The following is a 144,179-nucleotide window of genomic DNA, read 5'->3' as shown; positions in this document are numbered from 1 at the left end:
CTCTGAGAAAAATCCTTGGAGGTGAGCCTCTGCTAGAAATATATGTCCCTCTTCCATATCATCAGGTCCTGCAGTATATAAAGATTTTTTAAAAATGCTTAAATTCTATACAATTGGAGGCAGGGTCAAAAAGAAGTGTACCTGAACTATTTAAGGTATCCACCCACGTCTTGGCCCGAGGCCCCTTAACAAGATTTGCGAACAACCTGCCTGATTTATTCTTTCATCTATGGAATTTATCTCTCTGATAGTTATAGTTGGTTTGTGCCCATTTGAGACATAAAAGTGTCATAAATTTGTTTTGCATGAAGGTAGGCAGTTTTGTTGCTAGGGATATCATGATTTTTATAAATACAATAAGCTGTAGTAAGAGTCGAACTTAATTCCTGAAGTCTGGACGTGAACTGTTTGTGCTTGGAATGGATGCAGGACATAATGTGTCCTCTAAGGACAGCCTTAGAAGCCCCCCAAAATACTGGTGTCGCATCAGTTTGGTTCAGGTTATCATCGGCATCAAATCGTCAGAGTGACGAAGATACGCAAGAAAACTCCAACATTTAGAAAAATATTGGGGCAAGGCCAACTGAAGGGTCATAAGTATTGGAGCATGGTCTTATATAATTATGTTTTTAATGGATGTGTGTGTGACTTTAGGAAAGAGATGTCTATAAATTAAAAATAGTCATTACGAGAGTGAGTAGAATGAGGTTGAGAATAATCCCATTGTAGAGGATGGAGTAAGCATCAAGAGTCTAGAAGATCAAGATGGAAAAGAAAGAGAGAAAATCAGAATGTGGGAGAGAACTTAAAGTACTTACCCCTGATCTGTAAATGGATGGATCACTGACTGTGTTGAAATCCCCACCCTATATGAGGCTCCAACCGTCCCAAGCCAGGATCTTTTGTAGAAATGCTGCAAAAAAAGTCTGATTAGGGGATTTTGGAGCATACAAATTAAGTAAAGTATAATCAACATTATCAATGACAGCATCAAGCAAAATGAACCATCCCTCAGAATCTAAAAATTTCCTGCGAATAGAATAGTGCAAGTTTTTTTGAAATAATATAGCAGTGCTTCTAGTTTTATTAAGGTATGGTGCAGAGATACAATCTCTGATCCAAGGAGCATGTAAGGTATTCCTAACATCATCAGTCCAATGGGTTTCCTGAAAAAAGTGATATTAGGACAGAGGCGGCTAAGGTGTGAGATGACTTTTTAAAGTTTTATCGGACTGTTAAGTCCCGCCACATTTCAAGACACAATATTAAGGGAAAGGAGATGGTGGTCTCCCCAATACACAATTGGAGAGAAGGTGTACCTATACTATCCAATTCCCACCGAGGGTGTTAATGACAAATAGATATTAATATCAAAGAAGGGCCTCACCTCGTTCCAGCGAGCAAGGAAAGAGGAACCTGTGACTGATCGCGATTAGGATTAATGAAAGCAGTTAGTGGAGAACAACATTAAAACAAACAACTGTAGAAACAAACATTTAAAATGAGAGTAACATGTTACATACATGGGTAATATGCACAGTGATGTAAAAACACCATGTGGCTAATGTAAAAGAACTGCAGGAAACATTGAAATAGCAACAGTCAGGTGTCAGGACATGTAAAATGAGCCTTTGGTGCCTCACAGTCATCAAAGAATAGTGGCTTCCCATCCTCAATGACCCGCAGACGAGCTGGGTATGCAGTAGTAAGGAGAACCTGACTTTGGTATCAAATAATTGCTTAAAAAATTGAGCAAATCCACTACATTTGTTGGCAACATTGAAAAATCCTGAAAAATAAGAAGTTGTTCTCCATTATAGTTTAGACTGGCTGTTCTCCAACAATGGTTGAGAAGCTTGGTCTTGTCTGCATACAGTAGTTTAGGATTTTCATGATAACAGGACAAGGGCGGCCAATGGCATTCTTTCGGTCAGGCCAGATTCTGTGTGCCCTCTCGATAGCCAGTAGTATTACCTTCAAATCCATAGCCAGGTGTTCTGGAATCCAATTGGAAAGGAGGCCTAGCAACTCATGACCCTTTACCGACTATGGAATGCCCACTACTCACTGGTTATTTCTCCTGCTGTAATTTTCTAAGTCATCAAGTTTGTCATTAAAACCAGCAATTTCCTTCCGTTGACTCTCAATGACTTTTTTGGCTGAACATAGATCATCTTCCAGTAAAGAAATCTGTTGTCCACTTCGCAAAGGCAGCGTGAGTGTTGATTCAATTGATACAAAGTAGAATCAATGGCCTCCTTGATGCCTGCCAGCTTTTTATCCAAGAGGGGACCTAATATTGCAGCAGTGTCGGCTGACTTCATCATTGACAATCGTGAGCCAGCAGCTTTTTTACGTTTGCATTGTGAAATGGAGCTAGAAGCGGAGCAATCTGAATCAGAAAAAGTACACAAGGAGTGTCCTCTCGAGAAGCTAGAGTAGGGCCGGTGTGGGTCATTGACTGAGTCACCAGAAACTTTTTCATATAGAGAGTTGGATCTGGAGATGAGATGCCACATAGATAGGAGAGCATGGGTAAAGCCACACATGTTAAATGGGAAATAGTGAGTTACATAACAAAATCCAACCAGAAATTTCAATGAGGCAGTTGAGAAGAAAAGTCCATGAAGGCAACAAGAGTGTATAGGGTGTCATATGTTGAGACAAAAGATAAAATCATGGCAATAGAGAAACTTGTCCAATAGCAAAGAAAGTAAGGAACCATAGATATGTCTGCACAGCACCTCTCACTATATCCAAAGCTTCCTAGGTTGGTGGGTGAAACCAAGCCACGATTAATAACAAGCCCTACTGGAGACCCTGGCAAGGAGGCAATCTTAAAACACAGGCTGTGCTGGATGTGGCAAGGCAAGAAACCAACCTTTTACCGCTCTCATGTCAAGAATAGTTTCATTGAGAGCTTTTCCAAGTTAGTCTCAGGTGACATGGAAGAACTCAATAAGAAAAAGTACATTAAACATTAAAAACGCAACTTGACAAAGAAGCAGAGAATGGCAATTAAAGAGCTTCAAAATGATAAATGAATTGTTATTAAACCCTCATATCAAGGGGGTAGTGTTGTGATCATGGACAGATACTTAATGAAGGTGGGACATTTATGAAGTTAAAGCTGGATACACACTTAGTCAACTTGATGGTGGACTTGTAGTCATGCCTACAGAGCAGCTGATTTGGGTAGTCATATATACAGTTCAGAGAATGGGATTTGAACCTTAGGAATGTTAGGCACCCTCTTGATGAGGTCACCTGACCGTAGTAAGTGGGCCAATATTTTTTGATAGGAACCTGAATTTTACTCTATGTTAAATTGGAGCATTTATTATAAGTGTTCTTGGTGTGCACCTGCATTTTCTCTTTTTTTCTGTATAGTACAGGAAGGGAAGAAGAAAGGCAGCAAAGTTATCAAAGTTGGGTGTGGCAGAGGGGAAAATGTGGAGCAAAGAACAGTAATAAAGTAGTGAAGAAGGTGGTAAATTACAGCGATGAGACAGAATAGCAGCTGTGCATGGAAGAGTAGTAAGGTGGTATCATATAATATTCGATAGAGCAATAAATAGCTGACAATGAATAATGCTGCTTGGATTAAGGGCCTGATTCTGATCTGTATGCTAATACTGCCGTGAATGCTATTACGGATACAGCTAAAGTGCTAAAATATACAATTGTTATTTTATTTTATTTTAAGCAGTCTCTGCATCTATGAGTGTGTAAAAGTAAAAACGTTCACTTTGCTTATCTGAGAAATGTGTAGATCCATGGATGGACCATTCACACTACATCTGCAGAACATTGCCAAACATTGGTGGCTAGCAGAGCCGGCCATAGGCATAGGCAAACTAGGCAATTGCCTAGGGCATTTGATATGCCTAGGGGCATCAGCAGCTTCTGCTGATTAAAATGATATGCGGCATGCCTATATTCTGTGTAGCATTTCATATGCAGATACAGCCGCAGTCGCACACAGAATATAGGCATGCTGCATATCATTTTAATCATCAGAAGCTGCTTGTGCATCCTAGCCACACAGCAATGCAAATAAGATGCATTTTCATTAAAAAAGATGTACCTGACGTTAGCATTGAGACACGATTTATGAGGACACATCTGTATCCAAGCAGAGGCAGAGGTCACAGTGTTAGTGGCAGTGGGAGTGTTGTGTGCATGTGAGTGGGTTGGTTGTGCAGTAGTGTTCGGAATATGTGTAAGGAGCATTATGTGTGTCATGTAAAAATGCATTAATAATGTGCAACATATGTGTAGGGTGTACTGTGCGGCATATGTGTAACAGGGTACTACTGTATGTGTGTCATTATGTGTATAGGGGACTAATAATGTGCAGCAAATGTGTAGGGGGCACTATGTGTGTCATTATGTGTATAAGGGCATTATGAATGTGCCGAATATGTGTAAGGGACATTATGTGTAAAAGGGCATTAATAAAGGTTGTCATAATGTGTAAGGCGCATTATGTTTATAAGGACATTAATAATGTGTCTCATATGTGTAAGGGGCATTACTGTGTGGCATTATGTGTATAAGGTACTCTACTATGTGGCATTGCGTATAGAAAGGGCACTACTGTGTCGTCTAATGTGAATAAAGAGCAATAAGGTGTGGTGTAATGTAAATAAGGAGCAATTCAGTGTGATGTAATGTGAATAAGGGGCTCTACTGTGAGGAGAAACGTTTATAAGGTAAAGTGATACTACTGTGGGATGTAATATGAATTATGGACACTATCGCATGATCAAATGTGAGTAAAGTTGCAGTACTGTGTGGCATAATTGGAACTGGGGTTACTATTGTGTGGCCATGCCCCTTTCCAGCAAAAACACACCCCTTTTTGGGCTGTGCACCAAATGTGAGAACTGTTCCTATTTAAAATATAGGGGGTACAAACACCAAAATAAAGACTGCTATGGGTGAGGAGTGATGGTGCTGGGAAAGAGGTGCAAGGTCAGAGGCGGAACCTGCGGTGGTGCTAGGGGGCACCAGCCAAAATCTTGCCTAGGGCATCATATTGGTTAGGGCCGGCTCTGGTGGCTAGCATAGGTCCAGGGTCACACAGCAAGAACTCTGTAACCTTCAACAAATATCGCCACTGTGGCAGCGGTACTGCGAGAGAGAACACAACTGCCTGCACAAATACGGCCATAACGCCTCCATTTCACACGTACAACAGTGCCTCTTTTGCATTTACTATATGTTTGGATACCACCCAGTGTCCACCCATATTTGCAAATGCCTCATAATGGTCTTCTCATGTACATGCAATTAAGCAAGCAACTTTGTGTGAATTGACAAACGCATTTCACGCATGTACAGTATGGGTTTCTGTGATATTTGTGCAAAAGCAGTAGCATTTACAAAAACATCGGCATTGCATACAAATCAGAATTAGGCCCGGAAGAACAAGATTTAGTTATAAGTGATGTTGAAGTTCCCACTCTCTTTAATTCCCCCCTATCTCTCCTTCATCTCTCTCAACCTCCTCCTCCCATATCACTTTCATATCTGCCCACTGAATTCACTCTCTAATTTTCTTCTCTATCCCTCCTTTCTCTCTCTTCCCCTTTTCCCTCATATCTGTCCCCCTTCCACTGTCATGGCATGTGATCATGGGCGGGAGTGCTGCAGATGTGTGTATGTAGTAGTGATGTGCACCGGAAATTTTTTGGGTTTTGTGTTTTGGTTTTGGGTTCGGTTCCGCGGCCGTGTTTTGGGTTCGAACGCGTTTTGGCAAAACCTCACTGAATTTTTTTTGTCGGATTCGGGTGTGTTTTGGATTCGGGTGTTTTTTTAAAAAACCCCTAAAAAACAGCTTAAATCATTGAATTTGGGGGTCATTTTGATCCGATAGTATTATTAACCTCAATAACCATAATTTACACTCATTTACAGTCTATTCTGAACACCTCACAATATTATTTTTAGTCCTAAAATTTGCACCGAGGTCGCTGGATGGCTAAGCTAAGCGACCCAAGTGGCCGACACAAACACCTGGCCCATCTAGGAGTGGCACTGCAGTGTCAGGCAGGATGGCCCTTCCAAAAAATACTCCCCAAACAGCATATGACGCAAAGAAGAAAAAAAAGAGGCGCAATGAGGTAGCTGTGTGAGTAAGCTAAGCGACCCTAGTGGCCGACACAAACACCTGGCACATCTAGGAGTGGCACTGCAGTGTCAGGCAGGATGGCCCTTCCAAAAACTACTCCCCAAACAGCACATGACGCAAAGAAGAAAAAAAAGAGGCGCAATGAGGTAGCTGTGTGAGTAAGCTAAGCGACCCTAGTGTCCGACACAAACACCTGGCCCATCTAGGAGTGGCATTGCAGTGTCAGGCAGGATGGCCCTTCCAAAAACTACTCCCCAAACAGCACATGACGCAAAGAAGAAAAAAAAGAGGCGCAATGAGGTAGCTGTGTTAGTGAGCTAAGCGACCCTAGTGGCCAACAAACACCTGGCCCATATAGGAGTGGCACTGCAGTGTCAGGCAGGATGGACCTTCCAAAAACTACTCCCCAAACAGCACATGACGCAAAGAAGAAAAAAAAAGAGGCGCAATGAGGTAGCTGTGTGAGTAAGCTAAGCGACCCTAGTGGCCGACACAAACACCTGGCCCATCTAGGAGTGGCACTGCAGTGTCAGGCAGGATGGCCCTTCCAAAAACTACTCCCCAAACAGCACATGACGCAGAGAAGAAAAAAAAGAGGCGCAATGAGGTAGCTGTGTGAGTAAGCTAAGCGACCCTAGTGGCCGACACAAACACCTGGCCCATCTAGGAGTGGCACTGCAGTGTCAGGCAGGATGGCCCTTCCAAAAACTACTCCCCAAACAGCACATGACGCAGAGAAGAAAAAAAAGAGGCGCAATGAGGTAGCTGTGTGAGTAAGCTAAGCGACCCTAGTGGCCGACACAAACACCTGGCACATCTAGGAGTGGCAGTGTCAGGCAGGATGGCCCTTCCAAAAAATACTCCCCAAACAGCACATGACGCAAAGAAGAAAAAAAAGAGGCGCAATGAGGTAGCTGTGTGAGTAAGCTAAGCGACCCTAGTGTCCGACACAAACACCTGGCCCATCTAGGAGTGGCATTGCAGTGTCAGGCAGGATGGCCCTTCCAAAAACTACTCCCCAAACAGCACATGACGCAAAGAAGAAAAAAAAGAGGCGCAATGAGGTAGCTGTGTTAGTAAGCTAAGCGACCCTAGTGGCCAACACAAACACCTGGCCCATATAGGAGTGGCACTGCAGTGTCAGGCAGGATGGACCTTCCAAAAACTACTCCCCAAACAGCACATGACGCAAAGAAGAAAAAAAAAGAGGCGCAATGAGGTAGCTGTGTGAGTAAGCTAAGCGACCCTAGTGGCCGACACAAACACCTGGCCCATCTAGGAGTGGCACTGCAGTGTCAGGCAGGATGGCCCTTCCAAAAACTACTCCCTAAACAGCACATGACGCAGAGAAGAAAAAAAAGAGGCGCAATGAGGTAGCTGTGTGAGTAAGCTAAGCGACCCTAGTGGCCGACACAAACACCTGGCCCATCTAGGAGTGGCACTGCAGTGTCAGGCAGGATGGCCCTTCCAAAAACTACTCCCCAAACAGCACATGACGCAAAGAAGAAAAAAAAGAGGCGCAATGAGGTAGCTGTGTGAGTAAGCTAAGCGACCCTAGTGGCCGACACAAACACCTGGCCCATCTAGGAGTGGCACTGCAGTGTCAGGCAGGATGGCCCTTCCAAAAAATACTCCCCAAACAGCACATGACGCAAAGAAGAAAAAAAAGAGGCGCAATGAGGTAGCTGTGTGAGTAAGCTAAGCGACCCTAGTGGCCGACACAAACACCTGGCCCATCTTGGAGTGGCACTGCAGTGTCAGGCAGGATGGCCCTTCCAAAAACTACTCCCCAAACAGCACATGACGCATAGAAGAAAAAAAAAGAGGCGCAATGAGGTAGCTGTGTGAGTAAGCTAAGCGACCCTAGTGGCCGACACAAACACCTGGCCCATCTAGGAGTGGCACTGCAGTGTCAGGCAGGATGGCCCTTCCAAAAACTACTCCCCAAACAGCACATGACGCAAAGAAGAAAAAAAAGAGGCGCAATGAGGTAGCTGTGTGAGTAAGCTAAGCGACCCTAGTGGCCAACACAAACACCTGGCCCATATAGGAGTGGCACTGCAGTGTCAGGCAGGATGGCCCTTCCAAAAACTACTCCCCAAACAGCACATGACGCAAAGAAGAAAAAAAAGAGGCGCAATGAGGCAGCTGTGTGAGTAAGCTAAGCGACCCTAGTGGCCGACACAAACACCTGGCCCATCTAGGAGTGGCACTGCAGTGTCAGGCAGGATGGCCCTTCCAAAAAATACTCCTCAAACAGCACATGACGCAAAGAAGAAAAAAAAGAGGCGCAATGAGGTAGCTGTGTGAGTAAGCTAAGCGACCCTAGTGGCCGACACAAACACCTGGCCCATCAAGGAGTGGCACTGCAGTGTCAGGCAGGATGGCCCTTCCAAAAACTACTCCCCAAACAGCACATGACGCAAAGAAGAAAAAAAAGAGGCGCAATGAGGTAGCTGTGTGAGTAAGCTAAGCGACCCTAGTGGCCGACACAAACACCTGGCCCATCTAGGAGTGGCACTGCAGTGTCAGGCAGGATGGCCCTTCCAAAAACTACTCCCCAAACAGCACATGACGCAAAGAAGAAAAAAAAAGAGGCGCAATGAGGTAGCTGTGTGAGTAAACTAAGCGACCCTAGTGGCCGACACAAACACCTGGCCCATCTAGGAGTGGCACTGCAGTGTCAGGCAGGATGGCCCTTCCAAAAACTACTCCCCAAACAGCACATGATGCAGAGAAGAAAAAAAAGAGGTGCAATGAGGTAGCTGTGTGAGTAAGCTAAGCGACCCTAGTGGCCAACACAAACACCTGGCCCATCTAGGAGTGGCACTGCAGTGTCAGGCAGGATGGCCCTTCCAAAAAATACTCCCCAAACAGCACATGATGCAAAGAAGAAAAAAAAGAGGCGCAATGAGGTAGCTGTGTGAGTAAGCTATGCGACCCTAGTGGCCGACACAAACACCTGGCCCATCTAGGAGTGGCACTGCAGTGTCAGGCAGGATGGCCCTTCCAAAAAATACTCCCCAAACAGCACATGACGCAAAGAAAAATGAAAGAAAAAAGAGGTGCAAGATGGAATTGTCCTTGGGCCCTCCTACCCACCCTTATGTTGTATAAACAGGACATGCACACTTTAACCAACCCATCATTTCAGCGACAGGGTCTGCCACACGACTGTGACTGAAATGACTGGTTGGTTTGGGCCCCCACCAAAAAAGAAGCAATCAATCTCTCCTTGCACAAACTGGCTCTACAGAGGCAAGATGTCCACCTCATCATCATCGTCCGATTCATCACCCCTTTCACTGTGTACATCCCCCTCCTCACAGATTATTAATTCGTCCCCACTGGAATCCACCATCTCAGATCCCCGTGTACTTTCTGGAGTCAATTGCTGCTGGTGAATGTCTCCATGGAGTAATTGATTATAATTCATTTTAATGAACACCTTCTCCACATTTTCTGAAAGTAGCCTCGTACGCCGATTGCTGACAAGGTGAGCGGCGGCACTAAACACTCTTTCGGAGTACACACTGGAGGGAGGGCAACTTAGGTAGAATAAAGCCAGTTTGTGCAAGGGCCTCCAAATTGCCTCTTTTCCCTGCCAGTATACGTACGGACTGTCTGACGTGCCTACTTGGATGCGGTCACTCATATAATCCTCCACCATTCTTTCAATGGTGAGAGAATCATATGCAGTGACAGTAGACGACATGTCAGTAATCGTTGGCAGGTCCTTCAGTCCGGACCAGATGTCAGCATCAGCAGTCGCTCCAGACTGCCCTGCATCACCGCCAGCGGGTGGGCTCGGAATTCGTAGCCTTTTCCTCGCACCCCCAGTTGCGGGAGAATGTGAAGGAGGAGATGTTGACAGGTCGCGTTCCGCTTAACTTGACAATTTTCTCACCAGCAGTTCTTTGAACCCCTGCAGACTTGTGTCTGCCGGAAAGAGAGATCCAACGTAGGTTTTAAATCTAGGATCGAGCACGGTGGCCAAAATGTAGTGCTCTGATTTCAACAGATTGACCACACGTGAATCCTGGTTAAGAGAATGAAGGGCTCCATCCACAAGTCCCACATGCCTAGCGGAATCGCTCTGTTTTAGCTCCTCCTTCAATGCCTCCAGCTTCTTCTGCAAAAGCCTGATGAGGGGAATGACCTGACTCAGGCTGGCAGTGTCTGAACTGACTTCACGTGTGGCAAGTTCAAAGGGCAGCAGAACCTTGCACAACGTTGAAATCATTCTCCACTGCGCTTGAGACAGGTGCATTCCACCTCCTTTGCCTATATCGTGGGCAGATGTATAGGCTTGAATGGCCTTTTGCTGCTCCTCCATCCTCTGAAGCATATAGAGGGTTGAATTCCACCTCGTTACCACCTCTTGCTTCAGATGATGGCAGGGCAGGTTCAGGTTTTTTTGGTGGTGCTCCAGTCTTCTGTAAGCGGTACCTGCACGCCGAAAGTGGCCCGCAATTCTTCTGGCCACCGACAGCATCTCTTGCACGCCCCTGTCGTTTTTTTAATAATTCTGCACCATCAAATTCAATGTATGTGCAAAACATGGGACGTGCTGGAATTTGCCCAGATGTAATGCACGCACAATATTGCTGGCGTTGTCCGATGCCACAAATCCCCAGGAGAGTCCAATTGGGGTAAGCCATTCTGCGATGATCTTCCTCAGTTGCCGTAAGAGGTTTTCAGCTGTGTGCGTATTCTGGAAAGCGGTGATACAAAGCGTAGCCTGCCTAGGAACGAGTTGGCGTTTGCGAGATGCTGCTACTGGTGCCGCCGCTGCTGTTCTTGCAGCGGGAGGCAATACATCTACCCAGTGGGCTGTCACAGTCATGTAGTCCTGAGTCTGCCCTGCTCCACTTGTCCACATGTCAGTGTTTAAATGGACATTGGGTACAACTGCATTTTTTAGGACACTGTGGAGTCTTTTTCTGACGTCCGTGTACATTCTCGGTATCGCCTGAATAGAGAAGTGGAACCTAGATGGTATTTGGTAACGGGGGCACACTACCTCAAGAAATTGTCTAGTTCCCTGTGAACTAACGGCGGATACCGGACGCACGTCTAACACCAACCTAGTTGTCAAGGCCTCAGTTATCCGCTTTGCAACAGGATGACTGCTGTGATATTTCATCTTCCTCGCAAAGGACTGTTGGACAGTCAATTGCTTACTGGAAGTAGTACAAGTGGTCTTCCGACTTCCCCTCTGGGATGACGATCGACTCCCAGCAGCAACAACAGCAGCGCCAGCAGCAGTAGGCGTTACACTCAAGGATGCATCGGAGGAATCCCAGGCAGGAGAGGACTCGTCAGACTTGCCAGTGACATGGCCTGCAGGACTATTGGCTTTCCTGGGTAAGGTTGAAATTGACACTGAGGGAGTTGGTGGTGTGGTTTGCGCGAGCTTGGTTACAAGAGGAAGGGATTTAGTGGTCAGTGGACTGCTTCCGCTGTCGCCCAAAGTTTTTGAACTTGTCACTGACTTATTATGAATGCGCTGCAGGTGACGTATAAGGGAGGATGTTCCGAGGTGGTTAACGTCTTTACCCCTACTTATTACAGCTTGACAAAGGCAACACACGGCTTGACACCTGTTGTCCGCATTTCTGTTGAAATACTTCCACACTGAAGAGCTGATTTTTTTGGTATTTTCACCAGGCATGTCAATGGCCATATTCCTCCCACGGACAACAGGTGTCTCCCCGGGTGCCTGACTTAAACAAACCACCTCACCATCAGAATCCTCCTTGTCAAGTTCCTCCCCAGCGCCAGCAACACCCATATCCTCATCCTGGTGTACTTCAACACTGACATCTTCAATTTCACTATCAGGAACTGGACTGCGGGTGCTCCTTTCAACACTTGCAGGGCGCGTGCAAATGGTGGAAGGCGCAAGCTCTTAACGTCCAGTGTTGGGAAGGTCAGGCATCGCAACCGACACAATTGGACTCTCCTTTGGGATTTGTGATTTAGAAGAACGCACAGTTCTTTGCTGTGCTTTTGCCGCAAGTCTTTTCTTTTTTCTAGCGAGAGGATGAGTGCTTCCATCCTCATGTGAAGCTGAACCACTAGCCATGAACATAGGCCAGGGCCTCAGCCGTTCCTTGCCACTCCGTGTCGTAAATGGCATATTGGCAAGTTTACGCTTCTCCTCAGACGCTTTTAATTTTGATTTTTGGGTCATTTTTTTACTGATCTTTTGTGTTTTGGATTTTACATGCTCTGTACTATGACATTGGGCATCGGCCTTGGCAGACGACGTTGATGGCATTTCATCATCTCGGCCATGACTAGTGGCAGCAGCTTCAGCACGAGGTGGAAGTGGATCTTGATCTTTCCCTATTTTTTTAACCTCCACATTTTTGTTCTCCATATTTTGCGCACAACTAAAAGCCACCACAGGTATACAATGTAGATGGATGGATAGTATAGTATTACTTATACTTATGGATGACGAGTGCACTGACGACACAGAGGTATGTACAGCCGTGGCCTACCGTACTGCTGCTTAGTGCTTATATATAAATATAATATACTGTATAACGGACCTGGTGGACAGTGTCAGCAGACTGCTAAACTAGTATGAAGAAAGAAAAAAAAAAACACCACAGGTATACAATGTAGATGGATGTATAGTATAGTATTACTTATACTTATGGACGACGAGTGCACTGACGACACAGAGGTAGGTACAGCCGTGGCCTACCGTACTGCTGCTTAGTGCTTATATATATGATATACTGTATAACGGACCTGGTGGACACTGTCAGCAGACTGCTAAACAAACTAGTATGAAGAAAGAAAAAAAAAACACCACAGGTATACAATGTAGATGGATGGATAGTATAGTATTACTTATACTTATGGACGACGAGTGCACTGACGACACAGAGGTAGGTACAGCCGTGGCCTACCGTACTGCTGCTTAGTGCTTATATATAAATATAATATACTGTATAACAGACCTGGTGGACAGTGTCATCAGACTGCTAAACTAGTATGAAGAAAGAAAAAAAAAACACCACAGGTATACAATGTAGATGGATGTATAGTATAGTATTACTTATACTTATGGACGACGAGTGCACTGACGACACAGAGGTAGGTACAGCCGTGGCCTACCGTACTGCTGCTTAGTGCTTATATATATTATATACTGTATAACGGACCTGGTGGACACTGTCAGCAGACTGCTAAACAAACTAGTATGAAGAAGAAAAAAAAAACACCACAGGTATACAATGTAGATGGATGTATAGTATAGTATTACTTATACTTATGGACGATGAGTGCACTGACGACACAGAGGTAGGTACAGCCATGGCCTACCGTACTGCTGCTTAGTGCTTATATATAAATATAATATACTGTATAACGGACCTGGTGGACAGTGTCAGCAGACTGCTAAACTAGTATGAAAAAAAAAAAAAAGAACACCACAGGTATACAATGTAGATGGATGGATAGTATAGTATTACTTATACTTATGGACGACGAGTGCACTGACGACACAGAGGTAGGTACAGCCGTGGCCTACCGTACTGCTGCTTAGTGCTTATATATAAATATAATATACTGTATAACGGACCTGGTGGACAGTGTCAGCAGACTGCTAAACTAGTATGAAGAAAGAAAAAAACACACCACAGGTATACAATGTAGATGGATGTATAGTATAGTTTTACTTATACTTATGGACAACGAGTGCACTGACGACACAGAGGTAGGTACAGCCGTGGCCTACCGTACTGCTGCTTAGTGCTTATATATATGATATACTGTATAACGGACCTGGTGGACACTGTCAGCAGACTGCTAAACAAACTAGTATGAAGAAAGAAAAAAAAAACACCACAGGTATACAATGTAGATGGATGGATAGTATAGTATTACTTATACTTATGGACGACGAGTGCACTGACGACACAAAGGTAGGTACAGCCGTGGCCTACCGTACTGCTGCTTAGTGCTTATATATAAATATAATATACTGTATAACGGACCTGGTGGACAGTGTCAGCAGACTGCTAAACAAACTAGTATGAAGAAAGAAAAAAAAAACACCACAGGTATACAATGTAGATGGATGGATAGTATAGTATTACTTATACTTATGGACGACAAGTGCACTGACGACACAGAGGTAGGTACTGCTGCTTAGTGCTTATATATAAATATAATATACTGTATAACGGACCTGGTGGACAGTGTCAGCAGACTGCTAAACTAGTATGAAGAAAGAAAAAAAAAAACACCACAGGTATACAATGTAGATGGATGGATAGTATAGTATTACTTATACTTATGGACGACGAGTGCACTGACGACACAGAGGTAGGTACAGCCGTGGCCTATCGTACTGCTGCTTAGTGCTTATATATAAATATAATATACTGTATAACGGACCTGGTGGACAGTGTCAGCAGACTGCTAAACTAGTATGAAGAAAGAAAAAAAAACACCACACGTATACAATGTAGAAGGATGTATAGTATAGTATTACTTATACTTATGGACGACGAGTGCACTGACGACACAGAGGTAGGTACAGCCGTGGCCTACCGTACTGCTGCTTAGTGCTTATATATATGATATACTGTATAACGGACCTGGTGGACACTGTCAGCAGACTGCTAAACAAACTAGTATGAAGAAAGAAAAAAAAAACACCACAGGTATACAATGTAGATGGATGGATAGTATAGTATTACTTATACTTATGGACGACGAGTGCACTGACGACACATAGGTAGGTACAGCCGTGGCCTACCGTACTGCTGCTTAGTGCTTATATATAAATATAATATACTGTATAACGGACCTGGTGGACAGTGTCAGCAGACTGCTAAACTAGTATGAAGAAAGAAAAAAAAACACCACAGGTATACAATGTAGATGGATGGATAGTATAGTATTACTTATACTTATGGACGACGAGTGCACTGACGACACAGAGGTAGGTACAGCCGTGGCCTACCGTACTGCTGCTTAGTGCTTATATATAAATATAATATACTGTATAACGGACCTGGTGGACAGTGTCAGCAGACTGCTAAACTAGTATGAAGAAAGAAAAAAAAAAAACACCACAGGTATACAATGTAGATGGATGGATAGTATAGTATTTCTTATTCTTATGGACGACGAGTGCACTGACGACACAGAGGTAGGTACAGCCGTGGCCTACCGTACTGCTGCTTAGTGCTTAATTATATATATAATATACTGTATAACGGTCGGACCTGGTGGACACTGTCAGCAGACTGCTAAACAAACTAGCATGAAGAAAGAAAAAAAAAACACCACAGTGTTTTTCAGGCAGACAAACGTATACTGGACTGGTGGTCACTGTCAGCAAAACTGTGCACTGTACTCCTGCTATAACTGCTCCCCAGTCCCCACAATTAGGCAGTGTGAGCAGTGCACTCAGCACAGATATATCATGCAGCAGTGCAGCACACTGAGTGAACACAGATATGGTGGAGCGTTTTTTTTCAGGCAGAGAAACAACGGATTAAACTCAAAACCCTGCACTGTACTCCCTAACAGCTGCTCCCCGTCCCCAATCCTCCCCACAATTAAAACTAAGTCACTCAGTTTTTTTTTCTAATACAACGGAGAGGACGCCAGCCACGTCCTCTCCCTATCAATCTCAATGCACGTGTGAAAATGGCGGCGACGCGCGGCTCCTTATATAGAATCCGAGTCTCGCGAGAATCCGACAGCGGGATGATGACGTTCGGGCGCGCTCGGGTTAACCGAGCAAGGCGGGAGGATCCGAGTCGCTCGGACCCGTGTAAAAAAAAGGTGAAGTTCGGGCGGGTTCGGATTCCGAGGAACCGAACCCGCTCATCACTAGTATGTAGGGGTGACGATGGCTGCAGGTGCATATAGTGATGGCTGGGGAGAAGTGAGGCTGTGGCTATGTCTATTTTGGAGCAAGTAAAAGCCGTGATGAGAGGTAGGTAGCAGGGCCTCTCTTCAGCTCTGTAATTTACAACTGTTAGATAAGGTCCGATTCAGACCTGAACACTGCTGTGCGTTTTCGTACAGCGGGCGATCAGGTCTGAACTGCGCATGCGTAAGCACTGCAATGCACAGGCATGACGGTATGCAGCGGCAGGGAGAGCCGGGCAGTGATGGGATGGTGCGAAAAATCCCATCGCACCGGCGACCGCAAGTAGATTGACAGGAAGAGGGTGTTTGTGGGTGGCAACTGACCGTTTTTGAGGAGTGTCTGGAAAAATACAAGAGGGACCAGGCGTTTGGAGGGAGGATTCGTGACGTCAGCTCTGGCCCCGATCATCGCAGCGGCTGAGTAAGTCCTGGGCTGTGCAGAGACTGTACAAATTTCTGTTTGTGCAGGTCTCCTGAACATGCAATCGCACACGTGCACAGCGAATTCCTCCTCCCCCTGTAGGCGGTGACTACCTGATCGCAGGGATGCAAAAAATGCACCCTAGCAATGAGGTCTGAATTACCACCATCATTTCTGTTTGCAAAAACCCAGAACAGAATGAGAGGGTATTCAGAGCACACACATATTCACATACAATAAGAGAATCTTATGGGTATATTTATTCAAATTCTTATCGCCACTATTTTCAATAATAAAGTATGCTACTGCAGGACAAATTATCAAGAAACTATAGCTGCAACATTGCATTTGATAAGATGATGTGCTGCCAAAGAGTTTAAAGTATAGTAATAATGATAGTACAGTAGCTGTCACTATAAGGCGTCTATTCAATTATTGTGCTTGACATTAACTATACACTTTAAGCTAGCTTATCAACAAAAAATAACGACACGGACACAACTGCGTTGGATTAAATGGTCATTGAATTTATTAATTGGAATGACCTCACTCGTAGTGGGTGGCCAGGAAAACGCTACTACTAACCAGCTCTAGTCACGATCTTACAAAATGGCGGCGACTAAACGCCCCAACTGTCATGGGTGCGACTGAAACGCCCCATCTATATATATCAGCATAACCTGTGCTGCGAAGGTCTCACCACCCCTTCCTATAGCAGAGTGAGGACGCTCCCCAAGGAAGCGCCCCTCGCCCCCCCACAAGGGCAGGACACACTCGCCGTCCTTCAAAAGGGGTAAGTGCCCCACAACACCACTTATGCTACAAGTGACCGCTGGCCAGTAGTGCCTTCCCGCCCACTAAGTCTGAAAGAAAGATAATAGTAAGCCAAATTGAAAAGGGCCAAATTAGTGAGCCAATAGGGCGGGTGGGTGGGCTTCCAGACGACAAGAGGAAGCACTCTGGAAGTTTCTACCTTACATGTACTAAACACCTCCCCTACACTCACCGATAGGCTGGCCCTATCCAATTATCACTCACTCAAAACTCTGATCTGCCTAGCAACAATTGACCTTCTTTAACCAATCACAAAATTACCAGCCTCTTATATAGATATCGTGCCCAGTCAGGCACTCTCCTTATCTAAGGCGTCTATTCAATTATTGTGCTTGACATTAACTATACACTTTAAGCTAGCTTATCAACTAAAAATAACGACACGGACACAACTGCGTTGGATTAAATGGTCATTAAATTTATTAATTGGAATGACCTCACTCGTAGTGGGTGGCCAGGAAAACGCTACTACTAACCAGCTCTAGTCACGATCTTACAAAATGGCGGCGACTAAACGCCCCAACTGTCATGGGTGCGACTGAAACGCCCCATCTATATATATCAGCATAACCTGTGCTGCGAAGGTCTCACCACCCCTTCCTATAGCAGAGTGAGGACGCTCCCCAAGGAAGCGCCCCTCGCCCCCCCACAAGGGCAGGACACACTCGCCGTCCTTCAAAAGGGGTAAGTGCCCCACAACACCACTTATGCTACAAGTGACCGCTGGCCAGTAGCGCCTTCCCGCCACCGCCAGTTTCAGAGAAACGCAGCCCGCCACCCAACACGAAATGAAATCCAACCAAAAAACAAAAACCAAATACCTATCTACCCAAATCCTATCCCTACCTTCAAAGATAACAAACTACTCCAGACAAGAGAACAGCGCCCTCAGAAAAACTCCAATCCCAAGATGGGAGAGGTGCACACCATCCTTCCTAAAATAAAAGGGGCTCTGGAGCACCAATAGCGGATGTCTAACGGCCAAACCACCAGCAGCCAACACAAACTTCGACACAGCAAAGTTAATCTTCTTCCTAGCCCTGTCCAGCGCTGTGACATTCCGTGATCCCCTCCAGACAAACCTAGGAATAATGTCAGACCAAATCAAGCGTACACCAGGCCAAAGCAAGCTAAGTTCCCCCAAATCCGCCTGAATCCTAAGTATAAGATCTATACCTTTTAGGTGACCTACATCGTTACCGCCCAGGTGCAGCAGCAGCCATTGGGGACGCCCCCAACGCTGTTCATATTGCAACAACAGCTCCAAAAGTCCTGACCATCTGAGCCCTCTCACACCTAACCATCGCACTCTGCGACCACCTAACAACTCAGACGACCTATCAGCAAGGGGATGCCGCTCGGCCCAAAACACGTAAAAATGGCCAACTACCCAAATCTGTTCGTTGGAATCAGTGGACGCTGAAAAAGAAAAAGTAACCTAGCTGTCAGGCCGCGCCCATAAAACAGGTAATTAGAACCGTTAGACCGAACCGAACAGTTAGTAACATAAAAACCCAAGTGAAGGAGAAAACTTAAAAAACCTCCCGTGGACCTGGAGTGTCAGCCAATTGTAATTTAGGCCCCCTCGGAGGAAAAATTTAAAAAATTCCTTCACACCTCCAATTCCGGAACGCTAATCATTCCAAAATTGGCAGGTAAACAACGTTTTTGGGTTAGCGCAAGTAGCGCAACATTAAACCTTATCTAATCTAACATAAGACTTAAACGTTGCCGACTTCCAACGTCCCATTTCCTGAATGGCTGACGGTGGAAGTCCGCGTGCCGCAGCGCAAGTTGCCACACCGATGCGAAAGGAATGCGTCCCATATTCCGCGCTATTAAGCCCAAGGGCGACCAAACAGCGCTTCAACACAGCAGCAAACTGAAACCGAGTGAGAGGCAATGCATCCCCGTGCAGCAGTACTTGAGCCCCACCTTTGGGTCGTAAAGGTAAATAAATTTTTGCATGCAGCACCGGGCACAAATCTGTATCCTCATGCGCCTTCAAAGTCACCCAGCGCCCTCGACCCAACTGGTCGGTCTTGGAACGAGGCAACCTAAACATGGCGACACCTTCCTTGAGTACCAGGTCCCTGAAAAGCATGCCTGTATCAGTGGACCTTTTATTAGCGGCCACCAGCTCGCCAACCCGAAAGGCCCCAAAAAATGCAAATGAAAATGCTGCACGGAAAAGGGACGCCTCAAAAGCAGAATCAGTCACCGCCGGCAGAATCGCCATGAGCTCGCGCAACAACTGCGTGTCAATAGGCCTGCGCCTATCCGGCTGGGCCGGACTTAACTTCGCCCAACCCCTGAGCGCCTTGGACAAAGTGAAAGACCTGGTGGGGTCCGTCCCCCGCTGCAACCGGGCATGGAACGAAATCCCCGCCAACGCCGCGCACATGGACGCCTTGGACCTACCACTCTGGTAACAGTCCCAAACAAAGGCCAACAAAAGATCCTCCTCTGACTTACCCCCGGCCCCGCACCTAACCTGATGCGCCTGCCAGTCACGCCAAGCCGCAGCGTATGCCCGGCGGGTCGAAGGGGCCAATGAGTTCAGCGCCAAGCCATCTACGCCAGTTCTATAATCTGCCAAACAGAAGTTGGACAAGTCAAACCTAGGGCCTCCGCCCTGGGGGCCAACCTGCGAAACCTGGGAAAATCGAAACGCGACAGCGCATCCGCGATGTCGTTCTCGACCCCAGGCACGTGCTTCGCCGTGAAATTGATGTTAAAACGGAGACATTGTAACACCAAAAATCTCAACAGCCGCAAAGCCTGCGGCGATGATGCACGTTGGTTGTTCACCGCATGTACCACCCCCAAATTGTCGCACCAAAAGACAATCGTCCGGTTCGCCAACTTAGGGGCCCACAACTCCACTGCCACCGCTATAGGGAACAGTTCCAATAAGAGTAGGTTAGCCGTAAAGCCACGAGATACCCAAGACTGGGGCCAGGCCGAAACACACCACTCGCCCTGGAAAAAAGCACCGAAACCCGTAGCACCGGCAGCATCTGTAAACAGTTCCAGGGAAGAATTGGCGACGGGCCGGAGAGGCCACAGCAATTCCGAATTAAAAGTTACCAAAAAGGTCGACCAAGTTCTAAGGTCATCCTTAATTTCCCGAGACAGACGAATGGTGTGGTGCGGCCCAGTCGCTCCCGCTGTGGCCCTCTCAAGTTTGCGGCAAAACACCCTCCCCATAGGTATGACCCGGCAAGCAAAATTAAAGGAGCCTAAAAGGGACTGCACCTGACGGAGTCTAACTCTACGCTTCCTCAAGCATTCCTCGATCTGTCCCAAAAGCTTCGCCACCTTGTCGGCCGGAATACGACAACAACCTGCGCTAGTGTCAACCTCGATGCCCAGGCAAGAAAGGTAACACGTGGGTCCCTCTGTCTTATCGTGAGCAACAGGCACTCCCAGAACCTTGAACAAGGCGGACGCGGAAAAAAGGAGCTCCTGGCAGGTGTTGCTGTCTCCTGGGCCCACAAAAAGAAAATCATCGAGATAGTGGGCGATGCCAACTTGCCCCGTTCCTGCAGCAATGCACCAATGCAGGAACGAGCTAAATTTCTCAAAGTAGGCGCAAGAGACAGAACAACCCATCGGCAAACATTTGTCAACATAAAAGAAACCGCCTAACCGAAAACCCATAAACTTGAAAGAGTCGGGGTGAAGGGGAAGAAGGCGAAAAGCGGATTCAACATCCAACTTGGCCAACAGGGCCGCGGGCCCAAAACCCCGGATCAATTCCAGGGCCTCGTCAAACGACTGGTACCTGACCGTGCAAAACTCCTCAGGAATGGCGTCGTTAACGGAGCCCCCATGCGGGTAGGACAAATGTTGTATCAAGCGGAATTTACCCGGCGCCTTCTTGGGTACTACTCCCAAGGGAGATACGCATAACCCAGGCAAAGGCTCGCATGCAAAAGGACCGCACATGCGACCCAATTGCACCTCCGCCTCCACCTTCTGCCTGACCACATGGGGAAACTCTGTCGCCGACCTCAAATTCCTACGAGACACAACATGAACTGATTCCGAAATGGGCAAACGAAAACCGCAACTAAAACCGGCTAACAAAAATTCAGCATCCTCCGTCCTGGGATAACGGTGCAGCCATTTAGCCAACTCAGGTACAACTATGGGCGAGGGTGCCTTACTTCGCACTGCCGCCTGCAGCGCCCTGGTCGGCCTGCTTAACCCCGCTTCCGGACTTACAATCCTTGGCGGGGTGATTGGCCCCACAGACGCGGCAGGAGTGACGAAAACGACAGGCCGCACCCCTGGTGCACTTAGAGTCGTTAAACGCAAAACACTTGCCCTTTGCCGCCGTACCCGCAACATTCTTGCCCCCCGAAAACTTCCTCTTGGCCTGACCCTCAACCACACTACTCGCTTGGTTGGAAACCTCCATCCAAACCTCAACATCCTTAAAGCCCAAAGGTAACGTCGGATTGCCATCCTTATTCTTACGGAATTTTTCATCGTAATCCCTCCAGACGGAACCTTTGTACTTTAAGAACATCTCGTTAATTAAAAACATGTACTTTACCACATTAAGATGTTCTGCAGGGCGCGTTTTTAGGTAAACAGCAGAAAAAACTAAGAAACCCTTTAACCAATGATGAAAGCTCCGAAAAGCATTTTCACCGATGCCCCCCGCCTTCTTCGCCTTGTCGAAGCCATGTCATCCGTGAGGGTGAAAAGGTCGACAAATTTTCCCTTAACTATTTTTTCCTTCATCCTCTTCCGTAAACCCCGAGTAACAGCCGTGTTCGCGCAGCGCACCATCTCCGAAAACAACGGCGGCTCATCAGAAGCCACCGCCTTTTTCGGCGGCTGACCAGTAGCCAACGCCTTCCTCGGTACCTTATCCTTCCCTACCACCTTGGCTACCTCACGCGCGACTAATTTCGCAAGCTTGCGCGGGTGCTTGGGGGAATCAGACCCCTCGCTGCTAGTAGAGGATTCAGATGAGGATACAACAGATGAATCAGCTGCAACGTCATGCTCACCAGAACCGGAAGGGCCAGGGACGTCAGCCATTTCAGTCGCCTGCGAGAGACCTGGAACCGAGGAAACGGCATCTGTTGGAGATGGGTCCACATCACCGCGCCTTCCGGATCCATCCTGTACCGGAGCGGCCTGAGGGGCTGCAGAGCAGTCTGTACTAACCTCGGGAACAGAAACAAGTGGAATTAAGTTACCCGGCCCATCAGCCCCACCAACTGATGGAACGGGGAGGGGGCGCGGCGCTTCCCCGCCCGGGGCCACCGAATGTAATGGTGTACCGGGCCCAGGCGGTGCCACCTGAGCTGGCGGGGCCTGGGCTGGGGGAAGGTACGGAGGCAGCGCAACTGCTTGGCTAACGCTGGGAACGCGGAAACCTGGGGACCCGAAACCGCCCTGCCACGGATACCCATAAGGCCCTGGCTGCGCCGGGGGATAAGGCGGTTGACAGTATGGGAACTGGTGGAAAGCTGGCGCCGGAAGTGACGCGGATTGAAACCCCCCCGAAAAGGAAGAAACATTATGCGGGTGTCCGAAAACCTGCCCCATCCCGGAGGACCAGACTGACTGGACCTGCGGGGTGGAAACTAGCGGAGGGAAACTTTGCAAAACCACCGGAGGAAATGGGCAGTGCAAGTAAGGTAGGCCCATGCTGCTGGGGGAAGAGAATGCTGGCAAACTAAGGGTGCTCGTATCAAAGCCACCCCCCGCCACGGACCGAAAATCCATGACGGAATGCTGGCCTGATAAAGACACAGAGGCTGCTGCGGAGCCATGTACTGAAAAGGCCCGCAGCACCTCCAAGTGTCCAGCAGATGGCTGCACCCCCCCACCCAGCATGCTGCCAGCAGCCTGCTGAGGGGGATGAGGTGAGCAGCCAGGCAATAAAATGTCTGCCAGAGGGGGAGCCTGACCCAGGAGGGTCTCAGAGGAAACCTGCAGATCCCCCCACTGCCTGCTGACCCCCCCAGCTACTGGGGCTATATGAAGCCCACCAGCAGCCAAGGGTGCCTCAGGGGCCCCAAAAGCACCGGGCGCGGGACCCGTGGGGGGCCCACTATGCCCCAGGGTAGCCGCGCCCGCAACCTCCCCAGTATTATCAAACAGCGCGGCCGGGGGTGCCGAATCCCCGGCGCGCATGACCCCCGCAGCGGCGCCGGCGCCAGCCGCCTCACACCCGCTGATCGCGGGAGAGAAGCGGCCAGCCGGCTCCGAAGCCCCAGCCACCGTCGCGGCCGGAGATGACGAGTCCCCGGCGCGAGGCAGCGAGAGTCCCGTGCTGGCGGCCGCCGTGCCCGACCCGCTAGCAGCGGGACGCACGGAGCCGCCAGACGCTGCATCAGGGGCAGAGACGGGAGGCGCTGACGGAACGGGCACCGTCGCGCCCCCCGTCCCGGAGCTGGGAGACTGCCGCGAGGAGACAGCAGCAGGGTGGCGGAGGCGCACGGCACCCGACCCGGGAGCAGCGTCCGCCAGCCTTAGGGGACGGGGTGCCGAGCGCTAGGACCTGGGCATAATGCTGGGTGGGGAGGCACGCTGGACGGGAAAACCCAAAGGGGATTATGCAGCAGAATAAGCCAAGCAGAGTAGTATAGAAAAAGAAGGAAAGGCTGGAAAGATAGTAATATAAGATAAGAAGAGAAAGGGAAAGTTAGGAATGAGGAAGAAACCTGAAAGAAATAAAGAGATAGGCAGACACAAACAGCTTTCACTTATCATTCCAGGCTTCCAGACGACAAGAGGAAGCACTCTGGAAGTTTCTACCTTACATGTACTAAACACCTCCCCTACACTCACCGATAGGCTGGCCCTATCCAATTATCACTCACTCAAAACTCTGATCTGCCTAGCAACAATTGACCTTCTTTAACCAATCACAAAATTACCAGCCTCTTATATAGATAGAGTGCCCAGTCAGGCACTCTCCTTATCTAATTTGGCTTTTACCTACTTACAGCATTGAAAATGTTACTGTTGTAGGGAGAAGAGGAGCTTACTGGGGAAGGATCAGAATAGCCCCCTCTGGCCAGGCTTTCACCTGACTAATGCTATCTTCAAATGGTGCTAACTGAGACACTCTCTGAAAAGCTAAGTTTTCAGCAATCTGTTTTGAAATACATTTTGGCCAACTATTTAAGACGGGATGTAGTCACGATCCCGGGGTCTGGATCAAGGCGGTCAGCATACCGACGCCGGGATCCCGGCCTCCAGAATGCTGGCAGGGGGCCGTGGACTATTCCCACTCATGGGTGTTCACGACACCCATAGAGTGGGAATAGAACCTGTGGCGAGTGCAGTGAGCCACTGAGCCCGCAGAGTGGTAAGCACATTCTGGCGGTCGGGATCCTATACCCAACCCATTTAGGACTGAATGCAGAAGATAATGCCAATATCTCCTTCAAAAAAACTTGAGAGGGTTAGGGTCAGGCTGCACGAAGTTAGGGTTAGGGGTCAGGATTATTCGACTGCCAAATACAATATACCAGTGCATGCATTCTATGGTTGGTTGCCAACTGGTGATAGGAAAATTCCAGTGATACCACATGTCAAGCACTGGCCTTCGAATGAGTAAGCAGCATTTGCATGGGAGAAGTCAAAAACGGTTATTTGCAGGGAATATGAGTAAATTGAGAAGCAGTATGCAAAAATGCTTCTAACCCTTACTACAGATGCAAGTATTCCATTGTAGTTGAAGTAATGTTTCTGCCTTCATTATCTGGGTCTAGGGACTGATTCAGAGATGGACGTAGCGACCACTGATGCTTTATCTTTGGACGTACCAGCGATACTCAAATATGCCAATGCAGCAGGAGGCATCTGTAGGAAAAAGACACCTCCAGCATGCGTCACAGATCTGAGTGCTGTGCTCACAGACGCAGCCTCAAATCACCATTGCGACCATGGTCATGATTTAGGATGGCCAATCCCAGGCCATTTTTTCAATCCTGGGAATCAGGATTGAAAAATGATCAAACCCGGGATATCATGGATATCCGTGATTGGCTTCATTTCAATGTGTCCCACTCCCCCTGCCCAGCCCAGATAACTCACCCTAACCTGGACGGGAGGAAGGGTGGGCCACTTGCTGTGAGGTGCGGGGCAGTGCAGGGCGACGGTGAGGTCCGGTGGACGGCTGGCTGCGCATCGTGACCTCTGACTTCACATCACGCTGCATAGTGCGCACAACTGGGGCGAGGGGAAGCTGAGCAGGGGGAGCTGAGCAGCATTTAAGTATCCTGAGAAAGCTCAACACTGCCCGGCATAGAAAAAACTAAGGTGGAGACCAATCCCAAAATCCACGGGATTGGAAACTCCAATCCTGGAATTGAATCCCAGACAATTTTAGGCAAGGATCCGGGGATCCAGCCAATCCCGGGATTGGCCACCCTAGTCAAGATAATCGCAGACATCAGACATCTGAGTAATTACTTAATTGTAGAGATACATATTGGTGCTCAGATTTATAGTATACAGTATAGTGCAACACAATCTGCAATTGCTTGGTGATTTGCTGTCAAATATATATACCCTTACATACCTGGGATGCGCAAAATTGGGATTTCTAACAAACACAGGGAACACTTTCTCCGGCATGATGGGAACAAAGTGAATTTGCTGTCAATTGAAGCAATGATTGTTTTAATTTGCTGGCTTTATGTGCATAAGAGAACTTGTTGATCAAAGATTTGTGAAGATTATTTTATGAGATCTAATAGTGTGGAAATCACTTAATTTGACAAACCTAATGCGCAATAGACTATACTTGTCAAGATATCTGTGACATTACAATGATTAGATTTTCCTGGAGGTGCTACAATATTCTTAATATGAAATTGTTATAAGTGAATATTTAATAAATACACGTGTGTACTGTATGTTTATCATATTGCATCATGTAGAGAAGTGATCTTACCTAAAGGGAGCCCACATATTTTCACCAAATAACTCAGTTTTGATATACAGTGTACGGTATACGGTAATTGGTGTTTGGAAGGAATAGGAGATTACAATATTTCTATATATTCATTTCTTTCCCTTTTTCATTTTAATACAATTTTAGGATTTATTTTGAAAGTATTTTACATTACCAGGACTGAAACTAGGATTTTCAGCACCCGGGGCAAGGCAGTAATTTGGCACCCCCCAAAAAAAATAAAAAAAAAATAATACAATTAAAAAATTATAAAAATACAAATTAAAGATAAACATTTAGAAAAAAAATTACAACTACTCCAAGTGGTAGTGCAACCTTATTCTAATTACACTGCACAGTAGTACCCCTCATTACACCGCCCCATGAAGGAGAGAGGGTGAGAGAGGAGAGAGAGAGGAGAGAGTTAGTTGAGAGGAGAGATGGAAAACAGCAAGAGAGAGAGGGTTGACAGAGAGAGCTAGATAGAGGAGAGTAAAGAGAAAGATGGAAGAGAGCAATCGGGGGGAGGGGGGAGGGAGAGATGGGAGAAAGGAGAGAGAGGGGAGAGAGATTGGAGAGAGGAATGAGGGAGAGATTGGAAAGAGAGTGGAGAGATAAATGGGAGAGAGAGATAACAGAGAGAAATGGTAGAGAGAGCAGAGAGAGATGGAAGAGAGGGGTGAGGGAGAGATGGGAGAGAGAGAGAGGATGAGGGAGAGAGAGATCTAATGCTCTCCTACATAAGATGTGTTGTGCCAGGCAGGTATAGGGAGTATTCCTCAAACAGGGTCCCTGCACACACTATAATGCCCACAGCCTTCCCTGCTGAGCACCAGGGGCCCCACAGACACTATACTGTTCCCAGCCTGCCCTGCTGAGCGCCAGGGGCCCTGCAGATACTATACTGTCCCCAACCTGCTCTGCTGAGCACCAGGGGCCTTGCACACACCCAGCACTCACCTCACTCACTGACTGTGGCGCTTCTTCTTTGCCCCTTATATCTGTGTATGAGTGCTGCCGGGAGGAGACTGGCTGGTGACACTGGGCATGAGAGGGTGGAGACTGGGCAGGATTACTGAGGAGATAGGAGGAGTCTGGGTGAGAACACGAAGGGAGGAGGAGTGTGTACGGGCATACAGAGAAAAGGGAGTAGACTGGGTGGGCACACGTGGATGCTCCATCTCTCATCACTCAAGTACACAGAGCTGGGATCCCACCATGGCCAGGTCATGTGACTGTACAGCAGTAATGGCGGCGGCTGCTCACACTCAGCGTCTCCTTCACAGACCCACCTCCTGCCCATCACTGATCTCTCGGCGTACCCTCCTTCCAGTGCCTGGTGACCCCTTAGCTCCCCCTAGTTGCAGCCAGAGGTGTAGCTAGGTGCCATGGTACCTAGAGCAAGGGTATGCTTTGGCGCCCCCCTCCCCTGTACTGAATTGGGGACCTAGCCAACATGTGGTGGCATGTTACATTTGAAAAGAAACAATATTTAAATCCTAAATGGGCAACAGGGACGGATCTAGATCATGTGGAGCTGAGGGCGAAAGTTTCCTTTGGGTGCCCCCCATGTTTAAAATAGGGTCAGTACGTTCCGAAGGCTTGCAACAACCATACAGGGGCATGGCAGTACAGCCGGTGTAATGGTTAGCATTACTGCCTCACAGCACTGAGGTCAAGGTTCAATTCCCACCATGGCCCAAACTGTGAGGAGTTTGTATATTCTTCCCGTGTCTGCGTTGGGTTTCCTCCAGGTACTCTGGTTTCCTCACACAATACAAAAATATACTGGTAGCTTACCTGGCTTCCATGGGGTAGGGCCTAATGTGAATGGCAAAGTATTCTCTGTAAAGTGCTGCGGAATTTGTGTGCACTATATAAATAACTGGTAATAATAAATAATATTTTCATTGGGAAGATGCGTGGCCACAGAATAAAACTAATTCACATTACACCACACAGTAGTACCCCTTATACACGTTATGCTACACAGTAGAGCACCTTATACACTTTATGCCACACACTGGAGCCCCTTAAACATGTTACACTATGTTGAGCCCCTTATACACAATACACTATAGTAGAGCCACTATGGAAGTAGCTGTATTTAACTAATTACTTGTACATGGGCCCGCATATTTGTGCTAATGTGTGCTAAAAACTTCAATTATACTCCATGTTAATTGTGAGGGTTTATTTAAATTATTATTAATATCCATGTTCTTAGTGCTAAGAGTGTGCATCTGCATCTCTCTTCCTCCAGCATAGTATTAGAAGCCTCAGCACGATAGCACCTCTTGATATCTTTAGTAATAGGCTGTGCAGACCAGGTCCCCCCTTTTTCCACTATATTTGTGTATATTAGTGATGTGCACCGGACATTTTTCGGGTTTTGTGTTTTAGTTTTGGATTCGGTTCCGCGGCCGTGTTTTGGATTCGGACGCGTTTTGGCAAAACCTCCTTGAAAATTTTTTGGCGGATTCGGGTGTGTTTTGGATTTGGGTGTTTTTTTTACAAAAAAACCTCAAAAACAGCTTAAATCATATAATTTGGGGGTCATTTTGATCCCATAGTATTATTAACCTCAATAACCATAATTTCCACTCATTTCCAGTCTATTCTGAACACCTCACACCTCACAATATTATTTTTAGTCCTAAAATTTGCACCGAGGTCGTTGGATGACTAAGCTAAGCGACCCAAGTGGCCGACACAAACACCTGGCCCATCTAGGAGTGGCACTGCAGTGTCAGACAGGATGGCACTTCAAAAAAATAGTCCCCAAACAGCACATGATGCAAAGAAAAAAAGAGGTGCACCAAGGTCGCTGGATGGCTAAGCTAAGCGAAACAAGTTGCCGACACAAACACCTGGCCCATCTAGGAGTGGCACTGCAGTGTCAGGCCGGATGGCACTTCAAAAAAATAGTCCCCAAACAGCACATGATGCAAAGAAAAAAAGAGGCGCAATGAGGTAGCTGTGTGACTAAGCTAAGCGACCCAAGTGGCCGACACAAACACCTGGCCCATCTAGGAGTGGCACTGCAGTGTTAGACAGGATGGCACTTCAAAAAATTAGTCCCCAAACAGCACATGATGCAAAGAAAAACAGAGGTGCACTGTGGTCGCTGGATGGCTAAGCTAAGCGACACAAGTGGCCGACACAAACACCTGGCCCAACTAGGAGTGGCACTGCAGTGTCAGGCAGGATGGCACTTCAAAAAAATAGTCCCCAAACAGCACATGATGCAAAGAAAAATGAAAGAAAAAAGAGGTGCAAGATGGAATTGTCCTTGGGCCCTCCCACCCACCCTTATGTTGTATAAACAGGACATGCACACTTTAACAAACCCATCATTTCAGCGACATGGTCTGCCACACAACTGTGACTGAAATGACTGGTTGGTTTGGGCCCCCACCAAAAAAGAAGCAATCAATCTCTCCTTGCACAAACTGGCTATACAGAGGCAAGATGTGCACCTCCTCCTCATCGTCCGATTCCTCACCTCTTTCACTGTGTACATCCCCCTCCTCACAGATTATTAATTCGTCCCCACTGGAATCCACCATCTCAGGTCCCTGTGTACTTTCTGGAGGCAATTGCTGCTGGTGAATGTCTCCACGGAGGAATTGATTATAATTCATTTTGATGAACATCATCTTCTCCACATTTTCTGGAAGTAACCTCGTACGCCGATTGCTGACAAGGTGAGCGGCGGCACTAAACACTCTTTCGGAGTACACACTGGAGGGTGGGCAACTTAGGTAAAATAAAGCCAGTTTCTGCAAGGGCCTCCAAATTGCCTCATTTTCCTGCCAGTATACGTACGGACTGTCTGACGTGCCTACTTGGGTGCGGTCACTCATATAATCCTCCACCATTCTTTCAATGGTGAGAGAATCATATGCAGTGACAGTAGACGACATGTCAGTAATCGTTGGCAGGTCCTTCAGTCCGGACCAGATGTCAGCACTCGCTCCAGACTGCCCTGCATCACCGCCAGCGGGTGGCCTTCGGAATTCTTAGCCTTTTCCTCGCACCCCCAGTTGCGGGAGAATGTGAAGGAGCAGCTGTTGACGGGTCACGTTCCGCTTGACTTGACAATTTTCTCACCAGCAGGTCTTTGAACGTCTGCAGACTTGTGTCTGCCGGAAAGAGAGATACAACGTAGGTTTTAAATCTAGGATCGAGCACGGTGGCCAAAATGTAGTGCTCTGATTTCAACAGATTGACCACCCGTGAATCCTGGTTAAGCGAATTAAGGGCTCCATCCACAAGTCCCACATGCCTAGCGGAATCGCTCTGTATTAGCTCCTCCTTCAATGTCTCCAGCTTCTTCTGCAAAAGCCTGATGAGGGGAATGACCTGACTCAGGCTGGCAGTGTCTGAACTGACTTCACGTGTGGCAAGTTCAAAGGGTTGCAGAACCTTGCACAACGTTGAAATCACTCTCCACTGCGCTTGAGTCAGGTGCATTCCCCCTCCTTTGCCTATATCGTAGGCAGATGTATAGGCTTGAATGGCCTTTTGCTGCTCCTCCATCCTCTGAAGCATATAGAGGGTTGAATTCCACCTCGTTACCACCTCTTGCTTCAGATGATGGCAGGGCAGGTTCAGGACTGTTTGCTGGTGCTCCAGTCTTTGGCACACGGTGGCTGAATGCCGAAAGTGGCCCGCAATTCTTCGGGCCACCGACAGCATCTCTTGCACGCCCCTGTCGTTTTTTAAATAATTCTGCACCACCAAATTCAATGTATGTGCAAAACATGGGACGTGCTGGAATTTGCCCAGATGTAATGCACACACAATATTGCTGGCGTTGTCCGATGTCACAAATCCCCAGGAGAGTCCATTTGGGGTAAGCCATTCTGCGATGATGTTCCTCAGTTTCCGTAAGAGGTTGTCAGCTGTGTGCCTCTTCTGGAAAGCGGTGATACAAAGCGTAGCTTGCCTAGGAACGAGTTAGCGCTTGCGAGATGCTGCTACTGGTGCCGCCGCTGAGTCTGCCCTGCTCCACTTGTCCACATGTCCGTGGTTAAGTAGACATTGGGTACAACTGCATTTTTTAGGACACTGGTGACTCTTTTTCTGAGGTCTGTGTACATTTTCGGTATCGCCTGCCTAGAGAAATGGAACCTAGATGGTATTTGGTACCGGGGACACAGTATCTCAATCAAGTCTGTAGTTGCCTGTGAATTAACGGTGGATAACGGAAACACGTTTCTCACCGCCCAGGCTGCCAAGGCCTGAGTTATCCGCTTTGTAGCAGGATGACTGCTGTGATATTTCATCTTCCTCGCAAAGGACTGTTGGACAGTCAATTGCTTACTGGAGTAGTACAAGTGGTCTTCCTACTTCCCCTCTGGGATGACGATCGACTCCCAGCAGCAACAACAGCAGCGCCAGCAGCAGTAGGCGTTACACTCAAGGATGCATCGGAGGAATCCCAGGCAGGAGAGGACTCGTCAGACTTGCCAGTGACATGGCCTGCAGGACTATTGGCTTCCCTGTGTAAGGAGGAAATTGAAACTGAGGGAGTTGGTGGTGTGGTTTGCAGGAGCTTGGTTACAAGAGGAAGGGATTTAGTGGTCAGTGGACTGCTTCCGCTGTCATCCAAAGTTTTTGAACTTGTCACTGACTTATGATGAATGCGCTGCAGGTGACGTATAAAGGAGGATGTTCTGAGGTGGTTAACGTCCTTACCCCTACTTATTACAGCTTGACAAAGGCAACACACGGCTTGACACCTGTTGTCCGCATTTGTGTTAAAATAATTCCACACTGAAGAGGTGATTTTTTTGTAATTTGACCAGGCATGTCAATGGCCATATTTGTCCCACGGACAACAGGTGTCTCCCCGGGTGCCTGACTTAAACAAACCACCTCACCATCAGAATCCTCCTTGTCAATTTCCTCCTCAGCACCAGCAACACCCATATGCTCATCCTGGTGTACTTCAACAGTGACATCTTCAATTTGACTATCAGGAACTGGACTGCGGGTGCTCCTTCCAGCACTTGCAGGGGGCGTGCAAATGGTGGAAGGCGCCACCTCTTCCCGTCCAGTGTTGGGAAGGTCAGGCATCGCAGCCGACACAATTGGACTCTCCTTGGGGATTTGTGATTTAGAAGAACGCACAGTTCTTTGCTGTGCTTTTGCCAGCTTAAGTCTTTTCATTTTTCTAGCGAGAGGATGAGTGCTTCCATCCTCATGTGAAGCTGAACCACTAGCCATGAACATAGGCCAGGGCCTCAGTCGTTCCTTGCCACTCCGTGTCGTAAATGGCATATTGGCAAGTTTACGCTTCTCCTCAGACGCTTTTAATTTTGATTTTTGGGTCATTTTACTGAACTTTTGTGTTTTGGATTTTACATGCTCTCTACTATGACATTGGGCATCGGCCTTGGCAGACGACGTTGATTTCATCGTCTCGGCCATGACTAGTGGCAGCAGCTTCAGCACGAGGTGGAAGTGGATCTTGATCTTTCCCTATTTTACCCTCCACATTTTTGTTCTCCATTTTTTAACGTGTGGAATTATATGCCAGTATCAATAGCAATGGCCTACTACTATATATACTGCGCACAACTGAAATGCACCACAGGTATGGATGGATAGTATACTTGACGACACAGAGGTAGGTAGAGCAGTGGCCTACTGTACCGTACTGCTATATATTATATACTGGTGGTCAGCAAACTGTGCAAAACTTAAATGCACCACAGGTATGGATGGATAGTATACTTGACGACACAGAGGTAGGTAGAGCAGTGGCCTACTGTACCGTACTGCTATATATTATATTATCTGGTGGTCAGCAAACTGTGCAAAACTGAAATGCACCACAGGTATGGATGGATAGTATACTTGACGACACAGAGCTAGGTAGAGCAGTGGTCTACTGTACTGTACTGCTATATATTATATACTGGTGGTCAGCAAACTGTGCAAAACTTAAATGCACCACAGGTATGGATGGATAGTATACTTGACGACACAGAGGTAGGTAGAGCAGTGGCCTACTGTACCGTAATGCTATATATTATATACTGGTGGTCAGCAAACTGCAAAACTTAAATGCACCACAGGTATGGATTGATAGTATACTTGACGACACAGAGGTAGGTAGAGCAGTGGCCTTCTGTACCGTACTCCTATATATTATATACTGGTGGTCAGCAAAATTATGCACTGTACTCCTACTATATACTACAATGCAGCACAGATATGGAGCGTTTTTCAGGCACAGAACGTATAATACTGGTGGTCACTGGTCAGCAAAACTCTGCACTGTACTCCTCCTATATAATACTGCTGGTCCCCAGTCCCCACAATAAAGCAGTGTGAGCACAGATATATGCAGCACACTGAGCACAGATATGGAGCTTTTTTCAGGCAGACAACGTATACTGGTGGTCACTGGTCAGCAAAACTCTGCACTGTACGCCTGCTATATAATACTGCTGGTCCCCAGTCCCCACAATAAAGCAGTGTGAGCACAGATATATGCAGCACACTGAGCACAGATATGGAGCGTTTTTCAGGCAGACAACGTATACTGGTGGTCACTGGTCAGCAAAACTCTGCACTGTACTCTTCCTATATAATACTGCTGGTCCCCAGTCCCCACAATAAAGCAGTGTGAGCACAGATATATGCAGCACACTGAGCACAGATATGGAGAGTTTTTCAGGCAGACAACGTATAATACTGGTGGTCACTGGTCAGCAAAACTCTGCACTGTACTCCTCCTATAATACTGCTGGTCCCCAGAATAAAGATATGCAGCCCCCAGAAACAAAGTGAGAGGACGACAGCCACGTCCTCTCACTATCATTTCCAATGCACGAGTGAAAAATGGCGGCGACGCGCGGCTCCTTATATAGAATCCGAATCTCATGAGAATCCGACAGCGGGATAATGACGTTCGGGCGCGCTCGGGTTAACCGAGCCATACGGGAGAATACGAGTATGCCTCGGACCCGTGTAAAATGGGTGAAGTTCGGGGGGGTTCGGTTTCCGAGGAACCGAACCCGCTCATCTCTAGTGTATATATTGTACACTGGAAGGCAAGGCTTCCTTCCTCTGGTATTGGCACTCCTCCCATTCACCCTCAGGTGTTTCAATTAGCTGGGTTCCTGCATTTCAGATCACACATTGATAAGGCCCTATTTAGAGGTAAGTCCTGAATAAATTTATAGAATGTGATAGTATTAGGAATGTTAGGGACCCATGTGATGAAGTCACCTGGCCGCAGTACATGGGCCCACATATTTGCGCAAATGTGTGCTAAGAACTTCAATTATACTCCATGTTAATTGTGAGGGTTTATTTAAATTATTTTTACTATCCGTGTTCTTAGTGCTAAGAGTGTGCATCTGCATATCTCTGCCTCCATACATGACAAGCTAGAAGATTTAGAAAATCATAACCGGTGGATAATGTACACATCATCGGCCTACCGGAATCAGTAAAAAATGCCGACCTTATGTCCTTGGTCTCGGAGTGGCTACCACGTGAATTGGACTGTTTGCCTACAACTGGTCCGTTTTTGATGGAGAGAGTGCACCAAGTTGGCCCGGACAGGCAATCGACTCGAGACAGACCCAGACCGGTTATCTTGAGAATCCCTAACTACGCAGATAAAGTGCGACTCTTGGACGCGTACAGGAAAAGTGCTTCTCTTCATTACCAAGGTAACAGGTTGTTGCTGTTTCAAGACTTTTCATTCCTAGTAGCAGCGAAAAGGAGCAAATTCACCCCTGCATGTAAGAAATTGTATGAACTAGGCCGTAAACTTGCATTGCTTTATCCAGCTAAATTGCGGGTCTACCATGAGGGATGACCATATTTTCTAGACACTCCACAAGCTGCAAAGAACTTTATAGACTCTCTTCTGCTCCAGCTGCTTCCAATATGTTGTATACTGACTGATAACATTTAGTTTCTGTTGCTAGTGTATCCTTTCGTCCATTTAAGTTCAGACTATATGTATGTATGTATGACTTTTCTTGTTTTATTGCTTGTTGCTGTTTACGTATTTCTTGGGTCATCATTGTGACCCGCAGACAACAATGGTTGGTTTCTGATTCACGATGTATGTTTCTTAATAACTTTTCGATTTTTAGGGTTTCCACGACCAGAAATATGGATCAATGTACTTTCAATACAATAGGGGAATTTAAGACTGCTTCTTTTACTACAAAATGCAGGGGTGTTCTAATTCTGTTTCGCAAGAATCTTCCGTACGTCATAAAAGATATGTGGCCGGACCCTGAGGGTCACTTTATTTTCATAAAAACCTAAATGTTTAATTCTATGTACACTTTAGCTGTGGTGTACGCTCCTACAGACCAACACAAAAAGATTTTCACAACTGTATATTCGAAATTTCAATCTTGGGCAGAGGGTGAGTTAATTAAAAAAAATCCAAGTACATAGGGTTGATGAAATAAAAAACATAGGTCACCCAAGTGACATAGACTTAATACACCATACAAAAAACTCAGAGGGTGGCAGAAAAATGTATTGTGACATTGAAGGGTGCCCAAATGTATCAAGTTTCCACAAGAGATAAAGGGGAGACAGATAAAGAGTGATGAAGTACCAGCCAATCAGCTTCCTAATTGCCATGTCACAGGCTGTGTTTGAAAAACAACAGTTAGGAGCTGATTGGCTGGTACTTTATCACTCTTTATCCGTCTCCACTTCATCTATTTGGGCCCTTATTATTTTTAAGTGACCTAACATTGTAGTCTCAGTTGGTGGAAAGAGTGTTAAAAAAGCATCTAAGTTGTATTTCACACTATCATAGTCCCTACAGTTTATGGGGCCTATGCATCCCCCAGGGCTAGTCCATTCACTTTAAATGTTCCTATAAATAACAGTGTATGTGTGTGTGTTCACATGGTATTTATACCAGTCATATTGAGGTTTTATCTTGCTCTCGCACTTCTATTATTTGTGTTACCAATGTGTTCTCCAGTACCGATATACTGTAAGTATTCGGCCAGAATTTTAAAAGAGCAGTTTTCAAGGGGCAACATTTTTTTTCATTTGCTCTTGCACCATCATCCGTAGTTGCTCCTCTGGTAGTGGCAAGACACCATCTTAGAGTAGCTCCATCTAACAGGGAAGCGGGAGAGGTGGTGGTGGTGGTGGGAATGGGGGGCGGAGGGATTGTGAGTTCCACCACCTCCCAAAGATCACTTTAAGCCCTGGATACAACTACGTATAATTGAGGGCCTGTAACTATAATTAAGGAAATACATTTTCACAGCATAAATACAGATACAAACTTTCAATGTGGCTTAATTTCACAACACACCTGTTTATGCTTCAGAATTATCTACATTTGTTCAATACATTAAGGGCTTCATTTTGTCAGAGGTGAGTCTACAGCTAAACATAACAATTATGCAAAAACTGGGGATCAAAATGTAAAAATCTTTTTCCGTTTAAGTAACTGTGGTAATAAAAAGAATATCAATCTCAAAAGGGAAAAAAGACATGACACGTAAGTTATTCTGATCATGGCAAATGAATGAAAGCAGTTTTCAACAATAAAAATATATGAAGATTTTAGAATTCAATGAGCGGTATTCTATTAGCAGTGGTACTTTATCACTGCTAATAGGATCACCAGGGGCAATCCTATTAGCCCAGATGCCGGCATCCTTCTACGCCTGAAGCCGGTACCTATCGGGGATTATGCTTCAGGTGCCTCAGGAACCCGAAGCATAATCTGCAATAAGGGGCCACCAGAGCTACGATAACAGCATGGATTCACTGGGGGGAGATCATGTCAAAGAAATCTTATTGACTTTTTTGACTGTGTGACTAAAGTGATGGATAAAGGTGGAGCCATGGATATAGCTTATCTAGACTTTAGTAAGGCTTTTGACACTGTTCCACATCGCAGACTGCTAAATAAACTTGAAAGTTTGGGATTGGATATTAGGATTATTGAATGGATAAGATCTTGGTTGAAGGATAGAAAACAGAGAGTTGTGGTAAATGGAGTGCATTCACAGGAGGGAAATGTTACCAGTGGAGTACCCCAGGGATCTGTACTTGGACCAGTGCTTTTTAATATCTTTATTGGTGACATTGCAAATGATATTAAAGGGAAAGTATGCCTTTTTGCAGATGACACAAAGGTATGCAACAGGGTAGACACACCAGGTGGGGTAAAACAAATGATTGAGGATCTAGGTAGACTAGAGGAATGGTCAAGAGTGTGGCAATTACAGTTTAATGCCCAAAAATGTAAAATCATGCACTTGGGTCTCAAAAATCCAAAGGCTAATATAGTATTAATGGCACTATACTGGAAACTACTGAGGAGGAAAGGGATCTAGGAGTCACTATTTTAGATGACTTAAAGGTAGGTAAGCAATGTAACAAAGCAATGAGGAAGGCTAGTCAGATGCTTGGCTGCATTGGGAGAGGAATCAGCAGCGGTAAGAAAGAAGTAATAATGCCACTGTATAGGTCATTGGTACGGCCTCATCTAGAATACTGTGTTCAATTCTGGAGGCCATATCTTCAAAAGGATATTAATACATTAGAAACTGTGCAAAGAAGGGCAACTAAAATGGTGCATGGCCCACATCACAAAACATACCCAGAAAGACTAAGAAATCTCAACATGTATAGTTTGGAGCAGAGAAGGGAAACGGGGGACATGATAGAAACCTTCAAATATATCAAGGGTTTTAACAAAGTCCAGGAGGGAAACATTCTCCAAATGAAGAGAAGCAATAGGACACGAGGATATGCACTGAGACTGGAGGGGGGGGGGGGGGAGGTTCAGGGGAAATTTGCAGAAAGGGTAGTGTACAAGTGGAATAGCTCAGAGGTGGTAGAGGCTAAGACAGTAGAGCAATTTAAACATGCATGGGATAGACATAAGGATATCCTTGCAAAGAAATAAGGATCAAATAAGGTTAGAGATAAAAATAATGTAAAAAAAAAAAGGGGGCAGACTAGATGGGCCAAGTGGTTCTTATCTGCCGACAATTTCTATGTTTCTAACACATGAGATAGGGGATTTATCACTGATCCCTTGTGTTTTCATGCAGAAATGGGATGGGGGTACAGGAATATACCAAATAAAAGACTATTAAAGTATAATGTGGGAGTATAAGGGGCCAAGTTAGGGTTTTTATGTAATGGTTAAGGGGTTAAAGCTTTTATTGGGGTTAATTAGCATGAAGTTGATCTTTAAATGACATGGGAATAACGAATGGTAACAAAAGGTTTACTTAAGGTGAATGTGGTTGTTTTTATGATGGTGCTGAAGAAGTTGATATCTTTTAAGAAGGGGTAATTAATGATTAGGGAATTATATTGTATGGTGGCGGCAATGCAACAACGCTAATATATGGATGTAACTAAAGGGCCCCATACACTAGGATGATAATGCCCGAGTTCATCTGATTTCGGGCATTCGGGACGTTATTTTGGATGAAATCGGGCATTTTGGAGGGGTTTCCAATCCGATGCGTGTTCCCGTGAGCATCGGATCGGATCCTCCAGATTGAATGTGCTGCACATTCAATCACGTCCAACCCGCAGGCATGGCTGGGATCGCCCAAGATACATCGTATGCAAAAGGACAGCATACGAAGTATCTTGGGCGATCCTGCCCCCGGGAGGCTACCGGGGTGATCGCCTGCGACATGTCAGACGGACATGTCACAGAAGTGTATGGGGCCCTTAAGATACTCTCTGTATTGTATGTAAGTCACTGGATGTTCTCTGAATGGTATAGTTATCACTAGGATGTTGTCTGTATTGTATTGTATAGTGGCCATTAGGATGCATAGTCCATTGCACTGGGCAATGTATTGTAGTGTTCACTCTAGGCTGTTTTAGCAGGGCGCCGCGCCCTGCCCGTTTTTTAGCAGGCAAAACCCGCCCTGCCCCTTTTGCGGCGCCCTGCTAGAACAGCCGCCCGCTCCCTGTCCTCCCGGCGTGTATAGATGCCGTGCGCATGCGCGCGGCATCCATTCACGCATTGGAAGAGGGCTGGGGGAAGCCCAGCACCGACGGAGGTGCTGGGCACGCCCCCAACAGTGACGTCGCCAGCCACAGACGCTCTCTATAGTAGCGTCTGTGGGCCGCACCGCCCCCTAAAATGACGTAGGCGTGGCCACATCCCCCTAATTTGCGTGGCCGCGCCCCCGCTTCGCCGTGCGCGCGCACATGTGCCCCCGGAGTCCGGTGCCCTGCCCCTTTTCACTCCTAGAGTGAACACTATATTGTATGTCTTGTTGTTATTAGAATATATTGAGTTAACTAGGCTGCTCTCTGTATTGAATTTGGGTCATTAATATGCTCTGTATTATATAGCAGTCATAGGATGCCCTCTGTATTGTAACAGTAACTAGCATGGTCTCTGCATTGTATGGTGGTAATTAGATACCCACACTGTATTGTGGTCAATAATATAATCTGCATTGTATGGTGATTAATAAGATGTACTGTGTATTGTATGTTGGTCACTAGTATGCTCTCTGTATTGTATGTAAAAAGCCTGTCATTATTTTCACTCAATATTAAATTTTGTATTGCATTGGCCTTACCTACCACTAATGTGGCTAGACATAATAGTGTGTTAACCGTGTGCACTTTTGTGTTGGCCCCACCTAAAAGTTATATGGTTCCGCCTTCATGAGGCCACTTTTATATATTTTTCAGGGACACTTTAAGTTCCCAATTTGCAACTGATGCAGTGTCCTGCCCCTGAGCCCTGCCAACATACTGTAAATACACTTACATTGCTACTTATATTAAACATACAGTATTGTACACTATCTTGTACTCTGCGAATTAAGCATTACATTACACAAGTGGATGACTATATATAGTAACATTTACACATGCAATTTGATCATGATCTTCATTTCTCAGTTCCATTGTAACCATGTAGTCTCCCTACAAAATGAAAAAAAAAAAAAAGTAATTAACATCTAACACAATATTATTTATTAATAAAGATCTTACAGTTACAAATTAACAAAAATTAACTAATATCCTCCCCATAAAAAACTTTCCAGAGGAACAATAATAAATCATAAAATTATGTTTAACACGCTGCATTTCCAAAGAGCCTGAACAAAAAAAAAAACCCCAGTCAAATACCGTAGAATAATAGAACAAAACTGGGTAATAACAAACAGACTTAGATGTATGAGGGCCCTGCTCGCAAGCTTACAATCTATAGGGGAATAATCATTGATTCACAAGGATAGATGCTACCTATTCCATAATGGTCTTGCCAGATTGCAAATTTCTTAATGGGCTCTATGATATGATCACCCAGCAATGGTGACCAGGGGTCAGGAGGATGTGAAAGTGAAGAAAGAAAAAATTTGAAGTTATGTGTACTGTACACAGAGGATGTAATTAGATAGGAGACATTGAAGGTTACGTGGTTGGGCCCGGAATTTGATAAGCATGTCTGAATAGATGAGTTTTCAGGGAACGCTTGAAGGTTTGGATACTAGAGGAGAGTCTTATTCTATCTTTTATGCTTTAAAAAGTATTTAAGTAAAACAATGTTTTTGTCACCTCTAAAGAAAACATACACTGAAATTCCACAAATACACATAATCACAAGCAAAAGAACTTACTCTGGGTATATAAGAAACTCCAAGTTTTACATCATGATCATAAAATACAGATTCTGGAATGAAAATGAAAAAGTTACATCAATTTATGATGAAAGAAAAAATTGAGCTTCCTACATACAGCTGTATTCCTTCAGCTCTTTCCTTCACAATGGCAGCTAAAGCTGGGTATACACTTGTCCAACTCAGTGTTTATGCAATCCTTCTGCAGAACTACTTGCAGATTCTACATCCTTTCCTTGCTATGCATTTGTCCAATTTTTCAGCAGACCAAGTCTTCTCTGCTGAAACATTCTGCTGAAAAAATATAATTTTGGCTGGGGGAAGGAGGATTGATTAATGAGGACTTGAATTAATTATAATGGTGAAGGGGGGATAGGGTCAGCATTTTAATGTTCCTTCCAAAAAAAAAGGAAATGTGTGGGTCCCCCCAAAAGGCATAACTAGCTCCGGGATCTGTGAGATGACCCTTGTCCAAAAAATATAAGAAACAAAACGTGTAGGGGTCCCCTGTATTTGATGAACTAGTACTGGGTTCTTGGAGCTATCCCTGGTTCTAAAAATATGGGGAACAAAACAAATAGAGGTCCCCTGTATTTTCAGAACCAGCACCGGGCTCCACTAGGAGGGGGGTAATGCCACAGCCAGGGGACACACTTGATGGGATCCCATGGCCAAAGCATTCATCCCTCCCTAAGAAGTCAGCCCAGGTTGGAGATTCCTGGAGAAATGGCAATCCCCCAATAAAAGAGTCCCCCCTCTCCATGGCACCCAAGGCCTGAGCTATAGCCTGGGGCTATCCCCGGAAACCCTGGGCTGTGGATGCCGAGTTAATAGTCCATTACTGAAAAATAGAATAATATTATCTTTTACAGGTGAACAACAGGTCCCAGCAAGTACTGCATAGAGCAGCGGTGACTGTGCGGCAACCCCCAACTCCCCTCCCCATACACCCGCGGAACACTATGGCCCGTAGATGGTACCGTGGAAGGTAGGATAAAATGTTACCAAACTATAAACTTTTAACTGTTACAATTTAAATTTGTAATTAAAATGGCGAAGTTGAAAGTAAATCTAATCCAGCCACTTTTTTTATGGTATTAAGCACACATTTCAACCCCGGGTCTACAGGGCCCTTGTATGACTATTACTAGGGCAGTAAAAACTTCTATTAGATGTGGTTAAAAAGGTCAACAGTAAAAAGGTCAACCCCAGAAGGTCAACATGAACAAAGTCGACATGTGAAAAGGTCGACATGGAAATGCTGAACATATGAAAAGGTTGACCAGAGTTTTTCATGGTTTTTTGGTGTCAAATTTTACCTTCAAGCACATGGAACCCCAATTATCATGTCCCCTCGCATGGTGAGCGAGCAGGCAAGGTGCTCTGCCACGCTCAGTACAGGTTACCCAAATGTAGTACACATGGATGGTAAAGTATGAAAAAGTTATAAAATTGGGGGGGGGGGGGGGGAGAGTGAAAACCATGTCGACAATATGATGTGTCGACCATCACCACATCGACCATTTGACCATGTCGACTATAAAGACCGGATGCCACTTTTATCTCCAAAGACTTCATTGGTTATAGTGCCTAATTCAGAGTTCATCGCAGCAGCAAATTTGTTAGCAGTTGGGCAAAACCATGTGCACTGCAGGGGGGGGGGGGGGGTCAGATATAACATGTGCAGAGAGAGTTAGATTTGGGTGGGGTGTGTTCAAACTGAAATCTTAATTGCAGTGTTAATATAAAGTAGCCAGTATTTATATTTACCCTGCACAGAAACACTATAACTCACCCAAATCTAACTCCTCTGCAATGTTATATCTGCCCCACCTGCAAAGCACATTGGGGGTCATTTTGACCTGATCGCACGCTGCCATTTTTTTACTTATGCACCGCAATGCGCAGGCATGTCGTACGGTAACAAAGCGGATCGTTGCTGAGCAATGGATTTAATTAAGAATCCATTCGCACAGCTGATTGCAAGAAGATTGAAAGGAAGAAGGCGTTTATGGGTGTCAACTGACCGTTTTCTGGGAGTGGTTGGAAAAACGCAGGCGTGTCTAAGCGTTTGCAGGGCGAGTGTCTGACGTCAATTCCGGGACCGGAGAGGCTTGATGTGATCGCAGAGGCTGAGTAAGGTCAGACCTACTCAGAAACTGCACAAACTGTTTTTGTACTGCTCGGCTGCACAGGTGTTCGCACACTTGCATAGCTAAAATACACTCCCCTGTGGGCGGCAAATATGCTAGCGAGCGATCAACTCAGAATGACCCCCATGGTTTTGCCCAACTGCTAACAAATTTGCTGCTGCGATCAACTCTCAATTACCCCCATAGTGTATATGCAGATAAAAGCAGCTCCTATGTTTCTGATGCTGCTGCTGCAAAAAAAAAAGTCACCTCCTTTTTTCTTCCCACAGAAGGAATACCGCGGTGCTTTTTCATCACATAAAGTTCTGTCCTCTTGTGCGAAGAGGTATCCATTATAGAAAATGTTAAGTTTCACATAAAGTGATTTGATATCATGCCCTAAAAAAAAAAAAAAAATGAAGTTAGTTACTTTTACATCAAGCGACTTCTAAAGGTGCATGCATACACACAGTGCGAGTTTCCGTACGATATGGTCCATATCGCACCGAAACATAGTGCTTATCGCACTGTGTGTATAAGCTTGCGATGCCGATGCGTGGTCCCGTGGGATTGGTATTGCAAGAAAATATAGTGGGTGCAGGCAGGGTCGATACTGGCTACATGCCTCCGAGCACAATATAGTAAGTATTGGCCGCGACACCCCGTTGCACCTTGTGTACGCACCTTTAGAACTGCTAATACATGACTTAGTATAGTGGAACCTGTCTGCACTAATGCTCATGCTGCTATTATCCGCCACTACGGTCATCAGCAATGGACCTGTGACAGTACAGTACTGAGAATATCATGGGAACCAGCTTATAATTATGTCACACTACCACCTGTCAACATCACACCCCAAATACAACTGCAATAATATGTTTTCCTTTAAAATATCAAAACCTATATGTACATACAACTCAGATTGCTATGGAGGCTATATATAGTATGTACCATACTGTGGGCCTAATTTAGGCCTGGAAGCAGACGCGTGGTCGCTCTCAGTGACCGCATCCAAGTGGTCTACGCATGCGTGCGCAACCTTACACATTGTGGCCGCATCCAGGAAGGATACAGCCGCAGTGTAATTGACAGTGGCAGCTGTGGAGGGGGGGTTGTCATTGCGTCGCCAGGGCGTCCCAAACGAGAACTGTCCGGGATAGTTTTCGGGGTGGCTGCGAGATGTCACACGCAGCAGCTCCAAAAAAATGGCGACAGAATGCCTGACAGCACTGCCAGGGGTCAACCTTGGTTCCGATGGGTCCGCAATCTAACCGCAGACGCTTCGGGAGGCGGCCTCACACAAGCTGGGTGGCCTTGCTCTGTGCTGGGTGGCTCCTAGCATGTGAGGAGATGAACGCAGATCTGGCTGTGTATGCAGTGATCTGCATTCATCTCTGATTAACCTCCTGTATGTACTGGATAGTGAGAGAGGCACTGTAAGAAAAGCACTTTATTCATTTGCTTCCTAGGTATTAAAGCATACCTCCCAACATTTGGACCCTTGCAAACAGGACTCCTGGGCGCGGCGAAGCCGCGCGGTGCCGAAAAGGGGGCATGACCTATTGGGAAAGGGGCGTGGCCTCACATGGATGATGTGATCGCTCGCCATGCCTCCAATTATCGTCACAGTGGGGACACAGCCAGCGCTCTGTGAGCTGCTGGCCATGCCCCCAGTCCCTCTGCCTCACTGGAATAGACTCTGTGCGCATGCGCACAGTGTCTATTCACTGCTGCTCTGTGATAGAGAGCCTCCCAACTGCCGCCCCCCACCGCGGGACACTACGTCCCGCGGGAGGGACAGCAGGACAGACCCATAAAAACGGGACTGTCCCGCGAAAATCATTTAGTTTAGATTTTGCATTTGGAATAAATACAGTAAATTGATATTTATAAAAGTAATGTCCTCTGATACACTTTTATAACAGGGCCAGGTGCTTTTTCCCATTAGTCCCATGTTAATAATAGGACATATTTATTTTTGCACACAAAATATGTCTTGTTTCTTGCTACCCACCTAACCAGGCCCAATTCTTCATTCTATGCAAAATCAGCTGTTCCTTGTTCTATTAAGGGTATTAATGAGCATGTATTCCTATATTTTCTCTTAGGTGTTAATAGTGATTGTGCCCTGAAGGTAGTGAGGCAACAGACAAAACATCAATGGAAGTTTCACAATTCAGCTGATTGATGTGAATAGTCTTTCCTGTTATAAATTAGAGATGTGCACTTGAAATTTTTCGGGTTTTGTGTTTTGGTTTTGGGTTCGGTTCCGCGGCCGTGTTTTGGGTTCGACCGCGTTTTGGCAAAACCTCACCGAATTTTTTTTGTCGGATTCGGGTGTGTTTTGGATTCGGGTGTTTTTTTCAAAAAACCCTAAAAAACAGCTTAAATCATAGAATTTGGGGGTCATTTTGATCCCAAAGTATTATTAACCTCAAAAACCATAATTTCCACTCATTTTCAGTCTATTCTGAATACCTCACACCTCACAATATTATTTTTAGTCCTAAAATTTGCACCGAGGTAGCTGTGTGAGTAAGATAAGCGACCCTAGTGGCCGACACAAACACCGGGCCCATCTAGGAGTGGCACTGCAGTGTCACGCAGGATGGCCCTTCCAAAAAACACTCCCCAAACAGCACATGACGCAAAGAAAAAAAGAGGCGCAATGAGGTAGCTGTGTGAGTAAGATAAGTGACCCTAGTGGCCGACACAAACACCGGGCCCATCTAGGAGTGGCACTGCAGTGTCACGCAGGATGGCCCTTCCAAAAAACACTCCCCAAACAGCACATGACGCAAAAAAAAAAAGAGGCGCAATGAGGTAGCTGTGTGAGTAAGATAAGCGACCCTAGTGGCCGACACAAACACCGGGCCCATCTAGGAGTGGCACTGCAGTGTCACGCAGGATGGCCCTTCCAAAAAACACTCCCCAAACAGCACATGACGCAAAGAAAAAAAGAGGCGCAATGAGGTAGCTGTGTGAGTAAGATAAGCGACCCTAGTGGCCGACACAAACACCGGGCCCATCTAGGAGTGGCACTGCAGTGTCACGCAGGATGGCCCTTCCAAAAAACACTCCCCAAACAGCACATGACGCAAAGAAAAAAAGAGGCGCAATGAGGTAGCTGTGTGAGTAAGCTAAGCGACCCTAGTGGCCGACACAAACACCGGGCCCATCTAGGAGTGGCACTGCAGTGTCACGCAGGATGGCCCTTCCAAAAAACACTCCCCAAACAGCACATGACGCAAAGAAAAAAAGAGGCGCAATGAGGGAGCTGTGTGAGTAAGCTAAGCGACCCTACTGGCCGACACAAACACCGGGCCCATCTAGGAGTGGCACTGCAGTGTCACGCAGGATGGCCCTTCCAAAAGAAAAAACTCCCCAAACAGCACATGACGCAAAGAAAAAAAGAGGCGCAATGAGGTAGCTGTGTGAGTAAGCTAAGCGACCCTAGTGGCAGACACAAACACCGGGCCCATCTAGGAGTGGCACTGCAGTGTCACGCAGGATGGCCCTTCCAAAAAACACTCCCCAAACAGCACATGACGCAAAGAAAAAAAGAGGCGCAATGAGGGAGCTGTGTGAGTAAGCTAAGCGACCCTACTGGCCGACACAAACACCGGGCCCATCTAGGAGTGGCACTGCAGTGTCACGCAGGATGGCCCTTCCAAAAAACACTCCCCAAACAGCACATGACGCAAAGAAAAAAAGAGGCGCAATGAGGTAGCTGTGTGAGTAAGATAAGCGACCCTAGTGGCCGACACAAACACCGGGCCCATCTAGGAGTGGCACTGCAGTGTCACGCAGGATGGCCCTTCCAAAAAACACTCCCCAAACAGCACATGACGCAAAGAAAAATTAAAGAAAAAAGAGGTGCAAGATGGAATTGTCCTTGGGCCCTCCCACCCACCCTTATGTTGTATAAACAGGACATGCACACTTTAACCAACCCATCATTTCAGTGACAGGGTCTGCCACACGACTGTGACTGAAATGACGGGTTGGTTTGGACCCCCACCAAAAAAGAAGCAATTAATCTCTCCTTGCACAAACTGGCTCTACAGAGGCAAGATGTCCACCTCATCATCATCCTCCGATATATCACCGTGTACATCCCCCTCCTCACAGATTATCAATTCGTCCCCACTGGAATCCACCATCTCAGCTCCCTGTGTACTTTGTGGAGGCAATTGCTGCTGGTCAATGTCTCCACGGAGGAATTGATTATAATTCATTTTAATGAACATCATCTTCTCCACATTTTCTGGAAGTAACCTCGTACGCCGATTGCTGACAAGGTGAGCGGCGGCACTAAACACTCTTTCGGAGTACACACTTGTGGGAGGGCAACTTAGGTAGAATAAAGCCAGTTTGTGCAAGGGCCTCCAAATTGCCTCTTTTTCCTGCCAGTATAAGTACGGACTGTGTGACGTGCCTACTTGGATGCGGTTACTCATATAATCCTCCACCATTCTTTCAATGGGGAGAGAATCATATGCAGTGACAGTAGACGACATGTCCGTAATCGTTGACAGGTCCTTCAGTCCGGACCAGATGTCAGCATCAGCAGTCGCTCCAGACTGCCCTGCATCACCGCCAGCGGGTGGGCTCGGAATTCTGAGCCTTTTCCTCGCACCCCCAGTTGCGGGAGAATGTGAAGGAGGAGATGTTGACAGGTCGCGTTCCGCTTGACTTGACAATTTTCTCACCAGCAGGTCTTTGAACCCCAGCAGACTTGTGTCTGCCGGAAAGAGAGATCCAAGGTAGGTTTTAAATCTAGGATCGAGCACGGTGGCCAAAATGTAGTGCTCTGATTTCAACAGATTGACCACCCGTGAATCCTTGTTAAGCGAATTAAGGGCTCCATCCACAAGTCCCACATGCCTAGCGGAATCGCTCCGTGTTAGCTCCTCCTTCAATGTCTCCAGCTTCTTCTGCAAAAGCCTGATGAGGGGAATGACCTGACTCAGGCTGGCAGTGTCTGAACTGACTTCACGTGTGGCAAGTTCAAAGGGCATCAGAACCTTGCACAACGTTGAAATCATTCTCCACTGCACTTGAGACAGGTGCATTCCATCTCCTATATCGTGCTCAATTGTATAGGCTTGAATGGCCTTTTGCTGCTCCTCCAACCTCTGAAGCATATATAGGGTTGAATTCCACCTCGTTACCACTTCTTGCTTCAGATGATGGCAGGGCAGGTTCAGGCGTTTTTGGTGTTGCTCCAGTCTTCTGTACGTGGTGCCTGTACGCCGAAAGTGTCCCGCAATTCTTCTGGCCACCGACAGCATCTCTTGCACGCCCCTGTCGTTTTTTAAAAAATTCTGCACCACCAAATTCAAGGTATGTGCAAAACATGGGACGTGCTGGAATTTGCCCAGATTTAATGCACACACAATATTGCTGGCGTTGTCCGATGCCACAAATCCACAGGAGAGTCCAATTGGGGTAAGCCATTCCGCGATGATCTTCCTCAGTTGCCGTAAGAGGTTTTCAGCTGTGTGCGTATTCTGGAAACCGGTGATACAAAGCGTAGCCTGCCTAGGAAGGAGTTGGCGTTTGCGAGATGCTGCTACTGGTGCCGCCGCTGCTGTTCTTGCGGCGGGAGTCCATACATCTACCCAGTGGGCTGTCACAGTCATATAGTCCTGACCCTGCCCTGCTCCACTTGTCCACATGTCCGTGGTTAAGTGGACATTGGGTACAGCTGCATTTTTTAGGACACTGGTGACTCTTTTTCTGAGGTCTGTGTACATTTTCGGTATCGCCTGCCTAGAGAAATGGAACCTAGATGGTATTTGGTACCGGGGACACAGTACCTCCAACAAGTCTCTAGTTGGCTCTGCAGTAATGATGGATACCGGAACCACGTTTCTCACCACCCAGGATGCCAAGGCCTCAGTTATCCGCTTTGCAGCAGGATGACTGCTGTGATATTTCATCTTCCTCGCAAAGGACTGTTGGACAGTCAATTGCTTGGTGGAAGTAGTAAAAGTGGTCTTACGATTTCCCCTCTGGGATGACCATCGGCTGTCGCCCAAAGTTTTTGAACTTGTCACTGACTTATTATGAATGCGCTGCAGGTGACGTATAAGGGAGGATGTTCCGAGGTGGTTAACGTCCTTACCCCTACTTATTACAGCTTGACAAAGGCAACACACGGCTTGACAAATGTTGTCCGCATTTCTGTTGAAATACTTCCACACCGAAGAGCTGATTTTTTTGGTATTTTCACCAGGCATGTCAACGGCCATATTCCTCCCACGGACAACAGGTGTCTCCCCGGGTGCCTGACTTAAACAAACCACCTCACCATCAGAATCCTCCTTGTCAATTTCCTCCCCAGCGCCAGCAACACCCATATCCTCCTCATCCTGGTGTACTTCAACACTGACATCTTCAATCTGACTATCAGGAACTGGACTGCGGGTGCTCCTTCCATCCTTCCAGCACTTGCAGGGGGCGTGCAAATGGTGGAAGGCGCATGCTCTTCATGTCCAGTGTTGGGAAGGTCAGGCATCGCAACCGACACAATTGGACTCTCCTTGTGGATTTGGGATTTCGAAGAACGCACAGTTCTTTGCGGTGCTTTTGCCAGCTTGAGTCTTTTCATTTTTCTAGCGAGAGGCTGAGTGCTTCCATCCTCATGTGAAGCTGAACCACTAGCCATGAACATAGGCCAGGGCCTCAGCCGTTCCTTGCCACTCCGTGTGGTAAATGGCATATTGGCAAGTTTACGCTTCTCCTCCGACAATTTTATTTTAGATTTTGGAGTCCTTTTTTTACTGATATTTGGTGTTTTGGATTTGACATGCTCTGTACTATGACATTGGGCATCGGCCTTGGCAGACGACGTTGCTGGCATTTCATCGTCTCGGCCATGACTAGTGGCAGCAGCTTCAGCACGAGGTGGAAGTAGATCTTGATCTTTCCCTAATTTTGGAACCTCAACATTTTTGTTCTCCATATTTTAATAGGCACAACTAAAAGGCACCTCAGGTAAACAATGGAGATGGATGGATACTAGTATACTTATGGATGGACGAGCGACTGCCGACACAGAGGTAGCTACAGCCGTGGACTACCGTACTGTGTCTGCTGCTAATATAGACTGGATGATAATGAGATGAAATCAATATATATTATATCACACTAGTACTGCAGCCGGACAGGTAGATATATTTATTATGTAATGACTGATGACGGACCTGCTGGACACAGTCAGCTCAGCAGCACCGCAGACTGCTACAGTAAGCTACTATAGTAGTATGTATAAAGAAGAAAGAAAAAAAAAACCACGGGTAGGTGGTATACAATTATGGATGGACGAGCGACTGCCGACACAGAGGTAGCTACAGCTGTGGACTACCGTACTGTGTCTGCTGCTAATATAGACTGGATGATAATGAGATGAAATCAATATATATATATAATATCACTAGTACTGCAGCCGGACAGGTAGATATATTTAATATGTAATGACTGATGACGGACCTGCTGGACACTGTCAGCTCAGCAGCACCGCAGACTGCTACAGTAAGCTACTGTAGTAGTATGTATAAAGAAGAAAGAAAAAAAAAAACCACGGGTAGGTGGTATACAATTATGGATGGACTGCCGAGTGCCGACACAGAGGTAGCTACAGCCGTGGACTAACGTACTGTGTCTGCTGATAATATAGACTGGATGATAATGAGATGAAATCAATATATATGTATATATAATATCACTAGTACTGCAGCCGGACAGGTATATATATTTATTATGTAATGACTGATGACGGACCTGCTGGACACTGTCAGCTCAGCAGCACCGCAGACTGCTACAGTAAGCTACTATAGTAGTATGTATAAAGAAGAAAGAAAAAAAAAAACCACGGGTAGGTGGTATACAATTATGGATGGACTGCCGAGTGCCGACACAGAGGTAGCTACAGCCGTGGACTACCGTACTGTGTCTGCTGATAATATAGACTGGATGATAATGAGATGAAATCAATATATATGTATATATAATATCACTAGTACTGCAGCCGGACAGGTATATATATTTATTATGTAATGACTGATGACGGACCTGCTGGACACTGTCAGCTCAGCAGCACCGCAGACTGTTACAGTAAGCTACTATAGTAGTATGTATAAAGAAGAAAAAAAAAAAAAACCACGGGTAGGTGGTATACAATTATGGATGGACTGCCGAGTGCCGACACAGAGGTAGCTACAGCCGTGGACTAACGTACTGTGTCTGCTGATAATATAGACTGGATGATAATGAGATGAAATCAATATATATGTATATATAATATCACTAGTACTGCAGCCGGACAGGTATATATATTTATTATGTAATGACTGATGACGGACCTGCTGGACACTGTCAGCTCAGCAGCACCGCAGACTGCTACAGTAAGCTACTATAGTAGTATGTATAAAGAAGAAAGAAAAAAAAAAAACACGGGTAGGTGGTATACAATTATGGATGGACTGCCGAGTGCCGACACAGAGGTAGCTACAGCCGTGGACTAACGTACTGTGTCTGCTGATAATATAGACTGGATGATAATGAGATGAAATCAATATATATATATATATAATTATATAATATCACTAGTACTGCAGCCGGACAGGTATATATATTTATTATGTAATGACTGATGACGGACCTGCTGGACACTGTCAGCTCAGCAGCACCGCAGACTGCTACAGTAAGCTACTATAGTAGTATGTATAAAGAAGAAAAAAAAAAAAAAAAAAAAAACACGGGTAGGTGCTAGGTGGTATACAATATTATATACAATTATATATATATATATATATATATATATATATATATTAAACTCATAAACTGGTGGTGATTATTAAACTGGTGGTCAGGTCACTGGTCACACTATCAGCAACTTGCAAGTAGTACTCCTGAGTCCTAAGCAGACAATCACAATATATATTATACTGGTGGTCAGTGTGGTCACAAACAATGGCAGTGTGGCACTCTGGCAGCAAAAGTGTGCACTGTACGTTATATGTACTCCTGAGTCCTGAGTCCTGCTCTCAGACTCTAACTGCTCCCCACTGTCAGTGTCTCCCCCACAAGTCAGATAATACAGTCACACTATCTCTATCACTTCAGCAAGTACTAGTAGTAGTAGTACTCCTCCTAATGCTCCCCAAAATTACTACTGTGTCTCTCTCTGTCTCACTCTCTTCTCGAATCTCTATAAACGGAGAGGACGCCAGCCACGTCCTCTCCCTATGAATCTCAATACACGTGTGAAAATGGCGGCGACGCGCGGCTCCTTATATAGAATCCGAGTCTCGCGATAGAATCCGAGCCTCGCGAGAATCCGACAGCGTGATGATGACGTTCGGGCGCGCTCGGGTTAACCGAGCAAGGCGGGAAGATCCGAGTCGCTCGGACCCGTGTAAAAAAAACTGAAGTTCGGGCGGGTTCGGATTCCGAGGAACCGAACCCGCTCATCTCTATTATAAATGATCCTAAGTGTAATTATGGGATGTTAATTACTTAATTTAATCAGTTACCAGCATGTATGGAAGCCCCAACAATCAATGTTCTTTGTGTTTTGCAAATGTTTTCTTTATTTTGCTAGTTACCTGTATTTTATCCAGTGCAAACTAACTTCATTCTATGGCAGGGGAGTATCAAGGACCCTATTCTGTAAGGATTTCAAATTCTACGTTTTAGCTAAATTTGCAATCCTGTTGCTTTCTTGCTGGAAGCCGCCGATCACAGGGAAAGGCCGCCCTGCATGCTAATCGCCGCAATTTCAGCGTGATCGCAGAAAGGGAAGCCTCCTGTCGGCACAGCCTGGTTGCGATGGCACGAGGGCTGCAGCCATCTTTGTGGTGCAGCCGATATTTTCCCAGTGAATTTCCTCCTGCGCCATCGAGCCATTTTCTTGGTGATTTCTGCAGTGCTGCTGCCACAGTCACATGATTCTGGAGGGGTAAGTATTCCAGAAATAGGTGTAGTGTATAGTATGGGCCCCACTGGACCCGTGTGCACTGCACTCCTTGCACCCATTATAGATATGACACTGTTATAGGGCTATATTGCGCCACACCTTCTTTGCTTCCATATACTAGACAATACTGCAGATTTTTTTAATATTTGACCTTGGGACAGATGTACTAAGCCATGGAGAGAGATAAAGTACTAACCAATCACATACCTAAAGATTTATATGTCCAATCTGTCTGGTGGGTACAAAAATTTGTTAAAGTATGGGAGCAAATGACAATCAACCATTTGCTCCCAAACACTAGAAAATGGACAAAGGCATGTTTCAGCTCACCTATGCATGCTCAGGAGGACACAAAGCCAACCCACTGAACCCACCCAGAGCATAGAGGATTACTTGAGAGAGTTGAGACAGAGGGCTGCACTCAGGGCTGTGTAATTCTCCGTCCCTGAGCCCCCATCAGCCACTACTGAGTATCATGTCTCGAGTCTCGACTCATTAACTTTACATAGCTCGAGTCATAGATTTGAGTCAATGTATCAAGACATTCACTCAGTAGCCATGACTAGTGGCAAGCTAAGTTAGGCAGGGGTTCTGAGCAGCCCCATTCAGGAAGTAGGGAACTGTGAGAGGTCCCTCCAGAGCCATAGCAGCAGGAGAGAGAGGGTGTCTCTTACCAGGCAGCAGGCAAGCAGCGTTGACAGCCCTGCTGACCCCCTTCCTCTATACAGCAGCGGCATGTGACAGGCTGAACAGCGCCCTCCAACAGCGTCAGCCAAGACCAGAGAGCAGTTGAGTGAATGGAGAGATTGTGATCTACAGCCGAGGTATTACACATGGTCAATTGTCATTTGCGCCCATACATTACCAGATTTTTAATCCCACCAGACAAATTGGACAGATCAAATTTTAGGTGTGAACCCATAACTGTCATTTTAAAAACAATAATATATAGCCTGTAACTTGGCAGTTAGGAGTTGATTGGCTGGTACTTTATCTCTCTCCACTTTATCTCTCTCCATGACTCAATTCATAGACCCCTTATCCTATAATTTCATTGGACACAGTGTCATGCTGCAATTTTAGCTTAAAAATTAAACAATTAAAATTGAATAATAAAACATAATTCTGGGCAAAACAGTGTTTATTGGCCCTCATTCCGAGTTGATCGCAGCAGTTCATCGCATCGCAAATGGCAAAAAATCGCACACTGTGCATGCCCGAATGCAGTAATGTGCGTGCGCAAAGGGAGCGATACAACGCTTGTGCAAAATTACTAACTGAAATTCAGCTCGTACTACATCACCGAAATCAGGGAGTGACGGAGGCGTGGCAGAGGCACGGCTTCGCTATCTTACGAAATGGGCGTGAAAGTGGGCGGCTAGTGTGGGAGTATGCAACCGGCAGTAGGCGTGTTAGTAGCAAAAATGCGTAGCCGATGGTAAAAAGTACACAACAAATGTTCGCTATCTACACGCAGCCGAGGAGTAAGTCTGCAGCTACTCAGCACTTGCGAAGTATTGTTACAGGTATGTCTGCCCTATTTTGCAATTAATTAGCAAATTAATTCACCTATTCAGCAATTACTTGCCAAACACTGCAGTTACAAATGACTGCAAACAGCAATTGTATGCCCACATAATTAATGCACATTTACCAAGTCTAAATCTGACATACTCACAAATAAAGTTTATTAATTATGTGGTAAAATACTTTGATGTTAACTGCATGTTTAAATTATTTGCTGAATACTTTGCAATTTAATCAAGTGTGACTAAACCAACTAATAAACTACATCAGCTAAATGTTCTCGCCATAGACATATTCCTTTGTACATACCAAATAACATGAGCAACATAATGCAGCCTACACTTAATGTTACTTACTAACATTTTTTTATTTTTTTTTATTTTGGAGTATGTGTCCATATCTAATACTATGCCATGTTGCCCCTAGTAACCCAAGTTCAAATCCAAGTTTTTTTAAAATTAATATGCCCAGTTAAGTGTTGTGCAAGGCATACATTTTTAACGTTATAATATTCAGTGTTTGTAAGAATATTCTGTTTGTTCCATTGTTCCACAAATGTAAATATGCCATGTTACATTTTACAGGGCACAGTTTTCAAGAGTGCATAACCTTTAATAAAACACACAAACAAGTGTTTGCTTATTTTTTTTTACTCCAATAAATACATTAAAGCAGCAACACAACATGGCTACAAATGAGCATCACATACAAAGATGGACATGGCAACAAGCAGCTGCAGTGGGAAATTTGACATAGCAGAACCCAGTACTATGGTAACCCCATCTACTGGCAAAATATTAAGTATACTATTTCCAAAGTATATGTTGTGAACCCCCAGCCAGACGATACTTTTAGGGGAACTGAGGTCGATTCTGGACCCAAAACACCAACCCTAACATATACAGCAGGCTAGGAAGAGGAAGATGGCTCAAGTGTTCAGGAAAATAACTCACAGGCTACAAATCAAAAAACAACACAACCCCCTTTCACCTTGAGGGAGTTGTACATTCTGGCCACACAAGCCAAAAAAAAAACCATAGAGGCAACATGTCAAACATGGGTGCTGGGCATCTGGAGAGACATCACTTTCTCTTCTTTTTTCCCGCCTGATGTTCTTCACGGCTCGGTCTGCGAAGTGACCTTCGAGTGCCCTGCCCAGTGGGATGTTCTTCCTGGGCAGAGGGAGGGGAGGGAGCAGATGTGGCTGTCTCTCTGCCACTGTGGGCAAGGCAGCTGGCGATGTCCTGGAGCCCTTGCAGAATGGAATTGGCTATTTCTTTGAACGAGGAGGCGAGTTGCTCTTGGCCCTGCCTGATCTCTGCCAGACCTTGGCAGAGTTGAGCTACACCTTGCTCCACACTGGTTCTGTGCTCAGTGAGCCGGACAGGTATATGGCTTATCTCCCGGATCATCCTGTCCTGAAAAGCATTTAGGCTCTCACCATACCTTGCTATTTGAGACAGGATGTCCGGGATAGCAGAGGGTTGGGTGGGGGGGCCAGTTGGAATCTGGATAGATGGAATATGTGGTCCAGCACTGCCAGAGACACTGGGTCCCCCCACCTCAGCCTCAGCCACATAACCCTCCTCTGACTCTACCTGCTCACCCACCTGTGCTGTGTTATGTTAAAAGCAAATAGAAGAATGAGTGGAAAAACGGAAAAAAAACAACATTAGACTTTTTTAACCACTAAATTAGATTTTTAGGAATATGTGTGTAAACTTACCTGGCAAGTCATGTAGCTGAACTATTTCAGGCAGGTCTGTGTCCATATGAGACACCGCACCCGCCTCCTCGTAGCTCACACAGTCCATCGCCAGCTCCTCAAGATCTGTGTATTCCACAGTGGCAGCTGGACCTCCCCCTGTTGCCCTCGAGGCATTCCACTCCGCTGACCTCTTGCCCTTCAGGCGGGATTTGAAGTCGGCCCAACACATATGTGAGTAGAATTAGGGGTAAAGGACATATAAGTTAAGAATACCTGTTTATATTGATAGTACACATGTTATGTGTTTGGTTGCTATAGGCAACATCACATCTACCTAAGTTGGTAAAAATAATTAGGGCAGAAAATGGTGTGTCAATATACACTGACCGTCTTCGAACTTCCTGTGAGGTGCGGACTATTGAGCCGACTTCATTAACAGAATCAGTGATGTCCCTCCAGATTCGATCTTTGGTTGCAGCACCCATGTTTTTGCTGCCTCTATGAATTTTTTTCCATGGCCTGTGTGACCAAAACACGTAACTCCCTCTTAGTGAAGGCGGGCTGTCTTTTACGTTTTTTGGATGTAGCTTGTGAGCTATCATCCTGACCCTCCTCACCATCTTCCTCTTCACTAGCTGCTTGTGTACTTTGGGTTTGATATTGGAGTCCAGAATCGTCCTCAGTTTTCCCAGTATCTATGTCTGGCAGGGGATTCACAACTAACTCCTGGGTCTCAGAATATGGTGTTTGAACAGTACTGGGTCCTGCTCTTTCAACATCCTCACTGGCAGCCTGTAGCATCTGCCTCCGCAGTGCTAAGCGCCTAGCTGTCAAAGCGCTCATCTGCTGTTGCACCATGTCCATCTCTGCTGCCATCAGCTCACGTGTAGCCATGTTGCTGGTGGCATGTGTGTTTGCACAGCTGTCTTGCGATTTATAGCTGCGTGTGATTTCCAGTGCGGGAATACGCACAGGTGTAAAAATTATGCAAATACTTCCAGTAATTGTCCTGGCTATTTAAACGCCTTGACTGCAGCCTGTGTGAGTGGGTGTATGATGAGAATTCTTGAAACAAGACAGAAGCAAGGTGGACGGTTCCTAGCACATTTCAGAGTGAGTTTTTATTGCAGTATATAGCATAAAAATTAGCGCTTGTTAGCTTGCACATTTCTTACTGTTGTGTTGCGGATGGCATATTTAGCACAAAGTTTTATAAAAAAAATAAATTAGTTAGTATATTACCAAACCAAGTATGTATGTGTGTGCAAGGGTCCTTTGTAGTGGTTTTTAATTAGGTCATTATGTATGTTGTTTCAGGTTTATTTTCTTATCTTTGTTAACATGTAGTATCTAATAGTTATATTACATGTCATTTGCAGTGTTGCCGTTCTAGTGCTGAGGTTTTTTTTTTTTTGTTCTTATTGGCCATTTCTCTCTCTTGTAGGTGTCTCTATTGTTATTTTTTCCTATTATATTTGGAGTGCCAAAGTAGGCCAATTTTCAGTTTCTTGTCCCAAACAAGTCGTCCTTTATTTTCTGAGCAGGTAAGTTGTCTGTCCCTGGGTGGCCTGCTGTGTGTTTGGTGAGAGTGTCTATCTTATTTCTGATTGGCCATTTCTCTCTCTTGTAGGTGTCTCTATTGTTATTTTTTCCTATTATATTTGGAGTGCCAAAGTAGGCCAATTTTCAGTTTCTTGTTCCAAACAAGTCGTCCGTTATTTTCTGAGCAGGTAAGTTGCTTTTTTTTTTTGTGTTAGAAACAAAACATACTTAGTAGTTTTTTCATAAATTGTTGCAGTAATTATATGGGTATGTTTTTTAACTTAAAAACTTTGTTATTTGTGATGGTAACCTATGTTGTAGGTACTTAGCTAACTGTGGATTAATGTTTGTTTGTTTTTTGTTTTTGTGTTCCGTATTTTCATCATGAATATATGGAGTACGATCCTGCAGTAAGTGAACACCCATACACTTTTACTTATATTATTTTTGTCAAATGTGTGGTGTTAATTGATTGTGTGTTTTAATGATTCTTACCTTCATTTGAAGTTGGTGATGTCCATTCCTGTGGCAGCGGAAGCCCTCCCACCACAACCCACGGAACCACTCCCACACCAACCGGCGCAAGCCCTCCAACCCCAACCAGCTCCTCATCCTCCAAGGCAACGGAGGCGTGCAAGGCAACCAATTTTCCGTACCCGTGTCCTCCTATTTGGGATGCCTGATGATGTAGTGTTGCGCAGATATAGACTGCCACCTCATCTAATCCTAGACACTCTCTCCATAATAGAGAGTGATCTAAAACAATCCATTATGTATCCTATAGCAATACCAGCATTGACACAATTCCTTGCTGTGTTTACATTTTTTGGCCACTGGTTCGTACCAGCATGTCATAGGAGATCTGGTTGGCATGTCGCAGGGCCAGTTCAGTAAGGTCCTGCGGCGTGTCAGCCAAGCTTTCCTAACCCGAGTGAAGCAATTTATCTCAATGCCTTTGGATGTTGGTGCCCTGGCGGTGGTGAAGCAGCAATTTCAGGAAGGGGGTAGTCGCTTCCCACACGTTATTGGGGTTGTGGACAGGACACATGTTGCTATTGTTGCGCCAAGACATAATGAAGAAATATTTAGAAACAGAAAACTGTTTCATTCTCTGAATGTAATGGTTGTTTTTGGCCCATCCCTCCAGATCCTGTCCCTGAATGCTAAGTTCCCTGGGAACTCCCATGATGCCCATGTCATTAGACAATCAGGGATATGGCAAAGATTCAGAACGATGGAAGGCCAAGATATGTGGCTATTGGGGGAGTTTTGTATTTTTCATTATTTGAGCAGTCATATTTTTGGAATTACATTCTTTAATGTATTTTTTCACCTTTTTCTATTCTCATCTTATCAAACAGGAGACCGTGGATATCCTTGCAACCCCTGGCTCATGACTCCTTACAGTAAACCCAGGCCAGGACCACAGACGGCATTTAACTCCGCGCTTACTGCCACTAGACAGCTGGTGGAGCGCCCGATTGGTGTTCTTAAAGGGCGTTTTCGTGTGCTCCACCGCACTGGTGGCGACATAATGTATTCGCCGGAGATGGTAAGTAAAATTGTGGTCCTGTGCGCTATCCTACATAACATTGCTGTAAAGAGTCGCGTAGAGCTTCCCCACATGGAGGAATTGCCAGATGAGGAGCCAGGGGTTGGGCGTACATTCCGTGGGGGGAGTGTGTACCGCCAGGGGAATGCAGTAAGGGCTAGAATTGTCCGGTATTATTTTAGGTATTGTGTTTTTGTTTTATTTAGTTTTGTCTCCCAAAACTGTCTGTATTTGTTTTTTTTTGTACTGATGGCATTTAGGTAGCTTGGTAAAGTTCAGAGTGTGTTGCTTTTGTTTTGTGAGTCTTTATTATTTTTTCAGTACATAATTAATTTGTAATGTTCTCCTTATCATGTTTGTGGTGTAAGATTGTTGTAGACAATGGGTTTTTTTTTTAAATTAAAACAATGATTACATTTGGGTTAATTGTGTTATTAACCAACATTTTTTTTTTATTTTATGTTTGGCTTGTGCATCTGTTTACAATAAAAATGACACAACATCTGATCCTAAAATTCTAAAACTTTGTGACTTTGTGTAGCTGATTGTTCCAGCAAAATGTGGTGAGTACACAGATTGTAACACTTCATTTTTTATTTAATTTTATTTTTTACCTTTTTGTGCTCTCTCTCTCTTAATCTCTCTCTCTCTCTCTCTCTCTCTCTATATATATATATATTTTTTTTTAATTAAAAAAAAAATATATATATGAATATATATATCAACATATGTGTATATATATATCAATATATATATGTATATATATATATATATATATATAGAGAGAGAGAGAGAGAGAGAGAGAGAGAGAGAGATAGATATATGTTTATGAATTCCGGAAAAAAAATTACTGGTATATGTGTGTGTATGTATCTATTTAACTATCTAGAGACATATATCAAAACATTGTTATGTTTTTTTTTTCTTTTCTTTTATCCTACAAAAATACAATGCTAGTAATTTGTGAGCATGTATTTGGAATACAAATTTGCAACAATAAGTGTGTGAGTGTGTGTATGTGAGTGTGTGTACATGAGTGTGTGTGTGTGAGTGTGATTGTGTGTGAGTGAGTGTGTGTGTGAGTGTGTGTGTTTATTTTTCTGCGGGTGCGATTTTCCGCTGATGCTAAATGTACACACTGTCCAGCACAGTAATGTACACATATCAATAAAGTTTAATACATATGACACCATACAATTTCTACCAATCAAATGCCACGACACGCTATAAATACATGCCCATGTATGGCAAACGCCATTGGCACCATGCACGCAGCTGCCTTTTCACGCCGGGAGCTGCGCGTGCTAATCTTGGTCATGGACCGCCTCGTAGGCCGCGCAGGGCCCTTTATCCCCAATAGGGTAAAGCGTGAGGCCTACGCGGAGGTCCGTCGCATACTGCGCAGAAACACCCGGACACAGCGCAGCATTATACAACTGGAAAGGCGGTGGAGTGACCTCCGCCGTCGTACGCCTGAGCTGTTGGCGGAGCTGCGCCAACAAATTAGCATCCGCCGTAGACGCAGTAAATTAAACACATTACATAAAATATGAATATTACACAGATTATTTGCAGGATTATTAAAGTTAAAAATGCACATTTTCACTAAGAAGTGCTATAGTTAGAGAATTAGCAGACTGTGTAATGACACTATTGTAGCACAAACCTTACACAAGTTTCAACATTGTGTGTGGTTATGGCTTGCAGTACTGAGTGTGTAGCAAAGTGCTTTTGAAAGAGTTAATGTTGTTGTACTGAGTTGGTACACAGGCTATCGGCTGAACAAAAAAACTTGTTCTGTGTATTTAACATGGTACATAACAATGTATTTATGAAATGCAGATGTTTTTTTGAAAAAGCCACAACCTAATTATTACATGTCATTCTAGGACAAGCACAACGGCGAGCAGCGGCTGCAAGGCGGCGACTTCGAAGGGCAGCCCAAGCCCCTTCTCCACCCCTCTCCGCCCCCCTCCCCTTCTCTTTCCCACTCCCCCTCTCCGGCCCACTCCCCCTCTCTTTCCCAATCCCCCTCTCCGCCCCACTTCCCCTCTCTGCCCCCCTCCTCCTCTGTGGCCCAATCCCCCTCTCCGCCCCACTCCCCCTCTCTTTACCAAACCCCCTCTCTGCCCCCTCCCCCTCTGTGGCCCAATCCCCCTCTCCGCCCCACTCCCCCTCTCCGTCCCCCTCCCCCTCTCTTTCCCACTCCCCCTCTCCGCCCTACTCACCCTCTCCACCCCACTCCCCCTCTCTTTCCCAATCCCCCTCTCTGCCCCACTCCCCCTCTGTGGCCCTATCCCCCTCTCTGCGCCACTCCCCCTCTCTTTCCCAAACCCCCTCTCTGCCCCCTCCCCCTCTGTGGCCCAATCCCCCTCTCCGCCCCACTCCCCCTCTCTTTCCCAATCCCCCTCTCTGTCCCCCTCCCCCTCTGTGGCCCAATCCCCCTCTCCGCCACCCTCCCCTTTCTTTCCCAAGTCATCTCTCTGCCCCCCTCCCCCTCTGTGGCCCAACCAACCTCTCCACCACCCTCCCCCTCTCAATCTGACCCACCCTCTGTAAGCTCCTCCCCCTTCCATCCACTTTCACAAATCCACCCTCCTTCCCCCATCCTACCTCCTTCGCCCATCCAGCTGCCATCCCCCATCCAGCCACCATCCCCCATCCAGCCGACATCCCCCATCCAGCCGACATCTCCGCCATCAGAATGGGCAGTAGAGGCCCCGGAGCCACTTGAGGGAGGTGGGCAAGTGGCAGAGGAGAGTAAGTTCACACACATTGACATTTCATTTAGAAACTTATTTAACGTCACATTCTAATAAATGCAGTGTTGTACTGGGGCCAATCTTTTGCAAAGGTTAAATGTTTGTGTTCTTCATCATGGTATGGATGATGCATTTTCATTTGTGTGAGGAACATTAGATGTACAGTATCTACGTCTGAAATGTTGAGGATGCCCACTCTAGGTCAACACTCATTATGTCGACAGGGTTGCCTGGACAACAGGGTTTGTATGTGATACATTATCTGCAAAACAGTTAGACCTGAGTGGAGTTTAGTTTGTTGTTAGACTTTTACACTTGTGCCTGGGTATTCCAATATTTGCACATTGAAGTCGAAGGCTTCACTTTGTTAGGCTAAGGACACAGTGATTTGTGTTGTTAAAGTTACACTCCTACAATTTTGTTTTTAACATTTTAAAACCTGTTTGTCCTTACGTAGTAATGCCAGGCTTTCAGGGAGTGTGGGCATGCTAGGATATGTTGTCCTTCTGAAGATGTTGATATGCAGTGTGATGATGCAGGGCCAACCCCTAAAAAGAGAATTCTGCTTCACTCCAGATGTGAATGAATCCCAGCATGGTGTAACATTTACTAAGATGGGAGTTCTATTTAAGATGGGATGTTGCCCATAGCAACCAATCAGATTCTACTTATCATTTATTTAGCACCTTCTAGAAGATAATATGTGGAATCTGATTGGTTGCTATGGGCAACGTCCCATCTCAAATCGAACTCCCATCTTAGTAAATGTACCCCATGGTGTGGTTCAGTTTTTAAAATTATAATTTAACAATAACAAACATTGCTGAGCATGCTTGTGTGTTGGTATGCTACTGTTTTAACATTCAAACATCCATGATGTAGTCACTTTGCCATTAAAGTGTGCTTTGTGCCTTGCTTGTATAATAGGTAATGTGAGTAAGTTAGTAATGTTTATTTTTATTCTTCATTTCAGATGGTGCAATTGGAGATCCCACAAGCCTGCCTGGCATTGTGGCCAGTATAAAGGGCAATCTGAGGGCGTTGCTGGCCGACATGGAGAGGCTCAAAAACTTTTTCTAAAAATATTATAAAAAATGTGGTTTTGTTAAAAAAAAATTACAGTTCACAAATAAACAATTTTGTTTCAAGTTAAGTGGGTGTTGTGTTTATTAATGCAATAAAGGAACAGCAGATTGCCTAGCAGAAATTGGTTACCGTAAACATTTCAAACATCTAAATTAAGAATAGTTTTTTTAGCCCAAATAAAAAACATAAACAATTTTGGACAGTTAGGAGCTTATTGTTTCTAAAAACAGGTAAACACATTTATTCACACACTACACCACTACACAAAAAGCAGCAAGTTAACATTAGGGTAGGCACAATTTTAACATCTATTTCGCTAATTTTAAAAAGAACGTGTTAGAACATGTTAATGGACAATTATGGCTACAAAGTGTTCTGCAGGTATTCTTTGAAGATTTAATTGGTCATGACCATTATCATTCATTACACTAATTGGACTCGTAATTGAGTAAGGCTTGTTGAGTTTGAACTGAAAGGTGTTGAAATTAAACTTAAAAAAAACCCCATTGCTGTGCGTTTTTTAGCAAAAGCGTGTGTAATTTTAAGAAGAATGTGTAAATCTACGAGAAGTTTGTATTTTTACGATGAGGTTTGTGGTAATGCGATGGGTTCACATTAGTGCGATGTCATTTGGCATATGCCTACTTTGTGTAATACTGCGTGAGAGATTGCAAAAATACGTTGGGGGCGGATAATCGCTATTGTGCAACGTGTTCGCAATTTTGCGAATACCTTGTGTGAACGAAAAAAATAGCGATCAACTCGGAATCACCCCCCTTATTGCTGCTACCAGAACTAAGGTCAAGAACTTGGATCCTGACAAGGGCCCTATTGGTATGGAATGTGTATATTCTACTTGTGTTTGCGCGGGTTTCCACTGATCCACCAATTTCCTTTTGAACTTCAAATAGAAAAGGTAGGTATATAGGCTAAAATATAACCTTGTGTGTGTTTCGTATATAAATATATATATATATATATATAAATATATACTAATAATAAACATAATAATAATAATAATAATAACAACAACTATGCAAATAAAATGTAAACAAAGTATAGTGTATCAAAACCTGTAAAGATTGCAATAAGTTTCTTCAGAACGATAAATTTAAAATAAATAAATAATAACTTGCTAGGGGATTAATATAGTTTCAAAGGCTAGATCTAGAGCTTATGAGAACCATAAAATATGCCTTTTTTGAATAAAGAATTTTACTTTTTGTTTAATATTAGGAATATTAAACAAAAAGTTAAATTCTTTATTCAAAAAAGGCATATTTTGTAGTTAAGTCAGACGTAACAATTATGTGGCATTTATTTTGGTCAAGTTTTATTTTGCCATGATTAAATCTTAATGTTCTATTAAATGAAAACACTTAAACAGCAAAAAGGAGAGTACGGTTGAGAGAAAAGAACAGACTGGTAAAATCAACAACATCAAACATATTCACAACCACTAACATAGGGAAGGGAGGGTGGTAAAACTGGAACAAAGATTTCAAACTCTGCCTTACAGTAATACCGCGTTTACACCAAATACTGTGGGTTGCAGCCGGGAGCCTGACACGGGTGCTACCCAGCTGCGACCCGCTTCAGCTCCTTTTCCAACTGCCATCTTCAACCTGGCATATAGGGGGTCATTCCGAGTTTTTGCTGCCGAGTTTTTGCAGCCCGTGTGATCAACTAGACGCCGCCTATGGGGGAGTGTTTTTTTGCATAGCAAGGCTGCGATCGCTTGTGCAGCCCTGCTATGCAAAAAATATATGTGCAGAACAAGACCAGGGTATGAGTTACTTACCCAGGGCGATAAATCCAGCATTGATGGTCCTGGAATTGACGTCAGACATCCGCCCTCCGAACTCCTTCCTCCTGTCAATCTTCTTGCGGTCACCCCTGCGACCGCTTTCTTCGCTAGCGGCATTGCTGCCCGCAATTATGTGACTGCGCAATGCGGCCACAGCGCATGCGCAGTTCTGACCTGATCGCACGGCTGTGACAAAGCAATGACCCCCATTGCCGGGTTGGTGAAGTTGGTGGTGACGTAGCAGGGGCAATGTGAATGGGAAGCCGGGTCGCATCCCGTTTACACTGCACAGTTTGCCTGGTTGAACCCGTGTTTAACCCTGCAAACTACCCGAGTTGGAATACCGGGTCACTCGACCCAGATTATTCCAACTCGACCCTTTTACACCAACCAGCAACACGGGTTATGCACATTTATGTACAATAACCCATGTTATATGCTGGCGGTGTAAAAGGGATATCATATAAGTTTTAACTTGATACACGCCATCCCCCACAGGTGTCGCAACACCATTGATGGCACCCTATGCCACGCAAATCCAATGGCCCCATAGCTAACTATGTTAATGCCTACACCACGGTGCCTGACAGCCTCTGGATTTAATACTCATCTGGCTGAATCTCTCAGCCCTCCGTCTTCATTTCACAATATAACACACTTTTAAATCTGATTCCTTACCATAGCAATAATAACACTGCTCAGGAGCTAGTAAAGTATTCATAACATGATTTAGTCAATGAAGGAGCATAACAACAGGTATAATTTTCTCAAATTGCCCTGATGGATTAAAAGCTATGGCATCTATTTACTAAGCCTTGGATGGAGATAAAGTGGACGGGGATAAAGTACCAGCTTCTAACTTTTTGATTGGCTGGTACTTTATCTCCGTCCACTTTATCTCCATCCAAGGCTTAGTAAATAGACCCCTATATCAATTAAGTGAAAACATAGCTATAATAATAGGAATTTCGACTGAATTGTATATTTAGCTCTGAAACAAGATATATACTGTAACAATGGAAAACCGGCAAGGTAGGTGATTCTCCCTCTGTGGGTGTCCACAGCGTGGCGAGCGCAGCAAGCCCACAAGGGGCCTCGATGGGGCCTTGATGCGCTCGCCCCAGCATTCTAGCAGACTGGATGCCGCTGATGGTATAGTGACAGCCGGCATCCCGTAGGCCAGGGTCCCATACCGATCCCATTCTAAGGCATAAACATCACAGGTTTTACTGCCAAACCACCTATTAGCATTCCTATATTCCATTAGAACAGTGTTTCCTAACCGCAGTCCTCAAAATACACTTACAGACCAGGTTTTAGGGACATCTATGCTTGAGTACAGATAGTTAAATCAAAATAACTGAGGTACTACAATAATTAAATCACCTGTGCTCAAGTATGGTTACCCTTAGTACTTGGACTGTTAGTGTGCTTGAGGACCGACGTTGGGAAACACTGCTTTAGAATGTAAGCTATTGCAATCTTGCAATCAAGTCCATCCCTTCTAGTGTTATTCCTGTCCACCCCTTGATCCATTACCTCAGTCTAATGTTATATATTAGTTATATGCCCACATCTGTAAATATGTGTTGTTGTTGTTGTTGTTGTTGTTGTTGTTGTTGTTGTTGTTATTATTATTATTATTATTATTATGTATATTATGTATGTTTACTCTGTCTTACCCAGTTTTGTATTTTGCTTTGTATGGTGCTGCAGAATTTTGCAGTGTCTTATAAATAAAGAATAATAATAATAATAATAATAATAATAATAATAATATTGTGGAATTCAGATTATTTAATAAATTCAATAGTTCTCTAAGTGGTTTCTGAGCAGCTTTGGTATTTGTAAATTAATAGGATTCCTTCTTAGTGCTACCTTCTTTGAATGTTGAACCTGCATAGTTATATCATTTAGTATACAGTAGCAAGAATTGCAACAATGCTATCTCAGTATATGCTGTTCATCTATCCTAGTTGAGTGGTGTGGAACTGTAATTTAAAAACTAAGGGGCCCATTTATCAACATGTAAAACCCGCTGTGAATGATAAACTTGTTGCGTTTGATAAATGACACTCCAGCCGCTCAGCTCCCAACTGTCATTTATTAAACACATGACAGTTACAGATGGAGACGCACTTATCCAGTGCGGCTCCATCTCAGGCCTGCACTCCCGGCATGACTAGGTGATCCATCCGCCCAGCCACGCTGGGAGTGCACAGAGACGCTCTCCCATTCTAGTGAATAGGGCGCGTCTCCGTCACGGAGGCGCTTGCGCCCCTGGCGGATGCGCTCTCCCATTCTAGTGACTGGGGCATGCCTCTGTCATGGGCGCATGCACCCACCCGAATGGAGACACCCTAGCCATTAGTCACACCCAGGCACAGATGGAGCGACGACTAGCGTGGCTTCATCTGTAGGTGCTGAACACACGACTGGAGCTGATTGGCTGGAGCTCCATTTATCATATGCAGCTAGTTTTATCATCCACAATGAGTTTTATCACTCACTGATAAATTAGCCACTTAATGTAAAAAAAAAAAAAAAAATGAACCGTCATTGCCAAAATGTAGTAACTTATCAATTGCGTTGATGGGAATACTTGGGGGAGATGCACTGTATCATGCTTTAGAGAGAGATAAAGTGGAGAAATTGCTCAAAGCAACCAATCAGCTTTATTATTGTATTTTTCTATTTGATTAGTTTTGTATATGTATACAATGAATGATGGTTACATTGTTGCATGATTTGTATTGCTATTGGATACATATTTCTATGTGGTGGGTGGGTAAAACAAAATCCCAATGGGCCATATGACCTCCTTATTATGTACGTAAGGGATCCCACTTTAAATTCCCCACTCCTTGATGAAGGATTGATATCGGAAACGCGTCAGTGATGGATACTGGACCTCTCACCATTGCTTGGTTAATTAATATATTTGATATGTTTTTATGTTGTGCTGAGTTATATTTTGGCGGTCCAGTATTTATTTTGAAAAACAAAAATTTCTCTATACAGTATGTCTGCCCACCTTATATATAGGGTGAACATAATTTATTTTCCATTTATTTGGAATATGTTATAACACTACTCCATGAATTTAGTATTTTCTTTTTATTTATGAGGAGAAAATATATTTCACATACTGTACCCATAAGAATTTGACACTACTGAAGTGAATATTATTATTATTTATTTATTACCAATTATTTATATAGCGCACACATATTCCGCAGCGCTTTACAGAGAATATTTTGCACATTCACATAAGTCCCTGCCCCAGTGGAGCTTACAATCTAAATTCCCTACCACATGTACACACTGACACATTCACTAGGGTTAATTTTGTTGGGAGCCAATTAACCTATCAGTATATTTTTGGATTGTGGGAGGAAACCGGAGTACCCGGAGGAAACCCACAGAAGTACGGGGAGAATATACAAACTCCGCACAGTTAGGGCCATGGTAGGAATCGAACACATGACATCAGTGCTATTAGGCAGTAATGCTAACCATTACACCATCCGTACTGCCCAATATAAAAAGATACTTTTCAAGGTCCATTATCCACCTTTTCTAGGTGAGCATAAAATTAGCAGCAGACACACTCTGGAGCAGCGACGGACTGGGGACACTTTCCGGCCCTGGCATTTGTGTGCAAGCACTCGTGAAAGATGGCACACAACATAAAAGGGGTTTGTGGACACTGCTCATGGGGGCGTACCGCGAGTCAGGTGGGTGTGGACTCACGGCATGCCCCCATATTTCTTAGAAACGGGCACTTTGTGCAGGGGGGAGAGTCAAACAGAGAGCTGGAAGCTGTGCTGCGCGTTGCTTTCCCGGCTCTCTGTGTAACCGGCCTGGCCCACCAGACCATCAGCTCTTCTGGCATTTGTCGGAAGTGCAAGATGGGCAGTCGGCCCTGCTCGAGAGTATCAAATAATTACACGATTGTTTGGATTTTTTTCCTTCTTTTACATTTTCAGCATTGAGGAAGCCAGTTGGATTCCACACTGAAGGAGTGTGGCCTTCCCATTGTGTATTTCTGAATTTGAGACTGGGTGACCTTTGCTGCTGGACTGAAAGCACAGGTAACATTAGTACATTTATAAAGGGCAACATGTTTTTTTATAATTGCCCATGGGTACCAGATTGTTATTCTGCACTAGGGCTATTACCTCTGGTAAAGAGGGCTGCATGTTTCTACACCTGATCGAGAACCAGGCTTGATGCTGAATAGCGTTGGTGTAGTAGAGAAGAAGAAGAGGGGCTACAGTTTGTTTTATTTTTTATTCTTTAAACACATCATAACGCCCAAACCGCCAGCGATGCATGGCTTTTACACCTGGCACACAGTGCTGGCAGGATGTGTTTTCACCCTTTAAATTGCTGGGTTTTACATAAAACAATTCTGAATACAAAATAATCATTTATTTGCCGTAAACTTCATAGGCTACTACATTCCTCCTTGGAGTTTTTTCCATTTACTTTCGATTTTACAATTTTTACTGAAAGGCGATTTGTTTATTTTTGTGTGTACCAACATTTGAATGATAATTATGTGTTTTGAAGTTAAATTATTTTATGGCCCATCTGCGTTATCTTTCTATGGAGAGTCAGATGTACAGTTTGTATGTGAAAACAATGTACATACTTACTTAACACAATTCCAATTCTCATAATCTGATATTTTGGTAAAATTCTGGAACAAGGAGTAAAACTGAATCCTCCGTCTTGAAGAGGGTCTGTAGTGAAAATGCACAATAGCTGGATTAACCAACATAATTAAATAGCAGTACAATACCTAAAGAGTAAAAGCAGTACATGTAGTTATCATGCTATGTATAGTTTATCAAGGCAAACAGAATGAAATATGCTACCGTGTCTCATTATGACTTTGAAAATTGTTGTTTAGTCTATCCTCAGAATAATAATTGGATATTTTTCTATAATCACCACCTTTTTCATGATGTTGTAATTGTCAGTATAAAACCATTGCAGCTAAGCAGATCTATGTAGTGCGTGGTTGCAGGGCTTTGGATATGTGGCTGTACACTACATATATCTGCTTAGCTGCAATGGTTTAATCTATTACACCTAGCTATATATAGTTAGAATTACCAGACCTCCCGTGTAGGAGGAAACTGCTGCATGTGTCAGGTGTCTGACTACGATGTATGAGGTTGAGAGTTCAAGTCCTGGGTATGACATGCTAAGAAGTGTGCTTTTTTAATACAGCAGATGTAGCTGAATGACATATAAATCACACTACTACTGATAGCTCACAAGTTAAGTGTTTGAATATGGTATTACAGGTTGAGTATCCCTTATCCAGAATTCAAAATAACAAATTTTTGGTTCCCCTACTGAGAAAATTACACACACACATATATATTATGTGTATATATATATATATATATATATATATATATGTCATTATCTCAATAGGGGACCCACAAATAGGGGATTTTGAATCTTGGATAAGGGATACTCAACCTGTATTTACTTTTACCCATACTGTACATGCCTGCCTGGATACAAAATTCAGCTCCTTATCTTACTTTAGAGGTAGAAGTCAAGCAGCTACAGAGCATGGCTCCTACCTCCTATCTGGTGGTGCTATGCTCCCTCCTTCTCATACACACGCAACAGCTGGACCTGGTTGGTGCACTCTATGGTGGCAGATTCAGGGGGGGATATCTTTTAATCAATTGCCAGGAGCTGGGATGATGTGGTTTTCAAAAGCAGGAAATCAAAATTCTTCTTTCCAGCAGTCCCTACTTAATCCAGTAGACTCTGCTGCTCCTTCTTCCTGCTTCTCAGTGCCAACCCCCAAGGCAAGTAGGGCGCTTACCCTTGGTGCCAGCATAGGGAGGGGTGCTGGCACAGATAAATAGCTTGGTTTGTTTGTGAATGGACAGTTAAATAAAACTGCTGCTGAGGTTCTGGAGCAGTGTTGAAAACTACTTTAATAAGCAATTCTCACTGCTGGGTAAAAGGAGTGAGAAGAGATATGCTAGGAGATCGGGGGTGGGCTGACCATGTAATAGTATATATGGCCACAGGTTGACTATGTACTGCATACCTCCAATCATTTGTGATGAAGAAAACCCTTAAGTAAGGTTTATGTGCCTGAAAAGGGTTGTTATGGTGAAGATGCTGAGCTGCCCCCAGAAACTGTCCCTTTATTGTATATATGCCATGCTATGCAGAGCAGTGGATTGCTGCCCGTGGATGGAACAGCCCCAGAAACAACAGGACTGTCCTGCCCACATTCACAATCTATCTTTCATTCTCTCTTAATTTACTGCTTTATTAGTGTTATGTATTCTGATATGCTGGCATATTTTTTTGTATAGCTACTTAGGTTCTGTAATTTAATATCAAATAAGTACTTTGTGTCCATAACTACTGTAGGTCTTTTTTGTGCATTTTTGTCACCTATATGGTGGGGCTGGCAATTCCCCCTGTTAACGCCTACTTTTACTCTTTGATCCCCCTGACTAAAAAACCTCATTATGCCCCTGGTCTGTGCACCTGCAAAACCAGGTCAGGACAAATAATTTCTACTGACATTTGGGGGCTGATTCAGTGTCACATGCTCCTGCAGCTGCTTTAGCATCTTTTGCCGTAGTTGCGTCTATGACTTTATGCTAATGCTAATATTAGGCCTTCCCTTTGTGTATAAGGGTGTATCAGAATGTGTAAGGACTGAGACACAAACTTTGAGCATTTCACATGCATAATTACTGCTTAGTGCATCCATACCAGCAGTTTTACCCTCCCCATTCTTGTCTCTCCAGCAGAATATGGCCTCCAATGTGAGTGATTAAGCAGCTGAGTCCGAAGTCAGTTCTACGACATACACACAGGGTCGGACTGGCCCACAGGGGTACCAGGGAAACCACCGGTAGGCCCCACTGCCTGAGTGCCCACTCCTTCCTCTAGGGATCAGGTTCCAGACTGTGCACTTGTTCTATACATGGTAGATATTTTGCATTACACTGCACTAGACTATTGTGTATTTCAAGCCTCTGTGGAGGCTGGCCACACCCCCTTTGTAGGCTGGCCACACCCTTAAGTATGGGCCTCTATCACTGCATTCCCCCGGTGGGCCCTTCATGCCCCAGCCCGACACTGCACACACATGACACTCACATAATCCCATCATAATGGATTATGATAATGTCGGTATTATTTTAGACCGCAAAGCTATACCCCTTTGTACACTATTACCGTTGAGCCGCTATGGCTGCTAGACCACGTGCACGTGCTACGCACTTTGTACGCTATTTGCGTACAGAGTCCTGCACGAGGTACGCACTTGGCGTACACACGCTGCGCTGAATGTACTGAGTACACACAGCGGGCGCACACACAGTTGATAACCTTTAAACCTTGTTAACGATACAATGTAATGATATGCTTATACTTTAAACCTTTGGCAGCAATGTACTGTAACAATGTTAATACCTTAAAACCTTAAGTAGCACTGGTGATACAAAGTATCCGCAGTGCATACACCTTAACAATGCTTATACACTTTATACAGAAAAATCTACTCTAAAGGCCCAGGCAGGAAAGTGAAAACACAACACCGTTTGTAGTTTAAACCACAGGGTTCTAAGGCCTCCGTGGATTGATTCCAAAAGGTAAAACAATACAAGTTATACACTACAGACTAACAGGTAAATCTAAACAGAATAATGGCTACAGAGAATGTACGTACGTGAGAATATTCGCAAGCGCAACCCGAACTTGGTCCTCCGCTTGTCATGCAGATAGCGTTTAGAGTCATCAGACCGGCCAGGCAACAATGGTCCTTATATACACAACATGCATACACAATACAATGGTCACTGTAATCTCATTGTTCATTGTACACAGAGATATGTCTCCACATTACAGCAAAGGTCATAGGTGGATTTGAAAAGGTGGGCGATGTCATTCTCAACTGCTCTTGTGGGTGGTATCCTTTGCATTCCCGCCGCATATGTAATTTACAGTAAATACAGTTAATGTTCATAATCTACTTTTGCACATAACTATACGCAGGAGCAAGCAATCTTTCTCTAACTAACACCGGAATGTTACCCTCAAAATACCCTACAGCTGGATACTAGACATCACCTTCCAACCTTTATCTGACCCTTCCTATCATGCAAAGGCGAATCTCTCTGTCCAGGAACTGTTTAAACTAATAATACTCACTGTCATGGTCTAGGGGAACCATATCTACGAAATGCACTATTTGGGTTAAATATGCTATGTGCTAATAACACGCTACACGCTCACAAACTCCACCGTGAATACCCATATCATGCGCACGATCACCGGAGCGATCTTACGCAACTTGCGGATATGTGCACGTACGGCGGACTGAGTGCACGAGCAGCGGGCATGTGCATGGGGTTAGTACAAGACATATACATTATGATATTTTTCGACATTGACAGTCCACCCTTTGGCAGTCAACAATAACTGCCACTATCTGAACATTTAAACAGAAAAATATACACTACAATATCTATAAATGATTGGGTGGTAGGAGGAGAGGAGTAGGCGGGAAATGTATGACCTAGTGGGATAGTAAAAGCATGTATGTATGAAATTCATGTCTGAGGGGCATGTATCATCGTGCCGTACATGTTCTAGATAAGCTTCGAGGTATTGCGAAGTATACATTAAATCCTTCTTATCCCGTATTAAGGGTCTGTAAGTGGGCCAACAAATACTACCGAGCTCTTTTCGGCTTCTTGTTCCAACAAATGGGGTGCACATTTAGTTGATGATACATGGAGGGGGAACATATGTGAATGCTAATATGTGGATATCACCTGTCGACTATGTGTGATACTACCTGAAGGTTGTAGAGATGAAGATAAGAAACATATCACAAATGCATTCACATAATAATGTGTGCAATCGTCCTTGGGTGTGGGTTGAAGTCTTGTCCGGATGGGTGTATCCTTGCTGTGGGTGGTAATCAAAGTCTTTCAAGTGTCCATTAAAGTCTTTAGAGTGTCCATTAAAGTCTTTTGAGTGTCCATCAAAGTCTGTAGAATGTCCATCAAAGTTTGTAGCATGTTCATCAAAGTCTTCTTCCGAATGGATGAATTTTTGCTTGGGAGAAAAACAAAGGAGAAACGGGTGAAAGAAACGGACCGTGGAATCACGTTTTATCACAACATTGTCTCAATTGATGGGTCATAAATTAAATCAGTTTGTGTAACAATGTCCCCGCTCCTCAAACTCATCACTTTGGTACTGCGCTTGCGCCGCATTAAAACTCGAATACACCTAAATATCAAACCAATCATTATGACAACTCCCAGGATACAAAGGAGAAACTTTCCTACACTCACGATAACATTTTGAGCCCATTCTCCTAAACCTGAGAACCAATTGCGTGGGTTCAACCATGAGACCCAGCCGGTCAGTTCATTACTCACAGCCGTAAGGGTAAGGTTGTGTCTCCTTCGGAACTCCCATTTCAACTGCAAGATATCGTCCATCTATTGATCTATGACCTCGGTTGGGTCATCAGTGCTGTTTGTAATGTACGTGCAGCACTTCACACCATACTGAGTTGCTAGGGTGACACAGTACCCGCCTGTCACCGCTGTGATGTAATTGAGAACCATCCTGTGCTGGATCAGTTCCGTTTTGTAAGCTTGCAATTCCCTCCCAGTATACCTGAAGGTGTCATTATACATCTCGGTGATATTATCTATCAGGTTCGCTAGCGCATGAATATACCTAAAATGTATAATTCCTCTGGCGGTACGGGTGATATCTAACGCGAGTAGGAATTGAATCCCGGTGGATTCGTGGATCAAATCAGAGGCTGCGTGCTCTGTCCTATCTACAAGGTGTCTCTTAACAATGTGTTCATAATGAGTGTGAGTGTAAGGAGCTTGAGCATTGCGGTGAACGTCTTTCATCTTGTTATGGGTTATGGTCATTACTTCTGGCAACACTCTTCCAATGTAACACAATCCTTCTGAGTTTGGGGCAAGCCACTTATACGCCTTCCTCCCGCATATGAAATATGCATCATCGGGGAGAACATATGGGACAGAATATGACATTACCATATTGCAAACCTTCCAGGTGAAAAATCCTACCCCTAACTCTCTCATCTGTTCAGTACACGTATCAGGCTGTATGATATGCGCACAGTACCCTGGTGATACTTCTCCAACCCGCATGGTCCTACTTCCTAGAGTATACCTGTACCGAAAATACCTCCCACCATCGGCTATTTGGCGTATAAGTTCTGAGTCTACGGGCATTCTGTCAGCTCTGTGTGAAAATGCCATGGTTTGGTTATTCCATGTCACTTCCCAATTTCCCGGCTATCGGGGATTGGAAATGTTGAAACATACTAAGGATCTATCCAAATGATATTGGTGGAGCTTCAAACTCGGGGGCCTAGAAATATTAAATTTCTTGTCCACCGGTCTCCCACCCCTTAATTCAAGTACCTCATTTATTGTTAAGGGATACGGTACTAGTCCTGACTTGCTCTGACCTTGAGGTACTTGTGAGCACACCCAGCATTCTGTTTGGTTTAAAACCTTACCCACTAATGAGTGATAGTCACTCAATGGATAACGGTCCATGTTGATATTAAGGCTGGACTGACATCTCTGGATGCACCCGTCCTCAACTATGTTTTCACAATTTCTACAGATACAATTTTCCTCAGCCAATAACCCTTCACAGTACCTCCTAGTTTCTTGACTACTAGATCATTTTCTGATACTCGCCTTTGCTCGTTGGATGTGTTGCTCTTGGAATTCTACAAATCCGTCCTTCCCATCAGAACCCATTCCAGATCCTTTCTCGACCTCTCTGGTACTCTCACCGAAACAGACTGCTCTGGTCAACAACAGGGTCAACAGGAAAACCCGGAATGCAGTCTCTTGGGGTAAGTCCATCTTGTTAAGGGAAGAGGAAAAGAATGAGAAGGGGGAGGAAAGGAGGGTGATGGGAGGTGGAGAAAATAATAAAAGGGAAAAAGAAAAACTGGTGCGACAACCGCTTCTGGTCTTATTGTTCTCAGTGCTCAGGTGCCGTCTCAACCTTCCCGGAACAGACACTCCAGTGATATGATTTCCTCTACCGAGTCAGCGACTTTTCTGTAGGGAACATAAATCTTGCATTACCATGTGTCTAACTGTTGTGTGAAATAAACCATCCGTAGAACATGAAAAAAACAAAAAGAGAGAGTGATAAAAAGAAAATTTGTCAGATTTGCGTTCACCATCAGGCTGTCACACCATCATGTCTATCGGTATCTCTGCACAGTCTTCCTCCACCAGTATTTCCACTCTCCACCCTCTGTGCATGGCCAGGCACAATGATGCTGGTGAGATATACTGGGGCTGGGCAGACCTCTGAAAAGACCGAGTAGACATGTGACGTTTGAGCTGTAGTTCTGTCGGTGAACGTCAGAGATGAATAGGAAACATTTTTAAAGATAAATTACCGATTTTACCTGGCCACCCCTGTATCTACAAGGAATGATCTACCAACTACATCAACTGTGACCTCAGGTTCACTTCCAAGGCTAGCAATTAACTTCACTGGCTGCAGACTACAGGTGCGGCCCAAAATTTTTCATATGTTATCCCTGATCCCAATTACGTGTGTCATACTGTGAGTCATGTTCTGGTCTAGGGGGTCGATATACCTTATGTGGGTCTTTAAAATTACAGTTACGTGCGTAATGTCCTTCCTTCTGACATTTATAACATTTTACCACATACAACTTACCATCAGGGGTCTGGGGTTTGTGGCTTCGTTGTCAGGGCTTTTATACTTACTGTCATCAGCTTATCCCCCTGTGACTCCCTCCGCTTAATGATGTTCCGATCATGCTCAATAGCGGACTCTCTTAATGCAGCCACTGAGATACCTCTCCAGCTAGGTTGAGTGGTTTGTACCCTTGTTCTCAACGTTTCTTTTAAACCGTCCATTAATACGGACACCGCTACCTCCCTATGATGCACATTTTCCTTAATGTCCGCGACCCCTGTGTATCTAGCCATTTCCTGCAGTGCTCGATGGAAATAGTCAGAAGCCGTTTCACCTTCTTTTTTGTCTAATGGAGAAGATATTATTCCACTTGACAACAGTTGGGAAATATACTCCTAACTGCAGATTGATCTGTTTTACGTTCTCCTGATTGTATTCATCAGTGAGAGGTACCTCTGCATCTAATTTACAGTCAGCAATGAACTTCACAGGGTCAATATTAGAGGGCAAGCATGCCCATAGCACTGTCCGCCAATTTTTGTTATTGGGTTCGGTGGCGTTACCTAGTTCTCTAATAAACCTCTGACATGCGGCTAGATCTTTCCTGGGATCAGGAAATTCAGACATAATTGTCCTCAATTCTGTCCGGGACCAGGGGCAATGCATAGCAATGTTCCTGACGGGAGTGATTCCCAGAGCGTCAGTCTTCCCATGGGGGACTGCGATCACCCTGACAGGATTCAGTTCAATTACATCATTCTGGGTTGCTTCTACAATGTGAGGTGCAATTGTCTCTGCATAATGTACTGTACCGTACTTACCTGTGGACACGACCTCACCTGTCCCTCCGCTAGGGGCCTTTGCTACTGCTCTTACTGGTTGGGCCGTGCCCACTTGTGTGTCTTGTATGGTGGCTGCTAGAGAGAGTGCCGATATCGTGGAGGGCTCATCTTCTTGGTCGCAGTCCTGAGGGAAGTTTAAGATGGGATACAACTTGCACGGGTTAGTATTAATACATTTATTAAGTTCACTCTTATCATATATTAGTACGCCATTCTCTGTAGCCACTTTCTCTCCTGTAATGTACGGTGGTGGTGCAGTTGCTATCAGTTTCCTGCTAGGGTTGGAACCAGCTGCTTGAGCTAATCCCCGTTGTATATCACCCTCCTGTTGCCATAACTGTAAACAATCATAATGTCTAATCCTTTGTTTTCCGGATTTTATCAGACATATCCTTCTCCTTAAATTTTGCAACACCTCAGGACTAAAACTGCCTACCTTAGGGAACGGTTCCCTATCTTCCACAGTCATACGTTCCCATTCATTGCATAAGACCTCTGCGTGTGATCCATATTTCTCACACATTATGTACCTCGCCGACCCTTTGGGCCACGGAATATCAACCTGAACCCTGGTTGATTGTCTCTTACTTGAGCAACTGGCCCCCATTCTTTGCAGGTATTGCCTTCTCAGCTAATTCCTACAAAAACCAAATTACTCAGAGGTTAAGGCGACGGTGAAAGTTCTCCGAGCGCTCTCACCCACTCACGCCCACGTTGGCCAATACACCTACACACTGTCCTCAGCGCTGGTCGTACCCAACCTAGGGCCCTGCGTAACCTCTATTTACTGAGAGTGTGTGGGAGTGACTTACCCTTCCCAGTAAATATCAGTCGTTGGAGATTTCCTGAGTGACCAGCGAAACTCCCTTAAAATAAAAAACTGTTACACAAATCACGTTGCATGTACAATTAGCGTCTATGATCCCGCGATTTTACTCAAATGGCGTAATGGGTATCAAGTTGAACTAACTATTGCACAAACTAACGCGCGGTACAATCGCACGGCGTATAAGTAACTGTTACTTATCCGCTATACGACCAATGGAATCGCTTTTCAGGCTGCGAAACCTCAGCCGGAGCGTATCTGAACGGGCCTATATGGGTACTACGCAAACTCCCGGGGCTGCGCTCATACCGCTGACCTTTTTCAGGCCACGGTATTCAGAGCTTTGCTTGACTTAGTCAGCGGATTTCTGACTTCGCTGACCTCTTGGTCTGCTGTTATACTAATTGCTCCTTTATACCTTAATCAATGTTAACGTGAGAAAGCCACTCCCACGCCACCAAGTGTCCACTCACCTGATGTGGTCTCCTACGGGATCCCGAATTCTGGGTTCACAAAACCTTTATTTGCACACTCACGCTCGTTCACTCATATACACTTTGATTTTTCTGTACAGAAAATTAACTTTCATTCAGATAAAACAGCCTAGTCCCAGAGGTGACACAGTAAGAGAAGTTTTCTTTTAAACTAAATATTGGAAACTGAACAAATTTGTGCTATTATCGCGTGGCTACCGTCTCGCCTAATCTGAAACAATGCTATTGTGTGATTTGTATTAAGTGGGCGTATCTGTACGCACGTTGCGTAAACACGCCACATGTGTAGGCCTTTACGTTGCGTACGCAGTCCCGAACGCTGTCCAAGACACGTGTACACAGGCCGTACGTCCGCAGTACTACAAATCCCACACTTCTATAAATGTAAGCGATATTTAACTATAATCACTTACTTAACACACACACAGTTTCTACTGTATAAACCTTTACAACTAGGTCAGGCTGCGTGTGCGTCTTACACTTACTCCCTTAAATATTAACTCTATATGTTAACTAAATAGCAACACATTTTCCAGTACAGGTCAAAATAAATCTAGTAATCGCTAATTACGGCAACAGTGTGAGCAGATATGCTTAGTACAAAATACAGGTGTGTGCGTGTGATGCGTGCGCATTTGGCGCCAAAACAGAAATTTACAGATTTTAAAAAGAAAAATAGCTTTTGCGTTCTTACCTTACGGATCCCTCCAGCATCCCTTCAAACCATGCAGGGCAGACGCTTATCTAATCAGCACTTATTATATCCCCGACCATGAAAAGGCTACAGGGGATACTCCGCCCTTTGCTGATAGATAAAGTCTGCGAAAACTCTGCTAGGCTGCGGGTATGAGAAAGAACCGGACGAGCCCTCAATTGATAATGTCGGTATTATCTTAGACCGCAAAGCTATACCCCTTTGTACACTATTACCGTTGAGCCGCTATGGCTGCTAGACCACGTGCACGTGCTACGCACTTTGTACGCTATTTGCGTACAGAGTCCTGCACGTGGTACGCACTTGGCGTACACACGCTGCGCTGAGTGTACGGAGTACACACAGCGGGCACACACACAGTTGATAACCTTTAAACCTTGTTAATGATACAATGTAATGATATGCTTATACTTTAAACCTTTGGCAGCAATGTACTGTAACGATGTTAATACCTTTAAACCTTAAGTAGCGCTGGCGATACAAAGTATCCGCAGTGCATACGCCTTAACAATGCTTATACACTTTATACAGAAATATCTACTCTAAAGGCCCAGGCAGGAAAGTGAAAACACAACACCGTTTGTAGTTTAAACCACAGGGTTCTAAGGCCTCCGTGGATTGATTCCAAAAGGTAAAACAATACAAGTTATACACTACAGACTAACAGGTAAATCTAAACAGAATAATGGCTACAGAGAATGTACGTACGAGAGAATATTCGCAAGAGCAACCCAAACTCGGTCCTCCGCTTGTCATGCAGATAACGTTTAGAGTCATCAGACCGGCCAGGCAACAATGGTCCTTATATACACAACATGCATACACAATACAATGATCACTGTAATCTCATTGTTCATTGGACACAGAGATATGTCTCCACATTACAGCAAAGGTCATAGGTGGATTTGAAAAGGTGGGCGATGTCATTCTCAACTGCTCTTGTGGGTGGTATCCTTTGGATTCCTGCCGCATATATAATTTACAGTAAATACAGTTAATGTTCATAATCTACTTTTGCACATAACTATACGCAGGAGCAAGCAATCTTTCTCTAACTAACACTGGAATGTTACCCTCAAAATACCCTACAGCTGGATACTAGACATCACCTTCCAACCTTTATCTGACCCTTCCTATCATGCAAAGGCGAATCTCTCTGTCCAGGAACTGTTTAAACTAATAATACTCGCTGTCATGGTCTAGGGGAACTATATCTACAAAATGCACTATTTGGGTTAAATATGCTATGTGCTAATAGCACGCTACACGCTCACAAACTCCGCCGTAAATACCCATATCATGCGCACGATCGCCGGAGCGATCTTACGCAACTTGCGGATATGTGCACGTACGGCGGACTGAGTGCACGAGCAGCGGGCATGTGCATGGGGTTAGTACAAGACATATGCATTATGATATTTTTCGACTTTGACAATTATCATCCTGTGTTTGAACAACCACCTCCCAGTCAGGGCCCAGGAACATCTAGCACATTTTCAATGGATTTCTGATACTATTCAATTCTTCGAAGAGTAATTTGGGTGTCTGTTTTTTCCTATCTAATAGACAGGAAAAATAGACACCCAACAGACTTTTCAAATAATTGAATTCCACCCCATGTGTCTTATTTGCAATTGCGAACCATCTGGTATGTGTACAAATATGGATTAGGCCCTCTGTGTGTACACACAGTGGGAAGCACGCGCTGTGCAACTTTTTAGCAACTTAGATGCAGTTGAGAAACATTGACCAGTTGCATGACTATTGGCATTGCATGCAACTCAGGCCCTTGTTGTTATATTATTTCTATAACTTCTTTACTCAGGAGTCCCATAAGTGATTATAAGGAGATGTACTGTTTTACAATGTTTTCCCCTAAAAAGCTTTAATCAATTCCTTTTCGCTACCTCTTTCAGTTGGAGTACCGCAGGGCTCAGTCTTAGGTTCTCTGCTTTTCTCAATCTATACCACATCTCTTGGGAAACTAATCAGCTCTTTTGGATTTCAATATCATCTGTACGCAGATGATACTCAAATCTACCTATCCTCCCCTGATTTGTCTCTATCTGTATTGGGCCGGGTCACTGAATGCCTCTATGCTGTTTCATCTTGGATGTCATCTCGCCACCTCAAACTTAATATTTCCAAAACAGAGATAATTATATTTCCACCGGCCAATAGCAGTTACCAACCTGATATTTCTATCACTGTTGAGAACTCTACAATCAACCCTACACGACAAGCTCCCTTCCTAGGTGTTATACTTGACTCAGAATTGTCCTTTGCTCCCCACATTCAATCTGTCTCAAAATCATGTTACATGTATCTAAGAAACATATCCAGATATGACCATACTTTACAGAAAACACTGCAAAAACTCTAATCCATGCTCTCGTTATCTCCCGCATTGATTATTGCAATAGTCTACTTACTGGTCTCACTAAGAAGAGACTCTCACCATTACAATCCATTCTGAATGCAGCTGCGAGGCTAACATTCCTCGTTAGACATTCATCGTCTGCAGACCCACTTTGTCAGTCCCTCCATTGGTTTCCTGTATTCTACCATATTCAACATAAAAACGAGTTTTATGGTAAGAACTTACCTTTGTTAAAACTCTTTCTGCGAGGTACACTGGGCTCCACAAGTCTGGACAATGGGGTGTAGAGTAGGATCTTGATCCGAGGCACCAACAGACTCAAAGCTTTGACTGTTCCCAGAATGCACAGCGCCGCCTCCTATATCACCCCACCTCCCAGCACAGGAGCTCAGTTTTAGTTAACCAGCCCAATGCAGTAGCAGGAAAAGAGACGACAACGGTTAGTAGCCACATATACCTCACTCTCATGACAAGAGAAGTGTCAGTGGCTAATGTCATATCAACCCAAAGAAGCTAAGTGCGTCAGGGTGGGCGCCTTGTGGAGCCCAGTGTACCTCGCAGAAAGAGTTTTAACAAAGGTAAGTTCTTACCATAAAACTCGTTTTCTGCTGCGGGGTACACTGGGCTCCACAAGTCTGGACAATGGGGATGTCCTAAAGCAGTTCCTTATGGGAGAGGATGCACTGTAGCGGGCACAAGAACCCGGCGTCCAAAGGAAGCATCCTGGGAAGCGGCAGTATCGAAGGCATAGAACCTTATGAACATGTTCCCGGAGGACCACGTGGCCGCCTTGCACAATTGATCAAGGGTCGCACCACGGTGGGCCGCCCAAGAAGGTCCAACAGACCGAGTAGAATGGGCCGTAATTTGAGCAGGAGCTGACAGGCCAGCCTTCACATAAGCATGTTCAATCACCATTCTAATCCATCTGGCCAGGGTCTGCTTGTGAGCAGGCCAGCCACGTTTGTGAAATCCAAACAAAACAAAGAGAGAATCAGATTTTCGAATAGAAGCAGTTCTCTTCACATAGATACGGAGAGCCCGTACCACATCTAAAGACAGCTCTGTGGGAGACAAATCAGGAGAGACAAAGGCTGGAACCACAATCTCCTGATTAAGGTGGAACGAAGAAACCACCTTAGGTAAATATTCGGGACGAGTCCTAAGAACCGCCCGGTCACGGTGAAAAATCAGATATGGGGAACTACAAGACAAGGCACCCAGATCCGACACTCTTCTAGCAGAGGCAATAGCCAGCAAGAACACCACCTTAAGGGAAAGCCACTTAAGGTCAGCTGAACCAAGAGGTTTAAATGGGGGCTCCTGCAATGCCTCCAAAACCACGACAAGTCCCAAGGAGCCACAGGCAGGACATAGGGAGGTTGGATACGCAACACACCCTGAGTGAAAGTATGAACATCAGGTAAAGTCGCAATTTTTCTCTGAAACCACACCGGCATGGCAGAAATATGAACCTTGAGGGAGGCCAGACGCAGGCCTAAATCTAGGCCCTGCTCCAGAAAAGCCAAAAGTTTGGCTGTACTATACTTGGAAGCGTCATAATTGTTAGATGCGCACCAAACAATGTATGAATGCCAGACCCTATGGTAAATCCGAGCAGAAGCCAGTTTCCGGGCCCGCAACATAGTTTTAATGACCTCTTCAGGAAAACCCCTAGCCCTCAAGACGGAAGCTTCAAGAGCCACGCCGTCAAAGATAGCCGGGCTAGGTCCTGGTAGACACAAGGGCCCTGAACGAGGAGGTCTGGGCATTGTGGAAGTAGAAGTGGACACTCTGACAATAGGCCTTGCAGGTCTGAGAACCAGTGCCGTCTGGGCCACGCCGGAGCTATGAGAAGCAGATTTCCTTTTTCTTGCTTGAACTTCCGAATTACCCTGGGCAGGAGTGACACCGGAGGGAACACGTACGGCAGCCAAAACCTCCACGGCACCGCCAGCGCATCCACGAATGCCGCTTGAGGATCCCTTGTCCTTGCTCCGTAGACAGGAACCTTGTGATTGTGTCGATACGCCATCAGATCCACATCTGGAAGACCCCACCTTTCCACGAGGAGTTGAAACATTTCTGGATGGAGGCCCCACTTGCCGGCATGCACGTCTTGATGACTGAGAAAGTCCGCTTCCCAATTCAGGACTCCCAGAATGAATATTGCCGATATTGCCGGTAAATGGCATTCTGCCCACTGTAGAATCCGTGAGGCTTCCTTCATTGCCAAACGGCTTCGAGTGCCGCCTTGATGATTTATGTAAGCCACTGTGGTGGCGTTGTCCAACTGTACTTGAACAGGACGGTTCTGAATTAAATGCTGGGCCAGGTTCAACGCATTGAAGACCGCCCGCAACTCCAGAATGTTGATCGTGAGGAGAGATTCCTCCTTGGTCCACCGACCCTGTAAGGAGTGCTGCTCCAGCACCGCGCCCCAACCTCTTATCCAACTGGGTCGTCAACAGGACCCAGTTGGATATCCAGAAGGGACGGTCCCTGCACAATTGTTGGTCCTAGAGCCACCAGAGCAGCGACAGAAGGACCTCCAGAGTCAATGAGATCATGTGAGACCTGATCCGGTGAGGCAGGCCATCCCACTTGGCTAGAATCAGCTTCTGGAGGGGGCGAGAATGGAATTGAGCATACTCCACCATGTCGAATGCGGACACCATGAGGCCCAGCACCTGCATAGCCGAATGTATCGACACTTGCGGACGAGAAAGGAAGCAACGAATCCTGTCCTGAAGCTTCAGAACTTTCTCCTGAGACAAGAACAACCTCTGGTTGTGAGTGTCTAACAGCGCTCCCAGGTGCACCATGCTCTAAGCAGGGACCAGGGAGGATTTCTTCCAGTTGATAAGCCACCCGTGGGCTTTTAGAAACCGGACCGTCATATCCAGATGACACAGGAGAAGATCTGGGGAATTTGCCAGGATTAACAAGTCGTCCAGATACGGCAGTATCCTGATCCCTTGACGGTGGAGTACCACCGTCATCACCGCCATAACTTTGGTGAAGACTCGCGGAGCCATTGTTAAACCAAAAAGGTAACGCCCGAAACTGGTAATGGATGTTGCCAATAGCAAACCTCAGGTATTGTTGATGTGACACTGCTATAGGAATATGCAGGTCAGCATCCTGTATGTCCAAGGAGACCATGTAGTCCCCAGGTTCCAAGGCCAGAACTATAGAGCGAAGGGTTTCCATACGGAACTTGGAAATCTTCACAAACCTGTTCAATGCCTTGAGGTTGAGAATGGGCCGGGAGGACCCATTCGGTTTCGGGACTAGAAACAGCGGAGAATAGTACCCCCGGCCCCTCTGAGCAAGAGGCACCTGTACTACGACTCCTGTATCCAGGAGGGTCTGTACCACCAAGTGTAGAGTTTTTGCCTTTGTCCGGTCCAAATGGACGTCTGTCTGGAAAAATCGATGAGGGGGTCGGTTTTTGAAGGCAATGGCGTAACCTCGAGTGACGACTTCCTGTACCCAGGCATCTGAAGTGGTCTTCAACCATTCCTGGGCATACCCTAGAAGCCGGCTTCCCACCCTGGGATCCCCCAGGGGGAGGCCCGCCCCATCTTGCGGCAGGCTTATCGTCTTGGCAGCTGGCTGATGGGCTGCCCAGGCTCTTTTGGGCTTCGGCTTACCAGGTTTGGAAGTGCGGGCCTGCTTATGGTACGCCTGACCTTTTGCTTTACCTGAAGGACGAAAGGGTTGAAAGGACGTACCTTTAGCCTTCGACACAGAAGGAGCGGTATTAGGTAGACAGGCAGTTTTGGCAGTAGCCAAGTCAGCCACTATCTTATTTAAGTCCTCCCCAAACAGAATATCTCCCTTGAAAGGGAGTACCTCCAGGGTTTTTCTAGAGTCCAGATCCACAGACCAGGATCTCGGCCACAATATCCGGCGAGCCAGGACTGACGTAGTAGAGGCCTTGGCTGCCAGGATACCGGCATCAGAAGCCGCCTCTTTAATATATCGAGAAGCTGTGACAATATATGACAAGCATTGTCTAGCAAGGTCAGAGGAGATTTCAGCTTCTAACTCCAAGGCCCATGCTTCAATAGCCTCAGCAGCCCATGAAGCTGCAATAGTAGACCTTTGTGCAGCACCTGTGAGGGTGTAAATCGCTTTTAGACAACCCTCCACACGTTTATCCGTAGGCTCTTTCAGAGACGTGACGGTAGTGACAGGTAGAGCTGAGGAAACCACCATCCTAGCCACATGTGAGTCCACTGGAGGAGGTGTTTCCCAATTCTTAGACAGCTCTGGCGCGAGGGGATAGCGAGCCAGCATCCCCTTTTGAGGCACAAACTTCGTACCCGGGTTTTCCCAGGGTTCCTGACGTATATCCACTAGGTGATCAGAGTGAGGTAAAACCTGTTTAACCACCTTCTGACGCTTGAACCTATCTGGTTTCTTAGGAAGCACGGATGGCTCGGGATCATCCGTAATCTGCAGAATTAACTTAATAGCCTCCAAAAGGTCAGGAACATCCACATGTGAACTACCCTCCCCATCAGCCGTATCTGAGTCAGAACCTGTGGGGTCAGTGTAAGTGCTGTCCTCATCACACGAGGTGTCAGTGACAGCAGTGGATTGTGAGGAGACGAGCGCTCGCCTAGAGGACCTCTTGGACTTAGGCGAGCGTTGGTCAGACTTTTTAGTAGTCAAGGACTGGTTCAATTTCTTTAATTGAGCAGATAAATCGTCCGCCCACGGCGGGTTAGCTGCAGTGCCCACATACGGTTGTACCGGCATTGGGGGTCCCATAGGGGGTGTTAGTTTATGAACTAGCGTATGCAGAAGCGTGGAAAAAGTGGCCCACGGTGGGTCAGTATGTGCCTCCGTTGCCACAGTCCCACTGGGGGGCAAGGAGCCCCCAGAACCAGAGCCCACAGCTGCTATATTCTCCTCATATGTGCCTGATGGCTTCAGCAACACCAGCAGTGTGTTCCGCCCCAGAACCGTTACCCTCAGAAGCAGACATGATATAACTTGCAGTATGAGGTAACACAGTACAATTATCAGCAGCACAATATCCCAAACCCAAACCCCTGCGCAGTGTAGTCAGCACTAGCAGAGATAAAGGAGAGATATGGTGACCAAATCACAGAGAAAAATACGTAGTACAGTATATCTTTGTGAAAATCCTATATTAGATAACACCTGACGCACCAAGCCCCCTCAGGTTATAGAATATAGGGATAGCAAGTTGAGTGAAAGACACGAGATGGACAACACTCAGCTATCAAATGCACACACAGAAGGTCACAGTTTGTACAATGCAGAGGTTATTACAAACAATAATACTGCACTGGACTAGCTTACACAGCTATATAACAGTAGATATAACAGTACACAGTAAGAACTGGATGTATATCACAGGGTAATTGTACTATAAAACCCTGACTAAATGCACTCTTTCTTAACTATCACTGTCTAAAAAGGCAGGTAGAATACTTAAGTGTCATGTAAAGGCACAGCGCTGACAACCAGGTGGCTTTACATAGGAGGATTTGCCCAAGCAGTCCCAGGAACAGTGAGCTGAGGGATAATGGCGATGCAGACACTGACTGGGAGTGAGGAAAAGACAGATATGCAGCTCCAGGACGGGAACATTTGCGGGAAATGGCGCCCTGGGGCTGGGGGAGGGGCTTCAGGTCTAAGCCTTATCTCCCTTGCTGGCAAAACCACTGGGTACTGTGGGCGATATAAGAAGTGGTTTAGAGAGAAAACCCGACCTGCGCCCATGCCCTGGTGATCTAGTGGGATGGCCTGTACTGCCACAGTGTCCACCGCCAGCGCGCACGGCCCGCCTCCCACTGACCGCGCCGGATCGCAATAAAGACCGGGTCCCGCGAGCGGTACCTACTTACCACCTCACGAAGCGCGGCCAGTCGATCCTGGAGAGCCCCAGCCGTGTGTGTCTAACATGAAGAAAACCGGAGCCTCCACTGTAGGTACCCGGCAACCAGCGCTCGGGAGTGTACAGCGCCGCTGGGGAGAGCTGGAGCTGCAGCAGTGAAAGTAGCAAAACATTTACCACCGCTGCTGCCCTTGAAGTCTTCACTTTTTACCTCATAAAAAGCTTTTCTCAGGGATGCTTGGAGCAGCCCCTCTGTTAAGTGCCTGCTTACTGCAGCACCAACTGACAAACTGAGCTCCTGTGCTGGGAGGCGGGGTGATATAGGAGGCGGCGCTGTGCATTCTGGGAACAGTCAAAGCTTTGAGTCTGTTGGTGCCTCGGATCAAGATCCTGCTCTACACCCCATTGTCCAGACTTGTGGAGCTCAGTGTACCCCGCAGCAGAAATATTGTTACTTACATACAAGGCTATTAACCATACTACACCAACATACATCTCTACACTTATCTCAAAATATCTCCCAACCCGGCCCTTTCACTCTTCACAAGATCTACGTCTCTCATCCACGCTCATTACTTGCTCCCATGCACGATTACAGGACTTTCTTCGAGCTGCACCCACTCTGTGGCATGCCCCTACACGTACAATAAGACTCTCCTCTAGTCTTCATACCCTCAAGCTTTCCTTGAAAACTCACCTATTCAGACAAGCTTATCATATTCCAGTACCGCTCACATTACCTTCATAGCGCTCCTATCCAATTATATCCTCACAGTACAGTCCACACATCCCCCACATATATTCTTTCTTCACTCTCCTTTCCCCTGAACCTGGTTCATCACTGCTGTGATGTGATATCATGCAGCCCATCAAGAACCTTTACAATCTGGTGAACAACTAAGCAATAGATAGCACCTATCCTTGTGTATCAATGCCTATTTCCCCATAGATTGTAAGCTTGCGAGCAGGGCCCTCCTCCCTCTATGACTGTTTATGTTTACCCAGTTTTGTCTTCTAATTGTGTCCAGTTGTAAAGCGCAACGGAATTTGCTGCGCTATATAAGAAACTGTTCATAAAAATAAATAAATAACATTTATTTCTATTTTTGATGTTATGTTGGATTAATGTGGGCCCTCCCATAGTGTTATTATATATTGACAAAGGTCTAGATCTCTCATTAATTTTTCCTCTGCTTCCATGCATGTGATGGAGACATGTCATTCTTTACCTGAAGATGTCTACATGTGTTTGCAGGTACTATTACAACATGCAGCTCAAAACAATGGTAGATGATGTCAGTTGGCCAGCACAACACACTGGGATTTATGCTAGGGGATGACGGCTGTTGGCCAGCACAACACGTTGGGATCTATGGTAGGAGATAATGGCAGTTGACCAACACAACACATTGGGATCTTTGGTAGGATATGATGGCAGTTGGCCAGCACAACAAATTGGGATCTATGTTAGGATATGAAGGTAGTTAGCCAGCATAACACATTGGTATCTATGGTAAGAGATGATGGCAGTTGGCCAGCAAAACACATTGGAATCTATGGTAGGAGGTGATGGCAGTTGGCCAGCACAAGGCACTGGGATCTATGGTAAGAGATGATGGCAGTTGGCCAGCACAACACATTGGGATCTATGTTAGGATATGAAGGCAGTTAGCCAGCATAACACATTGGAATCTATGGTAAGAGATGATGGCAGTTGGCCAGCACAACACATTGGGATCTATGGTAGGAGGTGATGGCAGATGGCCAGCACAACACATTTGGATTTATGGTAGGAGATGATGGCAGTTGCCAGCACAAGGCACTGGAATCTATGGTAGGAGATGATGGCAGTTGGCCAGCACAACACATTGGGATCTATGTTAGGATATGAAGGCATTTGGCTAGCACAACACATTGGGATCTATGGTAGGAGGTGATGGCAGATGGCCAGCACAACACATTGGGATCTATGATAGGAGATGATGGCAGTTGACCAGCACAAGACATTGGGATCTTTGGTAGGAGGTGATGGCAGTTGGCCAGCACAACACATTGGCTCTTGTATCTGTTGTAGGAGTTGCAGCTGCAATTATATGCAAATACTGTCATCTGTCCTTCCCCTAGTGTAGTTACCTGTATCTGAATGTTCAAAGACTGAGATGCCCACTCTTTGCATCTCTTCACGCTGTAATACCAGTGTTTCTATGGCAGGTGCATTTACTCCATCTCACTATGGCCTCCTATGCCTGCGTCTGTGAATGCAGCCACTTGCATTGACATGCCCACGACATTCTCATTACACGCCCGTGAGACTGACATTTATTGTGTGCACCTCTAGCCACCTTCCAGTCACCACCAAAAAATGCCCATACTTTTCTGCCCCACTTCTGATACAGCCTAGACCAATCGTAGCAGCACCTGTGTGGGTACACGCTATGTAATGCATGCATCATAGGCCTTATAGATATTTTTGCCCATGCACAGTTAAAAAAGTTTGTTTAACTACATGAACATCAGCATTGCGTGCAGATTGTGAGTGACTCAGAATCATCCTCTAGTGTGCATGTACAGCCTCATCCATTTCATGTGAGCAGCCTGCATGAATCTGAAGAGGACCTTCTAACCTAACAATTGTGATAAAAGCGCTGGTACGGTTGTACACTGGATTTTTGTCCCAGGTTTCTGACCTATATGATTTAAAACCCTCGTAAAATGTATGTGATTGCAAAACAGACTGGGTAAATGTTTTGAGCTTTAGTAAAAGCCAGTTAAGTGTTCCTTGGGTTATGGATGGTGAGAGAGGGAAGGCTCCAGAAACTTGGCCCATTTTTGAGTCTTAAGGTCTTCATCCTGATATTAGGCTAATTAGTGCTTGCGTCTGTAGATGCCTATAAAGTTGAGTCAGGGCTTTAATCATGGACGCACTTTCTGGTCAAACAGGTAGCAAGCACACCTTTACCCAGGCGCTGTCCTAAATATAAAGGTATAATTACCAACCAATTAAATTTTATTATAAATGTATACTCTCATAAATACAGTAGGTACACTATCATATATATAATATATGTCTCAGCAGCTACTTGAATAAACCTTTGTTGTGGTTTATAACATTACAAAGAAAAAATAAACAAGCAGCGATAGAGACACATAGATATAATATATATTGGTATCACTGACCATTCAAGTGAATATAAAAGTTTCGATGATGTTAGCATATGTTAAAATTAATTTATTAAGTTAAAACACAAGAAGATATTGGAAATAGTAATAAAGTTGCTATTACAGCAGCATAAAACATATATGATACATTAAATAGACTTTTAAGAACTGAATTAATAAGTTGCAACCGGTATTGTTGATATTACGTCTCAATATAATTTCCGGACTATATGGCATATAAATTGACTCCTACTATAAGCATATATACAGTAAATATATGTGTCATATGAATTGACTCCTACTATAAGCATATATAAAGTATATAAGTGTATGCGACATATGATTTGACTCCTACTATAAGTATATATAAGTATATGCGTCATATGAATTGTCCCCTATATGTGTCAAACAAACAAACAAACAAATACTGTAATGTTGCATGAATGTAAACATTATTTTGAATAATAAAACAATAAAAAAAAGTAAAAACTGCTTACAATTTATTAGTAATCTTGTGAATTTATTAAACTCACAAAAAACCCCATGTCAATTGAATTCCATTTTAGCAAAATATATCCGGAGCTAAGGTTCATTAAGAATTAAGTTATTATGGCAAAAATCCTATATCTGAAAAAGCATACAGAGGTCACACTCTGAGTTGCATCAAACATCTGTAAAAGTTCACCATGAAATGTCATTGCAAATAAACTTTTACGCTTCCAATTACATTAAACATAGCTGAGAAATGTTCCTCCGGGAAAAGGAATGAAGGTCTTAAGATCTCATTATTGATATCTCCTGTCACCTTTGATACTGAAGGTCTACAAAGTAGTTAATGTGTCCAAAGAGCAGGTTTTGTAATTCTCCAACAGATGTTAAAGAAAAAATATACAAACATTGAAAATGATAAATAACAATACTGTCTTAAGACAACCATACACTAACGGATAATAATTCCAACCACCCAACTACTGTAGTTGACTGATTGGAACTATGGGCCTAATTCAGCATGGGTCGTAGATGTCCGAAAAATCGCACATCTACAACCCATCACACTGACATGCGGGGGGATGCCCAGCACAGGGCAAGTCCGCCCCGCATGCCGGGTGCTGCCCCCCTGCAAACATGTGAGTGTATTGCACAACGGTGATGCTCTCTCATGTTTAGGATTGCCCTCTGCCTGCGCATCCAAGCTGCTAAGGCAGGTGGTAACCCGCCATCTTTTGGGTCGCAAACAGTCGCCACGGCCTGCCCCGCAAACAGTCCAGACAGGCCAGCTTTGTCTGGACTGTGCCCCCCCAATGCCACCGTGATGCGCCTAAAACACTGCCACGACGCCCCCTTCCGCCCCGTGAATACCTCTGACTGTCAATCGGGCAGAGGTGTTCACACATGTGAGATGCCATCGCATCTCACTGTGTGCGCACGCGCAGTGCGGCATCTGCACGTGCGCATAGTGCAGAGGGCATCAGCATGCAAACGCTGCTGCAGCAAACGCTGGCCTGGGGCTGGTTGGAGGCATTTTGGTTGGAGGCCATGCTGCAGGGAATTTCTCTATGGTCCTCCATCCCAGGCTGTCAATGCCCATTGCTGGTTTCCCCAAAATCAGGGGGGCCCCACATTGGGGTCCTCCCTGGTCTCTAACGTGCCAGTACTGGTTACAAATCGGGGGGACCCTTGCGGTTCTCCAAGTGCTTTGGTAGCCAAGCCATGCTTTGTCCTGTATTTCACTATACAAAATTGTAGAGAAAAAAATGGTTTATTGAAAAAAAAATGTCTAAACGAAAATACAAATGTTTTAATATGTGTGTGTGTGTGTGTGTGTGTGTGTGTGTGTGTGTGTGTGTTTTTAAATATGTATAAATAAGCAGACATTGTCCACCTACTTAAATTACATCACAAGGAAAGAAGTTGGCTGATCTACTGAAAAAGTTGGGTGGTTGGCTGGTCTGATGAAAAAGAGTTGGTTAGGTGTATGGAGTACCGTTTTATACCACCTTTCCACTAGCTTAAAAAACCCAGGGTTTTGCATGGGAGCGCGCATCGACCCGTTTTTTGGGTAGTAGGAACATCTACCTCACAAAAAAACCCGGGTAAAAAACAAACAAACCTGGGTCGGACCCGGGAATGACCCGGGTAAGGGTGCAGTGTTAACCAGGTCATCCGACCTGGGACACATTTACAGCATGCCTTGAGCCCATACCTCTTTAACCGCAGTGTGCACCAACTTAGAGTCTTCTTTCTTTTTGTCTTTGTGTTGTGCCCATATCAACCAATCAGATTCTAGCTATTACCTCTCTATATCATCCTATAAAATAATGGACAGAATTTGATTGGTTGCTATGGGCAATACTACCACTTGTCTGTTTTAGAAGTTTAGCAAATCTACCCCTTGGACTGAATGTTGCCCCACTCGCTCATCTCAAGAATACCACAATTTTACAAGCATTACAAACCTTGCATGCTGTTCCTACTGAATTTAAAAAAAACAACAAGATATCCCCTGGCGCTAATTAAAAGTTTCATTATTTTACAAAGAATATAGTGGAGCATGGTTACATTATATTGCTGAAAAAGATCAGAATAAGATAAATGTCTTTGTGTTAATATGTCTGTGATTACTGCTATGTGTAAAATATTATGCTTTGAATAACAAATTTTTATCTACAGATGGGTCCTCCGTTATCTTGGCTGTGTCTGCGCCTAGACGGAGGTTTAGTCACGCCTAGGCGATAGCTTAGGTGCTGAGTTTAATCACGGACAGGCGCGTTGAGGCACAATTACATACTCAGCATGCAATACACATCTCCACCACTGGGTGGCTAATGCTCCACTGATCCAGTACTTTAGGTTGAATAGCGGGGGATTGATCTACAGTATAAGCTCTGGCAAATGGTCAGTGATGACTGTAATGTTAATATACAGTCCTGTACTGCATACTGTACACACAGATGGTGACCAATGGTCAGACGGAGAGAGTAAAAAAATAATAATAGTTTATACAGACGCAAATGAACATGTTAAAACACTTGTGTATGCAGATGCAACTAATGTGTGAGAGGAATAATGTAGCTCATTGACTTTTAAGTATGTACAGTATACTAAATACCGTGTTTTGCAATATGAGTGTCTGAGTCCCCTAACGGCATAAACGAACACCAATGGAAAGGAATCGCTGCTTGCCTTACTTTTACACATGAACTTGTGTATCTTCTATGCAGCGACGTGGGCAAGCGGTGAAGGCTCCCGTCTCCCACGCTGAGAGTCCCGGGTTGGATTCCCAAAGTACCAATCTATATTTTTTTTCCCCCTGACATTCACTTTATTAATTTTTTTTCTCTTTGTAATCCATTGCAATACATTCAGTGGAAGGAGGCACACAGGTTTCACATAAATCAGGGTACATCTGCATGAGCATCTGATTCTGCTATCTAAAATACACAGAGGTAATGAGCACCCGTAGGCATACCAATAAATATAAATGAGTGTATCCTGACGCAATTAACTGTTCGAGCAACACAGTAGTGTAGATCATCGGCGATAGAGAATCTGTGTTGTACAGTACTTTATGAGAAGGGATCACTGCTACTGTACCATTTACACACCTATCAATGCGACTGCAGTTCTCTATGTGATTTTCATATACAGTATACTGTAAAAATGTGTTGCACATTTATTGTAACCTGACCTCCCTCCCTGTCTATTGTATGAAGTTGTGTCTGCACTTCTTATCAGCTCTTTATTAACTTACTGTCTACATTAGTACTGTGTTGCCAATTTATTGTAACCTGACCTCCCTGTCTGTGAAATGAGAAGGGGGAAGCGGAATGGGGGTGGGGGGAGGTGTTGGCTAAATACCATGTCATGCAGAAAGTATTCATTCTATCATCTGCTGAAACGTCCAATATGAGTGTCCAAGTCCCCTACACAAAAACCAATGTGAAGGGATCACTGCTTACAGTACATTTACACATGAGCTAGTCCAGTTGTCATGAGCCGTCGTGTCCGAGGGGTGAGGTGTGCTGCTTGCCATGCTAAGAGTCCCAGGTTTGATTCCCACAGTGTGAATACATGTTTGTTTTTTTCTGACACTTTACTTTTTTTTTTTTTTAATCTATAGTAACATACCATCACATTTTGACAACTTGCTATGAGTTCGAGTCCGGTGTACTGTAAAGTGCATAGAGCTCCCCTAGCCCTATCGCCCCTGTGTATTTTAGCTAGGGGGATTGTGACACTCCTTCAGCATTGCCCTGAAACTTGCAAAACCTGTGCCGTCGCTCGCTCCATAGCTGAGGGCTTCCACGAGGCAAGGAGTCACAGGTGGTAGCCATTTCAATCGAGTTTGCCTTGCTACAGAATTGTATGTGTACCGTACAGTGTATAGAACCTTATCCTCATTGCTGCTGTATATTTTCCAGTAGAAATGCTCCTGCAGCTTTGCCCTGCTTTATGTAAAACTTGTGGGCATACATCTATTGAATATGAAAGTATAGTACAGTACGATAGATACAAAAATAAAAATAATAATAAAGTGTCTGGAAGAAACTAACATGCATTCGTACTTTAGGAATTGAACCCGGAACTCTAAGCATGGGAAGCGGAACACTTCACCACTCGGACACATCGCTACCGACAGATGAATAAGCTTATTGGTTTTGATTATGCCGTAATGGCTATGGGATTAGGACGCTAACATATAATATTCCTAACATCAATAGGCCTCAATGTATTTGTAACACGCCCATTTGCGTCTGTGTACACTACTGGTTTTATTTGTTGATTTGTACGCGGGACTTGGACGCTCACATATTCCACAGAGCTGCATGTTACAGCATCAGCGTCCTGATATGATTATGTTAGTGAGGACAGAGCTGCATGTTACAGCAGCAGCGTTATGATATGATTATGTTAGTGATGACAAAGCTGCATGTTACAGCATCAGCATCATGATATGATTATGTTAGTGAGGACAGAGATGCATGTTACAGCATCAGTGTCATGATATGATTATGTTAGTGAGGACAGAGCTGCATGTTACAGCATCAGCATCATGATATGATTATGTTAGTGAGGACAGAGCTGCATGTTACAGCATCAGCGTCATGATATGATTATGTTAGTGAGGACAGAGCTGCATGTTACAGCGTCAGCATCATGATATGATTATGTTAGTGAGGACAGAGCTGCATGTTACAGCAGCAGCAGCGCCATGATATGATTATGTTAGTGAGGACAGAGCTGCATATTACAGCATCAGCGTCCTGATATGATTATGTTAGTGAGGACAAAGCTGCATGTTACAGCATCAGCGTCCTGATAGGATTATGTTAGTGAGGACAGAGCTGCATGTTACAGCATCAGCGTCCTGATATGATTATGTTAGTGAGGACAGAGCTGCATGTTACAGCAGCAGCGTTATGATATGATTATGTTAGTGAGGACAAAACTGCATGTTACAGCATCAGCGTCCTGATATGATTATGTTAGTGATGACAAAGCTGCATGTTACAGCATCAGCGTCATGATATGATTATGTTAGTGAGGACAGAGCTGCATGATACAGCAGCAGCGTTATGATATGATTATGTTAGTGAGGACAGAGTTGCATGTTACAGCATCAGCGTCATGATATGATTATGTTAGTAAGGACAGAGCTGCATGATACAGCAGCAGCGTTATGATGTGATTATGTTAGTGAGGACAGGGCTGCATGTTACAGCATCAGCATCATGATATGATTATGTTAGTGATGACAAAGCTGCATGTTACAGCATCAGCGTCATGATATGATTATGTTAGTGAGGACAGAGCTGCATGATACAGCAGCAGCGTTATGATATGATTATGTTAGTGGGGACAGAGCTGCATGATACAGCAGCAGCGTTATGATGTGATTATGTTAGTGAGGACAGAACTGCATGTTACAGCAGCAGCGTTTTGATATGATTAGGTTAGTGAGAACAGGGCTTCATGTTACAGCATCAGCATCATGATATGATTATGTTAGTGAGGACAGAACTGCATGTTGCAGCAGCAGCGTTTTGATATGATTATGTTAGTGAGGACAGGGCTTCATGTTACAGCGGGATCCGAACCCCCCCCCCCCCGAACTTCACCCATTTTACACGGTTCCGAGGCAGCCTCGGATCTTCCCACCTTGCTCGGTTAACCAGAACGCGCCCGAACGTCATCATCCCGCTGTCGGATTCTCGCGAGATTCGTATTCTATATAAGGAGCTGCGCGTCGCCGCCATTTTCACTCGTGCATTGGAGATTGAACGGAGAGGACGTGGCAGCGTTCTCTCCCTGAAAAGCTCCGTAATCTGTACTCAGTGTGCTGCAAATATCTGTGCTCAGTGTGCTGCAAATAATCTGTGCTCAGTGTGCTGAAAATATCTACGTTCTCTGCCTGAAAACGCTCCATATCTGTGCTCAGTGTGCTGCAAATATCTGATCAGTGTGCTGCATTGTGGGGACTGGGGACCACCAGTATAAGTATATACATGATGTGGCCATTCACTGGTACCTGGTGACAGAACGTATACTGGATTCCCCCACAATGTAACTTTATATCTGTCATCTACATACATGATGTGGTCATTCACTGGTACCTGGTGACCGAACGTATACTGGATTCCCCCACAATGTAACTTCATATCTGTCACCTATATACATGATGTTGTCATTCACTGGTACCTGGTGACAGAACGTATTCTGGATTCCCTCACAATGTAACTTTATATCTGTCACCTATATACATGATGTGGCAATTCACTGGTACCTGGTTACAGGACGTATACTGGATTCCCCCATAATGTAACTTTATATCTGTCACCTATATACATGATGTGGTCATTCACTGGTACCTGGTGACAGAACATATACTGGATTCCCTCACAATGTAACTTTATATCTGTCACCTATATACATGATGTGGTCATTCACTGGTACCTGGTGACAGAACGTATACTGGATTCCCCCACAATGTAACTTTATATCTGTCACCTATATACATGATGTGGTCATTGACTGGTACCTGGTGACAGAACGTATTCTGGATTCCCTCACAATGTAAATTTATATCTGTCACCTATATACATGATGTGGCCATTCACTGGTACCTGGTGACAGAACGTATACTGGATTCCCCCACAATGTAACTTTATATCTGTTATCTATATATATGAATGTGGTAATTCACTGGTACCTGGTGACAGAACGTATTCTGGATTCCCCCACAATGTAACTTTATATCTATCACCTATGATGTGGCCATTCACTGGTACCTGGTGACAGAACGTATACTGGATTCCCCCACAATGTAACTTTATATCTGTCACCTATATACATGATGTGGTCATTCACTGGTACCTGGTGACAGAACGTATACTGGATTCCCTCACAATGTAACTTTATATGTGTCACCTATATACATGATGTGGCCATTCACTGGTACCTGGTGACAGAACGTATACTGGATTCCCCCACAATGTAACTTTATATCTGTCATCTATATAATAATTATAGTAGTATAGTAGGCCATTGCTGTATCTTGCAGCTCTGTGTCACTGCAAGTATCCATTCCATATCTGTGCGGCATTTTTATGAGCAGTATATATAGTATTACAGTGCAGCATTTTGGGGACTAACAGTATATAGTTGTACAGTAGGCCGTTGCTGTATCTTGCAGCTCTGTGTCACTGCAAGTATCCATTCCATATCTGTGCGGAATTTTTGTGAGCAGTATATATAGTATTACAGTGCAGCATTTTGGTGACCCAACAGTATATAGTTGTGTACAGTAGGCCATTGCTGTATCTTGCAGCTCTGTGTCACTGCAAGTATCCATCCATTCCATTTTCTTCCAGTGATTTGGACCAATAATACCATTGATTAGAACGAATAATTCCAGTGATTTTGTCATTTTCTTCCAGTGATTTGGACCAATAATACCATTGATTAGAACGAATAATTCCAGTGATTTTGTCATTTTCTTCCAGTGATTTGGACCAATAATACCATTGATTAGAACGAATAATTTCAGTGATTTTGTCATTTTCTTCCAGTGATTTGGACCAATAATACCATTGAGTAGAACAAATAATTCCTGTGATATTGAGGTGTTTGTGTCGTTAGCTTAGCCGTCCAGCGACCACAGTGCACCTCTTTTTCTCTTTTCTTTGCATCATGTGCTGTTTGGGGCCAATTTTTTTAAGTGCCATCCTGTCTGACACTGCAGTGCCACTCCTAGATGGGCCAGGTGTTTATGCCGCCCTCTTGGGTCGCTTTGCTTAGTCATCCAGCGACCTTGGTGCAAATTTTAGGGCTAAAAATCGTATTGTGAGGTGTGAGGTGTTCAGAATAAACTGGAAATGAGTGGAAATTGTGGTTATTGAGGTTAATAATACTATAGGATCAAAATGACCCCCAAATTCTATGATTTAAGCTGTTTTTGAAAAAAAAAACCACCCGAATCCAAAACACACCCGAATCCGACAAAAAAATTTCAGGGAGGTTTTGCCAAAATGCATCCGAATCCAAAACACGGCCGCGGAACCGAATCCAAAACCAAAACCCGAAAAATGTCCGGTGCACATCTCTAGTGAGGACAGGGCTGCATGTTACAGCATCATGATATGATTAGATTAGCTGAAGGCTGCATAAGCCTGAGGCCATATAATAGCCCAACTTTTTGTGATTGGTTGTGTGATGACTAAGCAGTTGCTAGGCAGATCATATTTTCCGGTGGGTTTTTTCCTATAGGATCAGAGGGTTGTCAGTCAGGCTGTAAGGGGTTGGTCTCAGGAGAGTATATAGGGCAGGGTCATGTGCCTCATACTTCCTCTTGCCATTTCTTATTGTATGGCCCAGGAAGGCTGAGTATACTGCTCAATTGTGTTCTTATATATTGTTTGTTTTTTCAGATATTGTTTTCCATTTGCTGCCCCCCCCCCTTGTTTCTCCTACTTTCCTCATTGTTCTGTTGGGTCCTCGTTTGCTCTGTGCCCCTCCATGCCGCATCCACGCCGCTCCGCTCCCCCATCCCGTCGCCTCATGGAGGCTGTGGACACCCCTCGCGCCCGCTCCCGCAGTGTGGCCCCTCGGTGGTTGCTTCCGGCGGCAGCAGTTTCTCGGCAGGGCCAGGCCGCTGCGGCCCGCGCCCCTGCTAGTAAGGACCGTGCGGCCGGCGGCCGCTCTGCTAGTGCTGCTGAGGTGCGCGGCTCAGCCGGGCCACGGTCGCGGGCGTCCCCGGCGCCCGCTGCGCGCCGGGTGGCTCCTTCACCCGGCGCGTTGGTCGGCACCGCATCTCCCCTTCTCTCCCCGCCGGCGGCTCCACATGGCGGCGCGGGCGCCCACGTGGTACCCGGCGTCCGCCTCCGTACCGCGGTGGGGGAGGGGGAGCATATAATCCAGAGGGGGGTGATTGGTGTATGGCCGCACGGTGCTCTTGGGCCCTCCAATGCACAGGTCGGGACGGATGCGGTGGGGCCCCTCCCTGCGGGGGGGGGGGGGCGTTTTCCCCCGCTTATAGTATTGGGGATGGGGTGGTGGGGACTGGCCTAGGGGTTTTCCGAGGAACGGGTGTGACTGGGGCCGGGGATCTTGCAGCGGGAGCCTTGATACTTGGCCCCTCGTTACACGTGCCGCATCTTCCCGCGCTGGCGTCCCCGGGCATCGGGCTCCAGGCTCCTCCCCCCGGCACGGTGGGTGCGGTGCAGCTTGTGGCTACGCAGTCGTCGGTTGCTGCGGCTTTCCAACTATCTGGCCCTCCGCTGGCGATAGCCGCGCCTCAGGGTTTTGCTGGGGGTAATTTTTCCCTGGCGGCCTTCCCTGGCCGCTTGCGCAGGCGTTTCCCGCGTCGTCTGGAGCGCCTTTCCTGGGGCTCACGATGCCGTCCTCGCCGCACTTTTCTCCGTACTTTGCTGGCTCGGCCTTTGGGGTCCAACCCACTTGGTCGGTCAGCGGCCCCCGGGTTGCGGTACCCCCCCCCCCCCGACCTTTGCGGGCTCGTATGCTGGGTCCTCCTCGGCTGGGGCGGACCCGTTGGCCCACTTTTGGCAGCCGCCCCCGCTCCCTCTCCGTTCCATGCGGGGTCGTCCGGATTTCCCGGGGCGGTCGGTCACCTTCCACCTCCCGTGTGGCGTCCTGCCTACACCGTGGGTGGCGCGGCGGGGGTCGGATATGCCTTCCCCCACTCCGTTTCGGCACCCTCCATAAGAGGTCCCCTCCCGCCTCTTCCCACAGGCCCCCATACGTCGGTCGACGGTGCTTTGCCCCCCCTCCCGCCTGTTACCCCCATTTTAGTTGATGCGCTGGTTTCTCCGGCGCCTGTTGTCCCTTCTGTTTCCTCCTCACAGGTGCTACATGGATCCGGGTCTTCATCGCGGAGGGGCATGAGGTCGGAGAGGGCCGCGGCCGCGGCATTGGCGGGTACCGTTCCGCCGCCGGAGTCGGGTGTAACGGGCGAGGCTGTTCCGGGTTCCTCGGGCACTGGTGAGCACGCTATTATTTCCCATTGTTCTTCTAGCTCTTCTTCCACCTCTACTAGCAGTGTTTCTTCAGGTTCTCCGCGGCGCCCGCGTAAGCTGGCTAGACTTATCGCGCGGCGCGTGGCTAAGGAATCGCGAAAGGCGACAGCGCCGGCGGTTCCCTCTGACCCCCCAACACGGCCGTTACTCGGGGGGTGCGCAAGAGGATGCGGGAAAAAATTAGGAAGGGGAAGTATGTTGACATCTTCACCCTTACGGATGAGATGCGGCAGGCTTTCGAGGCAGCTAAGAAGCCGGGGGGCATGGGTGAGAGTGCGTTCCGTAATTTTCACCAGTGGTTGCGGGGTTTCTTGGTTTTTACGGCTTGCTACACCGAATCGCGGCCCGCAGAGTATCCCAATTTGGTCAAATATTTATTTTTGGTGCATGACATGTACTTAAAAAAATCCAAGGGTTTCGCTTGGCAGGATTACGACGAGAAATTCCGTCGTAATCAGGATGGCAACCCCATTCTGCCCGCAGGGTTTAAGGATGTCGAAGTGTGGTTGGAAGTTACCCAACAGGTCAAGCCCTCCACGGACACTGCGGTCAAGAAGCCCGCGGCAACCGTGGTGTCGGTTTCCCGGTCATCAGGGAAGGGCAAGTGTTTTGCCTACAACGAAGGGAAATGCACTAGGGGCGTTAATTGTCGTTTTCGCCACTCCTGTAAGTTGTGCGGGGCCGGTCACCAGGCCAAAGACTGCTCCTCGGCAGCGAGCGGTAAGCCCTCCGCCCCAGCCGAGGCCGGTGGAGTTGGTAAATAAGGCCCCCTCCCCTATTCTAGTGCCCGAATTGCGTCGCTGGCTTCGTTTATACCCCGACAGGTTGGCGGCATTGTTCCTTTTAGAGGGTTTTCAGCATGGTTTTCGCCTGCCCATTTCGGATTCGGTGCACGTGGTGGCGCGCCAGAATTTGAAGTCGGCTCGCGAACACCCGCATGAGGTCCGGCGGAAAGTAGACGCGGAGATCAGCTTGGGGCGCATGTGTGGGCCCTACATTTTTCCTCCTCTTCCCTCCTTGTGTGTCTCCCCCATGGGGGTGGTGCCCAAGAAGGTCCCGGGTAAGTTCCGCTTGATACAGCACTTGTCGCATCCTCCTGGCGTTTCGGTTAATGACTCCATTCCCGAGGCCGTGTGCAGGGTGCGTTATCAGTCTTTTGATGACGCTCTGCGCTTGGTACGGGACTGTGGTCCAGGGGCCCTGTTGGCAAAATTGGACGTGGAATCGGCTTTTCGGCTCCTGCCCCTCCACCCGGATTCCCTGCGTTTCCTGGGTATCAAATTGGGGGACGAGTTTTACGTGGATCGGTGTCTCCCCATGGGCTGTTCGGTCTCCTGTGCCTATTTTGAGAGATTTAGCACATTTTTGCACTGGTGCGTCCAAGCCTCCTCCGGGCAACCCGGGGTGGCCCATTACCTGGACGATTTTCTCTTTATGGGCCCAGGGGGAAGTTTGGTCTGTGGCGATATCCTGGCGGTGGCTAGGTCCTTGTTCGACAGCTTGGGAGTTCCCATAGCGCAGGACAAGTGTGAGGGTCCCTGCAGTTGCCTTAGCTATTTGGGAATCGAAATTGACACGGTGGCGGGTTGTTGTCGCCTCCCCGATGACAAAGTGCGGAAGCTGTTGGGCTTAATTCACGATTGTTTAGGCAAGCGCAGGGTTCGGCTTAAGCAGGTACAGTCTTTGCTGGGTTCTTTCAACTTTGCAAGTCGGTTTATCCCCATGGGGAGGGTTTTCTGTCGCAAACTTAAACGGGCCACGGCGGGGACGGTCCGGCAGCATCACACCGTATACCTTTCCCGTGAGATCAGGGATGATTTGCGGATTTGGGTTTCTTTCCTGGTATCCTTCAACAGGGAGGTGTTGTGGCCTCCTCCTTGTTGTTCCAACAGTTTGATCCAGTTGTTCACGGATGCTTCGGGTAGTCAGGGCTTTGGGGCGTTTTTTGCCGGGGCATGGTGTGCTGCTGCTTGGCCGTCCTCTTGGGTGACACGGGGTTTCACCAAGAATCTCCTGTTGCTGGAGTTGTTCCCGATCATAGTTGCCCTTGAGTTGTGGGCCGGTCAGTTCTCGAATCGGGACATTTCGTTCCGTTGCGACAACTTGGGGGTGGTGCACGCTATCAATAACCAGCGTTCGTCCTCTCCACAGGCTTTGCGGCTGTTGCGTCATATGGTGTTAGTTTGCTTGCGGCGCAATATTAATTTCAGGGCCCGTCACGTTCCCGGTGCCGACAACAGAATTGCGGATGCGTTGTCTCGGTTCCAGTTTGATAGATTCCGGGCGTTGGTTCCGGGAGCGGCGGCGGAGGGTTTACCGTGCCCGCCTTCTGTCTGGCAGATTGTCGAGTTGGGTTAGCTGCTCTGGCCAGGTGTGCGTTGGCTCCTTCCACGCTCAGGGCGTATGATGCGGCCTGGCGTGATTGGTCGGCCTTTCAAAGTAGGTACGATGTGACAGGTGAGTCCCCGGCTGACGTTTTGCTGGTCTTTGTTTGGGAACATTATCAGAGGGGTAGGTCAAAGGCGGCCATGTCTGCTGCCCTTGCGGGCATTGCTTTTCACTCTCGGCTCCGCGGGATGACGGACCCCACCGGGTCTTTTGTCCTTTCCAGAGCGCTTAAAGGATGGGCTAGGATGCGTCCGGCGCCCGCGGACTCCCATAGACCCGTGACGTTGCAGCTTCTAACGGAGTTGCTGCGTGTGCTGCCTCAAATTGCGATCTCGGAGTTCGAGGTGGCTCTATTTAGATGTGCTTTTGCGCTAGCTTTCTTTGGGGCTTTCCGGGTGAGCGAGTTAGTGGCGTGCAGTAAGGCATCTCGTGACTCCGGTATGCTTTACGGGAATGTGCGCCTGCAGGATGGCCTGTTGCTCTGTAGGATTGTGCGGTCCAAGACAGATCAAACAGGTCGGGGTCGCTGGGTGTCCTTGGAGGCCCGGGAGGAAGCGAGTGTGTGCCCGCTGAGGTTGGCACAGGAGTATCTCCGGTTGAGGCCTTCAGGGGGCGACCAGTTGCTGGTGCACGCGCACGCTGGCCCGCTGACGAAGTTTCAATTTGCTGCAGTGTTTAAGAAATGTTTGGAGGCGCTTGGCCTGCGAGGGGCGGACTTCGGTACCCATTCCTTTCGGATTGGGGCGGCTACCCATGCAGCGGCTACGGGCTCATCCCCTGCGGCTATTCGGGAGCTGGGCCGTTGGAAGTCTGCCTCCTATAAGTCTTATGTCCGTTGTGATAAGATGTAGTTGCGCCTGTTGCGCTAACCCAAAAACTTGTTTACTCGTCGGTTTTTGAACGCTTACCGTTCAGGAATCGAGGGTGTGAAGTGAATTTTTAAATATTCCTCCGAGGGGGCCTAATTTCAATTGGCTGTTCTCTTAAGGTCCACGGGAGGTTTTTTGAGTTTTCTCCTTCTCTTGGGTTATTTTGTTTATTGCATTATCTATGTTTTGTATTCAAATTTCTGATGTTAGGGTGTTTTTCTTTTTCAGCTGTCGTTGATTTTGGGGAGCATGTGTGGCTGGTTGGCCATTCTTATGTGTTTTGGGCGGCGAGGCATCCCATGGCTCTTAGGGCGGCTGATGTTTTCGGATCTAGGGAGTTGCGTTGGATAGGTGTCAGGGGCATGCTTTGGGGTGATTTGTTGCAGATCCTTTTTCATCGTGAGCGCAGCTGGGGTCGCCCTAGTTGCATCGTCCTGCATTTAGGTGGCAATGATTTGGGCCGAGTTAAGGGCATAGATTTGATTTTGTCCATTAAGGCGGATTTGGTGGCAATTCGTTGTCACTGGCCAGGAGTCTGTATTGTTTGGTCGGAGATAGTTCCGCATCTTCATTGGCGGGGTGCGGTGCGTTTCTCAACTCTGGAGAAGGCTCGCAAGAAGGTGAATTCGGCGGTGTCTCTGTTCATTAGGGCCATAGGGGGAGTAGCTGTCAGGCATCCTTTACTTGTGCTGCGTAACCGGCAGTTCTACAAGGAGGATGGGGTCCATCTTTCTCCGGACGGAGTGCAGGTTTTCCTGGAAGATGTTTTTGGTCCTTTTCGTTAGGTTTCTTTAGTTTGTTCTTAGTTTGTTCTTCTTGTTTTGTTCGGATGGCGGTGGCGGTTTTGTAAACCTTTGGTGGCGGGAAGTCGCTACCAACCAGCGGTCAAACAGGCATAAGTGGTCATTGTGGGGCACCCTCTTTAGAAGGACGGCAGGTGTGTCCTTCTCTTGCGGTTGGACATTTAGACGTTCCCCTGCGGGAACCGAACGTTTGCCAGAGAAAAGAGTGGTGAGGCCAGCACAATGCGGGTTATGCAGGAAGGAGGCGGGGTCTGGGTACTCCCCTCCTTGGTTTTGGTGGTTTTCATCTAGGTGACTGGAGCTGGTATCTGGTAGCGACTTTTCCTTTGCCATCCTCCAATCTAAATTTAAGTTCACAATCTAAATTAATTCCATTTCAATTACAATTATAGTTTAAAGAGTTGGTCAGCGATCAATAAATATCGTCTGACCTTTAACTCCAGCTACCGTGTCCGTGTCTTTATTTCAGTGTTGTGTCAATTTATTTTAGTGATAAGCTAGCTTAAGAAAGGTTAAGGTAATCACAATAAAGTTATGGGCGCCTTATGTTAGTGAGGACAGGGCTGCATGTTACAGCATCAGCGTCATATGATATGATTATGTTAGTGAGAATAGAGCTGCATAAGGAAGGCAGAAATTTTATGATATGATTATGTTAGTGATAATGTGACATGAGTAGTTCATGATGTATGGAGGTGGATGTTTGGATAGTTACTTAACAATGACAAATAAAACTGAAAAAAAGTAGTAATAATGTGATGTGTAATGCACAATGTGTACATCAGATAAACAACATTTCCATCTCACATGTATTTAAATGCTGACTAAAGTGTAACTTGCCGTATGAAATCTCCTGTTAAAATGAAACAAAGTATTGTTTATTATAGGATTTATTTATTTTGTTATAGCTTAAAAGGTACAGCATAGCTAGTTTGCTGTCTATAGAAGTAAAAAATATGTTTGTGTCATAGTGAATTAATATAGTTGTACACCGTGAGTATTTGAGCTCATAGAAAGGTTGTAGTTTTAATGAAAAATATTTTGCTCATGCTGAGTTAGCAGGGAGCGCTCCGTCATTGCATGCCCTTGGTAAAAGCCGCTATTGCTTGTGTTATAACTTATCCCCAGCGTGACACAAAAGTTATTAAAGACAATAGTCTGGACTATGCAGTGATCTTTAGCAAGCAAGAAAAACAATTTTCAGTGAACTACTCACCACAACTTTTGTAATATGCTTCAAAGTCTTTCGTCTTACAGATTGTGTGTAGCGGCCATTCTCTCATTTCTCCTGGCCACAGAAAGCACAAAGCAAACAGAAAGAAGATGAAATTCTTCATTGTACAGAGTCGTTGCCCTTATCACAACAGCCTTTTAGTTTTTATACTTCCATTTCTGCATGCAACACCTGTTAGAGAGCTAAACTATTCTGCTGCACTGTTCAATGGAGTGGTGAATGAATTGCAGTTAGAATTGAAAAATCATGTATGTAACAGTTTTTAAACTCACATAAGGTTAAGGTGTGGAATGCACAACTACCGTATATATTAGTTCCTCAATCTAGTGTTGTTTCACTTCCCATATAATTACTCTCACTTCCATATTTCTGTGTAAGTTCTTAAAGAACACACTGATACAGAAACACATGCTCTTGATATATACTGATTTAAAACATTTCTTTTGTAGCTGATTCAAAGTTGTTTTGAAACTGGAGCTTATCTATAATGTAGACAGCTCAAATGTCCATCTAGCAGTTGTGCAGTTAGCTGCTAGGGACATGCTGGAAGTAGGTCTTGCCCCCCCCCCCCCCCACCCAGAGGCGTATCTACCCACTGGCCAGGATGGCACTCGCCAGGGGCTCCAGCCGAGGAGGGGCACCTCCTGACGGTGCCACCTGCGGGCAGCGGGTAGATGCACTTTGTAGAGGCAGCACCTTTGTACCCCTTCCCCTGGAATTTCCTCACCCTTCCGAGAACAACCACGGCAGGCAGCAGCAACAATAATTGGCGCTGAGGTCCAGCACGGCACCGCATAACAATTAAGAAAACTCTGCATAAACGACAGCTTCCAGCAGCCCTGGTTTCCGGAGCTCACCGAAGCATGGCATACTTGCCTACCTGACCCTCTCCATGAGGGAGAAAATGCTCTGTTCCTGGACTTTCCTGGTAATGTATGTTTGCCATCACCTGTGGTGAAACACCTTTCTTATCAATTAACTAGCTCACCACAGGTGATGGCAATCATACATTACCAGGATAGTCCAGGAACAGAGCATTTTCTCCCTCATGGAGAAGGTCCGGTAGGCAAGTATGAAGCAAGGACTGCTGGGAGCTGTAGTTTATGCAGTTTTATTGTAATGCGGTGCGGTGCCGGACACAGTGGCTTCCGCTGCTGCCTGTCGTGGTTGTTGCCAGGGCAGGTGAGGAAATGCCAGGGGGGTTGTGTGTGTTTACACGATTGCTGCCTCTACAAATTGAATATATATCTCCAATACCCTGCATTTGTGTATGTGTATATATATATATATTGTGACAAGAACACTGGAATAGTGTTTGAGGGCAGGTATGTTTGTCCCAGGTTCTTGTCTTACATGTATTAGAAAAATGAAAACTTCTAGGAAAATGTTTTGTTTTGTCAGAACCTTTTCAGTTTGTTAGAAAAGCTGGATAAGGGCCCTGAAAGAGAGATGGGGAAAGTTCCAGACATTGGGCCCAGTTCGGGTCTTTGGCCTCACAGAAGGCTAATCAGGCTTTCAGCTGTGTAACAGTGTTATAGAGCTGCTGGCCTGATTAGTGTGTGCAGACTGCCTGGGGAGACTGGAGACTCTCTGAAGAGAGAAATCCACTTCTTTATACAAGTGAGCTATACAGTGTTTACTGGAGAACTCTGTGTTTTTGTTTAGTGATCGTTAGGAACGTCTTGTGTTTGGTTAGTGCCGGACAGGCAAGGTATTTTCTTTTGGTGTTTGTTTTATTTTCTGTTTAATAAAACTGGCAGTGGGCCAGTTGCGCCACAAACTGGACTTGTGTGATTCCTCAGCTGCTGCGTGCTGCCACTTACCCCAGGAAACGGCACCTTGTACCCTGACAGTGTTACAAAATATATATATATAATATATATATATATATATATATATTAGAGATGAGCGGGTTCGGTTCCTCGGGATCCAAAGCCCCCCGAACTTCACCTATTTTACACGGTTCCGAGGCAGCCTCGGATCTTCCCGCCTTGCTCGGTTAACCAGTACGCGCCCGAACGTCATCATCCCGCTGTCGGATTCTCGCGAGATTCATATTCTATATAAGGAGCCATGCGTCGCCGCCATTTTCACTCGTGCTTTGGAGATTGAACGGAGAGGACGTGGCTGTGTTCTCTCCCTGAAAAGCTCCATAATCTGTGCTCAGTGTGCTGAAAATATCTGTGCTCAGTGTGCTGCAAATAATCTGTGCTCAGTGTGCTGAAAATATCTACGTTCTCTGCCTGAAAACGCTCCATATCTGTGCTCAGTGTGCTGCAAATATCTGATCAGTGTGCTGCATTGTGGGGACTGGGGACCACCAGTATATAATATATACTTTTCTATAGCTTCTATACTGCTTGTCAGGACACATGGTCACAGTTACACCGCTCTGTACTGATATATACAATAATATATATACTTTTCTATAGCCTCTATACTGCTTGTCAGGACACATGGTCACAGTTACACTGCTCTATACTGATATATACAGTAATATATATACTTTTCTATAGCCTCTATACTGCTTGTCAGGACACATGGTCACAGTTACACTGCTCTGTACTGATATATACAATAATTTTCAATCATTTTCTATAGCTTCTATACTGCTTATCAGGACACACATGTGTCACAGTTACACCGCTCTGTACTACTACTGATATACAGTAATATATATACTTTTCTATATCTTCTATACTGCTTGTCAGGACACATGGGTCACAGTTGCACCGCTCTGTACTGATATATACAATAATATATATACTTTTCTATAGCTTCTATACTGCTTGTCAGGACACATGTGTCACAGTTACACTGCTCTGTACTGATATATACAATAATATATATACTTTTCTATAGCTTCTATACTGCTTGTCAGGACACATGTGTCACAGTTACACTGCTCTGTACTGATATATATACAATAATATATATACTTTTCTATAGCTTCTATACTGCTTGTCAGGACACATGTGTCACAGTTACACTGCTCTGTACTGATATATATATATATATATATATATATACAATAATATATATACTTTTCTATAGCTTCTATACTGCTTGTCAGGACACGTGTCACAGTTACACCGCTCTGTACTGATATATATACAATAATATATATACTTTTCTATAGCTTCTATACTGCTTGTCAGGACACGTGTCACAGTTACACCGCTCTGTACTGATATATATACAATAATATATATACTTTTCTATAGCTTCTATACTGCTTGTCAGGACACGTGTCACAGTTACATTGCTCTGTACTGATATATATACAATAATATATATACTTTTCTATAGCTTCTATACTGCTTGTCAGGACACGTGTCACAGTTACACCGCTCTGTACTGATATATATACAATAATATATATACTTTTCTATAGCTTCTATACTGCTTGTCAGGACACGTGTCACAGTTACATTGCTCTGTACTGATATATATACAATATTATATATACTTTTCTATAGCTTCTATACTGCTTGTCAGGACACATGTGTCACAGTTACACCGCTCTGTACTGATATATATACAATAATATATATACTTTTATATAGCTTCTATAATGCTTGTCAGGACACATGTGTCACAGTTACACCGCTCTGTACTGATATATACAATAATATATATACTTTTCTATAGCTTCTAGTATTACAGTGCAGCATTTTGGTGACCAACAGTATACATATATAGTACAGTACAGTAGGCCATTGCTATTGATATATTACTGGCATATAATTCCACACATTAAAAAATGGAGAACAAAAATGTGGAGGGTAAAATAGGGAAAGCTCAAGATCCACTTCCACCTCGTGCTGAAGCTGCTGCCACTAGTCATGGCCGAGACAATGAAATGCCATCAATGTCGTCTGCCAAGGCCGATGCCCAATGTCATAGTAGAGAGCATGTAAAATTCAAAAAACAAAAGTTCAGTAAAATGACCCAAAAATTTTAATTAAAAGCGTCTGATGCGAAGCGTAAACTTGCCAATATGACATTTACGACACGGAGTGGCAAGGAACGGCTGAGGCCCTGTCCTATGTTCATGGCTAGTGGTTCAGCTTCACATGAGGATGGAAGCACTCATCCTCTCGCTAGAAAAATGAAAAGACTTAAGCTGGTAAAAGCACAGCAAAGAACTGTACGTTCTTCTAAATCACAAATCCCCAAGGAGAGTCCAATTGTGTCGGTTGCGATGCCTGACCTTCCCAACACTGGACAGGAAGAGGTGCTGCCTTCCACCATTTGCACGCCCCCTGCAAGTGCTGGAAGGAGCACCCGCAGTCCAGTTCCTGATAGTCAAATTGAAGATGTCACTGTTGAAGTACACCAGGATGAGGATATGGGTGTTGCTGGCGCTGAGGAAATTGACAAGGAGGATTCTGATGGTGAGGTGGTTTAAGTCAGGCACCCGGGGAGACACCTGTTGTCCGTGGGACGAATATGGCCATTGACATGCCTGGTCAAATTACCAAAAAAATCACCTCTTCGGTGTGGAATTATTTCAACAGAAATGCGGACAACAGGTGTCAAGCCGTGTGTTGCCTTTGTCAAGCTGCAATAAGTAGGGGTAAGGACGTTAACCACCTAGGAACATCCTCCCTTATATGTCACCTGGAGCGCATTCATCAGAAGTCATTGACAAGTTCAAAAACTTTGGGTGACAGCGGAAGCAGTCCACTGACAACTAAATCCCTTCCTCTTGTACCAAGCTCCTGCAAACCACACCACCAACTCCCTCAGTGTCAATTTCCTCCTTAGACAGGAACGCCAATAGTCCTGCAGGCCATGTCACTGGCAAGTCTGACGAGTCCACTCCTAACTGGGATTCCTCCGATGAATCCTTGAGTGTAATGCCTACTGCTGCTGGCGCTGCTGTTGTTGCTACTGGGAGTCGATCGTCATCCCAGACGGGAAGTCGGAAGACCACTTGTACTACTTCCAGTAAGCAATTGACTGTCCAACTGTCCTTTGCGAGGAAGATGAAATATCACAGCAGTCATCCTGCTGCAAAGCGGATAACTCAGGTCTTGGCAGCTGCGGTGGTGTTAAACGTGTGTCTGGTATCCACCGTTAATTCACAGGGACTTAGAGAATTGCTTGAGGTACTGTGTCCCCGGTACCAAATACCATCTAGGTTCCATTTCTCTAGGCAGGCAATACCGAGAATGTACACAGACGTCAGAAAAAGAGTCACCAGTGTCCTAAAAAATGCAGTTGTACCCAATGTCCACTTAACCACGGACATGTGGACAAGTGGAGCAGGGCAGACTCTGAGCTATATGGCTGTGACAGCCCACTGGGTAGATGTATTGCCTCCCGCAGCAAGAACAGCAGCGGCGGCACCAGTAGCAGCATCTCGCAAACGCCAACTCGTTCCTAGGCAGGCTACGTTTTGTATCACCGCTTTCCATAAGAGGCACACAGCTAACAACCTCTTACGGAAACTGAGGAACATTATTGCAGAATGGCTTACCCCAATTGGACTCTCCTGGGGATTTGTGACATCAGACAACGCCACCAATATTGTGCGTGCATTACATGTGGGCAAATTCCAGCACGTCCCATGTTTTGCACATACATTGAATTGGGTGCTGCAGATTTTTTTTAAAAACGACAGGGGCATGCAAGAGATGCTGTCGGTGACCCGAAGAATTGCGGGCCACTTTCGGCATTCAGCCACCGCGTGCTGAAGACTGGAGCACCAGCAAACACTCCTGAACCTGCCCCGCCATCATCTGAAGCAAGAGGTGGTAACGCAACCCTCTATATGCTTCAGAGGATGGAGGAGCAGCAAAAGGCCATTCAAGCCTATACATCTGCCTACGATATAGGCAAAGGAGGGGGAATGCACCTGACTCAAGCGCAGTGGAGAATGATTTCAACGTTGTGCAAAGTTCTGCAATCCTTTGAACTTGCCACACGTGAAGTCAGTTCAGACACTGCCAGCCTGAGTCAGGTCATTCCCCTCATCAGGCTTTTGCAGAAGAAGCTGGAGAGATTGAAGGAGCAGATAAAACTGAGCGATTCCGCTAGGCATGTGGGACTTGTGGATGGAGCCCTTAATTCGCTTAACCAGGATTCACGGGTGGTCAATCTGTTGAAATCAGAGCATTACATTTTGGCCACCGTGCTCGATCCTGGGTTTAAAGCCTACATTGTATCTCTCTTTCCGGCAGACACAAGTGTGCAGAGGTGCATGGACCTGCTGGTGAGACACTTGTCAAGTCAAGCGGAACGTGACCCGTCAACAGCTCCTCCTTCACATTCTCCCGCAACTGGGGCTGCGAGGAAAAGGCTAAGAATTCCGAGCCAACCCGCTGGCGGTGATGCAGGGCAGTCTGGAGCGAGTGCTGACATCTGGTCCGGACTGAAGGACCTGCCAAAGATTACTGACATGTCGTCTGCTGTCACTGCATATGATTCTGTCACCATTGAAAGAATGGTGAGGATTATATGAGTGACCGCATCCAAGTAGGCACGTTAGACAGTCCGTACGTATACTGGCAGGAAAAAGAGGCAATTTGGAGGCCCTTGCACAAACTGGCTTTATTTTACCTAAGTTGCCCCCCCCTCCAGTGTGTACTCCGAAAGAGTGTTTAGTGCAGCCAGTCACCTTGTCAGCAATCGGCATACGAGGTTACTTCCAGAAAATGTGGAGAAGATGATGTTCATCAAAATGAATTATAATCAATTCCTCCGTGGAGACATTCACCAGCAATTGCCTCCATAGAGTACACCGGGACCTGAGATGGTGGATTCCAGTGGGGACGAATTAATAATCTGTGAGGAGGGGGATGTACACAGTGAAAGGGGTGAGGAATCGGACGATGAGGAGGAGGTGGACATCTTGCCTCTGTAGAGCCAGTTTGTGAAAGGAGAGATTGATTGCTTCTTTTTTGGTGGGGGCCCAAACCAACCAGTCATTTCAGCTACAGTTGTGTGGCAGACCCTGTCACTGAAATGATGGGTTTGTTAAAGTGTGCATGTCCTGTTTATACAACATAATTGGTGGGTGGGAAGGCCCAAGGACAATTCCATCTTGCACCTCTTTTTTTATTTATTTATCTCTGCATCATGTGATGTTTGGGGCTAATTTTTTGAAGTGCCATCCTGTCTGACACTGCAGTGCCGCTCCTAGATGGGCCAGGTGTTTGTGCCTGCCACTTGGGTCGCTTAGCTGAGTCATCCAGCGACCTTGGTGCAAATTTTAGGAGTAAAAATAATATTGTGAGGTGTGAGGTGTTTAGAATAGACTGGAAATGAGTGGAAATTATGGTTATTGAGGTTAATAATACTATGGGATCAAAATGACCCCCAAATTCTATGATTTAAGCTGTTTTTGAGGGTTATTTAAAAAAAAAACCCGAATCCAAAACAGACCTGAATCCGCCCAAAAATTTTCAGGGAGGTTTTGCCAAAACGCGTCCAAATCCAAAACACGGCCGCGGAACCGAATCCAAAACCAAAACCCGAAAAATGTCCGATGCACATCTTTAATATATATATATATATATATATATACTGGCTGTAGATGGCCCGGCACTCCTGTAAGCCTTGAGATATATCTGCTGCGGTGCTCTCCAGGTGACTCTAGGTCACAATATGTAGCGTGGATGTGTGGCGGCACTCAAACAGACTCTTCAATATGAATAATCAGGTCATTTATTTAGACCAATGCAACCGACATGTTTCGGGGCAGATCCCCGTCCTCAGGGTCTGACCCTGAGGACGGGGATCTGCCCCGAAACATGTCGGTTGCATTGGATATAAATAAATGACCTGATTATTCATATTGAAGAGTCTGTTTGAGTGCCGCCACACATCCACGCTATATATATATATATATATATATATATATACACACACACACACACACACACACACACACACACACACACACAGTAAGTGTGTATATATATATATATATTGTGGCAGTCCAGTCCGGATCCTACCCTGGGTGTTTGCAGGACAGGGCACAACAGTTTGGGTGCCCCGGGCTAAGGTGACCTGGGTTTAGGGCTGGACAAAGAGGAAGCCCGGGGAGGTGTTGGGACACAGCAGGTTGTCTCTTTAATGTTGTGTCAAAGATTATCTGCCATTTGGAAATTACATTATTGTATTACTGTTGATACACAGAAATACCCTGCAATTTTATACATGAGATCCCATCCATGGAGGTCCGGTCCAGGTATTGGAGCAAGCGCTCCCAGCAATCAGGCACACCTATGCCACACTTTTATAAAGCTCGTTAGGGCAAGGGCTCAGGGCTCCTGATGCCAACAAGTGGCCAGGCGATAGAGTGGCCAGTGGGTTAGAGACAGGGAGCCTGAGATTGTGTACATGCTGTTTGTGAACTGGTGCCTAATTAAGGTACCCATTGAAACTTGCTGTGAAAAGTCTGTTTACTGTGCTGTGGAAGTAAATGGTCTGCATTTCTTCCATACAACAGTGTCAGCGTCTTGTCTGGTGGAAGGTTGCTTGTTACTATATATATATATATATATATATATATATATATATATATATATAAAAATATTCCCACACAGAAGGCACTCCGAGACTGTCTTATAAGCAAAGTGTCAATGTATTGCATGAAACATCAGCTCCTCAGGCCAATACAAATTCTACATGCCTTCTGTGTGGGAATTGATATGCTATGTGTTTTGGAGTGGCACCTGAGCAGCTGAACTTTCTTTTTTTTGAGTGCCGGCAGAGATTGTGGATATATATATATATATATATATATATATATATATATATATATATATATATATATATATGTATAGACACACACACACACACACACACACACACACACACACACACACACACACACACAGTTGCATGCACCTTCCCTATTTCAATTATAGGGGGCGCCCGTCCCTTACTTTACCAGGGGTGCTCGGACTCCTAGATACACCCCTGCCTCTATCATATACTGAAGGACAGAGACTTGGCTGTCAGCACTGCACTACTGGAGGGTCTACCACGTGTTCTAAATTGGTTAGACATTATACCCATTTGAATTGCCTTCACTCCTGAGTCTCTGAGTGTCAGGTTCAAGCTGCTGACCGACGAGGTTCCTTATGCTTGTGAACCAGTTAGATTCTATACACATATGAATCTTCCCCATATTCGAATATCTGAATGTCAGACTCAAGCTGATGATATATGAGGTATGGTCCTCGCTGTATCAATCAAGTCCCATTGAAATATTGAAACGTTGTTCATATATCTTTGAATGACCTTTTATGTGCTGACAATATGTTCTGAAATGAAGAGATTTTACCCCTGATGAAGTCTTGGAACAAGACGAAACGCGTTGGGTTATTTATCTATCTATTATCTGATGTTACCTCCGAATCTACAATAAGGAGAAGGAGGAAATCGTAGTGATATATCTACGCTTTTTCCTCATCACTACAAACTGATTGTTCAAATTGTGCGACAAATGTAAATGTATCAACTCTGTATACTTATGAACATTTGTGTCGGGTTTATATGTTTTTTTAATAAATTTTTATGTTAATAAATTTTTATGTTAGTATTTGTTATCTGATGTAATTTATCCGGAGAGTACTGTAAGGGTCCGTTTTTAGGTAGGGCGTTGATATAACTCCCTTGGCGCCATCTCCTCTATTTCGTTTCATATTTTCACACATTTAGTTCCTCCTAACAGGGAACTTAGAGGATACAGGCAGCCATATAATTAATTAATTTTAGTGTTTTATTTGAAATAGCGCAGTGGGAGAGTAATTCTTGTTATATATATATATATATATATATATAAAAATTCCCACACAGAAGGCACTCCGAGACTGTCTTATAAGCAAAGTGTCAATGTATTGCATGAAACATCAGCTCCTCAGGCCAATACAAATTCTACATGCCTTCTGTGTGGGAATTGATATGCTATGTGTTTTGGAGTGGCACCTGAATTTTCTTTTTTTTGAGTGCCGGCAGAGATTGTGGATATATATATATATATATATATATATATATATATATATACATACATATATATATATACACACACACACACACACACACACACACACACACACACACACACACAGTTGCATGCACCTTCCCTATTTCAATTATAGGGGGGCGCCCGTCCCTTACTTTACCAGGGGTGCTCGGACTCCTAGATACACCCCTGCCTCTATCATATACTGAAGGACAGAACATTGGGAGCTGAAGGTCCCGAACTGATCTCATTCTGTTATTATTATTATTACATTTTATTTATAGGGCGCCACAAGTGTTTCGCAGCGCCGTACAAAGGACAGTACAGGGAGACAAAACTTAGCATAACAGTAAATAAATAACAAAAATGGAGTGCAGGTAACAAAGAGCACCACAATTCTCAAAACATAATACAGCTTAGATATAAGTAACGAAGGAGTAATCATTGTACTACTTGGGGCTGGCGGCCATAGATAGAGAGGGGCCATTTACCAGCAGGAGAAAAAGCAGGTAAAGATGGTCGCTGAGTGAAATGTGTCAAGAAGAGGGCTTAGACAACAAGAGGAAAGAGGGCCCTGCTCTGAAGAGCTAACAATCTAGTGGGGAGGGGCAACAGACAGATGACATGAGGTGCAAGCAAGCAGGTAGAAGCATGATGGTGGTATGCGAGCAAAGCAGAGATGTCCAAGGCATGGGGCAGGGGGATGGAGGAGCAGCCTAAGGACTAGGTTATGCATTGGAGGGGTACGCTTTGATAAATAGGTGGGTTTTCAGTGCCCGTTTGAAGCTTTGCAAGGTCGGGGAGAGTCTAATGGAGCAGGGGAGCGCATTCCACTGAAGGGGTGCAGCACGGGCAAAATCCTGAACTCGTGCATGGGAAGCAGTGACCAAGGCAGAGGAGAGGCGGCAGTCATCAGCCGACCGTAGTGGGCGGGAGGGAGTATGAAGGGAGAGGAGGTTGGAGATGTAGGGAGCAGTGGAATTAGAGATGGCCTTGTATGTGAGGGTGTTGTGCTAATTTAATTATATAGCACAGGGAATGGGTAGAGTAGCCAGTGGGAGAATGGCAGGAAAGTGCACCTGGCCACAGCGAGAGGAGCCGTAGAGGGATTTCTGAAGCTGGGTAAAGATTTATCTGTCCAATCTGGTAACGTTATGGGAGCAAATGGCAACCAAACGCTGGAAAACATACAATGGTCTTTCATACAAATTGCTTAAATCCATTTGATTTAACAAATTTATCCGAACAATCGATTTTGTCTGTTTTCTAGCATTTGGAAGCAAATGGTTGATTGTCATTTGATTGCACTAGTTAATATGATTTTTATTCACAATAAAACTGAATAGTGACTCTAGTGCAGTTTTAAATTCTGAAAGTGTGTTTAGGAAAAGGCCCGGCACTAGTCAGAAAAGGGATGCAAAGCAGGGATGCGCCAGGCTCAGGAGACATTCTCCCTGCTCTGCATCCCTGTGCTGAGGTCCCTGCTGCTGCAGGCTGCCGCTGTGCTCGTCATACTACAGACACAAGCAGCGGCAGCTTAAAGAGTCCATTCCCCCTCTCCCTGTCAAAGCAGCAGAGCAGTGTTGTGGATTGGAAAAGGGGCGGGGCTACATGGGGCTGAGGGGCAGAGCTACACGGGACTAGGCTGCTGTGAAGAGGGAGAGGATGCTGCTCCTGATTTAGCCAGCCAGACTTAGGTAAGTGGAGGGAAAGAGAGAATGAGTAAATAAGAGAAAGTATGTGTGTGTGTGTGTGTGCGCGGGGGGGGGAATATGTGTATAAGTGGCACTACTATTGGGGGGTATTATGTATAACTACTACTAGGGGCACTATATGTCTAAGTGGTGCTACTACTGGAGGCACTACTACTGGGGGCACTATGCGTGTCAGCGGCAATCCTACTGGGGGCACTATGCGTATAAGCGATGCTACTCCTGGGGGCACTATGCATGTTATCAGCGCTACTACTGGGGGCACTATGCATGTCAGCGGCACTCCTACTGGGGGAACTATGCGTATAAGCAGTGCTACTACTGGGAGCACTATGCGTGTAAGCAGCGCTATTAATGGGGGCACTATGCATGTAAGCAGCGATACTACTGGGGGCACTATGCATGTAAGCAGTGCTACTACTGGGACACTATGCGTGTAAACATGGCTACTACTGGGGGCACTATGCATGTAAGCAGTGCTACTATTGGGGGCACTATGCGTGTAAACAGTGCTACTACTGGGGGCACTATGCATGTAAGCGGCACCACTACTGGGCGCACTATGCATATAAGTGGTGCTATTACTGGAGGCACTATGTGTGTAGGCGGCACTACTACTGGAGGCACTACTACTGGGGACACTACTACTGGGGGCACTATGCGTGTTAGCGACACTACTACTACTGGGGGCACTAGGTGTGCCAGAGGCACTTCTACTGGGGCCACTATTCATGTCAGCGGCACCACTACTGGGGGCACTATGCATATAAGTGGTGCTACTACTGGGGGCACTATGTGTGTAGGCGGCACTACTACTAGGGGCACTGTATGCGGCACTACTACTGGAGGCACTACTGCTGGGGACACTACTACTGGGGGTACTAGGCGTGTTAGCGACACTACTACTACTGGGGGCAGTATGCGTATAAGCGGCGCTATGGCTGGAGGCACTATGCATGCAATCGGCCGTACTACTGGGGGCACTATGCGTGTAATCGGTGCTACTACTGGGCACACTATGCATGTAAGCAACGCTACTACAGGGGGCACTATGCGTGTAATCGGCGCTACTACTGGGGGCATTATGTGTGTAATCGGCGCTACTACTGGGGGCACTATGCGTATAAGAGGCGCTACTGCATGCGGTGTAATGTGAATAAGATTGTGCTACTGTGTGGAGTAATTTGAAATGGAAGAACTATTGTGTGGCCACGCTCTTTCTTTGTAAGACCACACACCCATTTTCATTGTGTGCCGTCCCTCTGCAAAGTATGGAAGGGCGCATATTTATAGTTTGGAAGGGGGTTCCGAACACCCTAGCACTGGCCCTGTTTGTGACCGTTTTATTTTTTCATATTTTAGTGTTCTTTATGACATGTCAAACACACACACAGACATTAGAAAATAATGGCCTAAACATGAATCTCTTATTCCTGGTAGAGATGTGCACCGGAAATTTTTCGGGTTTTGTGTTTTGGTTTTGGGTTCGGTTCCGTGGCCGTGTTTTGGGTTCGAACGCATTTTGGCAAAACCTCACCGAATTTTTTTTGTCGGATTCGGGTGTGTTTTGGATTCGGGTGTTTTTTTCAAAAAACCCTAAAAAACATTTTAAATCATAGAATTTGGGGCTCATTTTGATCCCAAAGTATTATTAACCTCAATAACCATAATTTCCACTCATTTTCAGTCTATTCTGAACACCTCACACCTCACAATATTATTTTTAGTCCTAAAATTTGCACCGAGGTCGCTGGATGACTAACCTCAGCGACCCAAGTGGCCGACACAAACACCTGGCCCATCTAGGAGTGGCACTGCAGTGTCACGCAGGATGGCCCTTCCAAAAAACACTCCCCAAACAGCACATGACGCAAAGAAAAAAAGAGGCGCAATGAGGTAGCTGTGTGACTAAGCTCAGCGACCCTAGTGGCCGACACAAACACCTGGCCCATCTAGGAGTGGCACTGCAGTGTCACGCAGGATGGCCCTTCCAAAAAACACTCCCCAAACAGCACATGACGCAAAGAAAAAAAGAGGCGCAATGAGGTAGCTGTGTGAGTAAGCTAAGCGACCCTAGTGGCCGACACAAACACCTGGCCCATCTAGGAGTGGCACTGCAGTGTCAGGCCGGATGGCCCTTCCAAAAAATACTCCCCAAACAGCACATGACGCAAAGAAGAAAAAAAAGAGGCGCAATTAGGTAGCTGTGTGACTAAGATAAGTGACCCTAGTGGCCGACACAAACACCTGGCCCATCTAGGAGTGGCACTGCAGTGTCACGCAGGATGGCCCTTCCAAAAAACACTCCCCAAACAGCACATGACGCAAAGAAAAATGAAAGAAAAAAGAGGTGCAAGATGGAATTGTCCTTGGGCCCTCCCACCCACCCTTATGTTGTATAAACAGGACATGCACACTTTAACCAACCCATCATTTCAGTGACAGGGTCTGCCACACGACTGTGACTGAAATGACGGGTTGGTTTGGACCCCCACCAAAAAAGAAGCAATTAATCTCTCCTTGCACAAACTGGCTCGACAGAGGCAAGATGTCCACCTCATCATCATCCTCCGATTCATCACCATGTACATCCCCCTCCTCACAGATTATCAATTCGTCCCCACTGGAATCCACCATCACAGCTCCCTGTGTACTTTGTGGAGGCAATGCTGCTGGTGAATGTCTCCATGGAGGAATTGATTATAATTCATTTTAATGAACATCATCTTCTCCACATTTTCTGGAAGTAACCTCGTACGCCGATTGCTGACAAGGTGAGCAGCGGCACTAAACACTCTTTCGGAGTACACACTTGTGGGAGGGCAACTTAGGTAGAATAAAGCCAGTTTGTGCAAGGGCCTCCAAATTGCCTCTTTGTCCTGCCAGTATACGTACGGACTGTCTGACGTGCCTACTTGGATGCGGTCACTCATATAATCCTCCACCATTCTTTCAATGGTGAGAGAATCATATGCAGTGACAGTAGACGACATGTCCGTAATCGTTGTCAGGTCCTTCAGTCCGGACCAGATGTCAGCATCAGCAGTCGCTCCAGACTGCCCTGCATCACCGCCAGCGGGTGGGCTCGGAATTCTGAGCCTTTTCCTCGCACCCCCAGTTGCGGGAGAATGTGAAGGAGGAGATGTTGACAGGTCGCGTTCCGCTTGACTTGACAATTTTCTCACCAGCAGTTCTTTGAACCCCTGCAGACTTGTGTCTGCCGGAAAGAGAGATACAACGTAGGTTTTAAATCTAGGATCGAGCGCGGTGGCCAAAATGTAGTGCTCTGATTTCAACAGATTGACCACCCGTGAATCCTTGTTAAGCGAATTAAGGGCTCCATCCACAAGTCCCACATGCCTAGCGGAATCGCTCTGTGTTAGCTCCTCCTTCAATGTCTCCAGCTTCTTCTGCAAAAGCCTGATGAGGGGAATGACCTGACTCAGGCTGGCAGTGTCTGAACTGACTTCACGTGTGGCAAGTTCAAAAGGTTGCAGAACCTTGCACAACGTTGAAATCATTCTCCACTGCGCTTGAGACAGGTGCATTCCACCTCCTATATCATGGTCAGTTGTATAGGCTTGAATGGCCTTTTGCTGCTCATCCAACCTCTGAAGCATATAGAGGGTTGAATTCCACCTCGTTACCACTTCTTGCTTCAGATGATGGCAGGGCAGGTTCAGGCGTTTTTGGTGTTGCTCCAGTCTTCTGTACGTGGTGCCTGTACGCCGAAAGTGTCCCGCAATTCTTCTGGCCACCGACAGCATCTCTTGCACGCCCCTCTCATTTTTTAAATAATTCTGCACCACCAAATTCAAGGCATGTGCAAAACATGGGACGTGCTGGAATTTGCCCATATTTAATGCACACACAATATTGCTGGCGTTGTCCGATGCCACAAATCCACAGGAGAGTCCAATTGGGGTAAGCCATTCTGCGATGATCTTCCTCAGTTGCCGTAAGAGGTTTTTAGCTGTGTGCGTATTCTGGAAAGCGGTGATACAAAGCGTAGCCTGCCTAGGAAAGAGTTGGCGTTTGCGAGATGCTGCTACTGGTGCCGCCGCTGCTGTTTTTCTTGCGGCGGGAGTCAATACATCTACCCAGTGGGCTGTCACAGTCATATAGTCCTGAGTCTGCCCTGCTCCACTTGTCCACATGTCCGTGGTTAAGTGGACATTGGGTACAACTGCATTTTTTAGGACACTGGTGAGTCTTTTTCTGAGGTCTGTGTACATTTTCGGTATCGCCTGCCTAGAGAAATGGAACCTAGATGGTATTTGGTACCGGGGACACAGTACCTCAATCAAGTCTATAGTTGGCTCTGCAGTAATGATGGATACCGGAACCACGTTTCTCACCGCCCAGGATGCCAAGGCCTCAGTTATCCGCTTTGCAGCAGGATGACTGCTGTGATATTTCATCTTCCTCGCAAAGGACTGTTGGACAGTCAATTGCTTGGTGGAAGTAGTAAAAGTGGTCTTACGACTTCCCCTCTGGGATGGCCATCGACTCCCAGCAGCAACAACAGCAGCGCCAGCAGCAGTAGGCGTTACACGCAAGGATGCATCGGAGGAATCCCAGGCAGGAGAGGACTCGTCAGAATTGCCAGTGACATGGCCTGCAGGACTATTGGCATTCCTGGGGAAGGAGGAAACTGACACTGAGGGAGTTGGTGGGGTGGTTTGCGTGAGCTTGGTTACAAGAGGAAGGGATTTACTGGTCAGTGGACTGCTTCCGCTGTCGCCCAAAGTTTTTGAACGTGTCACTGACATGATGAATGCGCTGCAGGTGACGTATAAGGGAGGATGTTCCGAGGTGGTTAACGTCCTTACCCCTACTTATTACAGCTTGACAAAGGCAACACACGGCTTGACACCTGTTGTCCGCATTTCTGTTGAAATACTTCCACACCGAAGAGCTGATTTTTTTGGTATTTTCACCAGGCATGTCAATGGCCATATTCCTCCCACGGACAACAGGTGTCTCCCCGGGTGCCTGACTTAAACAAACCACCTCACCATCAGAATCCTCCTTGTCAATTTCCTCCCCAGCGCCAGCAACACCCATATCCTCCTCATCCTGGTGTACTTCAACACTGACATCTTCAATCTGACTATCAGGAACTGGACTGCGGGTGCTCCTTCCAGCACTTGCAGGGGGCGTGCAAATGGTGGAAGGCGCATGCTCTTCACGTCCAGTGTTGGGAAGGTCAGGCATCGCAACCGACACAATTGGACTCTCCTTGTGGATTTGTGATTTCGAAGAACGCACAGTTCTTTGCTGTGCTTTTGCCAGCTTAAGTCTTTTCATTTTTCTAGCGAGAGGCTGAGTGCTTCCATCCTCATGTGAAGCTGAACCACTAGCCATGAACATAGGCCAGGGCCTCAGCCGTTCCTTGCCACTCCGTGTGGTAAATGGCATATTGGCAAGTTTACGCTTCTCCTCAGACGATTTTATTTTAGGTTTTTGAGTCCTTTTTTTACTGATATTTTGTGTTTTGGATTTTACATGCTCTGTACTATGACATTGGGCATCGGCCTTGGCAGACGGCGTTGATGGAATTTCATCGTCTCGGCCATGACTAGTGGCAGCAGCTTCAGCACGAGGTGGAAGTGGATCTTGATCTTTCCCTATTTTTGGAACCTCAACATTTTTGTTCTCCATATTTTAATAGGCACAACTAAAAGGCACCTCAGGTAAACAATGGAGATGGATGGATGAATACTAGTATACTTATGGATGACGAGTGACTGACGACACAGAGGTAGCTACAGCCGTGGACTACCGTACTGCGTCTGCTAGTATAGAGATGATAATGATATAAAATATATATATATATATATCACTACTGCACGTATATATAATATAATGACGGACCTGCTGGACACTGTCAGCAGACTCCTAAACTACTAGTATGAAGAAGATAGAAAAAAAAACCCCACCACAGGTAGGTATACAATTATGGACGAGCACTGACGACACAGAGGTAGCTACAGCCGTGGACTACCGTACTGCGTCTGCTAGTATAGAGATGATAATGATATAAAAAATATATATATATCACTACTGCAGGTATATATAATATAATGACGGACCTGCTGGACACTGTCAGCAGACTCCTAAACTACTAGTATGAAGAAGATAGAAAAAAAAAAACCCACCACAGGTAGGTATACAATTATGGACGAGCACTGATGACACAGAGGTAGCTACAGCCGTGGACTACCGTACTGCGTCTGCTAGTATAGAGATGATAATGATATAAAAAATATATATATATATCACTACTGCAGGTATATATAATATAATGACGGACCTGCTGGACACTGTCAGCAGACTCCTAAACTACTAGTATGAAGAAGATAGAAAAAAAAACCCCACCACAGGTAGGTATACAATTATGGACGAGCACTGACGACACAGAGGTAGCTACAGCCGTGGACTACCATACTGCGTCTGCTAGTATAGAGATGATAATGATATAAAAAATATATATATATCACTACTGCAGGTATATATAATATAATGACGGACCTGCTGGACACTGTCAGCAGACTCCTAAACTACTAGTATGAAGAAGATAGAAAAAAAAAACCCACCACAGGTAGGTATACAATTATGGATGAGCACTGACGACACAGAGGTAGCCACAGCCGTGGACTACCGTACTGCGTCTGCTAATATAGAGATGATAAAGATGATAGAGATGAACAAAAAAAATATAACACTACTGCAGGTAAATATTTATATAATATAATGAATGACGGACCTGCTGGACACTGTCAGCAGAATGCGTTTATAGAATAAAAAATAAAAAAACACCACAGGAGTGTTTAACTTTTTCAGGCAGACAATATACTGGTGGTCACTGGTCAGTCACACTGGCAGCAAAAGTGTGCACTGTACTCCTGCTATAACTGCACCCCAGTCTCCCCCACAATTCAGCTGTGTGAGCAGTGAGCACTCAGCACAGTCTGATATACATAGATATATCATGCAGCACACTGAGGCTGAGCACAGATATGGTATGGAGCTTTTTTTTCAGGCAGAGAACGGATTAAAAAAAACTAGCAAAACTCTGCACTGACTGTACTCCTCCTAACAGCTCTCCCCAATCCTCCCCACAATAAGCTAAGCAGCAATCAGATCAACTAACTACTAACTAACTATAAACGGAGAGGACGCCAGCCACGTCCTCTCCCTATCAATCTCAATGCACGTGTGAAAATGGCGGCGACGCGCGGCTCCTTATATAGAATCCGAGTCTCGCGATAGAATTCGAGCCTCGCAAGAATCCGACAGCGGGATGATGACGTTCGGGCGCGCTCGGGTTAGCCGAGCAAGGCGGGAAGATCCGAGTCTGCCTCGGACCCGTGTAAAAAGGCTGAAGTTCGGGGGGGTTCGGATTCCGAGGAACCGAACCCGCTCATCTCTAATTTCTGGGCAAAAAAATTTGTAAAATACCCCTTTAGGGGATGACTCCTAAAAAGTGTATTTACCTCCACTGCGTATGAAGGACTGATGAAACAATTTGTAAAAGCAATTGATAAAAACTCTGCTGCATTTATGCATTTAAAATCTACATTTCCAAAAGTAAGTGATGCAAAACTGAAAGAAGGATTTTTTTTATAGGGCCACAAATAAGATCAGTAATAATTTATTTATTAATTAACAGTTTCTTATATAGCGCAGCAAATTCCGTTGTGCTTTACAATTGGAATGGATTATGAATATTTTCAGGAACTATTTAATCTACTGGAAAAAGCAGCATGGTTGTTATTCAAAAATATCTGTTCTTGTTTTCTTCTAAACCATAAAGCAGAAAACTATCGCGATATAGGCCCTCATTCCGAGTTGTTCGCTCGCTAGCTGCTTTTAGCAGCATTGCACACGCTAAGCCGCCGCCCTCTGGGAGTGTATCTTAGCATAGCAGAATTGCGAACGAAAGATTAGCAGAATAGCGAATAGAAATTTCTTAGCAGTTTCTGAGTAGCTCCAGACCTACTCACACATAGCGATCAGTTCAGTCAGTTTCGTTCCTGGTTTGATGTCACAAACACACCCAGCGTTCGCCCAGACACTCCCCCGTTTCTTAAGACACTCCTGCGTTTTTCACAGAAACGCCAGCGTTTTTCCGCACACTCCCATAAAACGGCCACTTTCTGCCCAGAAACACCCACTTCCTGTCAATCACACTCCGATCACCAGAACAATGAAAAATCTTCGTTACGCCGTGAGTAAAATACCAAACTTTTGTGCTAATTTACTTTGCGCAGGCGCACTGCGAACATTGCGCATGCACAGTTTGCGACTAATCCCTCCGTAGCGAAAAAAACTAACGAGCGAACAACTCGGAATCACCCCCATAGTGAGTGAACTAGTGAATTCATACAAAACTATAGGATGCAACATGTCTTTAAAACTTCACTTCTTGGGGGGGAATTAAACCCTGTGACTAATTTTCATGCCGGAGGTATTCAATTAGCGGTGAATACCCTGCTTGCAAGTCCCCGCTGTCCGACGCGTATGTCCTCACAATCCTGCGCACAAGTCCCTGCAGACTCAAACTGCAAGGAAAAGGCAGCGTAAAAAAACACAAAATTGGGTCATGCTTGGGGCAAAAAACCCCCCACTGATTCTGCAGTTTATGTGGAATCAGTGGGTTTCCATGAGTGAATCAAGATTTTTCAGCGTGGGAATAAAGCTATTTAATTGAATTTTTGCCAGCAACTAGTCATAGGATAAACCCCATGGCTAACTGAATAACCACTTTGGACTGCCACCTAGACTTCTTCCGTGGTGAGCGTTTCCAACAGCAGATTTCTATGATGGAAAAGATGTACCGAGGCAAATGGAGTTCCAGTATGCTGGATGACTATTGCTGGACCATGAAGTGAGACATCCCAAAGGACAATTTTTTAGGTCAGCCAGAATGAGGTGTATATCATTTAGACTTACGTAAGTACTAATTTAATAAAACTTTAAACGTACAGTGCATTCGGAAAGTGTTCACTTTCACTTTTTGCCACATTTTGTTATGTTACAGCCTTATTCCAAAATGGAATAAATTAATTTTTCCCCTCAAAATTCTACACACAATACCCCATGAAAAAAGTTTTGAGATTTTTGCAAATTTATTAAAAATACAAAAACTAAGAAAGCACATGTACATAAGTATTCACAGCCTTTGCCATAAAAGTCAAAATTAAGCTCAGGCGCATCCTGTTTCCACTAATCATCCTTGAGATGTTCCCACAGCTTAATTGGAGTCCACTTGTGGTAAATTTAGTTGATTTGGAAAGGCACATACCTGTGTATATAAGGTACCACACTTGACAGTACATGTCTGAGCACAAACCAAGCATGAAGTCAAAGGAATTGTCTGTAGACCTCCAAAAAAGGATTGTCTCGAGGCACAGAAAAAATCTGCTGCTTTGAACGTCCCAATGTGCACAGTAGCCTCCATCATCCGTAAATGGAAGAAGTTCAGAAAAACCAGGACTCTTCCTAGAGCTAGCCGGCTGCCTAAACTGAGCGATCGGGGGAGAAGGGACCTAGTCAGGGAGGTGACCAAGAACCCGATGGTCACTCTGTCAGAACTACAGAATTCCTCTGTGGAGAGAGGAGAACCTTCCAGAAGGACAACCATCTCTGCAGCAATCCACCAATCAGGCCTGTATGGTAGAGTGGCCAGATGGAAGCCACTCCTTAGTAAAAAGCACATGACAGCCCGCCTGGAGTTTGCTAAAATGCACCTGAAGGACTCTCAGACCATTAGAAATAAAATTCTCCTGTCTGATGAGACAAAGATTGAACTCATGTTTGGAGGAAACCAAGCACCATTCATCACCAGGCCAATACCATCTCTACAGTGAAGCATGGTGGTGGCAGCATCATGCTGTGGGGATGTTTTTCAGCAGCAGGAACTGGGAGACTAGTCAGGATAGAGGGAAAGATGAATGCAGCAATGAACAGAGACATCCTGGATGAAAACCTGCTCCAGAGTGCTCTTGACCTCAGACTGGGGCGATGGTTCATCTTTCAGCAGGACAACGACCCTAAGCACACAGCCAAGATATCAAAGGAGTGGCTTCAGGACAACTCTGTGAATGTCCTTTAGTGGCCCAGCCAGAGCTCAGACTTGAATCTGATTGAACATCTCAGGAGAGATCTGAAAATGGCGGTGCACTGATGCTTCCCATCCAAACTGATGGAGCTTGAGAGGTGCTGCAAAGAGGAATGAATGGGTGAAACTGCCCAAAGAAAGGTGTGCCAAGCTTGTGGAATCATATTAAAAAAGACTTGAGGCTGTAATTACTGCCAAAGGTGCATCAACAAAGTATTGAGCAAAGGCTGTGAATTCTTATGTACATGTGATTTCTTAGTTTTTTATTTTTAATAAATTTGCAAAAATCTCAAACACTTTTTCCCACATTGTCATTATAGGGTATTGTGTGTAAAAATTTGAGGGGGAAAAATGAACTTATTCCATTTTGGAATAAAGCTGTAACATAACAAAATGTGGAAAAGTGAAGTGCTATGAAACTTTCCGGATGCACTGTATGTCACAAAAAATTCAGCACAATATGTACAATTAGATTCAGTTTATTTAGTCCTTGTGAAAGAAATAAAGTTTATTTTTGAAGACCAGTGTTGTAATTTGCTCCCATACATTACCAGATATTTGTTCCCACCCGTCTGATTGGACAGATAAATCTTTAGGTGTGTAGCAAGCTAGGACAAAGAGAGTATTGAAAGATAGAGTAGTAGGATGTGGACACTGACACAGTCAAGGCTGTTCCTGACCAATTGGGGAAAAAAGCTACAAGAAAGTGAGCATGACCTGGAGGCATGGGCTGAAGTTGGTTGGCTGAAGTACTGGAAGTGTTGAGCAACGTAAATGAGCAAGGCAAGTGTGATGGGGTAAAATAAAAAATATAAAAAGAGTAAAAGACCTTACTACTGTATATAAGCAAAAGAAAACAAGGACTGGTTGAACACAAAAAGAAAATTGTAAAAGCAACATAGAGACTGATACACAAAAAATAAAAAGACCAAAATAATACAGACAAAATGACACAATAAAGCAGAGATATGGGGGTAGACAGAGACAGAAAAATATGGGTACTGTAAGAAAACACAGAGATAGAAGGATGGAAACAAAAATTGGGGGAGGAGAGAGAAAAGATAAAGGATAAGAAAGGGAGAGTGAGAGGCAGGGAAAAAGGGTCAGAGACATGGGACAATGGGGAAAGAGAGAGGAGAGAAGAAAAAAAAAAAACCTGGAAATTCTGAGACCAACAACTCCAAAATGCTAGTAGTATTAATAACACAAAGAAATTAAAACATAAAAATCTATAAAATTACTCACTGGAAGATACTTGCAACAAGCAAAAGAAAAATAGTAAGCGTTCTTTTTTTCTGTACATGACTTATACTCATGAGGATCTGGGAGAGTAGGCAAGTATGAATTCAACAGAAACTCCCAAGCGACAAAGTACCTGCTGATAAACCTCCCCTCTTGTACTGCAGGTGGGTGTGTAAACGTATTCCTAAGTCATAACAATAACATGTTACCATTAACAATGACATATGCACACCATGATATGTTACATGACACTAAACAATAAAACATCATATGTGGTCTACAGAAAAGCATGCATCATCTCTGGGACCCAACTGGATTTGGTTTGCCTCCCCCGCTCCCCCCCTTCCCTGTGCCCCAATGTGGCTTTCTCCCTTACCTATTCTTTACAACCCCCAGCCAGACTCCCATGCTGTGCTCAGACTCCCAGCCTCAAAATCCAGGTCCAGGTTGAGGTAACAAAAGCATGATCAGCCCCAGCAGAAACAGCATTCTGTTTTTGTAATGACTACCAATTCCCCCTCGACACCCCCCTCCCCTATCATCACAAATAATAATAATAATAATAATAATAATAATAATAGGGCCATGGGGGCACCACCAGCTTTTCTAGCCAATTTGCTGCTGCTTGTAGCCCTTTTCCAAAGTAGAGGCCTGGCACTGTAGTCCATTGTTAATCCAGCCTTGCAGACTCTATCTTCGCTGAAGGACAGTAATAATCATATGCCAAGCTTCAAGCTCGGTTCGCTGGACACACAGTGGACAGATAGTAGATACAGTATTTCAACAATCAGAGCTCAGCACATGTTCCTTTGACCCCTAGTACTGTGAACTGCAAGGAGCGCCATGGCAACTATAGCCGTGCATGTATAATGCTGCTCAGGCAAGTCTGGCTGCAAACCCCCGCCACACTCACCATTATTGGGGAACATATGTACTGATTATTTAATGTCTGGACTGTTTTGTTGAGGAAGGTGGGATTAGTTGTATTCAGAGTAGAACCACAATCACATGGTTGATCCATTTACAGGAATTCCTAGTTACTTGTGATTGGATTTTAGTCCAGGCATCCGACCAACCTGTTACTTTTTTAATGAAATTGTGCCTCAGACACGTCCTCTGATAACAGCAACAAAGCAGAGAAAGCCTGAGTAAACACGGTTTCTCATACGTCCTAGAGGATGCTGGGGACTCCAAAAGGACCATGCGGTATAGACGGATCCGCAGGAGCTTGGGCACACTATAAAGACTTAAACTGGGTGTGAACTGGCTCCTCCCTCTATGCCCCTCCTCCAGACCTCAGTTAGACTTTGTGCCCAGGAGTGATGGGTCACACACTAGGGGAGCTCTCCTGAGTTTCTCTGAAAGACTTTGTTAGGTTTTTTATTTTCAGGCAGACCTGCTGGCTACAGCGCCATTTTCCTTACATCCCCGCCAGAACTTACTGTATTCTAAGATGGGGGGGGGTGGGGGGGGGGCACAGTGTTTTTACTACTATATGGTTGTCATATAGCATTATGTTGGATAAGAGATGCATAATCCTTGTTGTAATACATACATTTACTGTTTCCCTGTTAGTTACCCACTATTGGTTAGTCGACATGTGTCGACAGGTGTGGGGGCTTTATTACGAACGGTTGTGGGGATATCTGGTGGCTGCGCCGACACACGGCGGTACTTGATTCGGAAAATTAAGTATTACCAAGTTGGGTTTGGTGTGCTAAAAACAGTTAACACATTTGGGAAGTCACAGTGGTTTGTGGATGCCCTGTCGGCATCAACAGTATTTCCTGGGAAAAAAATTGTCAGGCAGTTATTGCCTTGTACCTATATATATATATATATATATATATATATTCAGGTGTTTGTGGGGGGGAGTCTTATCAAAATTGTATTTGTATGCTTCCCTCAGACCTCTCGGGGTTCCCAGTTATTATTATATTTTGCCCGATTTCTATCCCTTGCTGTCGACATTTACTAAAGTTTTCTGTCAACCATAACGTTCCAGGTAGATCCACATCGGGAGCATGTCAGTACATGGTCATACACATTCACAACACATTACTGTCTCTAGGGACCTGGCTGGTCGGGACAATCCACTTGCATTTAGGATATGTCTATATGTTTATATATGTAGATATGGGTTTATATATGCATGAGTTGGATATATGTGTTTTCTTGTGTGTTGCTGGATGTTTATCAATGAATGCTGAAATAATGGTATTCTTAACATGTGCTGGTCGCTCTGTTGATTAAGCTCTAGATTGGCCGTGACGAGTTGGTTTCGATCCTCTCAAGGAGTCCGAATATTATTCTCTTCACAACGCGGAGAGAAAATTATGACAGTCAACTCCTGGTCGACGCAGAGCCCGGTCGCAAAGGATCAGACACAGGCAGCTTAGTGAAATTTTATTTCTATATTTTGACCTTATTTACACTGTATGCACTTGAGAAAGTGTTGTAATCGGTAGGCATCCGACAGTAGTACCCTACCCAGAGTGGGTAGCCTTGCCTATGTTTGTTCTACCTTATAACATTACAGCAGGCTGCCACGTGACAGCAGGAGGTGACCGGAAAAATGCGGAGGATGTCTCAGGGAGATGCTGGAGGGAGGTGTACAGCTGTGGGTGTGGCCTCTGTTCAGTCAATTTCGGCGGATTCCTCTGGTAAGTCTAATTTCGTGAGTTAGCCTCCCTCATGACGGTTGGTGATGCATTCTTTTGGGGGGTGCAGTCAGTTTAACCGGTTCGATACCGTTCTTTTTTCTTTTCCTTTTTTTGTACAGACAGAGAAAGGTGAAAAGGTAAGTGGTCTGCGGTCTTGTTAGGTTCGCAGAAGTGGATGTCGTTTCTGTTTCCACTACATCCACCACTTGTCGCGGAGTCTATCTGGTGGGTTCCCACTCCGGTGACCACTTGTCTGACAAGTTTCTGTTAGTCCAGGAATAGACTAGGACCTGTGAGTTATTCATAGAATCTAAAGGGGGACATTCTGAGTTCCGATTGTCTCCTCTTACTGTTTTTCTAATAGTCCTTGCCGTTCCCTTCTGGAAGGGGAGGTAGTACGCGATACCATACAGAAGTGCGTCAGGTTCAGGACAGTCTCTGGCTGTTCCTGTATTAAGGTACAAATCGTTGTATCACTGACCTGGTTTGGGAGCGTTGTGGACTCGGGGTTTCTTCCGGTGACCGGGAAGAGGAACCGCAACTGGGCCGCAGCAGGGATGGCCGAATGTAAGTTTTCCTCATGCAGGATTAGGTTGGCAGACAGGAAGCACGTGTGGACGCTGAAGGTCTCCTGAAAGACAGAACTTGAAAGGCGCTGATGAATCAGTGAAGAATACCAGGTGCTGGAGGAACAAACTGCGCTAAAGTGCACTGGGTGCTTGGAGACACTGAGGTGCTTGGAGGCACCGAGGTGCTTGGAGGCACCGAGGTGCTTGGAGGCACAGAGGTGCTTGAAGGCGCAGAGGCGCTTGGAGACACTGAGATGCTTGGAGGTGCAGAGGCGCTTGAAGGCACCGAGGTGCTTGGAGGCGCTCAGGCGCTTGGAGGCACGGAGGTGCTTGGAGGCATGTAGATGCTTGGAGGCACGGAGATGCTTGGAGGCACGGAGGTGCTTGGAGGCACGGAGGTGCTTGGAGGCACAGAGATGCTTGGAGGCACGGAGATGCTTGGAGGCACGGAGATGCTTGGAACACTGGAGACTGAGATGGAGGGCACGCTGAATGCTGAGAACACTGGAGACTGTGAAACAGGGAACACGCTTGCACAAAGGGGGCACTGAAGTCTATCAGTAAGGAGAGACGATACTCAGGCGCCGGGCTCTGTCCGGCGTCCACCTTTGAATTCCCCGCCTTCCTCCGATTGGTGGAGGGAAGCCAGCGACGTCACCCGCCCACCACCCACGTGACAGCCGGGCGCAATGGCGGCGCCCACGCTCCGGGGAACCACCGGGAGCAGCGCCGCCAGACGCCGGGACCCAGCGACCACCGGAGGCGGGGACAGCCAGGAGGACCAGCGGACACGCAGGGGTAAGCGCGGCGGCCGCTGCCCCTGGCGTGTGACACATTGTTTCTCTCTGACTGTTTTTAGACACAGGGATTGGCTGTTGTTCCCAACGACGCAGACGTCAAAAGTGGGTTTCAGACTAGATGCGAACCGATTATGGTTCGGTGTTTTCCTGTGGAAAGAGGTCTGAGGATCCAGAGTTGGATCGGGTTTGAGGTGACACCTCATCAATATGTTCCATTTATAAAACAGATGGCTGCGGCCTAAGGGGCCTTTTTCGGTGAGCAGGTCTATTACCAGAGTGGTTTATGTGACCAGTTGGGAATCTGGTCTGGGTCTCACCTGCGCATGCACCGGAATATAATCCAAACGGCCGGGACATCGCTCCAGTGGTGTCTGTTCGGTTCTCTCCTTCTAGAGGAATGTAGGTTTGGGATCTAGGTTAGAGCCTGGTGTACGTGCATACAGATCTCCGATGCTGGGGAGCAGTCTTTTACAAGGGACGTATTTCCAGAGGATATAGTCAAGTTAAAAAAACTTGTCTACTGTAAGCTTTCTGGAATTAAGAACTATTTTCGACGAACGTATTCTTCGTGTTCTGCCCGTGTTAGTTCTGCCGGAAGACTTGTCAGCAGTGGCGTAGGTAGGACGCTATGGAAGAACATGGAGCAACCGGCATTGGAAGAAGTTGCACAGGTTGCAGTTGAAGGGGAGGTCTGGAAAACACTATATTAGCAGTCTTCGTTCCAGAGGTAAACGACGGGGGAATAGATTTCCTCTGCTGCCACGATATCCAGCTGGAGAAAATTCGGTCATCATCGAGAAGCTTTATCAGACGTGACAAGTCTTTGAGGAGTGTCACAATTGGACATTTTGGCGTCTCGCCTCAATGAGAGGCCTCAAGGAGATTATTCCAGGTCAAGGGACACTCAAGATATAGTAGTGGACTTCCTCGTGACACCGTGGGTGTCTTTAGTCGGTCTATGTGGCCTCTCAGCTTTCACTTTTGTCGTGGTGGGGAGCGGAAGTTGTTAGAACGTTCTGGTGATCATTTTGAATCCGAGCTAGCCAGCGAGAGCTGGCTATCCAGTTTTTCATGATTTACTCATAGAAGATTACGGCCCTCTTCCTCTACGTGAGATAATGTTACAACAAGATCAGGGCGTGTAGCATGACTTACCGCGGCTGCGTCTGATGGCGAGGCGGTTGAATGCCATATCCTAAGCCGAACGGGTGTTCCCGGTGAAGTCGTTTCCTCAATTCTTCAGGCTAGGAAAGAACTAACGACAAAGAGTTACCACTGTAGTTGGAGTACTTATATGTCTCGGTGTGTATCCACGAAGACTCCTATGGAAGTCTTTAAGCTAGGTCGTGCTTATCCATACTTTACAAGCCGGTGGAGAGGCAAGCCTAATAAGTTTCTTTACAAAATTTCTCTCTCGGAAGGTGGTCATGCTATTGGCTTTAACATCCGCTAGGCGGGGGTCGGAAGTGGTGTGTTTTGTCTCACAAGACCCTTGTTTTATCTTTCAGGTGGATAGAGAGGAATTGGGTACTAGGTTGGTAGTTCTACCTAGAGTGGTTTCTGGGTTTAACAGAAATCGGTCTATTTTGTTGCTGGTAGTTACTTAGGCATTAACTGTTTCAAATTTCCTCGATCTAGCCGGGGATTTGAGTATGTAATTCGCCAATTTGGCTCAGTGTGGAGTAACAGAAGCTCTATTTGTCTGGCATGTTCCCAGCGTAGTTTGGGAGATTCCGTTATGCAGTCTGTTGCACCCTGATTCTGTGAGGCGGTTTGGCAGGTTCATTCTATGGCTGGATTGCCGTCGCCGAGGTAGGTGGAGGTCCATTCTTCTGGGAAGATGGGCTTATCTTGGGCAGATGCCCGGGGAGTCTCGGCGCGTCAATTTTGCCGAGCGGATTCTCGGTCGAGATCAAACGCTTTTGCTATATTCTACAAGTTTGATGTCCGGTTTGTTGGGGACCTTTTTCGTTTGCTCATTTGGCGCTGCAGAGTCGTTCGCACTCTCCCGCCCGTTTTGGAGCTTTGGTATAATCCCCATGGTCCTTTTGGAGTCCCCAGCATCCTCTAGGACGTATGAGAAAATAGGATTTTGGTACCTACCGGTAAATCCTTTTCTCCTAGTCCGTAGAGGATGCTGGGCGCCCGTCCCAGTGCGTACTGTGTCTGCAGTTATTGCTTGTGGTTACACCCAGGTGGTGTTTTTTCTCTGTCAGGCGGTGGATACCGTTGTTCATGCCATGGCATGCGGGGTCTTATTTTTGCTTATGTGGACACACGGTTTGTGTTACATATTCTCTCAGCATGGGGCTGTAGTTTGTGCGTGCCGTTGGCTGGTATTCTACTGAATGCCACGTTCTACGGTGTGTTTGAGGTGTGAGCTGGTTTGACACTCACTGTGTTATAACATTAAATTCTTTCCTCGAAATGTCCATCTCTCCTGGGCACAGTTTTCTAACTGAGGTCTGGAGGAGGGGCATAGGGGGAGGAGCCAGTTCACACCCAGTTTAAGTCTTTATAGTGTGACCAAGCTCCTGCGGATCAGTCTATACCGCATGGTCCTTTTGGAGTCACCAGCATCCTCTGCGGACTAGGAGAAAAAGATTTACCGGTAGGTACCAAAAACCTATTATACAACATTTATGGAGGGACCCTGAGCGATGTATGTTATGCTCCAACTTTGCCATTGAGGACGTTACATGCTGTCATAAACGACCTTATGATGTAAGTGCAATTTATACTAAAATCATCTAGATATCTGGAAGTTACTGCACTATTGTCCTTTTCTCTGTTTATGTCCCCGCCACATTTGAATGTGTGCGGGAGATTTTATTATTTCAGAAAATGTTTTTAGAAGACTGTTCCTACATCTATAGGACTTTTCCCATAAAAATAAATTTTAGGAAATAGGTGCTACGGTGCATAAATTTAGTATGCTCCTGAGGTTTTTGTGATGAGTTTTTGTTTTTGTTTTATTTATTTTTTATTCAGTTTGCTAATATACGATGGTGTTTGTAGTTTTTTTGTCTGTTGTTTATTTGTATTGAACGCTCTTGTTATAATTAGCTAATTTTTTCATTTTTTAACTTAGAGTGTAATTTTTGTTGTGTTTTTTAAAATGTACAGGCACGTCACGGTTACAGTTTTCGTGTTGGCTAAGGTTCTGGCTGACTCTTTCTACAGAGATTATTCTGTGCTCATTCTTTTGTCTTAAGCACTGCTTTCCTGGTTATAAATGGGTGTTGATTAATACCTTCCTCTGCTTTTGGCTGGTGAGTGTCTCATGCATCTGTGTACTTAGGTTACGTTATTTTTTCGTGCTTTCACTTAAACCAAATGTTTTTTTACATCTCTCCCACCCTCCCTTTGTCGTCCCCAGAGCTGGACCTAGGCATATGCAAACTAGACATATGCCTAGGGCATTTGGAAAGTCTAGAGGCATTCTGCTGATTAAAATGATATGCGGCATGCCTATATTCTGTGTGTGATTGCGTCTGTATATGCATATGAAATGCTATGTTACAGTGCATTTCTGGAAATTACTGTAACACAGCATTTCATATGCAGATACAGCCACAGTCACACACAGAATACAGGCATGCTAAATATCATTTTAATCAGCAGAAGCTGCTTGTGTGCCCTAGTCACATAGCAATGAAAGTAAGACGCATTTTCTGCAGAAAAAGGCGCCCAACGATAGCAGAGCTAGACTGGACCTGCATGGCATATTGAGGCAAGATGTATGAGGACACATCTGTATCCAAGCAGAAGCAGAGAGCACAGTGTTAGCGGCTATTGTATTTCTGTGTGCGGGTGGGTTCGCTGTGCAATAGTGTTCGGCTTATGTGTAACGGGCATTGTGTGTGTCATGTGTATAAATGCATTAATAATGTGCGACATGTGTAAGGGACATTATGTGTGTCATTATGTGTATAACGGCATTAATAATGTGTGACATATGTGTAAGGGGCATTATGTGTATAAGGGCATTAATAATGTGTGGTGTATGTGTAAGGGGCATTATGTGTATGAGGGCATTAATAAAGGTTGACATAATGTGTAATGTGCAATATGTGTATGACATTAACAATGTGTGTCATATGTGTAAGGGGCATTACTGTGTGGTATTATGTGTATAAAGGCATTGCTAATGTGTGGCATTCTGTGTATAAGGTGCTCTACTGTATGGCGTAATATATAGAAAAGGCACTACTCTGTGGTCTAATGTGAATAATGCGTGCGTGCTTACCCCACAAGTGGACACCCCCACTGGCTTATAACTCTGGGCTGTCAACCCACTGTCTCCCGTCCCACTCCACCTTCTGACTGGGTGTGCTAAAGGGCCATGGGTGAAGATGCCTTACCTGGATCTCTGGTGTCCGGCATCCTACCAGCTTGATGCCTCTCCTGGACTCACCCATGCTGGTGAGTATTCCTTTGGTAGTGGGGTCTCCTGCGGAGCTGGGGTGGGTCTGGATGCTGGATGCTACCTGTCTAACCCTTCCCTCCCATTGTTGTCCCTGTCTGCGTGTGTGCTTATAATAAGTGACTTGCAAAATGGCCATTGAGACAAACACAACATACTGTAGTTTAGTTGTGGCCGTCAAGGAATGAGGGTGCATTCGTGGCCGTGTATGAAGAGGTGTGATGTAATTCTACAAGGTGCCCACGGGAGAGCTATGTGGCCGCATGGCTAGGGTGTGGCTGACATAGGATGAGGGTACATGGGTGGCCGTGTAGCAATAAGGGTGCAGCAAAAGTGCCAGGCAAATTGTACAGTACCCAGGAATGACCCATGTGGCCACATGGATAGGGTATAACAGTACGATTTCTATGGCAAGTAGCATGGGGAAGCAGGAAGGCCATAAGGCACATGTGCAAGGAGGTAGAGTTAGACGACCATTGCTGGGAAAAGGTTAGCACATGGCACCATGGGTGGGGTGTATTGTAAAATGACTTACAAAAAGAAACTTTCCTTCTGTCTCCCCTTCCAGTAGAATGCTGCTGCTACTGCTGTAGCGTTTTTACTGCATGCACCACTTCCACCACGACCATCCACCTTGAAAGGCTGATGAAAATGGTGGCTGGCCATTGGCAGAAGGGCCTATTTATGCACCAATATATATTTCCAGCCCCTCAATAAGCCACCTCTCCCGTACCGCGAGATTGGTGTGTTTTCGGGAGAGACAGCCGGGAAGCCACTTGCTATTGGATAGCCCCGATAAACAGAAAATGAAAGTTGTAGTTTCCATCTGATAGCACCAGTAACCTAAGTCACCCGAAAACTCAGCAAATATCGGGCCAAATTGGATATCCCCCATAAAGATAAATTTACTAAGGTGGGAGTTTTTTAGAACTGGTGATTTTGCCTATAGCAACCAATCAGATTCTATTATCTTCTAAAAGCAGCAAAATAAATGTTAAATAACATTTGATAGGTTGCTATGAGCAACATCACCAATTCTAAAAAAACTCCCACCTTAGTACATTTACCCCATATACTTTATCCAAGGTACAGTGCATCAGGGAAGTATTCACAGAGCTTCACTTTTTCCACATTTTGTTATGTTACAGCCTTATTCCAAACTGAAATAAATAATTTTTTCCCTCAAAATTTTACACACAATACCCCATAATGACAATGTGAAAAAAGTTTTTTTGAGATTTTTGAAAATTTATTAAAAATAAAAAACTTAGAAATCACATGTACATAAGTATTCACAGCCTTTGCTCAATACTTTGTTGATGCACCTTTGGCAGCAATTACAGCTTAAGTCTTTTTGAATATGATGCCTCAAGATTAGCACACCTATCTTTGGTCGGTTTCGTCCATTCCTCTTTGCAGCAGGTTGGATGGAAAGCGTCAGTGCACAGCCATTTTCAGATCTCTCCAGAGGTGTTAAATCTGGATTCAAATTTGGGCTCTGGCTGGGCCACTCAAGGACATTCATAGAGTCGTCCTGAAGCCACTCCCTTTGGCTGTCTCTGTGCTTAGGGTCGTTGTCCTGCTGAAAGATGAACCATCGCCCCAGTCTGAGGTCAAGAGTGCTCTTGAGCAGGGTTTCATCCAGGATGTCTTTGTACATTTACTGCATTCATCTTTCTCTCTATCCTGACTAGTCTCCCAGTTTCTGCCACTAAAAAACATCCCCACAGCATGATGCTGCCACTACCATGCTTCACTGTAGAGATGGTAATGGCCTGGTGACGAGCGTTGCCTGGTTTCCTCCAAATATTGTATGACGCCTGGTATTCACACCAAAGAGTTCAATCATTGTCTCATCAGACCAGAGAATTTTGTTTCTCATGGTCTGAGAGTCCTTCAGGTGTGATTTGGCAAACTCCAAATGGGCTGCCATGTGCTTTTTACTAAGGAGTGGCTTTCATCTGGCCACTCTACCATACAGGCCTGATTGGTGCATTGCTGCAGAGATGGTTGTCCTTCTGGAAGGTTCTCCTCTCTCCACAGAGGAATGCTGTAGCTCTGACAGAGTGACCATCGGGTTCTTGGTCACATTCCTGACTAAATAGGGCCCTTCTCCCCCCGATCGCTCAGTTTAGCCGGCCGGCCAGCTCTAAGAAGAGTCCTGGTGGTTCTGAACTTCTTCCATGTACAGATGACGGAGGCCACTGTGCTCATTGGGACCTTCAAAGCAGCAAATATTTTTCTCTACCCTTCCCCAGATGTGTGCCTCGAGACAATCCTGTCTCAGAGGTCTACAGACAATTCCTTTGACTTCATGCTTGGTTTGTGCTCAGAAATGCACTGTCAAGTGTGGGACCTTATATAGACAGGTGTGTGCCTTTCCAAATCATGTCCAATCAACTTAATTTACCACAGGTGGACTCTAATTAAGCTGTAGGAACATTTCAAGGATGATCAGTGGAAACAGGGTACACCTGAGCTCAATATTGAGCTTCATGGCAAAGGCTGTGAATACTTATGTATATGTGGTCTCTTAGTTTTTTATTTTTAATAAATGTGTCATTATGGGGTATAGTGTGTAGAATTTTGAGGGAAAAAATGTATTTATTCCAGTTTAGAATAAGGCTATAACATAACAAAATGTGGAAAAAGTGAAGCGCTGTGAATACTTTCCAGATGCATTGGACATCCACTGGATTGTATTGCACCAACCTCATTCAACAGTGCAGAAGGTGGACACTGACACAGTCTGTTTGCAAGCAAAATAGGTGTACTTATTAATTTCGAATTCTATTAACTTAGTGTCATTATATGTTGGCGTGAAATATGTCCCGTCCTGCGGCATTTTAACTGCATCCCTGGATAATAACAGAGAGATAAAGAGGTAAAAGGGAACTGCTTACAAGCTTACAATCTATGGGGAAATAGGCACTGAAAGTACATACATATTGCGTATCGGTCCCGCCAGATTGCTTTTATCATATTCATATTTATCAGTAAAATCATAATATCAACAGATGACTATGTACAATATATCATACACTGAATAAAATAAAGATAAACCTATAAGGCTTAAAAACAGTTATTAAAATCAATCCATGTTTTAAAGGACATACGGCCGGTTTCAGAGATGGACGCAAGGCCGATGTTTCGCACAAATGTCTGATTTTCGGCAGACTATGCATGTGCTGCAATCGCATTGCGCATGTGACAAGCTGCCTCTGCAATCCTCCTCACAATCAGGATTTCATCACAAAGAAATTGACAGGAAGTGATCATTTGGAAAGTGGTTGCAAAAACATAGGTGTGACATGGCCATTTTCACGTGTGTATCTGCTGTCAGCTGCAACCTGTTACGCACAGAAACAAGGCACCTATGTCACTACTACTGTGTCCAATTGGTGTATCCATAGGGCTACCCTTAAGCCCAATGTTCTCTGTTCTTGCGTATAGGCTGCGAATGAGTTGCAATAGCACCGGTGAGCGTCTCTTTTCTTGTCCTATTATGGCAGCTTAACTTGCTGATATCAGATGAAGCCAAGAAAATCACACTTGTCATCGCATTAGTGTCCATCTCTGAATCATCACCTTTATAAAAAACGTAGTCATACAGCCTACTTATAACAGCTACATCTGTAGGGATGCGGTTAATATCCCGGCTGTCGGGATACCAGCTGCTGAAATACCGAAACCGGGATCCTGACATCTGTCAATATCCCGACGATGGAATCTGACAGGGTCAAGATACCAATGCCGGAACTCTGACAGCTGGGATCCGGGCCAGTGTAAGTATACCCGCATAGCTATCATTAGTACCGGGGAGCTTGGGTAGGTTTAGGTGCCCACAGGGGAGGTCAGGGTTAGGCAGCGGGGCTGGGAGGTTAGGGTTAAGCTGCAGATGGGGGTTAGGATTTGGCACGGGGGAGGTTAGGTTTAGGCACTGAGGGGGAAGGGTTCGGCCCGTGGGACAGGGGGGTTAGATTTAGGCACCACCAGGAGCAGGTTAGGATTAGGCACTAAGGAGGTTAAGGTTAGGCTGCGAGAAGGGAGGGTTAGGGGATAGGAGACGGGTTCTATTAGTAAAAACCACCCTCTCAGGATTTCATACTTCGGGATGCTGGCGTCAGTATTTCACCACCGGCTTCCCGTAAGCCAGTCATTCATACCAGATCCCACATTTACCAGCAATAGCTTGGAACTAGACCCAGTTCCATCAAGTATTCCAGTTAAAGTACAATACAAGGTCTGTTGGGTGGAACATTTTACTTCTTTTCACCCCCTTAGGAGTTGAAAAATCTTTGCTTAGTGGGTGGCTGCAAATAACTGTCAAAGGGGGTCTATGTACTAAGCCTTGGATAGAGATAAAGTGGCCGGAGATAACGTACCAGCCAATCAGCTCTTAACTGCCATAATACAGACTGTGTTTGAAAAGTGAAAGGAGCAGACTGTTTAGTACTTTATCTCCGTCCACTTTCTCTCTCTCCAAGGCTTAGTACATAGACTCCTTAATTCAAAAATCTTCTGTCCTGTCTTCGACACCAGAAGAAGCAGCCTGACACTTATATCTTGCCCTTGATGTGTAACCCCGCATCAACACCAATGACTGTTAACTCATATCCTCAAAAATGTCCTGACCACCATAGTACATGGCACATAATGGAGCAAGCAGTGAGGCCCCTTTAACTCCATCCTCACAGTGACATCCACCCCACCCCCTTCTGCTCTAAAATAACAGGCATGCACACTGACACTTTGGGCCTAATTCATGTCTAATCGCTCGCTAGGGTTTTTTTGCACTGCTACGAGTAGGGGAGTGTATTTTTGCTTTGCAAGTGTGCGAATGCATGTGTAGTAGAGCTGCACAAACAGATTTTGTGCAGTCTGCGCAGCCCAGGACTTACTCAGCCGCTGCAAACACTTCAGCCTGTCCGGGACCGGAATTGACGTCAGGAACCCTCCCTGCAAATGCATGGATACGCCTGCGTTTTTCTAACCACTCCCAGAACGGCCAGTTACCCCCCACAAACGGCTTCTTCCTGTCAGTCTCCTTGCGATCGCCCGTGCGAATGGATTCTTTGCACCAACCCATCGCTGAGCGGCGATCCGCTTTGTACCTGTGCGACGCGCCTGCGCATTCCGATGCATATGCGTGCGCAGTTCTGATCTGATCACAGCGCTGAAAAAAACGCTAGCGAGCGATCAGGTCTGAATTACACCCTCTATCTGGCAGCACTGCTGTTGAAGGTGCACCGCAATCTGTTTCCTCAGGGCCCACTGCACCGCTCCATACATTGTACACAAGCCAAGTTTAGCACAGACTCCAAACAGTAGTTTAACTTAAAATTGGTTAGTCAAGCTAGTGATAAGGGTATTACCATGTGATACTTAGAAAAGGATGTAGGGTGTGGGTTCAATCTGTGTCGAGTTTGTATGTTTATTTAAATAAAGGTTAATAATTAAATATAAATAAACAATTCCAGTGTCAAAGATATATTAAGGCCCATACACACTTGACGATGCACACGTCGTTAACGACCGTCATTAACGACTTTCCTTGAACTTCCCTTGAACAGCTGAGCAAACGACATGAGCATACACACAACCAACGACCAAAGACCAAAGACCATTCATCGTTGAAGCATCCAAGCTGAACAGTTTATTAAAATAATGAGCTGGGAACAGGGCTGGTGAACAGTGGCTTGGTCGTTGGTCGTTCACACCATACACATTCAACGACATCTCTGGTCGGTAACGACCATAGTGGAAATTGAGCATACATGCTCCACAGATAAGCG

At 45.4% G+C, this 144,179-nt stretch overlaps 1 protein-coding gene across 2 annotated transcripts; it reads right to left on the bottom strand.

The window, feature by feature from the left end:
• Window positions 1–35,576: 35,576 nt before the first annotated feature.
• LY86 (lymphocyte antigen 86) lies at window positions 35,577–107,070 on the bottom strand. Of its 2 annotated transcripts, XM_063923096.1 has the most exons (5): window positions 106,847–107,070; window positions 69,640–69,726; window positions 43,277–43,405; window positions 40,875–40,927; window positions 35,577–40,176 (listed from the first exon to the last, which is right to left on the bottom strand). In XM_063923096.1, exons 1-5 carry the CDS (start codon window positions 106,965–106,967, stop codon window positions 40,084–40,086), a joined length of 483 nt encoding a protein of 160 aa, XP_063779166.1. In that variant the 5' UTR covers window positions 106,968–107,070; the 3' UTR covers window positions 35,577–40,083. The 2 variants fall into 2 exon arrangements, with proteins under 2 accessions (XP_063779166.1, XP_063779167.1); XM_063923097.1 differs by lacking the exon at window positions 69,640–69,726.
• Between the last annotated feature and the right edge of the window lie 37,109 nt (window positions 107,071–144,179).

Source organism: Pseudophryne corroboree, chromosome 5 (genome assembly GCF_028390025.1).
Source record: "Pseudophryne corroboree isolate aPseCor3 chromosome 5, aPseCor3.hap2, whole genome shotgun sequence".
Classification (NCBI taxonomy): Eukaryota; Metazoa; Chordata; class Amphibia; order Anura; family Myobatrachidae; genus Pseudophryne; species Pseudophryne corroboree.
Note: the sequence above shows the minus strand (reverse complement) of the source record. Positions and strands in the feature narration are given on the sequence as shown.

Coding starts and splice junctions, on each gene's coding strand:
- LY86 (XM_063923096.1), bottom strand. CDS start 106,967: ATGAAGAATTTCATCTTCTTTCTGTTTGCTTTGTGCTTTCTGTGGCCA. Junction 69,727..106,846: donor AGCATATTACAAAAGTTGTG/GTGAGTAGTTCA, acceptor TTTTCACTACAG/ACCCTCTTCAAGACGGAGGA. Junction 43,406..69,639: donor GAGAATTGGAATTGTGTTAA/GTAAGTATGTAC, acceptor TTTTTTTTTTAG/GGCATGATATCAAATCACTT.